The 144,179-nt window shown below is 42.6% G+C and overlaps 1 protein-coding gene across 2 annotated transcripts; it reads left to right on the top strand.

Annotated features, from left to right (window-relative positions):
* The first annotated feature begins 55,202 nt into the window (after window positions 1-55,202).
* sema3b (sema domain, immunoglobulin domain (Ig), short basic domain, secreted, (semaphorin) 3B) lies at window positions 55,203-128,119 on the top strand. Of its 2 annotated transcripts, XM_041945325.1 has the most exons (19): window positions 55,203-55,258; window positions 66,221-66,291; window positions 104,297-104,879; window positions 106,896-107,053; window positions 108,440-108,502; window positions 117,133-117,252; window positions 117,772-117,865; window positions 117,994-118,113; window positions 118,229-118,371; window positions 118,592-118,706; window positions 120,525-120,594; window positions 120,743-120,887; window positions 121,969-122,188; window positions 122,293-122,384; window positions 122,522-122,563; window positions 123,053-123,210; window positions 123,365-123,420; window positions 124,284-124,423; window positions 124,809-128,119. In XM_041945325.1, exons 3-19 carry the CDS (start codon window positions 104,690-104,692, stop codon window positions 125,319-125,321), a joined length of 2,439 nt encoding a protein of 812 aa, XP_041801259.1. In that variant the 5' UTR covers window positions 55,203-55,258; window positions 66,221-66,291; window positions 104,297-104,689; the 3' UTR covers window positions 125,322-128,119. The 2 variants fall into 2 exon arrangements, with proteins under 2 accessions (XP_041801259.1, XP_041801260.1); XM_041945326.1 differs by lacking the exon at window positions 66,221-66,291 and having other exon boundaries at window positions 55,211-55,258.
* Window positions 128,120-144,179: the final 16,060 nt, after the last annotated feature.

Genomic DNA, 144,179 nt, shown 5'->3' with positions numbered 1-144,179 from the left:
TGTTGACAGATGCACTAGGCTTGATTACAGACATGGTCCTCTTTCTGCTGTGTGTGTGTGTGTGTGTGTGTGTGTGTGTGTGATTGTCCATTTTTGTTTACGACCATGTGAAAGCTGTATCTTGATACGCGTATGTGTGTGAATATGCATCCACCTACTGACCTCAGATGTCACTGTTTTCCAGGTTCCTGGGTGTCTGCCTGTTTGTGTGTCAGCTCTGCAGCCAGACTGTATATAATAATTTTCTATAGAGTTTCTTCAGTCATTTTGTGTGTAAGTGACAGATGCTCTTTGTACTGAGTTGGAGCACCTGCCAAGTCAGGAAAAGAGATTTTCCGGCATCACTCAGCTCCACTTTATCTTCTCCATTTGTAGTGTATCGCACACCTTGTTTGTGTTGCGGTTGGCTTCATGTGTGGGCACTTAGATTTTACATGTGTGTATTTGGCGGGTGGGAGGTATATAGCATATCTGGCTGCATTTCCTTCATAAAACTTGCAGTATAATTAATGATATTAATCTTAAACAAACAAACAAGCAAACAAACAAGATTCAGAAACATGTTTTGCATCTTACAAATGAAACAGTTTAACAAATTAAGAAGGTTTCCCACACATCTTAACCTGTTTTTTTCACAAACACATGAAATCTTCTGTTTGTATTTTTATAATGTAGTTTAATGGAGAAGACTGGTGGCAATCTGCTTCCATTCATTCTGTTATTTGTACAATAGGTTGCAATGGTGAAGTAAAAAAGTGCACTACTAATATTGCTTTGCAGGCTAGATATCTAAATAGCCAGTCCAATTAAAAAACATTTAAAGGTACCTGCAAACCTCCCATTTAAATGCAGGTTTGGTCGTTACACTTCAATACCACAGCCCATACAAACAAACTGCCCAAGACATTTAGGCCACACTGCAAGTTTTGCTTCACTTGCTGGAGCTCAGCCTGCCAGCTGCTGTCAATCAAACACAGAAACACTCCTCCAGAGTGCAAAAGCATTATGTCCATAAACACCATGTTTTCTTCCTTTTAGTTTAAAAAATTACTAACAAAATGGGATGAACTGAAATGAAATGAACTCTGACTGGAAAATCAGGGCAGTGTGCGGCGCCGCGTTCACATGCCCCACCCTTGAGAATAAAGCTGCTTTCTCCAGTGACCCTGCTCTGCACAGTGTTGCACTGGCACATTGGGTGTGAAAGCCGGCATTGTCAGTGTCTCAAGAAGGGTGATATAACATTCTTAAAAATTCACCATTGTGCGAACGGTGTTGAAAGTCAGGTGATCACAGTATTACAAATGGCAGACCATATATAATACCAAAATACTGAACCAAGCGACCGGCATCCATCTAGCAGAGCTGTTGCTGTGGCTAAAAATGGTAAGGAGTCGCTGGTGCAGCAGACATTGTGTGCGATGGTATTTGGCTGTAGCTGCCTGTGTGTGCGTCAGCTGAGGACAGGTATTTCCGATAGCAGTGAGCCAAGAGGGTGAAACCACAGGAAGGATGTAAAAATGTTGGCTGAAAAGAGACAGAGAGGGATTTAGAAAAAGGATAAATGTGGGTTTTTAAGTTCATATCCAAAGCAACTTGCAGTCAGTGGCTAGATCAAGGTTTAAAATCTGCACAAATACGCTTTCAGGCTGCAGCTGTAGAAATCAAACATATCACCTGTCTGTTATACAACACGCTCGCCAGGTATATATGAAGCAGCAGTGCATCCTCGTGAGACCGTTGGATAATGAAAGCGGGAGAGACGTGAGGTGAAGAAAGAAAAAGTGGTGGAGAGAAGAGGAATGTGATGGGAAGACAAAACAGCTGTTGCAGTGTGCGTTTATCCGTCCTTGTTGAGCTCTACCAGCCCCAACACATTTAGATTGAAAACCACCTGGAGACTGATGGCCACATTTAGGCAGTTATGTGCATGTTGTTACAGATGGAGGGACATTTAGGCTGTTAAAGGTGTTTGTGTGTGTGTTCCTCTTGGTGCGGCCAGAGATGGATGTTGAATCTGCAGTCATTAGAGGATGAACAAGGCTTTAGCTGACAGACTGTGACCAGCCGGGTTTGCCCGCCACAGTTTGTCCTTGGGATTCAGTGACAATGAGACAAGAGATAAAGCACTTAGGGAGGGAGGGGGGGAAAGAGAGAAATGGGTTTTCTTGGGCTAATAAAGCCTTCTCTATTTCTTGCAACATTCACACTGTGGTTTGAAAAACATCTGAAAGCCTGTTTAAAACGTACAGTATACACACGCCATGCCTGCCAAATACAAGGCATCAACACATAATCAGGCTGCAGGGAAGCAAGAGATGCACGCACATGGAAATATTACTGAAAACAAAGACTCACATAGTGTTTTCTGTCAGGTGGAAGCCCCTCCAGTTACTCAGATCCTCATGATCAACAGAAGTCCAGTCAGAGCTGTGCGGAAATCCCAGGTGCTAAACAAACGCTCCAAAAGTGGCCAAAAATTATATATACTGTATGAATGTTTATTCCTCTAGCCTTAATTATGTTAGTGCAATTGACTCACTCTTGAAACTGAGGTTGTTTTGAACCATTTTGGATGTGTTTTTCTGAAGCAGTTTGTAGAAATGAAACAAAAAAGATATGTTACTGGCATAAAGAGAAGAAACATTTCAACAAACAGGTTACAGTGTTCTTGGTCTGCTGTGAACGTGTGGAGATTGTTCTGGACTGTTATTCCAGCCCGGCTAAACCTTCGAGTCCATATCATAAAATGTTATAATACATTCGTTACTTTATTAAATACTGTTTTGCGGTGTACAGACCAATAGAGTGACAATTTCTACTATAATAAATCAACATGATCTTGAGTTGGTTACTTTAAGAAGCAGAAATGATCTATATTGTAATACTAGATGATTGAGATGAACCTTTATAGACTTATTTTACCGCTATTTAGGCCCTTTATTCACAAAAACTACCAATAATTGAAGTGCAACTGCATATGAAACAACTGTTTTCATAACAAAGTAAGGCAAGTGTTATTGCTACTGAACCAAATAAAAAAGTAGTGCAAACGTCTGGAGGAATATCTGTGTTTCTGATGAAATAAAACATATTTTCAGATTAAGGTATTAGTGCAAGTCCTCATCCCACAGCAACCCGTCCCGTCCCTTCTGTCCTCGTCACATTTCATTTTGATATCACAGACGACAGAGGCGACAATTAGAAGACAGTGTTTTCTTAAAGCTCAAATTTAACTGTGAGAGAGGAAGATGTGCACTGAATGCATCCTTTTTTTTAATCCTTCTTGACAACAAATTTTACTCACTTTATTTCCACCCAAGTTCAGTGTGCAGGCATGATAATCAGATTTCACACTTTCAGCTAACATTTTACTCTTAATATTTGTTTCTCTTCTCTTTGTTTCCCCATCTCTCTGGGACTGATCAATGACCTCCTGTAGCTATTTTAACTACTTCCAATGAGGTGTAACATTGCGTACTATTGAAGCTCCTGGCAAATTAGTTCACATAAGAACAAAATAGTTGTAATTGTAATATAATGGTCCTAAATGGAGCCATGTACTATCAGTGCTGCATCCACATGACTTGCATAAGTTTTTGACTTAGTATCATAAAGCAGGTGTAACGCCTTTATTCACAGTAATGCAGGAATTTATCAGACTATACCTTTACTGGATTTATGCAAATCCTTTGACAGGAGACACGTTGACTGAAATCCCACCTACACCGTCATCATCATCACTGCTGCATGTCAGAGTTTCCCTCAGTCCTCCACGCCTGTCAGTCTGCCCCTAATGCATCTTTAAGCTGAAAAGCAGGATTTAAGGATCCATTTACTCAGACTGATTTAATAGTATTCTGGTTGGGAATGAAAGCTACAGGACCTTCCTGGTGTTAAAGCTACAATGTCGAGCTAATAATAATACACTGAAAAGAAAGTATAAAACAATGCTCTGTTCACTGCAGTTATTACATGTCATGTCATGTGTTGAGCGTCAAGCCTCTTGTACCTTTTACCTTTCGTCAAGGCAGAGCAACAAAATGAACAGCTGCCAGAACAGAAATTCTCCCCTGCACAACGTCAAGTAATCTGCCAGCATGTTACTTATATGCTTCTTGGGGAAGCAGACCCTATCATACAGGGGGGGTGGTGATGAGTGTGATGCATCTCTGTTCAGACATGTTTTCAAAGCCTCCGACACCATTACTGAGAAATCATTTGACACAGGCAAACAAACAAAGCGAGCTTTGGCGTCCAGCATTCGATACATGCGAATTATATAAACAAGCATGCTGCTTGAAGTGAAAAGAAACTCACAAGGCTGTCATTGCAAGGCTGCATTCAAGTACAGAGCCACAGGCAAGACTTCAGCGCTCACCCGCCACGTTCTTTACTGTTACTTACCAACACTGTCTGCCTCCCTGTTGCAAATTTTACACACTGGGTCTGGCAGTTTCATTATGTAGGAAAATGCAGAAACTTTTCCCACAGAGTGAGACGTTCCTGCTGAAAAACAATTAGAATTCAAAACGCTGAGGTATTTCTCTCATTTATCCTCTGGACTGTGAACTAGTGTGCGGTACCGATTCATAAGAATGCTACATGCTGTGTCTGCTAACAGCACTGTGGCACACTAAACAAGGGCACTCAGACCTAATTACCGAGGAAACATTTTCCCAGTATTATGGGTCGGAGTGTGGAATAAAGGAATAATCCGCCTAATTCAGCCCAGCGATAAGAGCATCCGCTAAACAAAGAAGCCATAATAATAAGACAATTTCTCTGGGCAAATTCCCACTAAGCTACTCAGAATCCGATTAAGCTCCATCATAAGAGTTTTGTGAAGGCTTTTTTTTGGGAGCAAATTCACCTCCTCCTCTTCCTCCTCATGCCCTCTGGCCACCTCACTGCCCCCCTGGCTGTACTTTCCTCTGATTGGATCAGCCCACACTCTGGCTGGACGGTGACCTTGTGTGCCATTGGTCAGTTTTGGGACGCAAGGTATGAAACCACCGGCAGAGCTTCATTATGGGTTGGATAGAAGTGGCAAGTATTTCACACACGCACACACACACACACACACACACACACACACACACACACACACACACAGCCATTCCTGTCATTCCCCGGTCTTTAGAAGAGCTTAGTAGAACTTAAACACTTGGGATTAGTTGAGACGTGAAGGATTTTTCACCAACAAATAAGCCTTTTATTTTCTGTGTGGCATGATCTCTCTCTCTCCTTTCCCTTTTGACAGGAGGGCAAGGAGAAGGAGCCTGCAGAGGGAAGGGAGTGCAGAAAGGATAGAGCGGGGAAGAAGGGAGGAAAGAGATAAGTCAGACAGATGCATTAAATTTAAATTTTAAACCTCTTTAAACCCCTTTAAACTGTAGCACTGATAAAAAAAACAGATGCAGGAATATTCACAGTGTATTCACCTGATCAGTAACAACCACAACACTGTGTTTGTATCATTATTGTGCTGTTGTTTAAGAGGGAAGTCTTATTATCTTACAAGTATATCTTAAAGTGACTCATATAATAATACTGACAATAAGTCCAGATATTAATAATATATATATAAAATAATACTTCCCCTAAAAACAACATTTTCTTAGACTTTTCCCATTTGCTTGTACTCTGTTATTGCATTGTGTGTTATGCTTTATTGTTGATGATTTCCCATTTGATTTGTGAGCTAATATGTGTTTCAGGCAGACTGGACGGGCTGTGTCCGCCTGTCAGATTTTCAGTTTGGTTTGTGTCATCACTGTCAGGTGTTTTTGTTCTGCCAGGTGACTGTGTATGTGTGTGTTTGTGTATTCGCAGCTGTGTTTTCAGTACCAGGGAAGTGTTGGCAGTGATTTCTACTGCGTGGAGGTGAGCCAGCTGGTGGTTTGTGTGCTCTGAGGGCGAAGTAGCATCATGCAGTTTGCCGCACCTTATTGAATATACACACACTCTGTCGCTAACACTCAATGAGTCATGCTCATTTACTAACCCGACCATTATTCCTTACCAGCACATGCCTAAACCTATCATTTACCTCAATGTTAACCTTAATCGTATTTTGCTTGGCTCACAGAATCTGGTTAATGCATTTCTCCAATTGAATGCAAAGCAGTTTCCAATTCATGAAGTGTTAAACACATGTCTTTGCAGGTTAGGTATGGCCCCTAATTTATAGCATTACTATGTTTAGATGAGTGCAAGCAAACGGGTGCTAATTAGGTTTCCTAATCCAGTTTTATGAGAACCAAGCAACAAAAAATGAGTTAAAGTACCTACATCAAACATCATCATCTGCTTCTTCCTTTGCTCCAACCATGGCAAAATATGACGGGAGCAGGTGACTTTATTATCGAGCAGCAAAGTCCACATACGGAGAAGGTTGGGGTGGACGGATGGATCGACAACACATCAGACTTAAACATGGGAACAACCAATGTTTTTTTTTCAGCAAGATCATTCCTGAACATTAACATGAATTTGGATGTTTTCAGTGGTTATAATGAATTTTGTCTGTTTTAGAGGTACTGTTTAGGAAACAGAATCACGTTGATTACGTAGCAAGAAGAAAAGAACGATTCACAAGGTAACGAGGTGAAAAGCAGCTGTGTGCAGGCTGAGTCTGATTGTGATATTAGCAGTGACTGAATTGTTATTACAACCCACCACCCCAAACCCATTACAAGTCCCTCCTTCATGTTAGAGGTCAGATTCATCATCAAAGAGGGCATTTAAAAAATATACACAGACCGAACAACAGAGTCTCAAGGATGCCCTGAAGTGAAGCACTATGTTAACGCACATCAAGGCGGAGGGATATTGTGGTTAGATTACTAATCCCTGCCCCATTGTGCTCTTAATCTCTCCTCTCTGCATCTCAGCGGGAATCAACTCCCTCACACACATTTCCTAACAGCCTGTCTATCACCGCCTGTCAGTTACTGTGGCAACAATGTCAGCACCTGTCAGTCACCCTGGCGACCTGTCAGTCGCCTCGGTTAGGCTGCTGCTGCCCCGTCAGTCACTGCTGTTTGCTCAGTCATGGGGATCAGACTAAGTGTTTACAGGCCCCTCGGGGTCGCCAAGAGACCATGACCTTTGACCCTGTGCACCCTGGAAGTTTTAAGGATGTGGTTTTCTTTCTGTCTGCTCACCTGTTTGTCTCTGCCGTCATCTGTCTGCTGTGTTTCCGGAGTGGTCGGTGCATTTAAATGTTGACACAGGGGACTTTCCTCATAATTATACACTAACTCTGAGTCACTACAGCTGAACTTGGCCTTTACATTAAAAAGCATTGAAAAGTTCTTTGGAGGACACTGGCATGTATTCACACCTACTTTAAATGAAATGTGAGAAGGCTATGTACTTGGCAGCAGGCTTAAATCATTTTTTTCTTCTCAACATGCATTTGTCTCTACACGACCTGCTTGTGGTTAATGTTACATGTGTCAGCTTGTCAGTTTTATGAATGGCATTGGTAATATTGTGTATATCTTACAATGTAGAGGGGGATGCGTGTACAGTAAGTCTGTGTGTGAGTGGGCATATGAGTGTATGTGTTTTCCAGGGCATAGTTGGTCCATGATGACTGTTGGCTTACAGACAGGCCCTGACAACAGCAGCCTGCAAGTACTCTGTGGACAGTTCTCCCCGTCTCTCTCAGGCCTGTGGTTTAAAGTAACAGTTCAGTAAATGAACTGCTGCAATACTTTTGGATGAATGCAATGGTTATCAAGTAACTGGTAGTTACTTGCCATAGTACAGTTACACAGCCATAAGCTGTATGTGAACTGTACACCAGTATATCGGATCTGTTAGCATTTTCATTTAGTTTCTGACAAATAAAAGTATAAAATGAATACATTATTCAAATAAAAGTCTATATAGCCAAGTTTGCCACCACAATAGCGGCTCTGTGAAGCTAAATGTCATCATGCTAACATGCTTCTATTGCCAGTGCTAATATGCTCATGCTCAGCAGATATGTTCACCGTTATCTGAGGGTGTTAGCATGCTAGCATTTGCCAATTAGCACTTTTTAACACAAAGTACAACTGAAGCTAATAGAAAAGTAATTGGTTTATGACGAAAATACTGGCAAAATGAAAGCACTGGCCAAAGTAAACTTATGTTCTGATGATGGTGCTGCATGAAAAGTTGAGTAGTCATCGAAGTTATTACAATTCATCTCGAGGGGGATGTGATTTTCTCAACCAAATTTCATGGCAATCCATCTAATAGTTGCAGGGCTGTACAGTGTCACTTAAAACGAAACCAGTGGCGAACTGATTCACTGACAGCCTGTTTCTGCCATCAGGTAATCAAAGCAGAGGCTGTCAGGAGCAGGAAAAGGCAAAGGTAATTTCTGTCATATATTGTATATTGATGTTCTCTCATTTGTTTCAGTTTGCTTCTGTTTCTGTCCTATTTCTTTGTCACTGTATCTTACAGTGCATCCATTTTGTCCTCCTTCTCTAACTCTGTGACTCAGATAGTTAAGCTACAGCATAAGCAGTAAGGAAAAACAAACCGTCATCTTCAATCACCCTTTGCTTCACCTCGTGATCCGATATGAGGGAAGAATAAACCACAAAACCCCACGTTAAGAGCGAGAGGGACGTAAGAGAGAGAAGAGCGAAGTGTTGCAAAGGAACTAAAAAAAAATCCCTCACACTGCATGTGAGTGTGATGTAGATTATACAGTTGCATTAGAGGTCATGTGAGTATCTGAATGCAAGGCTAATGTTTGGGCTTCCTTTTTGTTGTTCATGTTCGGACCTGTTTGTATAGTGTGTGTGTCTGGGCATTGGCTTATACATTCGTATATGATGTGTGTGCTGTGTTTGTGTTTGCAGAATAAACATGATATCAGGCCCTGAGGGTGTAGAGGCAGGCTTGTACAGATCTCTTTCTTTACTGCCCTGCTCATCTCTCTATGGCCCCTAACCCTTTACCTTTGACCTTTACCCCCTCACCATATGTACTGACAGCCAAACAACAGGCTATCCTCAAAGACTACAGGTTAGTTTACAGCATGGCGGATTATTTTCAGCATTGTGGGATTTTCTACAATATGTAATCATGTTTTATGACCTTACAGCAAAACATATACTGACATAATCCTGATACATTTACAAATAATCTTGCATTTCTAAAATGTGTCAGTTCATAAAGTCTTGAAGCTGTTTCGGACACATTTTAAAAGCATCTAACATAATGTTGAATCTGCATTAGGGTTTTATGTCAATGATGTCCTAAAACTGTTTTTCTGCTCTTTTGCACCCTTCATCACTTCTCCTTCCTCTTTACTGTGACATCTTTTCCCACCCCCACCCCCACGCTTTAGGGTCCGTGTGAGGTGAGTTTCGACCGCGCTGCCTGGGGCAAGATGAGCTCACAGGTAACTTCACCCCCGTCCTTCCTCCTGCTTCTCCCCTTCCTGTCGGACAAACAGGTCTCTACTTGTCCAGGTGAGCCAATAACCCCTGTGACTCCTACACCCAACACTGTTTTTTTTTTTTAATTTTACTTCTTCTTCTGTGCACAGTTAAATTGAGAAACAGTGACATTGAAATCTCAGCCTTAATTCACTATTCTGTTCTAAAAGCACATGATGTAAAAACCGTGGCTATGTGAAATAGTGTATCAACTGAGAGCAATATACAGTATTCAAATAACGTCAATAATCTGTGCAACCTGTAAAATAAACCTTCATTATGCTGTACAAATGCCACTAATATTAGAAAATATATAGTATATATGTAATTAGTAGTTTAATACATAAATTCACGATATACAATTACCACCTAAAAGGCATGTTGTATGTTGTTTTTAACACCCAAACAGAACATAAATAAAAAAGTATTAAGATCAAATAATCATATATAGCTTAACACTGAGGCAGTTTAGCCTAACAACTAATTTTTAACTCAAAGTTAATATTTCATCTATATAATCTATATAACAATGTAGTATGTACACTGTAAATTTGCCTCTGTGTGAGATGATTGTCATGAAGTTGCTCTCTTCTGCCGCCACTCCGTCCTTTCTTGCTGCTTTGTAGGGTTTTTAAGGGTGCATCACTGCTCACCAGCTCACCAGCATCCAGGACTCACCCCCTCAGTCCCTCAGCTCTGCTCACCATGAAGCCCTGCCCTTCCTCTCCTCTGCCAGCCTGGTTGTGCCACTGCTCTGGATGCTGGATGTCTTCACCTGCCTGCTGATGTCTGTGACAAATTTCTTGCAGGCTGGACCGCTGACCCTGAGGACTCCCAATATACTGAACTACTCTCCAGAGTGACTGCCCTGGGAAGCCCCTGCACACAAATTTTCCAGGCTCTCCTTCCCCTTTGCTGGCTTTCAAGAGTTAAGGACTGATATTTTCCAAGCATGTGTTCATGTGCTTCTTTAATCTTTTCCTCCCAGGGTACCATTCGTTCCAGGAGGGCCACCTGTTTTGTTGTTCTTTACTATAGTACGAGGTCAGGTCAGAGGTTTGTGTAGGCAATTTCTTCTGTAACTTGGCCTACTGAGGTCCACTCTCATTTCCCAGCATGTTGACAGGATGTGTTCCAGGTTGGCTGGTCTCCCATGAAGCGAATAGCAGGGATTCTCAGTTAGTCTTGAAGGTTTGTTGGTGTTGGTAGGACATCAGAGAAAGAACAAAGCACAAACTTGATCCAATGCCCCTTGTAGTTCCAGGTGTCCCTCAGTCGCAGAGATCTTCTCGCATACTGTCCCAGTGGGTTCAGCTGCCCTGCTGTCTCATGGCCACCATCCTGGCTTGCCTTTTCTCTTCCTCTGTCACCTGGACCTCTCTTTTGGCTTTGCATCCTTCCAGCTTGATCTGATGATACAGCCCAGGCCCAGCCTACTCTGGTTCATTGTCCCCACAGCCTCAACACACTAAAGCTGCTCTTCTGCCTCTCTCAGTGCAGTGCACTTGCATCCTGTCCTGATGCTGATATCTCATCCTCATTGTCCTGCAGCATCATGACTAACCAGCAGCTTACTCAATGAACTGTACAAGCCCATAGAGCAGAAGCTGCTGGGTACATACAACAACTTCCTCAGCAAGTTGTTGATTTTCCCTTCTAAACCATTTACTGATGGAGGAACCTCTGGCCACGGGAGTCTGGGAAGGACTCATGCTGGTAGCCCCAGTTCTTATGCCTCCCTGGCGGGCCACTCTTCTCCAGGGCTCTTAGCCACAGCTCTGCTTGGTTGAGGTTAAAATACACTGATTGCAAATCCAGAGCTGCTTGTGCCACCTTAGGCCCTAAAAGAGGAGTGAAGATGTCAAAATCCCATAGTAAAGGCACTTCGGCAAAGACCAGCATTATCGAAGCAGAGCAAGCTAACTCCGGCTATACAGATACAGCCACCGACAGAATACACAGCCCCGGAGCGAGCACTGACCCCAGGGTCATTATAGCAGCGATAAAAGAGCTAAAAGAGGGCTTGAAGGGGGATAACGATAATCTACGACAGGAAATCAATCGACTGGGTCAAGAAATCAACGGTAAACTCAACAAACTAACTACCGGTGTGCAGGGTTTGGCTTGTCTGAACGAGTCAGTGAAGCGGAGTCACCGGTGGAACAGGTGGAGGTGTAATGGTCAAGTAGACCCAACAATACTATGGGACACTATCAAAGCAATAATGAGAGGTAAACTTCTATCCAGAACAGCCTATTTAAATCACGATAAGAGGGCAAAATATGAGAAACTGCAAGAAAAAATAAGAAATCTGGAGAAACAACTCCAAAAACACAAGGATGAAGGACTGCTTGGACAGTTAAGGGAGCTGAGAGAGCAAATGAATAACAACTTAAAAGAGGAATTAGAAAAGAAACTGAGATTTGCTAAACAGACATTCTCTGAGTCAGGACTGAAGAAAAGATTTTAGCAAAATGTTTAAGGTCTCAAAACAAGCATGCAATATCTAGCATTAAAAACCCTCTAACAGATTAACGCAAGAGCCGGGTGAAATTCTTGAAACATTTACAAAGTACTATAAATCATTATAATCACAACCTGAAATGGCTAAGGATGAAAGAATTAAACAGTACTTATTAACACTAGATCTCCCAGCTATAGGATCAACACAAAACAGTCTCTTAACAGCACCTATAACAAAAAAAAAAAGAACTGGACTTGGCAATAGGAAAATTGAAATCGAATAAATGCCCTGTAAGTGATGGTTTCCCTAATGAATGGTATAGAATCTTTAGAGAGGACATCTAAACATTTAACTGGTCGCTCAACAAAGCAGTAACACCACCAAAATAAAGCAAAAATAAAGAATGCTGTGGATCCTATCGTCCTATTTCTATACTAAATGTAGACTATGAATTATTCACAGCTAGAATCCATATTATTAGACTTAATAAATGAAGATCAGACTGGATTTTTAAAAGGGCAACAAACACAGGATAATATCAGACGGACCCTTCATATTATTGACCAAACAAATAGACAACACCTTTCAGCAGAGAAGGCCTTTGATAGGGTCATTTGGCCCTTTCTATATAGAGTATTGGAGAGGTTTGGCTTCAACAATAAATTCATCAAGTGTATTCAGATATTATACAAAGACCCCATAGCTCAGATAAAAATTAATGGCTGTCTGTCTAGAACGTTCAAACTTTCCAGAGGCACACGTCAGGGATGCTGCCTCAGCCCTTCCCTGTTTGTTTTATTTATTGAGCCACTAGCTCAAGCTATCAGACAAAATGAAGATCTGAGAGGAATTGTCATAGCTAATGAGGAACATGTCATAGGGCTCTTTGCAGATGATATTATTAGCTACCTCCATGAAGTGAATTATAATATTAATAATAATGTACAGAAGGACATTGCAAAATGGTCAGTATTAGGATTAGACTTTAGTTCAAGAATGGAGGTTGTGAAAATGAATGTACTACCTAGATACTTATACCTCTTCTCATCATTACCAATCAGAATCCCAGAATCTCAATTTTCAGCATGGGACAAACGGATATCTCGGTTCATATTGGCCGGTGCAAGACCAAGAATACAATTTAAGACCCTCCAAATTGACAAGGAGTGGGGCGGTTTAGCACTCCCAAATCTTCGAGAATATTATTTTGTGGCCCAATTGAGATATATTGTCTATTGGTGCTCCCCGGAGTACCGAGCAAAATGGAAACAGATTGAGTTGAAACTTGCACCATCTCAACCCCTGACAAAATTAGGAGAAAAAGAAACTAAAGAGAGTAGCATTCTGGAAGACTCATTTAAAACTTGGTATGACATTGTTAAAAAGTATAATCTGGAAGGAGATAGCAAACTTTTAAATGGCCCTCACAGACTCCAAGATTCAAACCTGGACTAATGGACAATACATCTGGCAGGTGGAATGAAAAGGGAATAACAGCTGTTTGTACACTTTTAGAGAGTGACAAGTTTAAAACCCTTGAAAAACTTAAAGAATTTCAGCTGGCCAGTGGAGATCTACTCAGATATCTACAACTCAGGCATTTTTATAACACAGAAATTAAACCGGGGAATCTCAGCAGAGGGCAATGAAGTGATCAGGATTCTGACTGGTGCGTACAAGAATACCCCCTCAAGGGTTGTATCCAAATTGTACAACAGTCTACAGAAACAGAATGGCTCCAACTCATTCTATGTCAAAGCCAAATGGGAATTTGAACTTGGTATAACTATATCAGAGAGTGATTGGTATTCTATGTGTAAAACACAACAAACATCTACATGCTCCAGAAGGTGGAGAGAATTTGGGTGGAAAAACTTGATGAGTTTTTTCGTTACACCCCAGATTAAAAACAAACTATTAAATTCACAGCAGACCTGTTGGAGGCAATGTGGTACGCTGAACGCCAACCATTCACATATCTTTTGTCTCTGTACAAAGATACAACCTTTTTGGGACATAGTTATGCAGACTCCTAATGAGATTTTTGGTTGTAAGATTTGCTAAAGACCCACGGACAATGTATTTAGGCTTGATCCCGGAAGGTATTATTCACACGAAGGACGTCTACATGTTTAAAATCCTGATATTGGCGAGCAAGAAGACCATCACCAAGAACTGGCTGAAAAGTGACCCCCCCACACTAACAAACTGGTTGGAATTAGTAGTGGAGATTCTTTCTATGGAATAACTGACTCACTACTTAAGAAACAAAGCAAAGTCATTAACACTGGGAAAAATGGACTGTCTTCCAAAAAATTGGATTATACACAATATGACATGTAATAATTTGGATTTTTATAAAAATTAGAGTGCCCCATTGTGTTTGTCGTTTGACCATGTTTTGTTGTGTTTGTGTTCTGAAAGTACAAATAAAAAGTAGAAAAAAAAATCTTACATGGGCAGTCATTGCAGGTCACTGAAGTTTGCTAGCCTGTTTTGTTGCTGCTTCCTGTGTGTAATTCTCAGTGAACTTGCAGTCGGCTATCTTTTGCGTTGAGGGAATGAGTAAGTCATTTTCCAGTGAATCCAGGTGCTGAATGAAGACACAACACGTGTTTTGTGCATATTGACACAACCATAAACCTGCTAGCATTTCCTCAAAAGTGGCTGACTACTTTGCCCTGATGCGATGGGCAAAAAGAGAACAGTGACAATCTCACAAACTCTAAATCTTCATCCACAGCATCATATGTTCAGCTCTGGTCTACTTATAGATTTTTACCTCAGCTTTGACCTCTACAACCACGCAACGCTGTAGTGACAGCCCGCTAAATGTTCTTGGCAGATAACTTGGAGACACAAATTTTAAAGTGGATGTACCCGCCCCACCCCTGTTATCAATCATGTTCACCCTTCTCCATCACAGGGAGATTTATAGTTCTGTCAGTGGTAAAAGGTTTATGGAGCCTTGTGGCTCAGCCCAGATCATTCCATGATGAAATAAGCTGGATGAGTAAGAGGATGTATCTGAATAGGTTCACAGGGACAGTTACACAAGTAGAAGCCTGCAGTCTTTTCCAGTTTCTCCCTCAAACTTTGCTTCTTGACCTACTGTCTTCGTCTGTCCTTCTCTGCCTCCAGAGAAGTTTTTTCCTTATTTCGTTTCCTTGTCTGTCTTTTCATTATAATCTATATGAAGTACTATAGACAGTATGTACACACAGAATGTGTGCCACGAGGCTGTGCAGTGTTGTGCTGAATGGCCTCGAGGTACAACCTCTTACGACTATGTGTTTAGTGTTAAGTGATCCGCCCTTCTATTGACACAACTGCTGTGTTTAAGTTTCTAGTTGTGCCATACATCATTGGACAGCTAACATTCTTGTGATTCGACTGATGTGAACCATTTTAAGATACAGTCTCAACAGCACAATCAACGCCAACAACAAACACACTATTAAAAAATGAAGATGAAGTCTCATTGGGATCCTCTGATCAATAACACTTCGACAAAAACTGTTGTTTTACATTAGCAAACCACTAGAAAATCCAATCCAGTAAAATATTTAGTCTAGAACACATTATTACATCAACAAATACCCATGAACTGCAGTTGCATCATTCGAAATCATTAGGCAGATGTGTGAAATCTTACAAATTTTCTCTGTAATAACTGACACCGGACTGATGAATCTGGGGTTCAAATATCTGAAGATGTCAGCAAAATGTTGTCTGCTGACTCAGAGGCCGAAACATTATGCTCAACAAGTAGGTATTTTATAATATTATGTAACAATGTCACACATAATGCGATACTTCCTCAGTCTGCAAGTGGCTGGAGCAGCAGGACAGTGCCTCATCAGGAGAGTAACCCCATCCCCAAAGTCGTCAGAGAGGTTCTGCCAAGCAGAAGAAGACCAAGAAGCAGAAGACAGTGGAGACGGAGAGGGGAGGCTGGCCGGAGGAATGGAATAATTTTGATGGTCCAGACATCACACCACCACAACCCACCTTCAGATCCACCCATTCACCAGGACCAGCTTGTATACAGCCCTTGAGCTTCTCCAACTTTGCAAGAGGTTTTCAACCATGGCCTTGGTTGTCTACATGTGTAACGGGGTATAAATGGTAAATAATTCAACTTGCTGTAATTTGGTTTTTATTTATTTTATTGTTATTGATTCAATAGCGCCCCCTTGGGAGCTATGGTGTGCCACCGGGATCGGTGTGGCACTGTCAGTTCCTGCGAGGCGTGTATGAGGTAGGTTGTGGAGCACAGCACGGGCAGATAAATGTTTATTTGTATGATGAACCTTTGTCTATTCTATAAATCTATATGCAGTATGAACGACTTGGATGTAGAGTGTGTGAGGGATATTTCATATTACTCGCTTAAGGATGTTACCAAGGAGTTTGAGATACTCTGTAAGATAGCTATCTAGCGACCATTAGTATAAATGAATGTGCTGCTCCTTTTACAGTGTGCTGTGCACAAGACGCCAGAGCCCACTGACCAGAGTGTTCTCCTGTTTACCAGGTTGTCTAATAAACGGCATGAATAAGACACTTCATCTTCCTGACTTCTTTATAAAATTATACACAACGCAGAGTCGAGGCAGCCAGTGACAGAGTGTGACTGAGCATGGTTACACATGGTTGTAGTAAAATGCTTTGCCTTTATTGATTAATGGTGAGTACAGCTCACTGTTCCCGAAACAGGTAATGATTAGTAAGAAGTTCCTCATTATCTGCCATTCCCTTCACCTCAGCAGCTTGATGGTGGATGCTGCCAATGAGCAAAATAAAGCCATTCTATGAGGAGATGAGGGAAGTCGCCCTCGACAGGGAATTCCCATTGATGAATGAATGGTTGGAGAAGAAAAATGAGCCTGCTCCCTGGGGATATAAACTCTCCATTCTAGTGGAGTCCAGGAAAGGTTATACATGGGACTTTCTTGTCTATGAGGCAAAGCAGGGAATCAGCGGGAAAGTCCCGCCCTTTTCGGCGACCTCCTTCAGAAGATGATCTGAGCATCTGGGACCAACCACATGAACAGAACTGGATTCCCAAAAACAAAAGTCTCAAAATCTCCACACAGAAGCATACTCAGGGTCAGGAAGGAGTCCTACTAGAAGTAGCCTGAGCAAGACATGGTTAAAATATTTTAACTGGGACTAGGTAAGACATAAATAAAAGCTTTCAACTTCAGTGTTTTCTAACTTTTATTACTCAATGTCAGTAGCACCTATAGTGATTCTCACAGTTAGAGATAAAAGTTGCTGTGTGTTATATTTCAAAAGAGACCAAAACTATGCATGCGCTCCACATAGTTGATGAGCAGCTTTCAATCTAATTTGGGTACACCTTGGATTTGCGTTTCAGAGAATTTTTCTGGAATATTGTAATTTGTTTGAGGACATTCCTTGACTTTCCTCATCTGTAAGGTTTTCAGAGAAGTCAGGGAATATCAGGCAGTTTTAGAGCACTACTGAAACACACCCGATACTCACAGCATTTCCATTTTTCAAGCCGTGGTCGATTTGAACTCAGGCCGTTCGGTTTATCCCTGTCTCTCGTCTGTGGCAAATTCAGCTGCCTTTTGTTTGATTTAAAAAGTGTTTACCAACCAGTCACTCACACTCTTTATCTGGAGATACTGTACTGCAGTTATAATTAGGTTAAATCAAATCCCTCTGTGCTGCAGCTCGCCAGGCCAGCAGGCTGATGCGTGCAGTAAGTTGTCAGGAGGAAAAATATAGGAGGAAAAACAACTTGACATGAATCTTGATGTAAAGTGCTTCCTGACACTGGTTTACACTGGAGGGCCTGTCCACGCCATCCCCATTAAGGACTGTAGTGTGTGTGTGTGTGTGTGTGTGAGAGAGAGAGAGAGAGAGAGAGAAAGAGAAAGAGCGCTGACTCTGCTGGAAGAGCCGACCTATATTTAAACTCATGAGGAGTGGTGCATTTTTACCAACTCAACTTGCCACAGTGTGTGTGTGTGTGTAGTGTGGTTTTTGCTTGGGATATCAGGAAATCGTTCAAAATGATGACATTTAAATTGCCAGACTCTTCCCAGCTCTTCCAGATTTTTTCCTTTTTGTTTCTCTCTCTAACATACTGTACATGAAAAAGCTGCTAGCTGGGATCCCTGCTATGCTTCTGATGCAGTGCTAATGTTGGTCTGAGCATGGATACCTCATTCTCGTTTTTGGCCTGACTTATAAGACCATGTGGAAGAGACTTTTCTTGACTTTCTTAACTGTGGGAATCAAGTGCAGAGGTGCTTTAATCTGTTAGTCGTTAAGGCATTCATTCACACAGAGAAAAAAAAAACAATAAAACAAGAACACTTTTAAAGCACTGTAGTTTTTCAATGTATCTAGTTGACAGTGTTGCAGAGATGAACTGGCAACTCTACAGAGTCTTTACAGAGTCTCAGATTTTATATGGAGGATGGATGACAGGACCTCACATAAACTGCACTGAGAGATCATAACACACTGCACAGGATGGAAGTGGTTTTACTTTCACACCCTACGGTTCAGTGGCTTTCAGAGAGCTCTCTCTTACTCGGCTAATAATTGTGCTTGACAGACATTTTTTTTTTCCTGGTCATGAAGTGAGCATCGGCGTGTCAGTGTGTCGCTACACCCTGCTGTTAAACCTCCACTGCCACACAGCAGCCCTGCAGTGCTGAGGGACTGCTGACGGGGTTTGAGGCCGGTGTGTGTGCTCTCTATGTGTTCACCACATTATGGGGACAAAAACCTGTTTATCTGTCTCAGGGTGACACTGATAGAACTCGCCTCCCATCTGGGGGCACAATTCAGCCCCTGCCAGGAAAAATATGTATTTAATGGTTGGTTGGGGGGCCTTTTGTGACCCCAACAGCCATTTCACTGAGCCGCTGGGAGGGCATGTTAGGGAAGGTGCTTCGAGGAGGCACTCAGAAGCCCTGCAGGACTCCAGGAACTACATCCAGCATCACGTCTTGTGGGCTGAGCAATTTGGAGCTGGGGGTTGCCTTCAGATGCTCTGTTAGGCTCCTGCCGAACCTGAGTTTAATCTTGAGATGAACAATCTTTGGGTGTTGAAAACAAGGAGGCATGTGCTTTGGGGAGCCTTCTGGCTTCAAACACAGTCTCTCTCATTTTCATACTGTTGATGTCCTCCCACACCTGCGTGAGAAGAGGACTTTGTCATCATTGTCAAAGTCCTCCAATTCAAGCTCCCAGAGCTGCACTATCATTGTGCCCTTGCTTTGCTCCAGCGGCAGGACTGTCATGTCTTTAGGTCTTTTCCTGCTGAAGCCTCCCCAAAAAGCTCAGTCACCGGTGCAGTCTCGGACTGGTAGGATTTGATGTGCAGAGTTACAGAGTCTTGAGCAGTTGATCCTACAGGCACAACTGAACAGTGTGCTCAGGTTGGAGGGAGTGTGATCACTGTAGAGTGATTCTGATTGTTCAGGGGAATTGGACAGTGAACGAGAAGATGGCACAGTACAGAGAGGATTTTGCAACATGTGGCTCTGCAATATGTGCAAGACGCAGCACTATTATAGGAATTGCAAAACAATGTGGTTGAATGGGGCTGATTTGACGCTGCTGAGTCAAATGATCAATTATTTTAATTGACTTGATGAGGCATTTTTTTGAAGCCGGATGAGTGACTTGTTTTTGGACTAGTGCAAATTACATATTTGAGAGTATCATCGTACTATTAATTTTGGCATCATGGCAGGTTATTTACCTGTGCATTAAAAACAAGTATACTTAATAAAGCAGTGCTATTTTCTGCACAAATTTTACCACTGCAACTGTAAACTGTTAAACAGCAAGTGCAGGAAGCTTCATAAATTAGTCTCAAGGTCTCCTCTGAGGGTGGAGTGGATAAATAGGGGCAGTGGATCCCACCTCTCTTCCTGACTCCCCCCCATTTTGTCTACCACCCAGAGCTGAACTTGTGAGGAGGTTATTATCTTTTAAACTTCTATTGAGGTGTAGTCATTTTAGCTCATTGATGGACTCAGAATATTGTTTTTGCTTTGAATATCTTCATAAAAAACTATAATGAAGCAGTTACTAAAAAAACACTATAATAAAGCAAGTTTGTTATCTGGTTATCTTTTTATTTTTGACTAACATGCTTGGATGCCAGCAGGTGCAGCTTTAACTAATTTGACGTATTGTGAGTCATTTGTGGTTCGCTGCTCTCTCTCAAGCTCACACACACACACACACACACACACACAGCCAGACGATGCGTGCACAACCACCAGGAAAAGTTTCTTTTCAAAAATGACAAAAAGAGAAAGAAACGCTGTTTGTTTGGAAAGGAAATGAAGTGGAGCAGAACGGCGGGCTGAATAGCGAACCAGGAGAGAAAGTGGAGAGGTGAAAGCAGCCACAGGAGAGGAAAACAGTGGGAGAGGCAGAAGGTGTGTGTTTTAGGGGGAGAGAGCAGGAACTCGAGGTCAGGGCCCCCAAGTAGCTCCACAACAGGAGCAGGAGAATGGCAGAGGGGTTACGGACCACACAGACTACAATACATCCTAACACATCACGCATATTTGAAATACCTTGCAATTGAAAAATGGAGGATTTGGTTGGCTTTTTGGCTGCTTTCGCTTCTGAAGCCATCTGAGTGGGAATATGATTCAAAGGCTCCTCAAGAACCAATGAGCCTACAGTAGACAGGACATGAGGTCATAACGTCCGTCATCTAAATATCAACCCCCAAACTAAACCAGTTGGTCTCTCAGGGAGAGTAATTCATCATTTGGTTTTAATACGGTCATACAGCAGAATTCAACCCAAAATGTCACACTGACTACAAGACAAAGTGAACAAATAACAGACGTGTCAAAACCTTGACTGGACTGATGGATGGAGAAAGACAAAACGACTTGAGGAGAGAGCAACATCAATCACTTCCTCATTGGCGTTAACTGTGCATTAGTAGATTCTTGCCTTTCTGCTCAAAGACAACACACCATTTAGTAGTTTCTCTGCTTCAGACGCAACAATGTGTATGTGTTCAGGGGTCCTGAACTTCTACAGCTGCACAGGTCATTTCTTTCACGCTGCGATGGGCAGTAAACATTGAATAACATGTGCGTGTGTGTTGTACATTCCCGATCATGCATGTATCTCTGTATTAGAGCAGCAATTATGTGGAGGCCTAAACGTTCAAGGTGAATAGTGTAGGTGAGAGCAGGATGTAGGGATACAGGGAGCTTGTCCGTGCCCATTATAACTAATGTGATGCTGTGATGAGCATCAAACGGGAACCAGGGGAAAAAGAAAAAACAAGTTTAATATAATATTCTAATTTTGTTTCATTTCCTCTCCAGTTCATGTGGTTGCACAGTGAGTGATACATAGTTCAGTTTTCAAGCCACAGTGAAAACAGCCTTAAAAAGATGAATTTATTAAAAGCATGGGTAGTCAAACATGTATTAGTCTCTCCTGTGTATTAATGTAATGCAATCATTAATTTATGTCTGCTCTACATGCAGCACAAATATAGCAGTGGCCTTGGATTTGGAGACGGTAGAGAGGTAGAAAAATGCACATCATTGAAAGTTCAGCAGGTTACCGTCTGAATGATAGATAGAATTGACCGTAGAAATGAAATGAAAATGAGTTTTTCAAGGACGCTAATCTGTGCAGCTGGAGGAGAGAGTGATGTGCGGGCTGCAGGAGTGAAAGTGAGGTTAGAGGTGTGATGAACAAGTGATCGAGGAGAAGAGAGGAAACCAGAAGTAAGTAAATTGTGAAATGGGCCGAAGGCGATACAATGAGGAAGTCACGCTCATGGCAGGAAAGAAAGGCAAAGGGATCCAAGGGTGAAAAGCAGATACAAAAAGAAACACACACACACACCAACTGAAGTCTAGACGGGCTGATTTGTTTGTGAGATGGCTTTGTCTGAATATCGGCTTTCCTGAGGGTCCTTGCTCAGTTGTCTGAATTCATGGTGTATGCATGAATGAATTTGCCTGACATAAAATATGCACTCATCATATACATGAGTCTGCCTGCATGCATGTGTGCACTCACACAGAAAACACAGCATGCAGTTATGTGTTTCAAAGATTTTCTAATATCAAGGCCTTTTTTTGACCAGCCTTGCAAGAATCATGTTTGTTTTCAGTCAGATTTCAACAGCTGGGGATTAATGAAGCTGATCTTATCTTAAATAAAGCTCAATGTTGGGTAGAAACACACTTAGGTATCATTGTTATCATATTTAGTAATTTGTTTGGAAGTAAAGTTTTAGCACCTGCAATTCCTAATTAATCCCTCTGCACAATCACCTGCCGCTGCCACAGCCTGCAGGCCTTGTTGTCATCCTGCTCGACTGCAGAAGGGAGCTGGAGTGGCAGTCAGCATACTCTGGCTTCAGGTGGTGCTTGTGGTGTCACATCATATGAAACCTGTTAAAGTCTGTGTGCAACAGCACAATGTTAAATATCGTAACAATGGTTCTATGAAGCGCAGCGCTGCAACCTTGTCAACCTGCCACACCTTAATTTACTGACTCTGTAGATGTTGGTTTATATGCAGCCACTACCACGACATATTTTGATGGGCCTGTTATGATTGGCCACAACAGTTGCTGTACAGGTGAGGCCATCTGTGCTCATAGAACTAGAGTCACATGCATAACCTTTATCACCTTTGCTCACTATGTGAAATACAATATTCATGTTTAACGTCTATGGATTTAAAAATAAACATTAAAATAAATTGAATTACATATAGATGAAAATAAACTTTTATAAACTGCTGAAATCATTTTAATGAAAATGAAATTTGGTGATTCATTTATTTCATTTGGTGCTTTAAATAAAAAAAGTACACTTAATCAACTGTCAAACAAATGTGGACCCAAATGTGGACCTGAAGAGCACGTTTGTGGATTGAGGAAAAATCTTTACAGACAGCTCAGATAGTTCAGCAGCACTGCCAGATTTGTTTTTCCAGGGTCCACATAGTGAAGGGTTGCCCAAACTGTCATGGTCCCTTTGGATTGTTTCAATTTGCTGGTGATTTGATTTCATTCTTCACAACTCACGCCATCAAAATCTGCTTCTTAAGTATGTTATTGTGTATTTTTCCAAAACTCTGATGTGATGAGGTACATTACCTACAGCTGGACTCTGCCTCTTCCTTTTCTCAGACTTAGGACCTAATTTAGCAATAAGACGAAATGTGAATTACTTTTAGACCAGAAACTTAGGAATCCTGTAGTTCGGACTGACATGCCCCTTATTTTTTAGGAGTTTCTCCGAACTCACCCGGTTAGGAGTCACTTTTAGCCCCATGATGTTTAATGAATATGACCGCAGATACAGATGACTCAGTGCTCTTAATGGTGACATGGTCACTGGTAAACACAAAAAGAGGAGTTTGGTGAGACAGAAGGAAAGTGTGAGAGGGAAACGGAACAAGGAAAAATTGGGGAATTTCACAGAAAGACGGAGAGAGAGAGAGGGCTGATGAATTTTTGCCGTTATTTTTAATGTGTGGAACAGGCAGACATCTGCTTTAGCCATGGGGGGGTGGGGGGGTCACGGGGCAGGTTAACTGTTAAAACACAGAGATGCCGCCATATGGAGAGGACTGGAGAGGGAGTGTGAAAACTGAGCAACACACTGACTGTTAAAAACACATCAGTGCTGCCATATGGAAAGGGGAGGCTAATGATTAAAAAGTAATGACAAGGAACTGCTGAACAGTTTAACCTTCTGAAGCCTATCAGCATGTAACCATGTAAAATCTGCCAAACAGATTCAAATCTTTTAATGCATAGGAGACTGAATTCTGGAGATGTTTGTGTGACACCTAGCAATATATGTGGAATCAAACCTGACACCTTACTCCACAGTAAGTGACAGCTTGGCCCCCTTCCCCTGTAACAAACAAGAGGTAGGAAAAACAAATGGAGAGGAGAGAAAAGGAGAGTGAGGTCATGTCTGTATTTTTCTTCTCACTGTTTTAACAGGTTAACTATGAAAACAATGTGATGCAGAAACACAAACGAGGGGCATGATGGACACATGGAAAGTTGACTAAGAGGAACAGAACAGAGTAAAGGGAAGCAGGAGGAGAGAGGACAGTGAAGACAAAAAAACAAATGCGTTAGGGAAGACTATTCCAGTATTCCAACAGACTCCTCGAAGCACCTTCCTAACTTCTGTGAAGGTCGCTCTGGCTTTAGAGCCATTGGCTGTATAGTCCAGGAAGATGCTGATTGGATTGCTGGTGTAGTTGAGTTGACCGCCATTTCCTCAGGATGTCCATGGCATCTCCCTCTTTGCATGGTTTAACAATGATTACATACAGCTTGTTGTATTTTATTTGTCCATCTGGAATACTTCCTGAAGAAGTTTGGAAACTGCTGTGGGAGATTTCGATCCTAGTTGCTCAGCAACCCCCGTTATCCAATGCTGTGGAGAAGCTGAAGCAAATCCCCATTCCAAGGACCCATCATTCCAGTATGAGAGACCCTTAAAGGAGGAAGTGATTGACTTGAGCAGTCACAGTAGTAGGTTGTTGCTTTGCAGCTCAGTGACTTCATGTTGCGGGCTGTCAGGCACATCAGCTGGTTCTACAATAAACTCCGAAGCAAATACATTCAGTGAAGGATTTTTACACACTCACCAGCATATTCAGACATCATGCCAACAGAGCGTCTCAGACAGAAAGTAAGTAGAGGTGCTGCAGCAATGTTATTAAAGGCTGTAAACTTATTTTAGTAGACACCCAAAGTAAAAAGCATAAACCTGAAAATGATCATAATATCGCCACTATTCAACAAAGTGAAAAATGTAAAAAATATAATCACAAAACTAGAACATAATAAGCTTTAGAAAATGGTATAAAAAATATAATAACAATCTAGACATAATGTCCAAATATTCAAAATAAATGTGGATAGTCTAGGCCAGAGTGAAGAGGAGAAACAATTGGAAAGAGTGACGTGAACAGAACAAAACAAAAGACAAAAACAAGGAAAAGTAAAGATTCAATAAAAGAATAAAGCTGGAATATGCCACTATGTCCAAAACATGATGTGCAGATATGACATTTTAACAGCTTGGTCTCATGAGACAATATATATAGAAATACTGTATATGTCTTTATAAAAAACAGACTCCTAAATAATGACATTTTACTGGCCCTCACTTCTGAAAAGACTAGTTTCATGTTCAAGTTATGTTTTATGGTTCAGATCAGGATTAGTTAAGTGTGTGTCTCTGCTTTTACTAGTGGATTTTCTGGACTGAAGTGACATCTGAATCATGGTAAGAAGAATTAAGATAAGATGCAGGTGTAAGTAGTCACCTACACCTGTATCTGTATCAGTGGAGTGACACAGTAAAAGTGGATGTTACATGTTAATGGTCATTTTGATTGATGACATCTTGTGGCACTAAAACTGGTACATTTACGACCCTAATTTTCTAAACTACTACTCCACTTTAAAAGCAGTTCAAGATGAAAAGTACAAAGAATTGTCATGTCTCGTCAGATTTGTTAAGTGTTTTTGTTCACGAGCGTCATGTCTTGTCTTGAACTTCCTGTTTTATTGTGAAACCTAACTCTCCTCTCGTTTCAGGTCCCTTGACTTCCCAGTGTGTTTTCTGTCTGATCGTCTTCCCCGCCCTAATTGTATCCACCTGTTCATTGTTACCTTGTGTATATATAGTCCGCGTCTCCCTTTGTTCTGTGCCAGATTGCCTCGTGCCATGTCTTTGTACCCAGCCGTGATTTATCCAGCATTCCTTGATCCTTGTCCTCCTGTTTTTGCCTTGTGCCTTTAGTAAGTAATCTTGTTGAACAGTTTTTCTAGTCTAGATTTTGATTCATTTGTTACTTTGAATTATTGCCATTTGAGCCCTTTTTGAGTTTTGAAATTTCCTTCTAAATTATCCTTAGCATCTTTTGTTCATACTTTGTTGCCATACGTTGTATGTGCTGTGTTATTTATCCTGAGCGTCTTTTGTTAATAAATCAATCCTTTATTTTGTAACTTCGCTGATTGTGTCTGAGTCTTGCATTTGAGTCCTGAACCCACGTGCCTCCGGGCCCTGTCAGTACAATCTGGCCAAACATGGACTCAGCAGACTCTAGTCACTTCAGGACAGCCTTAACTGCTCAGGGCAGCCTCCTCCACCAACATGAGGATCAGCTGCGTAGCATACAACAGGGGGTTAAGGATCTCTCAGATAAACAAGGCGAGTTGCAGAGAACCGCCATGGCACAGATAAATTTACTCACCGAGCAATTCCACCGTATGAACATTCATCTCGCCAACTCCGCATCGCCCACCGGCGAGCCCTCCGTCGAACCAGTCGCCATTTCCTCAGTCAGAGACCCTGCCGCAGGAGCTCCACGCCTCGCCGCACCGGAAAAATTCTCTGGAGACTCTGGTGGCTGCAGATCGTTCCTGGTACAATGCGATCTGCACTTCAAGCATTATCCCGGTGCGTATTCCAATGAACAATCTAAAGTGGCGTTCATGATATCGCATCTGACGGGAAGGGCGTCGGCATGGGCCATGGCCGAATGGTCAAGAGATTCCCTGGTGTGTCAAGATGCCAAGACCTTTTCCAAAATGTTATCCAATATCTTTGACCATGAATCTCCAGCTCACGAAGCCTCTCGAGCGCTGCTGCGTCTGAGGCAGAGCGGACGGAGGGTTATTGACTATGCCATAGACTTCCGCAGGCTAGCAGTCGATAGCGGGTGGAACGGTCCCGCATTGAACGACGCTTTCATCAACGGGCTGTCAGAGCCGCTGACGGACCAGCTGGCGCCTTTGGACCTGCCCCAGGACCTGGAAACCATCATCGCGACGGCCATCCGGATCGACTCCCGGCTATGCGAGCGAGAAAGGGACCGACGGACGGAGAGCGCGCGCCGAGGGGACAGCTGGAGACAGCCTCCGAGGAGCAGGAATCTGCAGCCAGCTCTCCTGCCACCCGTGCCCACAGCTCCACCTCCTGGAACGGAGGAGCCCATGCAACTTGGGCGCACCCGGCTGACGGCGGAGGAGAGGAGCTGGCGCCGCAGAGAGAACGCCTGCTTCTACTGTGGCGAGCAGGGGCACCTGCTAGCGAGCTGCCAGGTAAAAGAGCAGGCTCACCAGCTGAAAGGAGGGCGTTGGTGAGCTGAACAACTGAACAGAATCCTCCTCGAATTCTGACCAAGGTAACATTAAGACTCAATAAGAGACTATGTGAATTAGAGGCTTTGATTGACTCTGGGGCTGACGAGAACTTTTTGGACTGGCAATTAGCCAGGGACTTTCAGGTTGCAGTAAAGAAACTGTCACAACCTATAAATGCCAGCGCCTTAAACGGCACCTTCTTATTTCAGGTGTCACACTGTACCGAACCATGTGAACTGACCATTGACAATGTCCATCGGGAAACTATCAGTTTCCACCTGTTCGAGTCGGCACAACATTCACTCATATTGGGCTTTCCATGGCTGCGCAAGCATAACCCCCACCTAGACTGGGAAACTGGGAAAATCCTGGGGTGAAGAAGGGGTTGTATGACGAACTATCCGTGTTTATCTGTTCACAGTGTCAACACCCAGAGAGCAGCTGCAGACTCGCTACCTAGTGAGGAGAGAGAGCGATATCCTGACCTGGCCCGGGTCCCGCGGTGCTATTGGGATTTGAAAGAGGTGTTTAATAAAGACAAAGCTACATCTCTACCTCCCCACAGACCCTCCGACTGCGCCATCGAGCTGCTCGCGGGTGCACCTATTCCCAAGGGGCGACTCTACTCTCTCTCTCTTCCGGAGCGTAAAGCTATGGATGAGTATATCCAAGCCTCACTCAAATCTGGCATCATCCGACCCTCATCCTCTCCTGCGGGAGCGGGTTTCTTTTTTGTGGGCAAAAAAGACGGGTCTCTCAGGCCATGCATTGACTATAGCTCCTTGAATGAAATTACCATCAAGAACCGTTATCCTCTGCCTCTAATGTCATCTGCTTTCGAACTCTTGCAACAGGCCCAGTGGTTCACTAAACTGGACCTCCGCAACGCTTATCACCTGATCCGCATCAGAGAAGGAGACGAGTGGAAAACGGGGTTTAACACCCCCAGTGGACACTACGAATATCTGGTGATGCCCTTCGGACTTACTAACGCCCCGGCTGTCTTCCAAGGGTATGTAAATGACGTATTGAGAGAATACCTTAATGACTTTGTATTTGTATATCTGGATGACATCTTGATATTCTCCCCTGACCTGGATTCCCACCAGCGTCACGTACGCCTAATACTCACCCGATTGCTTGAACATCACCTATACGTCAAAGCAGAAAAATGTGAATTCCACTCCAAGCAAGTGTCATTTTTGGGCTACGTCATTAACAAAAACCAGATCCAGATGGACCCAGAGAAAGTAAGCGCTGTGGCAAACTGGCCGCGCCCTGCCAATAAGAAAAAGCTACAGCAATTTTTGGGGTTCGCGAACTTTTACAGAAAGTTTATTAGAAACTTTAGTTCGGTTGCTGCTCCACTCCATGCTCTCACTTCTGCTAAAACAGCCTTTCAGTGGTCTCCAGGTGCAGATACTGCCTTCCAGCGCCTGAAGACAGCCTTCACGTCCGCTCCAGTTCTCACTGTGCCCGACCCACAACGTCAATTTGTGGTGGAAGTAGATGCTTCCAATGAGGGGGTGGGGGCCATATTGTCCCAAAGATCCGCCAAGGACAATAAGATCCACCCATGCGCCTACTTATCACGTAAGTTGAACCCTGCAGAAAAAAATTATGATGTGGGCAATAGAGAGCTATTAGCAGTTAAAACCGCCCTGGAAGAATGGCGGCACTGGCTGGAAGGAGCAGAACAGCCATTCTTAGTATGGACAGATCATAAAAATCTGGAATACTTAAAGACTGCTAAAAAGCTCAACGCCAGACAGGCCCGATGGGCACTGTTTTTTAGTCTGTTTCGGTTCACTCTGTCGTACAGACCCGGCACTCACAACACCAAACCTGACGCTCTGTCATGGCTGTATGAACCGGAACCGGCCGCCAAGGAACCTGAAACCATCCTACCACTGAACTGTGTGGTAGGAGGAGTTTCTTGGCAAATAGAAAAGGATGTGCAACAAGCTAACAAGGGTGAGGAAATCCCTGCAGGCTGTCCCAGCGACCGGTTGTTCGTACCGGCTCGGCTGAAGTCGCAGGTTATTCATTGGGCACATACATCCTTGCTTACATGCCATCCGGGGGTTAAGAGAACCGAATTCGTCATCAGACAAAGATTCTGGTGGCCATCTCTCAAACATGATGTATTGGAATATGTCCAAGCTTGTCAGATTTGTTCTAGAAACAAGACCCCTCGTCAGAGCCCGACCGGATTGCTCCAACCTCTCGCCATTCCGCAGAGACCATGGACCCATGTCTCACTGGATTTCGTCACAGGACTCCCTACCTCCAAAGGTAACACCACCGTACTCACGGTGGTGGACAGATTTTCCAAAATGGCACATTTCATTGCATTGCCTAAGTTGCCATCAGCTAAAGACACTGCCATAGTCATGATAAAAGAAATTTTCCGTATTCACGGCTTGCCCAAAGACATTGTCTCCGACCGGGGACCCCAATTCATTTCCAATTTTTGGAAGGAATTCTGTCAAATGCTTGGTGCTACTGTGAGTCTGACGTCCGGTTATCACCCTCAGTCTAATGGCCAGAGTGAGAGACTAAATCAGGAACGTTCACTCCCGGAAATTGGCACCCAGGTTTGTGGGACCATTCCCCATTACCAAAGTTATTAATCCAGTGTGTGTTCGTCTAAAACTCCCCAGGTCCATGAGAGTTCACCCCACCTTTCATGTATCCAAACTCAAACCTGTCCAAGAAAGCACCCTGGTACCTCCCACCGAGCCACCCCCACCTCCGCGCCTGGTAGACGGCGGCCCCGTCTACACGGTGAAGAAGCTCCTCGCCATGCGCCGCCGAGGACGGGGATTTCAATATCTGGTAGATTGGGAGGGTTATGGCCCAGAGGAGAGATCCTGGGTCCCTACAAGTTTTATCATGGACAAGACTCTGATCACTGATTTCAAGCGGCAACATCCTGATGTTTCTGGGCCGTCAGGTGCCGGCCCTAGAGGGGGGGGTACTGTCATGTCTCGTCAGATTTGTTAAGTGTTTTTGTTCACGAGCGTCATGTCTTGTCTTGAACTTCCTGTTTTATTGTGAAACCTAACTCTCCTCTCGTTTCAGGTCCCTTGACTTCCCAGTGTGTTTTCCGCCTGTCTGATCGTCTTCCCCGCCCTAATTGTATCCACCTGTTCATTGTTACCTCGTGTATATATAGTCCGCGTCTCCCTTTGTTCTGTGCCAGATTGCCTCGTGCCATGTCTTTGTACCCAGCCGTGATTTATCCAGCATTCCTTGATCCTTGTCCTCCTGTTTTTGCCTTGTGCCTTTAGTAAGTAATCTTGTTGAACAGTTTTTCTAGTCTAGATTTTGATTCATTTGTTACTTTGAATTATTGCCATTTGAGCCCTTTTTGAGTTTTGAAATTTCCTTCTAAATTATCCTTAGCGTCTTTTGTTCATACTTTGTTGCCATACGTTGTATGTGCTGTGTTATTTATCCTGAGCGTCTTTTGTTAATAAATCAATCCTTTATTTTGTAACTTCGCTGATTGTGTCTGAGTCTTGCATTTGAGTCCTGAACCCACGTGCCTCCGGGCCCTGTCAAGAATAATGTGTCGATTTGGGAATAAGGAAGTAAAACAAGTAAAATTAACAAACAAAACATGCTGCTACACTGTACATTTGTATCTGTATCTTAATCATACATATTCATTACCTTAAATGTCAAAATCATGTCATTCTGATCAAATAAAAAGTAATGGTTGGCAGTGAGAAAGAAAATGATATGTTAAAATTAGATGTGCTGTTTTCTTGGAAAGCTCAGTGAAAAGCACATTTTGAATGAAAAATAGGAGGTTTGGTTGAAGCTGCTGACTGCGAACAAATTCTAGATCTCAACATAAAACTACCAGAGCGTGTAACAGCACCATACTGCAACAGATTAGGGTGAGAGTTACGGTCGTCTCAGTGTCAGGTATTCCACAAGGTCATCCGAACAGATCAACTCGTATTGGCCGTGCATTTGTCAGTGTCAGTGGGAGACAGGTAGCCACAGCAGGATGGTTTTTTGTAAGTGCAGAGTTATAGCACATGTTACACTTCACTGGGTATATTTTATTCTGCTTGTATATTTTATTCTGTTTGCACATTTCACTTCCATATTTTATTGTTTAGTATATTTTATTGCCTTAGTATATTTTCATTCTGTTATATTTTTAATTGCTTTACGAATATTTTTATTGCATGTTGGTTTATTTTATTGTAGTTATCTTTTATTCTTTCTAGTCTTCTTATCTTTCTTACCATCTGTTCCTAACATGGGGGTTGCAATGAAAATTTCATTGACATGCGCAATGACAATAAAGACTCTTGAACTTGAACTTGAAAAAGATGCACAACTACAGCTGCTGTAATCAGTTTCATTCCACTACTGGGTGAGATGGGGTGAAATAAGGGTGAGGCAGAGGCTGCTGAGTGAGTAGTTTCCAGAGAAGAGCAGCAAAGCTCACATCACGGAAAATATTGGAAAAGACAAAGAGGCTGAGCTGATGGGAAGAGACCAGGAAAAGATCCAGTCGGGTGAAACTGGGAAGAGAAAGGTCAGCTAAAGGTTGCTGACTCTGACAGTAATCCAGAACAGGACCGGCTACGCAGCAGCAATGCTCACAACATGGAACGAGGTAGCCAAGAATCCAGGGATGACTACCTGGAGCTCATTAAGATTTGGTACGGCTGAGACAAAAACATTTAGTGAACAAGGCGGGTGGCTGCTCTGAAGGGCATCGGCTGCACAACAAGCAGGCTTCTTTGATGGCTCACAGGTTCACACAGCAGGGATCAGTTGCACAAACAATTCATTAAAGACATCTAAAAGAAATAAAGATATTCCACATGGTGTGCAATCAACATCTGTAAGTGTTCACTCTTAGTGGTGTTAAAAAATGCACAAACAAGGAGATTATAAACACAACTAAATGAAACCGAACAGAACAAAAAGAGCCCCAAAGACGAACAAGACTTCTGTGAGAGTGTGGAAGCTGCTTCCTGACACTCCCTCACAGGTGAGCTAAATCCCCAGGTAACGAGGGCGGAACCAAGCAATCATCAAGTGCTGAATGTCGAACACCTGAGACACCGTCGCCAGCAGCAGGGATATCATCGCTGGTGGGTTAATTTCTGCAGTGCTTTTGATTGGAGGTTAAGTTATCCCCATTATTCTCATGTAAATGACCCAATATATTTGCATTTGAGTTAAACGCTCAAACAAGCATGCTGGGCGAGTCAGTGGCGATGAACTCCAGAGAAGAACATTCTGATCACCTGTGGCGAGCTTAATATCTTTTGGCATTAGTAACCCAAAAACAAAAAGCAATTTATTTATTGTCGTCATTTAAAATATTTGTGGCACACGGCCTAGCAGTGTTAACCAAACATAAACTAACCAGTGATCCGCCATTGCTGTTGCTTCAGACGCACAAAGCAACAATGGGCACATGAGTATTGTGGTGGTGACATTTTCTGTCCCTTGACTACACCCGGTCGGGGCCTCAGGGTAAAAGGTCAGGTAAAGGTGTCGTCTTCAGCCCAGCTCACGATCCAGGTGAAGGGAGAGGTCTGTTTTGCTCTGCTAGAGTACAATGCAGCTGTTGGGTTGTTTGGGGAGACTGGCGCCCTTCGGACAGGGAGAGAAGCTCCGTTGCTGAGGCAACCAAGGGCATAGGTGATAAGCTGTGCTGTCCTCCAGAAATGGCAGGGGAGACTATCTCCTGTTGGAGAAATGTGTTCTGCTGTCTTTTTAAATATGATTCTCTCTCTGCCTTAGTTCTCTCTGCGTGCATTGATGCTGCACTGATTTCATCATCACCATTGGCCATCAATGCCAAGTGTTCATATTACCTTTACGTTTGGTTCTTGTCAGTCACGAGAGTTGTCCGACTCCTCAGCCTGAGAGGAAAAAAGTTTATTCACCCCTCGTTCTCCTGCTCCCTCACAGTTTGTGTGCCACTCTGGGGCAGTCTGCTGCAGTCAACACATCCAGTCTCTGGCTAATTACATCCAAGCTATCCATGCATGCCTTCAGTCCCGGGAAAACTCTTGAGCTCCTGCCGCGCCATCATCATGCCACGTGGCAGCCTGCCTCATTTTACATCCAAGCCACTCATCACTCTCCGACCACCAGGCCTCAGCCTCTCACAGGTATCCACTCTTCATGTTAAAGAATATTCCATGGCGGGATTAAAAAAAAAAGCGTCATCATTGCCCTGAGTGTGGTGAAAAGATCACCACAGCGGAAATGCTGATGTGATCAGATCACTGGGTAGTTTTCTGCATCCACCGCGCCATGATTCGCTCCATCCATCCAGAGAGATGGCAAAGAACTGTTTCCTATTTCAATATTAACTGGCAAGCAGATTCAAATGTTGTTTCATTCCTGCTTGGTAAGTAAGCACTCTGTGAGAGAAATATTAGGCTGTGGTTTTGAGGGACTTACGCCCCTTATTTTTGAAACTTGTCCTTGAGAATTGAATTCAGTGTTACTGAATATTTTACCATTTCTAAATTTAATAAATTCAGTGTTTTTGAACCATGCTGAAATAGGGATGAAAACGGGTAAGTCAGAGTGAGGTGCAGGGCTTTGGATGTCATTTCCAGAACTCCAGCAGTGTAAATCAGCCAACAGATCCCCTCTGGAAGAGATTAGGAAGTGCAGATCAAAGAAAAAGAAAGAAAAAGAAAATAAAATGCCAAGCTGGGTAATCGAAGGAAAGAATGAAAGAGAAAAGCAAGTGGTAAAAATAAAGGATGCAGTAAGTGAGAAACAAGGAGGAGGTGAGGATGGAGAGGCTACTTGTTGGGATAGACGATAGGAGGGAGAAGACTGTGCCGTGAGGAATTATCTGAAGCTCACTGTGAGGCTTTTTTATGATTATGGGGTCGCAGACCTTTCCTCCTGCTAAAAGAGGTGAAGTGGAACGGATGGCGGGATTGAAGGGAAACTGTAGGAGCAGATGAAAGGAGCAGGAGGGAGGCAGGAATGAATTTAGAAGGGGAGTTGAAGGGAGTCGATGGGTGGAGGAGAGGCATACAGTAAGCAGATACAGTATAGTGGATTTGGGAAAGGAGGGAGTTAAAAGGATGTCGGAGGGTGAAACATGCCAGTCCACGTGTTGGGTTCGCTTCTCACCACGAAAAAGATCAGTTATTGGAGCCATGAAATCTAAATCTGAACACCAATCTGAGCCTAAGTGGAGGTGAAGTGTGCCAATGTACTGGCAGCCACTGCAGCTGAGGGTAATAGCCTCTTATGCCTTAATATGAAACCCAGACACACATCGCAAGCTGTAGAATTATTCATTTTGCATTGAGTTCAATGAAGTCTACCAGCATGAGAAAACCTTTTTTTTAGCCATACTTTTGAGATTGAGATTGTCCTCCCGAGAAGAATGAACGCCATAGTTTCAGCAAACACCCCAAAATGACATCTGTTTATGCACAAGCTACAGACCCCTCTTGTGTCTGTAGTGTCAGGTGACGTTGTTATAGAGCAACAAAGTCTGTGGATGGACAGGTGAGTCATCAAAACATGGGACTTAAACACAGGAGAGTGTTTTTTGTTTCCCATTTCCAGCCATCGGTTTAGTGAGAGGGTGTCGAACAATTAAACATGGTGGAAAAGGCTCCATGCTATGTTGAACATTGTTTCTGTAAAGCTTGATCACGATCGTTAACCAGATATTTATTATTGTAGCCATGGTACTGAAGGTCGACCAGCCTTTATTAAAAACCATTTTCTTTCCCTACACCTAGCCATGTTGTATTTGTGCAGTTCTGGAGGGCACAAATGATGTCATCCTGGCCGTCTAACCAGAAAATCTCTCATTCTAGATGGAATAGGCAAACTTTGTATTTTGTGATTTAATTTCTATTATTGCTTATCAATTATCAGCATCAAGGAATTGGCCTTTTACTCATCTACTTCAATATGAGGCACGTGCAAGCAGTGTGAACAGCCAGACAATCACATAGGCTGTGAACAAAACCTACCAAACATATGGAGGAGAAAATAAAACTAAATGTCCAAAAGCATTAATCTATCTGAACAATGTAAACAGATTTTACAGACGGACAATCTTGGCCTCACCTCCACTTAACTTTTTTTGTGCTTTACTCACAGTTTTGTCACCAAAGAAATCCCCTTCATTGTGACGTTACAGTCATTACTTCTGAACCCAATATTTAACTAAATGACATGTCAGGTGGGTGGATACTCTAAAAGGTTAGAACCCGGAACTTCCTGCGGCTGTCCAATCGACACTGCAGGTGGGCTATCACGCCAACTTGATGAACATACCATGCTGAGTGTCAAAATTAATGGGACGTTATCCGGAAATCGGGGATTTGGTCAGGGCTCGTTAAAAGCAGTAGGCGGCCTGACAGGCCCGTACATGAGGTGTTGGTGTCCTGGTTGGGCCTGGATCAAATGTGCAGGCCTGTCAAACTCCAAAAGGAAATGATTGTTACGGGCTCTTGTTAAACAGTTACAAATCTGCCATCTGGAATTGCATTTTAGAATTAAAAGCTGCTTTTGCCTTTATGTGGTGAACGTAATATGACACACGTGCATGAGGACACACACACACACACACACACACACACACACACACACACACATACATACACAGATCTCTCCCTGCAGGCTGCAGGCAGAGAAAGAGCGACCTTGAGTTAATTATTGAGATGAAGGGATGTAAATTGGAATAGGAAAGACGCGTGAAATGAGTTGCAGCGAGAGCAAAAACAGAACGACACTTGGTTTCTTTCAATGAATCATTGTTCCCTCCACTTGCTGAGAACACCCGATAGATATGGCGAGTCTCATGGGTCAAGAATGAAGTGGGTGGCTCTGACTAATTACTGGTTCAGACCCCTGTGACACATGCTGTCTGTGCTGTTTTTTGAGATATTTATGGGATTTTGTCATAAGAGATCGACACCGTTATTAAAGTGAGAAGATGCCAATTCCAAGGTGTGTCTCTTCACAACACTGATGACAGTCTTGGTTTTGTAGCGTCGGGAAGCATTCTCCATGTTCGTAAATACAGGCTGTGCTGTCCAAAATTACAGGTTTAAAAAGCCTTCGTCCTTCACCCGTTTAAATGGTCTTGAGTGTTACTTTGTCATCTGTTACTGGGCCAGCGGTGTTAGTTTGTCATTATGAGCCCCGTTGTGTATCGGCAGATGACATCAGTGCCGGTGGCGCATGTGTAGTTTAACAAAAGGATGAGCTCACTGCCGCACATGACATGACAACACAAGTTCTGTCTGTTCTCGTGCAGCTTCATGTACAGTGTTCGTCTCGCGGCTTTGTCTTCTCGAGCTATCCGTCAGTCTTTTTTTATCTGCACATCTACTGAGATGGTGTATGCAGGGTTTGTGTTTGTGTGTGCGCGAGAGAGAAGAGGTGAGACGAATGAGCCATTGCTGATACTGATCTAACCGCCTTTGCTTTTCATGTAATCCACCTGAAGAAGTGGCTCTGTTGTAAATTACATCACTTGCTCATGTTCTGGATGGTTTTTTTTTTGGACTTCGGGAGCTCTGATATTAATGTAGCACTGTGTGTATGTGTGTGTGTGTGTGTGCGAGTGTGTGTGTTTGAAAAAGAGCTTTTAATGTGGAAAAGAATTTGGTCTTGTCTCTGTGATGGAAACTTTCCTTTGGCATTCGGTTTACATATTTTGTTGTACATCTGCCACTTAACTAAATAAACAGTTTTCAGTCAAGTCATATTGAATCATCTTTGTTTCCTTTCAGCTGTCAACAGCAACAATACATGTGTGCGTGTGTGTATATATTTCCGTATGTATGTATGTATGAGCGTATGTACATACAGCTTTGCTGTTGATTTTTTCTACCACTAGTGGCCTCATTCATGTCTTATGAAAAGTTATGGGTTATTGGGGATCGTGGTTGGACTGTTTTCTCTTCTTGTCTGTGTTTTTATTATGTAAATCACTTTGTGTTACATTGCTATGTTTGAAAAGTGCAAATAAAGTCTGATCGATTGATTAACAATGAGGTTGCCAAGATCCATCGTTAAAACCTGCTCTGACTGGCTGCACCTGCGCCTCTGTCTCCTTTGCTTTTTTCTCCGTTGTCTCCCTTAAATTTCTGCAGGTGTGTCAGTTTATGACAGGATTACCCATTTAACGGTAGCCCTGTCTGACCTCTCACCCCCCGCATAGGAAATTAGGTAGCATTGTCAGTAAAGGATCTCTTTAAAACATACGACAGAAGAGAGAATGGTATCTTAGTATTATGGACATTGAACTTTTATCTTTGTGACTGTCATCTTTTTTAGCAAACTTTTAGAAAACATAATGCAAACACAAATAAATAAACAGCAAGTTACCTCATTCCGTATTGTTTACTCTGGCTTTTGGCTGCCAGTTTGGTTCATAACCTTTGTTGCATGACATCAGCTGCATGTGTTGCATTCTTAGAAGTAATAAGTTCAAAAGACTTCATAAACAAAATCTGTCACACGCCCAACCCGGATACCCATTGCACTCAGAAAGCGTTTCCTAAAGTGAGTTGTTAGCCTTCCAAAAGCTGAGTCAATCTTCTGTTACATGTAAATTAGTTTAAGAGAGCTTTTGTTTGTTGTGGTTTTCTTTGACTCCTCTCTGACATTTCAATATGTATTTTTGTAGCCAGATTTCCCCCACGGCAGATTATTCCTTGTCCAAACTAAAACATAATTTAATGTAAATCTCGAGGTTTGGGGTTAATCCATGCATGGGAACCTCGTCCAGTTTATCTGCTTGTTATGCCGCTATGATACCACTGAATTATATTCTGTTTCTCCGCTGTCTCCCTGCATCAGCATTTCTGTTTGTGTTTACAGAAAGTGTGTCTGCAGATCCAGGCCTTTGTCTGAGTGTGCCAGTGTGTACATATACTCAGGGGAGACGTCTGGGACACTGGCCAGCACATCACCGCTTCTGTGTGTGTGTGTGTGTGCATTTAAACAGAAGTAAACGGCCACGACTCTCATCTGTCTCTGCAGGGCCCTTACATAAGCCTATTTAGACTCCTAAGGGGATCCTCACCTTCCTCCTCATCTTCCTCCCCCCTCCCTCCCCCTCTTCCTCTCTCCCTCCCTCCTCTTCACCCTTTTCTCTCTCTCTTCTCGCCTGATCCTACTAACCCGCCCACTCATCCCTTTAGCGCAGAGACTTCAGCATCGGGTTTTACCCATGCTTAAGGGTTTTTTGGCCAAGTCTTTAATCATGTCTGGCACAAGTTCACAGTCTTGAACAATGGTGATATCTATCCCCAAAACCTCTATCTGTCTCTCTGCACTTCATCTCTTCCTCCGTCTCAATCTCTCATCCGATCCGTCTGGCACCCATTCTCTCCCCTTTAGGTCACTTTCTTATCCCCTGCGCACACATTCAAGTTCTCCCATCTTCCATAAAACCCCATTCATCCTACCTTTGCCTCCATCCCCTCACCCTCCCACCCAGCATTTACCTTCCTCCTCTCCCTCCAGCACTTGAGACTCAATCCCCACATCCTCTCCTCTCCTCTCCCTGCAGCGCTCCCATTCAGTCCCTCCATCCAGCTGCTCCCTCATTTCCACCCTTTGTTTTTTTTTTAGGATCATTTGCATCCCTACTCATGTCTATTCATCATTTACTTATAGACCGGGATGTATGTTTTCCATTTAGGGATTCGACACATAATGCACATCATTGCTTTCAGTCTCTTTTAACTGTACATATACTGTTCCCTATCCTTCCATGTGTCCTCAATCTTTGGTTTAAACCCTCCTGCATTTTCCAGTGAAACAACATTTTCTCATCAGCACCTTTTTTTTAATGCAATCCCTTATTCCGTCCACTTCATCTTTTCTGTTACTAGTCTCTCTCTCTCTTTCTGTCTTTATTTCTCTCTCTCTCTCTCTCTCTCTCTATATATATATATATATATATATACAGTGTATATATGGTCTGAAGAGGCAATTTAGGAAAAAAGTTCTTTACTAAAAGTGAAGTATAGCAGTTGTAGACATGCGTTCAGCTCTTTGCAGCTGCATCCAGAGTTTATGATGGTTAAACTTTATGAACCTGCCCTCGCGGCTGTGACCATGGCAACCACGGAAACCATAGCGAGGGAAATGATACAGGGGAAGACTTTAGAGTTTCCTGAATTATATACCTCTTCACCAGCAGAGAACAGACAGGTCAATGAAGAGAAACTGTGATCATATAACTAACAGCCATATGTTCAGAGGATCAGATACAAGTGTTCAACTTTTGTCTTTGTCTCATCTGTAAAGGAAATTTTTTAAATTTTGTCCAGGATATGTCATTCTGATTTTAGTAAAAATCTCCAGCAGCAATTACAAAACATTCAACGACCTTCAGTTAACAATGAGCACAGAAGAAATTACAGGAAACTGGACAAAACCAATCTGAGGCAGGGAGGTGACACTGCTGCTGTACATCAAAGAAAACATACATTAAGAGGAATTTATTTCCTTTTTTCAACAAATGCTGTAACATCCTAACAAAAGCATGTTTGGAGACAAGAGTTAAAAAGAAAGCATCAGCTGCAGTTGGTAGCATAAAAACTACCCAAGTCTGAGTGATACTTAATGGCTTCATGTCCTGATCAGAGGGTACGCACTTGCCTTATCTCGTACTGCAGACAACTACATTTGAAAATATTTTCAAGCCCAAAGCCCAAATTCGTTCTCTCTTCTCACACTCATTCTTGCTTTTTCCTCTCTCTCTGTTTTTTTGAAATGATATGGACCTCCACATGTGCACAAACACAGTTGAATACACACCCTTTGTACCTGTAATAAATCAGCTCACAGTGCACTCTCAGAGTGCACACCGGTTGTATATGGAGATAAACTGGGGAAGGCAGACAGATATAAAAAGCCATGGATGATAATAGGAACAGACAGAACAGAGAGCGAGGGAAAAGAGCCAAGGACAGGACAGAGAGAGAGACACAGAGGGAGAGAGGGAGAGGGAGAGAGACAGACAGAGAGAGACAGAGAGACAGTTATTGTGTGTTAAGTCACTTTTATCCATTTTCCTATTTATAAACTGCTGTCACATTTTCTGGGTTTCCAATTTTGTTAATTCGCCTACCATGTCTACCTTGTGTTTGTGTGTGTGTGTGTGTGTGTGTGTGTGTGCTTTCACGTGTGAGCCACTTCGCCTGACTGCTCCCAAGGTTTCTAGGTGTGGGACTGTTGTGTTGAGCCACTTATCAGCATTTAAGAGTCCTTGAGTAAAACGGAAAAACACACTCACTCACTCAGACACAAACACACACACACTCACACACAAACATACACACATTAATATGCATGGTTGTGTCCACATATTGAAAGGAAGTGACACATATTTAAGTTGTAAAAAGGTGAAGCATGAAGCCTGTGGACAGAGGAAAACTACGAAGCATAGACTTGGATTTTCACGCACACACACGCACACACACACACACTTTCCCACGGTGCAGTGTGAGTGTATTTGGTCGCAAGAGCCGGGCTTATCTGTCCGCCATGTCATAACAGCTCTCTGTATGCAGTGTGTATGCATACACACATACAATGACATGCTGGGGCACTTGGCCCCAGAAAAGGTCAACATGACAGGAAGTAATATTACAGCAACAGATAGCTGCTCTTCCTGACAAGATCTAAAGATGTGCACACACAAACAAATGGGCACACACACATGCAGATGCACCCTGTATATGTTTCTGTCTAAATTTAATTTCTAGTCATTTAGTTTACCCATAACGACTTAACGCTACAGTGAAGACCAGCCAATCAGAGTGCAATGCAAACTGAAGTTTCACCTTGTTCATTTTCTCCAGTTACACCAGTGAATCATCTCTCAAAGCATTGTGGGATAGCAGGTGATACGGGACAGACCGGCAACAGGAACGACAATGAAAATGAGTCTGAAATTGATTTGAAGTTTATTTATTTATTTGTTTTGCAAAAGGGGCAATGAATAATATTAAACCTATATGTTACCAAGTGATGTACCAGAACTAGCCTGAAGCTGATTTTATACACAAGAAGCTGATTTTAATAATGTTTAAACTTAGAGGGGGCATCCTGAGCTCGTGATGAAACCCAATCCAATCTCCACTACACTGAGAGAACAAGGTCACTTCCCACGTGAACAAGTGACAGTGTTGGTAGTCGTGCTATCTAGAAGGTCAATATGGTGGACTTCATGCCTCTGGGCAGCTCTGTGTGTAACAGAATACTTGTAACTTTTAATCATTATATTACACATTACATTATATTAATGTGTCCTTTGCATAAAAAACCCTGAAGATCAAAACAAACCTCCAGCACATTTCTTTGTACTTTGAATGTGGCACAGTAATCCCAAAGTATCAAAGTAAAATGTGGACGTTCCCTTGCATTGTATGGTTACAACACTGAGTATTGATTGGCTGTTGCAGAACACATTCTTTGTTTCTAGTTCAAGGTGATTGCAGTTGCTCCCTGATGAGAGAACTGGGAGCAGTCAGGCTAAATAGACACTTTCTTTCTCTTTTACCCCACTCTACCTTTCACTTTTATTTTCCATCAGGCTGAGTGTCTAAGAAATGGGGGAAGATGAGAAAAGAAAAGTAACTCTAGACTAAAGGAGGAGAGGGACGGAGTGATACCTGACACTGCTGTGGAGCTGTGAGGAACTGCCATGGACGGAAAATAAAGATCCCAGGAAAGAGCAGTGGCAGTGAGAGTCCTCGGGATCATGTTGCGCCATCAGGTCAGTGTCCTACTTGGCACTGATGCCCTGTCAGCATTCCTGCAACGGAAAGCAGGAAGTTAAATGGCAGACAGGAGGGAGGATGGGATGAAATGAAGGAGTGAACGAGACAGAAAGGAGGGCAGAGGTTTTGCGACAAACGTGAATCCAAATTCAAGGCCTTGAAACGGTTTTATGCTATTCTTTACATTTGTTAAGACCATGGGGGGAAGTTGTACACTGGAAAAATGAAATAAGGAACATAGTAGGATTCTTTTTTTTTTTAAATGATGATACAATTTCTTTTGGTCCACTTTTACTTCAATACAGTGTCAAAATAAGACAATACCAAGCCATATTTTGTCTTCATCCCATCTGCCCTGACAAACCGTCATCATGTGCCTAAACTGCTCATTTCCTACATCTTTTGTTCATTTCTAGTTTCAAAGCAGACGCGCGGTTCAAATGGAAACACTCAGTTTTGGAAGAATTTACCATCTAATCAAATCAAATGTCTAATTTAAAAAAGCTTTCAAAGGACAGGATGGGAAGGAAGGAGGATTTGAAGAGGAATGTGGAAGAAAGAACAGACACCAGCGTTTCCACCCACCTGTTTTGAAGCACATTTCCAATTTGTGAACGAAAATAAAACAGAAAGAAGAAGAAAGGAGAAAAGCTGGTTTATCGCTAAAAACTTGAGGGAGCTGACGGACAGAAACATCAGATCTGTGGACCGACAAGACAAAAATTCCTCAAAGAAAACATGTTTTCCTTTGTTCCTTTCTTTTAATCATGGCCTCTGGTTGCGCCCTCTTCTTCTACACTGGTTGTATGGCACCCAACTGGAAAAATTGCTCCATGAGCTCCTCATGAGCTGCTCAGAGACAGTAGCAGTTGTGGATGGACAAGGACTTAATTAATTAGTATTTTCTTAAGTTGCTGTTCTGGAAATTTGGTTGAAATTTGCACTGTATTTGGATGGAAACCTGGCTTCTGACTTAAAGGATAACTTTCGTTTTTTACAACCTGGACCTTATTTGTAGCATTAAATACGCCCGTTTACTCACCCAGACAACTTTGGTGGCATTTGGAGTTGTTTTGAAGAAATTAGCCCCAGTGGAGCAGCGCATATATCCGTGTAATGCGAGTACTCGGGGCATCCATGCGCAGCCTCTATATAACGCATAATCTGTGGCGAAACTCATTCATATTCCAATATTTTGTTATGATATGCTGTTGCTATTCCCATCTGAGCCGGCGGTCGGCTAGTTTAGCTGTAGTTTGGCACAGCTATGGTTCGTTATTGCGTATTCGTAGCCGACCGCCACAGAGTCAGCCGTGTTGTGGCTGGCTGCTCGCAGCGCCCGGCGCTCAGTAATGACATCATCCACGTCAGAGGTAGTTGCCTAGAGACGCCGGATGTTGATAACATGCCACCACGGGCTCAGAGGAGAATAGCACCAGCATATCATAGCAAAATATTGGAATATGAACGAGTTTTGCCGCAGATCATGCGTTTATAGAGGCTACGCACGGATGCCCCGAGTACTCGGATTATACGGATATACGCGCCGCTCCTCTGGGGCTAATTTCTTCAAAACTACTCCAAATGCCACCAAAGTTGTCTGGGTGAATAAATGGTCGTATTTAATGCTAGAAATAAGGTCCTGGTTGTAAAACGTTATTCTTTAAGAAAGATTGAAACAGTGTTGTAACTGCTTGAATGGAGAGCATAAAGTATATTTGAATTTACTTGTCAGAAATACAGCCTCATGAGTTACATTTGAAGGCAGCATAAACCAGGAAGACAGGAGAGAGAGACAAATGCAGAGAGACGTGGCAGAAGAAAGCTAAGAGTCAGTAGAAGAAGACATACAATAGCGATGGATGAACGAGGAAGGGAGGAAGGGAGGGAGTGGGGGAGATGAAGAGGAGGAGAGCGACGGGCAGAGCTGATGCTGTCCAGTCAACCAGATCTGGAAGAACAGCAGATAAGCAACACCGTGGAAATCATTAAGGAAGGGGAGCAACATGCAGGACTTCTTCACATCACAATCACAAACTAAACAATCACTTATTATTGTCGTTCAGTGTGATTATGAAAAGGTTTGGAGTTGAATTGTGTATATCACTCTTGTTGTGATTTTTGGCTTTCAGCTCATGTACACGTACCAGTAATCTGAACTATGTCACTTTGGTACCTGTTGTAGAAGTGGTGATATTATACATATGAAATGCACAAATATAATGTATCAATGTCTTGCAAAAATGTCCACTGGCAGCATTTTGTTATGAAAACTGGGCTGATTTTGTCTTTTTTGTGAGTGTCTTTGAATGACGTACAGTGTGATGAGGAGGAAAAGTCTTCCACATTAAGCACCACAATACATTTTTTGTCCTTCCATCCAGAATGTCACATTGCTCAGAAATTTTTTCTGATCTGACGCCCCTGTTGGCCCCAACAAACCACTGTTCAGACATAAATGTGTTTTATGATGTGACAACATTATGACTAACGTTTGGTTGGTTTAAGGCTCAAAAACAAGCTGGTTTGGTTTGGAAAACACATCATAGTTTGAATTAAAATGATTACTGATTTAAAGTTAGGGAAACGTTGTTGGAAATACCACGATTGTGGTTAAAAAACAAACAATGCTGCTTTGTTGACCCATGCAGCCACCAGGACCTCCTCCCTGTGTGGACTTTGTCACTCTATAATAACGTCACCTTACTTCCTTTTATTCTGGTGTCACTACGGCCGCTACAGGACTTTGTAACTTGAACCTGAACATATATTGTTTTGGGGCACTTGCCATTTTTCTTGGACAGACAGTGTTGATGAGAGGGCTAGTTCAGGGAAGTAGGAGGTTAGAAGAAGAGGAGAAGAAAGTACAAATGAAGATAGACGAGGAGAGCAGAGGGGAGGGCTGACGGTTAGATACAGTGGCTACTGATTTCACTGTTTGGACAGGCAGTTTATCCAATTAGAGAGGCCCTGTGCAGTGAGCGATGGAGGGAGTGAAGGATGATCGGCCGGGTGTGTTTACCTTCGGACGCGCCTGGATTCCTGTCCTCCCTTAAATGGGAGGTTTGGACGCAGAGGTAGTGAGAAATGAGAGATAAGCTGCTGCTGGCAGGCGTGATGTACACGTCAGAGATTATGCTTGTTTGTGCAAACATGTTTTTACTGCACGTTTCCTACTGCAGTGTGTCTGCAGTGAAATGATTTCCAATACCTGCATTTCATTTCTTTAGGTTTGCCTCTGTTACCTGTCTGCAGTTCTGGGGGCTCCTCAGTTCCTGGGACTGTCGGTCAAAAGACACGTCTCTCAGCCTTGGCTCTTTGAACCCTAATGTGCTCTGGCAGCTTCGCTCAAGTTTCATCATCGTTCAGTCCTGTGCTGTCGATCACTGGCTCTTGGTTCTGGTACTTGGTTGACCCCCAATCCTGGGAGAATCGCCCAGAACTTTGGGATTCATAACACAGCACAGGGAACACTTTGTCCTTCCGTCTCTCTCTCGCTCTCCCTGTCATCCTTTCATTTTCATTTTTTCCCGTCTCTCTCTCACTCACTTTCTTTGTTTTCATGGATCACTGTTTCCCATCACAAAGACAGAGAGAGAGAGAGAGAGAGAGACAGAGACAGAGAGAGAGAGAGAGATTGCATTGGGCTCAGATGTCAGGAAGTCAAGGGTTTCCCAGCCAGGCAATTACACAGACTGCAGGACAACAGTGACACACACATGCACACACACATAACAAACAACATCACACACACAAGCACATAGTTGGACCATAAAAAATCACACTTTCAGAAAATTTCCAAGTCTACGCATACTTTCCGGTTGCCACCTGTCACTCACACTGAGGGCTGTGTGTACACACAGACACACAGACACACACACACTTGGGGAGGTCAGGTGGTTTTTCAATCAAATTCAGCTGTGCGCTCTCCAGAGCAATAAAATGGTTTTAGGTCCAGTGTTGGCAGGCTTTGATGAGTCTAACACACCACTGAGTTCTGGTTCATTCTATCTGCCTACAAAGGCTCTGACAGACGGCTGCTCGACTGTTATTAGACACTGCAACTGCACCTGCTGGATGTGTGTGAACACACACACACACACACACACACACATACACACAAGCAATTTTTCACCATACATTTGAAGTCCATGGGAGTAAAGACTACAAAGAAAAATGGATTGGGTTTCCACTGGCCTTGAAAATGTCCTTTCCTGGCCATAGAAAAAATTAAATAAGGCCTTGAAAGTTTTTGAAAATTATTAGATAGCTTTAAAAGTAGCAATAAGAGGAACTGCAGGGCTATTTTTACTTCTATGAGACACCTCTCAAGTATGTTAGTAGCTCTTTCAGGTAATATGTGACACAGCAAGTCAACATTTTGCTTGTAAGACTGTTCGTAGCTTTGGGAACGGCAATGCTGGTCTGTGCTTGGCAGGTCGTCCGGCTGTCCACCGCTTCTCTGGAACAGACTGAAATATCTCAATAGCTATAGGATGGATTGCCACAAAATAGTGTCGAGACGTTTATGGTCCCCGGAGGATGTATCCATACTGACTTTGGTGTTTCCCTGACTTTACCTCTTGCACCACCAGCTGGTCAAACCTCTCAATCCCGTGAAATATCTTAAAATGTACTATTTGACACAGATAAACGCGCCCCCTCAGGAAGGAATGTAACAACATTGGTGATACTTTTCATCTGGTGCCAACATCAAGCCAAAATTTTCTTAAGCCCATGCCTCTTAAATTTTATCGATAGTACGTATCTCTCAGTCTGTCCTGCAGTATTTCACATGTGAGGAAATCACAATTTTCACCAATATGTCTTAACCCAAAATTAACTAGTTTTGACTGTGAGACCCTTAAAGTTTCTGAAATAGTATTTCATGATCGGTCAGAGAGTTTTTCTCGTCCAGTGTCTGCAGTGTTGATGAGTGTTCTTTCAGTGTTGAATCATAGTGTGTAATTATAGGAGAGGCACACAGGAAAATGAATTTGTTCCAAACTGTTTTGGCCTCCTGTGCAACATGACACTCTTTTCCCAGAAACCTAAATATAATGTGTTCACAGGGTTTTCTTACTAATCTAAATTGTTACGGCAAATCAACCTGCTCATTTTAGACACTCAAACAGCTTCCCCAAATCTCTTTTATGCTTTCATTTGCTGGAAACATCTAGAAATGCAGTTCAGCTGAAGGATACTTGATGTATCCTAATTTCTAGGTGATACACTGGCCTCTTTATATTTACATTAATATACATGAGAACCTCTGCAGTATCTGTGTTTTGTTCAAGCAGGAAGCTATAGGAGTGTTTTGGAGAGCAGAATCTATCAGCTCTTCTCATCCTCATGACATAAATCATTAATGAGGTGTGTGTATCTGCCTGCACCTCTCCCTGGTCAGTCCCGGGCCTGCAGTGCACAGCAGTGTGTGTATGCGTGGGTGTGCTTATCCACACGTTGTTTGTGAAAATGTGCTATATTTCTTAGGCTTTATTTATCTGTAAGCGTGTGTTTGTGTGTGAGCACGATTTTGCCGTGCTACTGTAAATGTACTGTGCGCGTGAGCATTATTGTGTGTATGTGTGTTTGTGTCTGGTGTTTGTGCATGCGTGTGTGAATGAGGGAGTGATGCATACACTGGGGTCTTTGAAGTGTAAAGTAACAGGGCTTTTTAAGTTTTGGATGTGAAATATTTATATGAGCAGGAGTGCTGCTTTGGGAGGTTGAGCTGCGAGAAAGATAGAGGAGGACGGAGGGATGAACTTGTGTTGAAACAACAAATAAGCAAAGATCCACCGTGCCTTTTTGGAGCCTGTCTATTACTCAATCGCCCTGAAAAATGTGTCCTGTCACATGCTTTTGCTATGTGTAGATGAATGAAAAAGAGTTTTCTTCTGATTTAATCAAACAGTACATTCTGGTTTATAGTTTTATTTCTTGCCAATGTGAATATTTTGGTTTCCTGGTTGTGAAAAATATTTTTAGCCAGTGTTTATCCTCCTCCACCAATCTTTTTGGGAACTTTTTATTATAAGGTCAACCATTCCCTCTAGTACAAAGGCATTTATGCATTACATTTAGGCTAGTAGAAAGTAAGTCAGTGATAAAAGGTCATGATTAGGTTTTTTAACAATAATAAAACCATTAATTGCAATTTACAAACTACTTCTGCTAGTATTTCAAGCAGGCATAGTAGTCACTTTATGATCACATGTCCCCTGTAGCATCCAATCGAATATGACCACAACGCATCTCAAACCCAAGTTCATACATAACTACACAATACACAATACAACTGTGTGTATGAACAGAACTGCTCACCCAAGAAACACAACAGCATCAGACCTGGAGCACCCACAGGGATTATGACTCTCCATTAGACCCAAAGATGGAAGCAGTGTGACGCCGTTATAGAGATGGGAATAGGTTTGGGTGGTTGAATGGGTCGACAAAGCATTCGACTTTAACGCAGGAGATCACAGTTGGTTTCCTGTTTCCAACCAGCAGTCAAGTCTAAGCTGATTCTAACCTGGTTGTAAGAATGACAGCAAAGGTCTCCAATGTTAATGAAGTAGTAATTTTGACCCAAAAGTGCCAAAACCAAACCAAGTCAGTCCTGCTGATTATAGCAGAGAGAGCAGAAAATGCATTTACACATGATGCATTTTGTGATTGTTGTGTTTAATGGACCAGTGTGGAGGATTTGGTGCCATCCAGCAGTGAGGTTGCAGATTGTAATGTGAACACCCCTCACCTCACCCCTTACTTTCCAAGCACACAGGAGACCTGACGGTGGCCACGAAACTTGCAGAAAGCGCAAAAGGCGGTCTCTAGAGCCAGTGTTTGGTGTGTTCGTTCTGGGCTACCATAGAAACATGGTGGTGAAACATGGCAGACTGCATGGGTGAGGACCTGCTCTCTGTAGATATAAAAAGCTCATTCTAAGCTAACGAAAAACACAGGAATTATTATTTTCCAACAGATCTCCCCTAAATCCTACAAACTGGAACTTTAAGTTTGACAACAGCTTGGCCTCATTTGACAAGGCGCTCAGGCACACTGAGGCTGGACCCAAATGCAAGACTCAGACACACTTGGAAATCAAAAAGGCTCGAAGCCGGTTTAATAACAAAAAAGGCTCAATGACAAAAATACAACAAATGGTGTAAGGTGAAAACGGTAACTAAAGGGGCTAAGGTTTCTGAATGCAAACAAAGAACAAAAGACTCTTGGAAAACTAGGCAAGGTATTGATTTTAGGTAGCAAAGACAGGACTGACATGGACCAAGGACCATACAAGACAATCTGGCACAGGACAGGGAAAACCGCAGACAATATATACACGAGGTAACAAGCAACAGGTGGAGACAATCAGGGCGGGGCAGACAATCAGACAGTTGGGAAACACACCAGGAAGTCAAGGGCCTGAAACGAGAGGAAAGTTAGGTTTCACAATAAAACAGGAAGTGCAAGACACAACATGACGCCAGTGAACAAAACCTCAAACACGATGAGACATGACATCATTTGAGTTGCATGTACCAACACTGAGCGCTGCATCCACCAAATTGAATTCCCTCCATCTCCACAGCTGCCTCGCGTATTTGCCTTTAGACTTGGATGAACTTTGAATGTTTCTTTCAATATGTTGTGTACATGTGTTCATGTTCATCAGGTGTTGTGTTTCTCAGGCTCTGCCAGGAGCTGTGAGTTCAGACACAGTCTGTGTCAGGCTGTGTCAGATTTATTCCAGAGCATCACATAAACAGACCCACACTGCCAAACTCAAATGTGCATTTCTGTTGCAATAAGTGAGTGATTTGAGGATGTTTTTAAATGAATGATGAAATTCTACTTTATATTTTGTTTTTTAAGGACAAAGTTTCCATTTGTGTCCATCACTCCAAAGTGCAAACCACACATTTTTTTTCTTTGCATTACAATGTCCTGTCAATCTAAATCAGTGAATACAGGCCTGAGAAGTGGAGGAGAGCTGGTGAACTTGGCACTCCTTCTCTGTGTGTGTGTGTGTGTGTGTGTGTTGAGGGAGTGTTAAAGGCTAAACTGAGCGATTAGAGGACAGGACAAAGGACAGAAGAGGCTGAGACCTTTATAGAGAGCAATGTGTACTTTCGGGTGCATGTTTATGAGTCTGTGGGTTTGTGTGTTGGCGTCTCAGTGTGTGTGTATGTGTGTGTGTGTGTGTGTGTGTGTGTGTGTGTGTGTGTGTGAGGCCAGACGTCAGTATTGACAATAGCCTGTTGAGACCTGGGAGGAGACTAGCTTCGTTAAAAGAGGCCTTGAACAAACAGAGAATAGAGACGGAAGGATGGAGGAAGGGAGGGAGGGAGGGATGCATGCAGGGGCAACGTTTGGAGGGGAGAAGGAGAAAGAGAGGGAGAACAAATGGAGGGAAAGTGAGGGAGAAGGTACAAATGACGGGAATGTGGATGTGTGGCGTTAAGGGGAGTTAGGGAGAAAAAACAAGACTGGCATGGAGGGGTGTGTGAGGGTAAAAATGGAGGGAAATAAGACAGAAGAGAGGATAAATTAAACATAGACTAACTGGAGGCAAGGAGGGAGAGAAAGAGGGATTAGGGAGGTAGTGACGCTACAGGGAGGAGACGCAGAAAATGGGCAAATGAAGTCAGAATATGAAACAAAATGATTAGAGATGGAGGAATCGAAAGAGACGAGAGGGAGGGGACAAAAGACGCATTGGGTGAAGAAGAAGAGGAGTTGGGTGAGAGGAGATTGGAATCAGAATTGGAGAGATGGAGGGATTTAAAGGGGAGGAGGCAATTTTAGATAAAGGTAGAGGGAATTGAAAGCAAAACCACAGGCTTCTCTGAGTAAAGGTTAGCTGTGATGGAGGAAAGAGGCAAAGGGGTCAAGTGTGTGTGTGTATATGTGTGTGAGTAAATGCGTGTGTGTGCGTGCATGCATGTGTGTGTGTGTCATTGTGTGTGACCCAGAGAAATATGAGGAGACAAGAAAATTTGCTTTGCCTTCCACATGCCTCCCTGTTTCTATGTGAATAAAAAATTGAGGGAAAGGGGTTGTAGTGTGTGTGTGTGTGTGTGTGTGCTGGTGTAGCAGGAGTAGCAAATCAATAACTGATAAATAAATTATAAGCCACAAAATTTCAAAAGGCACCAGCAAAAACAAACGATTCGAGAGCTCACAAGCAACAAGAGGGAAAAGATGGGCGGGCGGGCACTGCAGTGTGTGTGCGTGTGTGTGTGCGCATGTGTGTTTCTGTTGTTGCAATGGAAAACATGTGCCGGATCAGTTGTGGAGGTGTTGATGTTGTCAGCACGGCATGGCATTTTGACACGCTTGCGTCCGGTTTGTGACATCAGAGAGCGTCTCACAGGCCTCTCAGCCTTTGTGTCTGCCCTCACAGATCAGATTATGTGAAAAGCCTCATTCACACACATGCACAAGTGCTTGGAAGCGCACATGTGCTAAAGGAGGAATTAAACAAACAACAAACCCGTCAACGTGACAGAAGAAATGGTGGTGGAGAGCTGAGCTTCTGCTGTTTTACTTTCAGAGTGTTTTCTGGGCGGCTGTTACTGTTCACGTCAGCGCAATGAGAGACTCACCTCACCTCCATCAAAGTAGGCATCATGTGAGCATACATGTTTACCTGCTGTGTGTTGTAGTTGCATATGCTGCACATGTAAGTTGCATTTATTTCAAGGGGCTGCAACAATAACAAAACAGGAAGTTTCAGCAAGTTGTGTTCAAATGAGAGGAAGCTTACTGTTCCCATGAAAGTAGGAAAAACATTCAAACACCAAAATAGTAAATGGCCAGCAGAAATTATGCATGGTTTTATGTCAGGTTCATCAATGCAAATGGTGTTTTTAAAATACAATTTCAGTGGGATCTTTTTATCATCCATTTTTTAGGTCAAATTTTCAAAACCTAAAAAATAAAAATACCACTACGAATAAAATATACATAAGAATGGTGTGGTCTCCTAAAGGATGTGGTGAGATATACAGCATGGGGTAGATGGGGAGGGCTGATGAAGCAGAAAAATGAAATCGTGAGTGCCAGTGAAATGAACTTGACTCCAGATACCTGTTGGGTGTGAGTGTACACATACCTATAAAAACATAATATTTAATAAATGATAATATTAATGCTATAATCTCCAGTCCAGTAAATAGACAGGCGGGTTACTGCTAGCTGTCAACACAGCTGAATGAAAACCGATTACAGCAGAAAGGGACGATCATCATCATCATCAGCTCTCAGAGGGCACATCTGTAACACCACTGCATCATAGCAGTGTTTAATATTTGTTTTCTGTGAGTTTTTTCGTTCTTTTCATGTCATCTTATTCAGCTCTACTTCACAGCTTTATTCTGCTCACTGGTAACAAGGGAGACACAAGCAGCAGGAGATCTCCAGCTGTCTACACACACACATGCACACACTTCTTTTGCCAGTCTTCAGTCTCCAAGGATCTACTGAGAGTGTGTGTATGTCTGTGTGTGTGTTTGTGTGTGTGTGTGTGTGTGATAATGAAAGCTGCTGACTGGCAGTTATGATTGGCCACCTCTGTGGCCTCTAGAGATGGCCGTCTGAATGGTGCCAGCTAGACGCCAGACAGACAGCATACACTGTGTCAGTGTGTGTGTGTGTGTGTGTGTGTGTGTGATGTGTGTGAGTGAGTGAGTTTGTTTCCACGAAGAACATAAGAACATACCTTCAGCAGGTGTTTGTGTGTATGCGATTGGCTGCATGAGTGGAGATTTCCATGTTTGAGTGTGATGTCCCCATAGGCACTGACCTGTGTGTGTGTGCGTGTGTGTGTGTGTGTGTGTGCGTGTGTCACTGATACTGACGCTGTCTGGTGCCTGATTATAAATACAATAAATTAGTCCACGTTTTGTGTGAGTGTGTCCATCAGGTGTTGGTTTTCGCCCTGGTTGTTGTGTCTCTTTTGGTTTCAGGCTGTCTGTCTCTCTCATGGATTTACCTTCATGTCATTATTATTACACTGCTCTGCAGTGTGGATGCTGTATAAGTAAATCATTAACAGGTGTGCAAATGATGTACTGTAGACTCAGACACCCTGAATGACAACACTAGAAAGTAAGCTTACTGAAAAGCCTTTTAGCTTTTTATTTTTCCTTTTCTCCATCATTAGCATCAGTCAAACCTCAAGTGGTGACAAAAATGTGGAAAACATGATGCAAATATGACATTTCTATTTGTTTCATGTATTAATAAGAGGAGAGTTACATCAGAGCAGTGTGGAGTAATGAGGAGACGTTTTAATCTGTACAAACAGGTTCTTCTTCTTCTTCTCCTCCTTCTTTTGTTTTTTGTCTTCTTCTCTCGGAGCAGAAACAGCTGATAAGTCATGTGAGTGTTTCCAGACAGGCCAAAACCACCCCAAGCGAGCGTTAAAAACTAAAAAATTAGAAAAAATAATGTTGATGGAAACGCGATCTTTGTGGGGCCGGAGAGCAACGGCCATTCACCAACTAGCCACGGCATCACCAAACTTACCTACTTCCTATTTCGCATTTTGTCATTTCATCAGGGTGTAACTAGGAATAATGTCGGTGTTGTACGATTCCACACGTCATGATTTACGTCCAGTGCCACCGTAGAAAAAGCTCTGAGACCTCCAAGCATGCAGCCAGCACTTGGTACAAAACCCACAGTTCAGCTAACAATGAATGAGCTTCAGGATCCCAGGAGGCAAACAAAAATACTCAGTTTAGGACTCAATAAAACAGTGAGCCAGCAAAAATAAACCCCCAAGTGATGCTTCTTGCTTCCAATAGACAAACTTAGTGATTGTCCTACAACTGCGGAGAAACCTCCCGTCTTCAGCCAGCGTGCCGCTGTCGGCTCCAGGATGGAGTTGGAGAATAATCCGATGCTGTACAACGGTGAGGTCTGGACCGCTTCCACTGATGAGTAACGTTAGAAGCTTCATTAATATTCTGCGGGCCAGATGGGAGGCTTTGGTGGGCTGGCTGTGGCCCGCAGGCCGCCAGTTGACGATCACTTTTGAATTTCTGAGACATTTATGGCTGAAGGGAAGGAATGGGCTGAACCGCCAAACTCACCCAAGTTTTCCCAGAAGGTGCAGGATTGAGAGAAGCAACATATCACGCTTAAAGCTATTTTATTTCCTCCTCATTTAGACGAGCAAAAGGCTTCAACCAAAACTCTAATCATGCATCTGTTCTGCATCAGCTCTGCATGAAACCACTGGAGCTCTTTTTTCTTCTTCATCAAGCTGCAAAGCAGAAGTATAAAGATCAAGGCTATCAGGGTTCAGGGCTTGATTATTACGGTCTGAACCTTGAACTCAGCCACTTGAATCAGCTCCAAAATGTCTTCAAGGGAAATAGGATAAGAGGACAAACAGCACCTTATGTGTTGAACAATGAGCTCGTGGATGTGATGACATTTTAAAGAATGTGTGAACTTTGTGAAGGAGCTGAAATGAAATCCAAGTGTTAGGTGCACCCTTATCCCAGTCGCACCCTGATCCTAATCACCACTAGATCAGCCAAAAAAAAAAAAAAAAATCAGCTGGATCACAAAGAAACACAGAGACACATGGACACACACGGTGGACTAAACCTCTGAGGATAAAGTATATTGAATCATAACAGGAGAAAGACACTGCGGCTGGGTGACACAGCGAGGGAGTGACTTTACCTCTGGACTGTGGCGGAGGGAGTGGCGATGAAAGAAAGAGGAGGGTGTGTGTGTGTGTGTGTGTGTGTGTGTGTGACAGAGAGAGCTTTGCTTTCACGCCTTGCTGAGCAGTGAAAGAGTATATGTCACAGAGAGCAAGCCAAAAGACAGAGCGTTAAAGTTAGGCAAAAAGAAGGAGACACAGGGAAAAGGACAAAGGAGGAGACAGAGGGGGAGAAAGAAGAGATAGAGAGTTGGCTGAAAGCAGCTTCTGTCTTCCGTCCCACCCCCTGACTGTCTTCCCCTCCTCTCTGCCCGGCCGGGAGCGAGAGGAAAGAGGAAAGGAGTGCAGAGAGAGAGAGGGAGACAGAGAGGGAGCTCAACCACGCTTGCTCTTTAGCGCAGGACTCAGGAATTCCAGGACCTTTGGAGTTGTGCTCGCACACACACACACACACACACACACATACACACACACACACATACACACACATTGACACACACACATGCTACTTTTCTTGTGGTGACACAGGACTCAGAGAGGGAGTATAAGAAAGAGAGAGAGAGAGAGAATTAGAGAATAGCCTTTTCCTGTGGACTATTTGACCATGATGGCACCTGCCAAGGGGAAAGTGACTAGGAGGGGCTGAGGACGGGACGCAGGCGGAAGAAGCTGCTGAAGAAGGTGAGATTTTGATTTTCTCCCAGGCTCCAGTGTCTGCCTTTGTCTTATCCACCGGGATCAATGTCCATATTAGTAAAGACATTTAGCAGAGATTAGAATTGAATGAGGAACTGATGTGGGAAGTAGTTTGCGTGTGGGGGAAAAGTGTGAGTGCATTCATTTATTCAATTATTCTAAATAACTGAGCCAAAAAAAAAAAAAAAGAAAAGTGGAATGATTTCAGTTTGTTGGGACAGAAGCTGGGGAAAACCCTGTGTAGGTGTTTATGTAGCTCTGAATGTGTGTCAGCTCTGCTGTATTTGTGGTTTGATATCTGTGTTGATCATTAGGGTGATTTCCTTGAGTAACATAATAGCCCGACTGGACAGAATGAGTGTGGACTTTTTTTGTGCATGTGAGAGCATTTTGTGGGTTTGTTAACTGGATTTGATCAGTGGGCGCTTCATCTGGGCAGAAGTCAGGGACGGAGGAAGAGTTTGCGTGCATGTGGGTGAGCGTCTGTCTTGGATGTTTAATTTCCTGATGGTCCACCAGTGGAAGTGGGGGATTTGAAGGGAATTATTGTTGCTTTTGCAGGGAATCTGTCTTTTTCAGTTGCCATTGATAAGTAAAACAGAAGTTCTGTTTTCGGCTGGAGAACACAATGAGGTCTACATGAATGTTATAGCTTTTAAATGTGACCAGTTTTTGCTTTCGACTGGTTTTGTGCAAGGCTCTGAACCTTTCGCCTGAACAGCAAAGCATTATATGAGTTTTAAATCAGCGGCGGATACAGAAACCAGTGGACACATAGAAGATTAGAAGTCTTTGGTCCTCTTACACCTGCGCTTATTGTGTGCCTAATGCCTCCTCCCTCCACCCTCCATCCTGCCACACTCTGCCACTTTTGTTCTCTAATCTCATTTACTTCTGCCTTTTCTGCTGGTTTTTGCTTAAATCCCACAACTAATGACGGAGGCTTATCCCATGCCACTCCGTCTTGCTCTCATCCTTTCTCCCCCCGTCTCTTCCCTCTTGCTCATCCTCTTCATGACAATTCATCTGCCTTTAAATATCTCTTCTGTTTTGTAGCATCAGCACCTTTTTTTTTGTTGTTTTTGAAACCAGCTATCAGCAGAATGTTTTGTGTGTGAGCAGGTGTTTACGTGTTCTCAAGCTCACAGGTGTGCCTCTCACCTATTCAGGCTTGTAATCCCGGGGCTCACTGATCTTTAAACCCCTCCAACCCAACCCAAACCCACCTTAACGTGCACAGCAACCCTTCCATTACCATACCACCGAACCACAAATTGACCCTTCATTTGCCTTTGCTTTGAGGTGAGTGCTGGATGCAGCGGAAGGTGTTACATGATCGTTAACTTGTGTTAATTATAATGTGGTCATACACAAAAGTCTTTATCTTTACGTGTTGATATCCAGTGTGACCAGCAGGAGCATGGAGTTTATTTACAGCTTACTTACATGTCTTGATGATTTTAATGGAAACCTTCACCTGTTAGTGATTGTGAGCATAAGTGAGGGCATTTACTGGAACAGGTTTTTACATTTTATGGCCCTTCCTTAAAGGGGGGGAAAGTTGTGTAAAGCCTCCAGAGGGAGCTTTGTAAAGTCTGAAACTAAAAACTGCAAGAGTTAGAAAGAAGCAAGCTTACCAAACCACTGTAGCCCGCTCCTCGTTTTGAGGCTAGCGCTCCAGGCTAGATTATCCACTACGAGCACAACCCACCCCAATCTGTGACCAAACTGCTCAGCATTCAGGTGGCATTGTGGGTAACGTAGGAATGGGTGGAATAAAAAAAAAGGCGGCATCTCTGGTTCTGCTTTGTCAGCGTTGACACTTTTGTCCGTTGTGAGTCCAACAATGTTATCGGAGGGCAATGCTTAGTCAGTGGAGTACTCTTTTAAGACTGTGTGATATTATTTTGGCTACTTTTGGTGCGAAATGCTGGACATACAGGAAACCATGAAACTGAGATCTTCACTCTGTCAGGCCTGATTAAGATCCATGACTGGATTGTACATTGCAGTTAAGAATAATTGTTTTTTTTTTTTGAAAGTGCAAATTAGTGAAGAAGTAAGCTTGAATGACAACAGATTACAAATTTCATCAAAAAATGTGGCAGTGGTGTCATGAGGTCAGCAGGGTAATTATGTTACAAAAGCTAACTAGCTTTGGATTGACAGTTGCCACATTGGATGTTAAAAGTTTGCTAATTTTTATGGTTTGAGTAACTTTTATTAGCAGGGAGGTTCATAATGTTATCATCCGTGCTGCTTACCTCAATGAGCTCTAGTCTAACATTTGCTTACTTAGCAAGAAAACGAGCTCTTCATCACGAGCAGTGACATTATTTCTCCTATCAGAGTAGTTCTGCCTCAGAGAAATGTTTTGAAAATTTAATATGTGTCTCTGTTTGCATGACACTACAAACAGTTATTCTGATCTATCTAAGCCCTTTCTTTACAGTGCTGCACTATGCGGAGAGTCTGGTGTGGTGACTGGAGGTGGAACTCCAGGTCACGTCCAATATATGCATTTAAAAATCACCAGGAGATGATTCAAGGTGCTCCGTCTTCTTGGATGTTCTTGAGCTTCTGTAGGTGCCACTCTTTGCATTGTCTGTACAGCTATGGTGGTTATTGCTGCTCATGCTAATTACCCAGCTCTTCTTCTATATATTCCAAACACACGGCCTCTGATGCATATTTAAAACACATCACTTACTGCGTGTCGGAGGATTTTTCAGACACAGTGTGTAGAACAGCACACCTATAATAGCTTCCACTACATGGTCACATTTGCTCTTGTGTTCAATCATTTTACATCAGAGAGCAGCAGAGTGGACATTTATTTAACCTAACAGCTCCTGTGGGTTCAAGGTGGGTCCGCTGATTGCCTGGTGATGAATCGACCACCAAGGTACCTCCATGGCTAAGATGCCTATACACTGATCCACTGCCACACCTTAAAACCCATTAACCCCCATCTCAACCCTTCCTCTGCGGAAAAACCCATTAACCTTCCTATTAACCCTTTCCCCTCACCTGAAATATCTACCAGGTCAGCAGAAAGTAGGTGAAAAATGTGTAAAGATGAACATAAGCATGGTGCAATAACTCCTGTGTCTGCAGACCACAGGGTAAATCTTTGCCTTCCTTTCTCTTTGTGTGTGTGAAACATGGAGTGAAGGAAGTAAAAAGATAACCGAGAACTGATGAGGCTAGGTAAAGAGAGCGAGCAAGAGAGAGAGACTGGGCAGCATGTCAGTTTTCCTTTGTTTGAAATATTTAATGAGTGCCTCTGCTCTCTTGAAATATTGACTTTTTCCCATATAGCCAGAGGGGACAGACGAGAGCAGAGGTTGTTCTCTCATTCAAATAAAAAGCAAAAGGCTGTTAGCATCAAACTTTCATCAGTTTCTTTTATTTATTTATTTTTTGTTTTCTTTTTCAATCCTTCTGATTAAAAAAAAGAACATGATACTTGCCCTTGATTTGGAAGCAGCTGCCAATTAAGGTTAAAGTGTTTGTTGTTTGTGTGTGTGTGAGTTCGAGGGAGTTTATGCAACTGCAGCTTTGGTGGAGCCCTGTCGCTCCATAATTGTGTATGTACAGTTTGTGTGCATGCAGCTTTGGGTTTATGTATTATATTATTTCTACAAAATGTGAGGTTTTCACACTCAAATCATGAGTGCTGAAGGTAAAGGTACCTGCAGGCTGATGTTTACAGGTGGATAAAAAAATTAGATTTTTTGCTTCTGAATTATAGATGAATACATGAATAGATACAGAACATAATTTTACATAATGGAATTTAAACTGATTAGCAGCTTTTACTGTTTAATGTACTATAAGTTACATCAGGTGTCATTAAACGTGCAAGGTAGTGTATCTAATGTTTTAAAGGTGTCATCTGATATGTGTACATAACCTGAACGGGGATGGATAACAAAAGAGTTGAACCTCAGGTCAGTGAAGTTTCCCTAATTCATCACTGTGTTAAAAAGGCAGATAGAGGATGTTAGATACTCTAGCGCAGATAAAAGGAGAGATAACACCGTAATTGATGTTCAGGCTCAACCTCTGAAGGTGAAGAGGTCTTTCAAAATAATGGAGAAACTGAGGAGGCTGCACAGAAGTTATATCAGGATGGCAGATTTCTGTGAATGGGGGCGAGTAGTGAATCCAAAATCTGACATGTTTAAGGACACGTGAAAAAGGTGGAACTTTGACTTCCGATCCAGGAAGGCTTTGATAGGTGTTGACTTTAAGTAACTCAGACAAATGAATCATTTTAACAGAATGAGCCAAGAAAAGGTAAGAAAAGACAACAGAAATAGAGAAGAATACGTCTTCCTCCCTCCTAGTTCATTCTGGTGGAGAGTAGAAGCCATGTATAATATTTTAGAACCCAGATCAAATGTTAAGGAGCAGGAGGCTTCATCAGTACAAATTAAACGAACATGACTGCATGCAACACGTGTTCATTCAGTCACACACGCAACCTCAGGAAAACGTGACATCCACGGGGTGTTCAAAAATGGTGTGTATGTGTCTTTCTACAAAGTTTGGTCATATCATGTTAATCCATGTAGAAGCTATGCACCTTTTTGTTATGGGCCGCTCCCACTGCCACACCCCCTTTTGCCCAAATGTCTTGAACACACACCTTCACACACACACACACACACACACACGACGATACCTAGTCAGCACGATGTGAATCTAACAAAATTCTGATTTAAATGAGAAGTATCTAATCAAAGAATAGATCAACAAGATGAAATACCTGACCAAATGAAGTAAAACAATAAAATCCTCTGAGCATAAGAAGACCTAAAAAGTGATAAGATGAGTGCTGATGTCTGACTGGCTGTGTAGACAGAATGAATTTAGCATAATTGGTTTAATCTGATGACATCTGGCTGCTGATCCACCAGAGACCCAAAACATGGCAATGAGGTTAATTAGGATTACGTATCTGCACAGATGTCGTGGATGCAGGCTGGTAAATGGTAACATGTCATCAGATAAAAGGCGATCACTTCGACTGATGATGGCCTGAAATCAAGCAAAGGTCAGACTGAGGAGAGGAAGGACAGTCTCAGTTCACCATCAGTGGACAGTTCACAGTGAGTGGAGGGGTGTGCAAACTGGTCTGTGATCCGGTTGTGATTCCCCTGGCCGGTTTGAAGGCTGGTCAAGGGGAGGACATATGCAAGTGATGCCATTTCTTTTTAGGTTTGTCTGTGTACCCTTGTTCAAAAACTCCAGTTGAACCCAAACGAAAAATAGAATGGTGAATAAATTAGAAAGAAATCAGAAAGTCGTGATCAATGTAAAGCGACTTTCTTTGCTGTACACAATTAACTGCTGTTTAAGACATTATTAACCTCCAGGGGCCAGTTTCACGAAAGCAATTAGTTTTAGTTGGTGAAACGTGACAAAATGAGAAAATGATGAATCGTGCATATACTCTTGTTCTGTCAAAACATTTCTCACCTAAATCAAAATTTTCAGAGGCATCGGAGCTTCTCGCAATAGCTGCTAAAGTTCAGCGAAAGAAGAAAAATATTTTATGACATTCCTTCGTTTTGTAGCACAAAACAGGAAAAGTCGTGCAGAGAGCAAACTGAGCTCAGTGGACGGGGTTCGTGCAGATTTCTTTTGGCGTGCGATAAGACCACACTCCCTGCTTGACTTGGCCAAGATTTACGCTCCTCTTGACTGCCATCACTGCACACATCCCTGGCAGAGATATACAAATGTGCTAACACAGTTGATATAGTTGAGGTTTAGCAGCGTATTATATAATATGAGTCCTTTCACAGGCTTGACAGAATCAATTTTGGTTTACTTTGTCAATTTTGAGGTCACAAAAGTTAGAAACAATTACATTTTTAAGCACTTTAAGTTTCCATCATAGAGTTGCTCGTTGTGTCCTTCAGTGTCCGATTACTATTGTCCTGGAGAGACGGGAGGCTGTGTCTCTTCATGCTAATTTTTATCCCAACTCAGACTAAAGACATCAGTCAGTGGCACTTCTAGCCCATAAAATGAATAATATGTAGTCTAGTGCAGACAGCACAATAGATATACCACAAGGTAAATATTCATTATTTTATGGGATATTTTTTCACACAAAGTGGCTAAAAGCTGCTTTGCTCCTGTTTTAAGATTTCTCCAACACTGTCTTTGTTCTCTGCTTCTTAAATTCACTCACACACATACACACACACACGCACACACACACCATTCCTGTCCTTCCTAATTTCTTCTTTCTTCCTCGATTGCTCAGGTCTGTACAGCGCTGTTGCAGAACAGCCTCTCCTTTGCCAGGCTGACCTGCAATTGCACTCTCAATTTGTGTAGATGTGTGCATGCCTGTGTGTGTGTGTGTGTGTGTGTGTGTGTGTGTGTGTGTGTGTGTGTATGTGCATGAGTGTGTAAGTTTGGACTCCGAGCCTGTCCTGTCCTATCACCTTGAGCGGTCATGCAGTGTTGAAGGTGAGGTGGAATTAGGAGGCTTTACACAGGAAGATAGGAAAATAACGAGATTCTCACCATCCCTGTCACACACACACACACACAAACACACATTATCACACACATACAAGCCTTATAGTTTCAGAAACTGTCTCTGTTTCGACACATACACACACACACACACACACACACACACACACACATTCCCAGAGGAGTGCTCGAGGGGCTTATGCAGGGGATTTTGCTGTTCTGCAGTGTGCCTGTCAGATAAGGAAGGAGACGCAGGCCTGCCTGGTGACATGCTACTGAGTGCATGCAGCGCAGCCTCCTCTCCTTCCCCACCCCTCTTTTAACTGTCACTCAAGTCACCTGCCACCCTCTGCTGCCACCAGTGGTGATAGCACATGCACTGGGACTGGCTGGTATCTCATTTGGCGAACCCATAAACTAACACACACTCTGGCAGGCACTGTTCTGCTCTGTCAGGCTGGTTTTGCTGGGACCAGCACGCTCGAAACAAGGAGACCACTGAAGAGGCCGCAACCCCATCAGAAAGCTGTTTTTCTGTCCACTAGACGTATGTTTCAAAATTATAAGAAGTCCGGGGTTATTGTTCCTCTTCTTCTCTTTATCCTTTTTATTTCCTTTACCTCTTGCCTCCACCTTCCCTAACAACCGCCAGCTCCTCTGTATGCGCCTTCATATACGCCCCTTCCTTGCTTCCCCCTCCTTTGCCCCCCTCCTCTCTTCTCGCCACCTGTAATCCTGCTTACCGCTGTTCTGCAGCTGCTCAGGATCACAGTTGGAAAAAGAAAGAGAGTTATAGAAATCGGAGAGCGAGAGAGAGAGAGATTTTTTTGGACTGCACATTTATTGCAAGGGTCTGTTTTTCCGGACTGCTGCTGTTTCTTCAAAATTATTTTCATTATTAATAGTCTTAGTTTCATGCCAATTCATGACTGATGCTAGTCTAGCCAGTGCTGATTTGGTGTAGTAATGATTAATCTGGGCTATAGGCTAGCTGCTAAGAGAACACTTTGCCAGCCTCCCTCCATCCACTCCTGTTAAATTCTGCAGTATGGCTGCTGTCAGGCACACCTTCGCCATCGACATCCTGTCTTTCTTGTGTCCCAAACTCCACTTTTCGCGTCCAGGCCCAGCAATCAAAGCAACTGTAGAAAGTTTCAAAAAGTGAATGTTTTTTTAAATTATTATTTGTGTGTTGCTGGACAATTTGCAGTGAGGAGGGATAGAAATGATTGAGGATGAGTTGTGAAAAATCAATCGCAGTTTCAAAGAGCTGAAGGTGACGTCTTCGACCTGCTTGTTTTGTCCCATTAGAGCTCAGTTTACAGTGACATCAAACTTGCAGCAAATGCTAAGTGGACTGCATTTGTACAGCAATTTTATGCAAAATGCTTTACAATTTGGGTCCATTCACCCGTTCACACACCAGCGGCAGTGAGCTTTCACTGCGGTGCTTCTCAAGTTGACATGTGGACAGAAGGGGATCGAACCTTTTCTACTATTACGTTATATCTGCTGTAATGTGCAGCACAGCGCCCAGCAGGCCTTCATGCTGCAGAGTGTTCAATTTTGTCTATATTAGCCAGTTCCCCTACACATCCACCCACTCTACCATGAAAACCCTCTTGCCTACGCCCTTGGCCTCTCCTGTCTCAACCAGTCACCCTCCACCAACACCGCCAGCAGCCTCTTTACTGACACCATCCCCCCAGCCCCAGCCTCTTGGCAGCTCCTCCAGGCAGGCTAATTGACTCAGTCCCAGGAGGGGGGGATCATGCCACATTTCTAATTTGGCTTCCCCTCCTCCAGATAAAAGCTACATCCCTCCATCCTTCAACTCCCCCCCCCCAAGCCCTCAGTCTCTATCAATTTATCCCCCTTTCCGCTTGTTTTTTAGTTTTATATTTTTACATTTTTTTACTGTCCAGGCTTAGCAACTTTCACTTGTGGATAAAAACAAGTGGATAAAAAACATGTTTTTGAATTTGTCAGTTTCTACGTTTCTTTCCTACATCTTTCTTTCTTTCTGTCTTTTTTCTTTCCTTTAGCTGGCTGTCGACATGACTGCCAGCCCCAACTACAGACATAATAGACAACTGAATACATGAAAGGACAGATAGACACACGCTCACAGAGCACAGCACCTCGCCTTTGCTCACCATGGGGTTCACCTTCAGAGAGCCTCCATCTCCATAAACCGCACCTGGGGACTACGCTGGGCGTGTCTCTCTCTCTCTCTCTATGTATGTGTGTGTGTGTGTGTGTGTGTGTGAACGTGCATGTGAGCCTCCCATCCCACTAACAAGCAGGCAGATGGAGAACAAAGACATTTTGTTATTGATTGTATCACACTTCAGAATCAAAAGAAATAATCAAAAAAGTCTCCAACCTACCCAGATTGGGAATTGGAGATTTTGCACTTGTGTACACCAAACAACAGAAAAAAAAAAAAAAATTTGAACCTATAAAGGTGTGTATTGTTTATACTGCACTGCTATTTATGCTATCCTGTTTAGTCTGATTGCATACATTGATGGCATCTGCACAGGTTGTGTGTGTGTCTGTGCACACATCACAAATCCAGAACATATGATTTAAATGGTGTGTGTGAGAGTGTGTGCGTTTTCGGACTGCAGTAATACTTTAAAAAAAAGCATCTAAGGTGCTGTGTGTTAATACCTCTACAAAAGAGAGGTGGAGTAAACCTCAAGAGCATTCCCACGAGAGATCCCACGATACAGTGGCTGAAATTCAACAAATATGTACACACACACAAACACACACGCCAAGAATACACATAATAACACAGCAGCACAGCACGAATCCGGCATCCTGACAGGTTCTGTGCAAAAAGCATGTTTGGTATGTAGCAGTAGCTGTGGCCATTAGTAAAATAGTTTTTCAGATGGACAGATAAGGTATTTTCGCTGGAGGCTCGGGGTCGGCTGGTCTTGTGGAAAAGACATTTGACACGTAGAGAGTTGTTACCTACAGTACGGCGTGTGGAAAGATTTCACGTCTGGTTTTCGTATTTGAAGAAGAGTGGAAAAGGCATCCCTATTTTTAAATAACAAGTGAGAGCTGGTTTGAATTCAGATTTCCTTTTGTTTAGGACACAGACAGATTTGTTCTGGACTCAGACAGGAGAGGTGCAGTTTTGCATGATCCGGGTTCTGGATGTTTGAAGAGCAGAAATTCTTACCAGTTCAGCTTGAGCTGAAAAGTACAGTTTCTAAATTCAGCATCAGGTGGTGAAGGGAAATTTACACTCGACCCAACTGCTGCTGCAGAGACCCAGGTCAGTCCCAGAAGTGGTAGTTTTAACAGAACTAACTGGTACTAAATGGTACACGGGTGGGAAGCCAGTGAGGGATCATGTCCTGTTCAAATACTACCGCTTTTACCGGTTAGTCTGTCCACACAGTGTCTTTCTGTCCACATGGTCCTCAGGCCAAGAGAGGCATCCAGCAGCAGCATAGACTGTGTTTAAGTGGCCACACCAACTCGTGACACAAAAGCAAAATAAATAAAAAAAACGACTGCTTTTCTTTCAGTACAGCCTAATAATAAATGGTGATGAAGGCGTCATTGTGTCTGGGCTCAGCCTTCTCATTGAAAGGAGACCATTGAGGTGGTTCAGCATCTGATTAGGACACCACGCCTCTCTGCAGATCTACTGTAGGTACATTCAAATAAACAGAAGGAGATCCTGGGGCAGAAAAAGTTTTATGTCCCATCTCCCATTTGAACACCTTGTGATTCCCCAGGAGGACCTGGAGGTGAGACTAGGGGGCGTAGGCTAAGCACAGTAATTTATACAACATGTCCTTGTACCTAAATGAGTGAATAGGCTGATCGTCAACGATTCCCAAAACAACATATACCAGAGCCAGAGGTGCTGGATCTTCATAGTACCAGACCTTCCTCCTCCCGTGGTTAACGTTGTGAAACGGTCGCAGTTGGTTTTGGCACCAACACTCCTTGGTTAGATTTAGCCACTTGGTTGGGTTTAGCAAAAGATTATGAGTTAAAATAATACCTTTCCGTCACATCTGAAGCAACATAAGTATGTTATGTAAGTTAAAATAGGTCAACAGGTTGACCTATAGGTTGATTTAGGGTTTCACATGGGACACAAACAGCAGCCTCCTGGGTGAAAAGTCCTGTGTTTTTTTGACCCCTCCATCCACCCCACCTTCCTCCAAATGCAGACTCTCTTGTTGTTTTACTACCTCACTCGTTTCCGCAGCCCAACAATAAATGTAAATATGGTTGGTATTAACCTACTTGCACAGACGACCTATGCAGCTGTTTTTCTGCTGAGGACGGGCTGGGTTTATAATTGACTGAGGTTTCACAGATGAAAGATACAAATGGATTTGCTCCAATGCTGTGTTCAGAAAGGATTAAGGAACCCTTTTACTGACCACATCCTCCTTTTTTTTTCAGCTTAACTGAGTTGAAGTCACACCAGCATGATGAGCTGACATACTGTTGGACCACAACAAAAGCATATTCAGGTATATTAAGGATGCGACTGGTTACTGTCCCACCTGAGACATGTGTCACAGAGATTTTCTCTCTCTCTCATACCTGCTGTTGCTGGCGGCAATGAACGACACACACACTGAGGTTAGATAGAAATTCAAACCTGTTTTTATTGGCAGGAATGAAAAGTTATCATCCTCGAATATAGAGCTGACAGTCTTTAATGTGACCACTGATTATGAACTGGAACCATAAAGAGAATTGGCTGGTGTCTTATGTGTGGGTGAGGGGGATCCAAACACTTTCATGCTTCAGACCCCATATGCTTATATACTGCTCACAGCATTCCTCATTAGCTGTGGTTTTGTCTGTGTGTGTGTGTGTGTGTGTCTTTTAATGACCACCTAGAATGTGAAATCTCATGTTGATTAAAGGAGGAAGGTCTGTTCCTGCATACTGCATATATACATTTGATTGTGCACATATATCCACTGCGTGCATTTTAACGCATGTGCTTGTGATAGGGGGACGATACATTTGATTTATTACTTTCATGTCAAATGTGACTGCTGGCAGTAGCAGGGAAGGAGGGAGATCGAAAAGGAGAATCGGAGGGAGGTGGTGGGAAGTTTCTGCGGACATCGGCAGATAAATGTGTTGCAGCAGGTTGAACCATGTTATACATTTCTAGCTGTTTCTATGATAAATGAAATTGGAGAGGGAAGCAATAATTAGAGCTACTAATAAATGGAAAAAAGGACGGAACAGTTCATTTTATTTTCTGTTTAGAACTTTCTTTGCTGTGTCTCTTTTCTATCACATCCTTTCCTCTAAACCTCTTCCCTCCTCACCTCCCATCCTCTGCTTCTTCTCTTTACTTCTTGTTGCCCCCTTTCACTCCTTTTTATCATAATTAAAGTCGGCTGGAAAGATTTACAGGAATGTTTAGGGGAACTGAGTGAAGGTAATGACGGGGGTTACAACGGGCTCAGATTAAATCTGCATTTGTACCTTTTTGCTGATAAGGTCAGAGTCAGAGGTCAGTGACTGATGAGTGTCTGCCCGAGGGCAACATAAACACGCCCATGTCCCTCATGTATACCTCCTCTCCTTCAATTGTCTCCTCACCTACCTTTTTCTGTTTACTTTTTGCACATACCTGTAGTTTATTGCATCTGCTTTGTGGTTGTGGATCTGTCCTTCGTACAAGCACTGTGCATTTGACATCGAGATGCAGTTCAAGATGTGTCAATGAAACCGTCATTATTTAACTGGTGGAAATCCTTAAGTTGAAACTTACAAAATGCATAAATGTCTGCAGAGGAAAAAATATTTTCTCAATTCCAGAGTGGCATCTGTATTTGGTTTTCTGAGGTACTCAGTGTGTGTTTGACTCTGTATTTCTTTTTGTGCATGCATGGCTCCGTCTGTCTTTTGACAGTAATGGTGACAGATGAAAGCCAGAGACGTTATTAATGACCAGCATTCTGCGGGGAGTTTAGTCTCTGTGTTGGAAATATGAGTGGATGAAAGGAAAGGGCAGGCTGTGACATGCTGAACAACAGTTTGTCTCACCTACATACCTGGACACACCTTCACTCCACACACAAAATGATGTATACTCATACATTAAGCTGCCAGTGCTTACACTTCGAGTAAACTCCTTTGAATCCACATGTGTGGTAGCATAGAAAAAAATGAATTTCAGAATGCTTTGCTGCAGTTTGCTTTTCATCAATGCTTTTTATTTTTTAGCCGGAGTCTTCACCAGCCCATTGAAAAAGCAAATATTTCAAACTTCTCTGTTCTCTGTTCTCTCTGTCCACTTCTTGTTTATTTCATTGTATAGATTACTGATTTTTGTTCAAATGTTCTTTTGAAACATTTTATCATATCTAAAAGTTTCAAATTGGAAGCAAACAACAGCTAAAACTGCTCAGTCTCCCTGTACAGTCAAATGTCAGTGGGTGTTTAGGTCACAATCCTTCACCAGTCCATTAGTAGAAAAAGAGATTTTAAGACTTTATTTTCACGCCCCACTATAGAAGTGTATGAGAATAAATGCATTTGCCTAATTACTAAAGTACCCTTTAATTAATCCAATTAGATGTGCAAATTTGTATAAAAACTGCTGTTAAAACTTCAATCAGTAGACTATAAGAAAGAGGTGACAGGATAATGACTAATATCTTGCATGAGCAGCAGGTATCCAGGTGGGACAGGATGTGAAAACATCTGTTAACCTGTTAGAATGACTTTAAGGTGAAGGAGTTGATCTTATTTTGTTAAATGTGGGTGCACCAAGTGTGTCTCTCATGTTTCTGTTGATGCTCTCACTTCATGTCAAGGTTATAGGGATTAATCCTTAGTTAGTGATCAGATTTAATCCAAACACAAGGTTAAATCAGAAGGTTTGATGTAATCCACTTCAAAAGTTTGATGTGCTTGAAATCGTGAACCTTGATTTAAGACTTAATCCTTGATAGTTTGAATCTCATTTGGTAAAATCCATGAGCTGTGACACCATCAAGCCTGTCAAAAAAAAAAAAAAGACATAAGGCTCCATCCATAGACTGTGAGGTCCAGTTAAAATTAGAAGCAACAGAGAAAGTCGATGAAACGGAAAGCAAGCAGGCAGAGTCAGAACCCTGTATTCAGTTTCTGGCCTCTCATCCTCCTCCCTGCTCTTCCTCTCATCCTGACATGAAATAGTCATTATGTGTAGTGGTAATTCAGTCCAGCCGTCTTTCCACATTAGCTAATGTGCATCAGAAACGTCAGGAGTGTGTGTGTGTGTGTGGTGCGTTTGAGTATACAGTATCTGGAACCCTGTGTATGCGGGTCTGCGTGCGTCAGCATTCAGAAGTGTGCGGTTCTGTCAGGACTACTGCTATTGTCTGTGTGTGTGTGTGTGTGTGTGTGTGTGTGTGTGTGTGTGAGTGTTTCTATGTCAGACGGTTCGCATGACAAGGTTTTCTACGGTCGACAGGTGCTAAATAATAAAAGCACAGAGAACAAGTAAGAGTGGAGGGGAAGACAAGACAGAAGTACATGAAGAAGAGACGAGGAGAGGCAAGAATAGAAGAAAGAGATGTTACGTGGAGAAGAAGAAAGTGGGAGAAGGAAAGACAGGAAAGAAGAGGAGAACTGACGAAGAGAAAAGTACAGTTTGTCCAACTCTGAAACTCTAAACACCGCTTTCTCCTCTGAATGTCCTTCCTTTGTTTAGATTATTTCTCCTACCTTCATTCCTCCTCTCGGCTGTTGTCGCTGCCGAGCAGCACAGCCCTCCTCGAGGTTTGGAGCCGGGGAGGGAGACGCAGAGCCGCGGGGCATTGCTGATGGTGTATTGGTGCTGTGTGTCTTTGTGTGTGAATAAGGTAATTTCTCCCTTTGAAACATAAACTCCTGCGACAAAGCAAGAGAGATAGTGGAGGGGGAAATGGAAAAGAGACACAAAGCAGAGAGACATCACAAGGTGACATCGAATGTCAGGTTTCTGTGACTGTCGCCTCTGTGTCTATGTGTGTGTGTGTGTGTGTGTGTCTGTGTCTCTGTGTGTGTGTGTCTATTTGTATAACACACCTACATCCTTTAATGCATGACGTCCAGGTGCACAAATCTATATATGCTTTCACTAGATTTCTAGTTACTTTTTGTTGGACGTGTATTTTAAAAACAGTAAATGTTATTATTAAATGGATGCTCTCTCAGTGTATAATGACAGTGTGTCAACAGAAATTGTCAGCTATCTGCCAGGGTTGTGTTTCATTGATTCACCCAGATCTGAGACAGCTGTAATCAGGGGCCCCTTGGTAACTCTATATACATAGCGCACGCACGCATGCGCGCGCACACACTCACGCACACACACACACACACGCACACACACACACACACACACACTCAGACGCACACCTGGGCACAGTGAATCCTACCCCAAGGGCAGCTCTGAGGAGGACAGCTGTGAACGGAGAGGGAGGCCAAGAAAAACTACAGGAAGAGCTAAATGTCATAGAGAAACAGGCTGCGGCCACACCGCAGCGCTACTGTGTGACGGCTGATCAGAGCCAGCTGCTTGTCGCATGAATGCCGTTGATTTAATTTGATTAAAGACGCTGACTTTTATTTATTTATTTATTTTATCAATGAATCCCCATGGCTCTACTGACAGCCGCTTAACATTTTGTACTTCTGCTGCTGTGTCAGATTTTGGAAGAAATCTTCTGCACTGATTTATGGTACGAGAATACTTCACACGGAGTGAAAGCTAGCATTCGCCAGCAGAAGCTGGGAAAGAAGGAGAAGACTGCTCGCCAATGTAAAAATCGGTTTTGCAAATGTTTTACTAAGACGGAAACACATTCAACACTTTGGTTGAGCGTCAGTGCACACACAATGGGCTTTGTGAGCATAGTTGCGCGAAATAAATGCACATAAACGATTAACTATGAAAATTTACTGATACAGGATCTAAACAGTTAAAGAGTGCTAAAACATTACCACGAAATAAAAAGGAAAAGCAAAAACTGGACTATGGGATAAAGGTTTAAAACATCCAGGATTTTTAACAAAGACACATTTCTGTCCTCTTTCGTCATGTTGATAGAGTTACATGAATCAGTTTATCAGTTTGACTGAACTTGGACATCATGTTTCATGAAGCCATTTTTGGTTTTAGTGTCCAGAGCTGAGAGTGCAGGTCGGCCAGGAGACGCAGTGAGAGATGGACTCTTACAGAGGTTGGCAATGGAGCATTGTACAGACAGAATGACTGGTATGTGTATGTATACACTACAGTGTGTGTGTACAGTGTGTGTCTGTCCTTGGACGGGTGAGTAGGCTGAGCATCGAGGCGGAGTTTGGACAATTAAAAGAATTCCTGACTGCATTCTTTCTCCCATGAAAAACTTCCAAAACACTACTGATCTCTCTCTCTCTCTCTCTCTCACTATCTCTCTCTCTCACTCTCTCTCCGCTCTTATTCACACTTTCACACTCTTCTCTTCCGTCGGCCAATTAAACTGTCAGTCTGTCTCATGATCTGGCTCTCTGTCTCACACTCTCTCTATTTAGCTTGTTTTACTGTAGAGTAAGCATTTGTGCTACCTCTACTCTCTGACAGAGAGAGAGAGAGAGAGAGAGAGAGAGAGAGAGAGAGGGGGTAGATGTGACACCCAATATCTTCTAAAACTTTCGTCTCTGTGTGTGCATGTGTGTGTGAATCCTCTCACTATGACAGCGCCACACACAGTGAAGCTTATTACCTTCTTGCTGCTTACCTCTCTTAATGCGTTTCTTGCATTCCTCTGTGACTGTTATATGCATCTTTCTTTAGGGTGTCTGTGTGTGTGAGTGTTTGCGTCCATGTATGCAAGAACTAGCAGGGGATTACAGATCCCTTCACAGTAAATGTCTGAGGTGACTTTATCTTTAAGCACATGCTCATCTCCACCCTTCATGCTCCCAAAATGCTGACAGCAAACAGCCTGTATTGTTGCTGAGTTTCAGTTATTGCATTGCAGTATTAATATTCCAATGCATGATGCTGTCTCTCATCATCATCTTTGCGGCATGGAGGGTCCCACATGGTGTCTAATTCACAAGAACCCTGCGTCAAATCTCTCTTTGCTTCAACTTCTTGTCTCAGTACAAGACTTCAGTCATGTTGACACTTATGGAAATGAACTGAGCTGAGGATAAGGGGATTTGTTACCAATCCCATCTGTCATCTTCCTAAGTGGTCTCAAATCCCGGATTATGTGATAGTTCTTCTGAGAGGCTGACAAGCTACAGTCGGGCTGAAGCCTTTTACAGGTGCAGGTTTCGCTTGTGGCTGCTAATGCTCACAACCACTGGAATTCATTGCCCAGAGAGGAATAGTTTGGAGAAAGCTGAACAGCAACATTTTAGAGTTCTCTTGCAATCTATTAGTGTAGATTAGTTTTAAAAATATAACAGCTGCTCATGAAGAAAATGTGCAGAATAAATGCATGTGGACATGTCTAGCGTTGTTAGCTGCACCATCTAGTGAAAGTACACAGCGTTCGCAAATTTAATTAGATAAATACTAGAAACATGTGATTTGCCAAAAGCTGAATGTTGCACATTAGCCAAACAGTCACAGCGTTCCCTTCCTCCTTGGAAAATTAATTCAGTGTCAGCACAGACAGTTGTGCATTTGCTCCTAATTCATCAGCCTCCTGGATCAGATCTGGTATGGTGTCACTTCTCAGAAGAGGACAATACCTAAGATATGTTGACACTTTAGGAAATGAAGTGAGCCAAAGCTGCCTTGGATTTGTAACCAATCCCCATCTGTCATCTTCCTCAGTATGTTCAAATCCAAATCTGTTGATCCTTGGTAAAGCAATTACATTATTACGCTGCAGTGAATGTAGGAATATGATTTTGTTGTTGATGTTTTTACAGCTGTAGATTTAATGCCACTCCAGCCACTTTTAATGCATGCTTGCTGTTTGGCTTCATTCCCAAAAGGAATCTTTGGAAATATATACGGTCATTACTTTTCTTAAAAGGTGTACAGACGCTGAAATATTGACCCAGTGCTTAGAATGCAAACAGTGCAGAGACTACCTTACTCTGTGCTGACATGGTTATGATAAAGATTATGGTAAAGCGGACGCACCATTTCCACATGCTCATTTTGTGAGTTTCATTACAGTTATAGAGATGAAAATGCATTAAATGTCGATTTGGGTGTTTTATTATTTCTAATCTTGAAAATCTTGCTCACATTCACTTCCTCACATCAGCTGACAAGTTCAATGGAATTTGAGGCATTGCACCCAAAACTACCAACCTGTGTTTGCTGTTTCATTGTTACATGTTCTTCGTATAATCATTTTGTCACTGTTCATGCACAGATTTGACTTTTTAATTCACTTAAAAAAAAAACAACACAGAAATTCTTAACAGGGGTGTGTTCAGCGGGAAAAGGATCACACACATTTCACAATGTCTTCCTACATTGTGGCACTTGTGGTCACAAGTATCAACAGTTGACCTTCAGTCAGCCTCCAAAGGCTTGCTCTCATTGTTAGCATTCCTCATGGGGACCAAAGGGACAGTTGGGCTACATTAGCCTCGAGCTGCCCCATTTGGTTTCAATAAGGAATCTTGATCGTGTTCACTAGAAACGTGAGAACAAATGGAAACATTTTTATGTTTCCCTCTCAGAAGTCTGTTGCTGGTGTGAAGATTCAAACTGATGACCTAAAACTACAAGGACTGCTTGTCTAACCTTTTGACCGAATCCTTTCCCTTCCCATTACTCTTGCTCTCTGTCTTTCCTACACATTATTAAGACAGCTCTCTCTTTTACCACACCATGCAGAATTCACTGAATGTGAATGAAAATTTAGCTGTTCAACGTCTAATCCAGCAACAGGGTGGCAACGCATCCTTAGTTTTTGTTTTGTCGTATCTTCTCATGATAGCTTTACTTTGGCAGACAGTGGTATATTTTTTAATCTTTCTCCGCCAGTGTCTGATCCATCCAGAATCAGGGACATAAGCCACAGTGAAACCTAACTGGCAGACTGAAGTGGTTAATTGGCTAATTAACTCTGTGAAGGCCAATCAAAGAGGCAAATCGCATGGGACACATGCAGTTTGACATGGCCAATTAGTGTCAGTGTTCAGGCTGAACTTGTTAACTATGAACTCGTTAAGTGTGTTAATTAATTAGACAGAGCGAATGTGGGGGGCAGTGTGCAAGGAGGCTTTCCTTTCAAGAGGTAGTGATACTGATGCAGTATGTGAGCCAACACTGTATTAGATGACATTAGATTACAAGTATTTACTTCATATTAATTCAATTTTATAACTCTCATGTAACTATTATTATATTTCCATGAAATTACATAGTCAACTTGACATAAGTTATGCCATATTTGTATATATTTTGCTCAACTTTTGACTTGACATATCATGATGAAGGCCATGGGCAGGTGTTTGGACATATAGTGTAGGACCCCAAGTATGTGTGAATATGGACTTTTTAATTGCACTACCACAGAGGCCAAATGATCTATTAATGTTTTCATAAAGTTACAATGTTCGGAATTATCTGCCACCTGAGGGCACAAAGGTGGTCCCCACAAGACTATCATTTGTTTGAGACTTGGTTTAGGTTAATATTGAAACACTTTTCTATATGTTGGCAAAAAGAAAGAAATGATAAAATTTCAAATGAGACAAAAAAACATAATCAGAGCACTGTAAGTGTATCTGGATATACATTTAATAGCCCTTAGACAGACAGACAGGCAGACAGATGCTCGACCCAATCAGCCACCCCAACATCCACAATAGGCTGTCTATAGAAGAATACCTGGTGCAGACGTGTATGATTCTGCTCTGCGCTGATGTGTGTGTGTGTGTGTGTGTGTGTGTGTGTGTGTGTTGTTTTTAGTTCATTAGTTTAAAGATAAGGTGGTCACTGGAACAATTCAGCCATACAAGGTCATGTTGTGGTCTCTCCTTTCTGTGCTTGGCACTGTGTGTTTGGGATAAACACTCCCCTGGTGTTACTGTCATCCAGGGTCAAAAAAGAAACCGCTACATAAAACTGGTCAGATTAAAGGCACACATACACAAGAGATATTTGTGTGTGTGAATTTATGTGCATGTTTAAGAAATGAGTAAACTCTGGTATGTTGGCAGTGCCTTTGATAAGCGCTCAGTGTTGTAGTGTTTTAACACTTTCCAGGAATCATTTGACAGTCACCTGTGTAGATAATACTGTCACACCTTGTTCTTCCAACAAAGATAGCACTGCATGAGTGGCAGCTTGTTACAGCAGCTTTTTCTTACCATTGAATTTTCTCCTTTAGTTTCCCTAATTTGCATGATTTACAATCACATGCAGTGACTCTGAGCACAGCCTTGGCACCATTTGCTCCAGGGATCAGTACATGGAGAAATGTTGCCTGCTAGCTGAGGAGGAAGAGATTGGGAAGCCTTGCAGGTGCTGAGCATCCCACTAGGAGGAGACGCTACAAACTAATCTTCCTTATGGGGAGTGTGAGATCTCTTTCCGATAGGTGGGCTGAGTTAGCAGCAACTTATGACATTCGCGGTATATATCACGACATATACTCCCACCTCTGCAAATGCTGACATGCTCTGTGATGTGATTTACTCTGCCCACATTCACTCAATATATTACATGCCATATCAATTTACTGGATTTCTTTTATACTCATACTAAAGAGGCTTATAACTCATCACCTCTCCCTCCCCCAGGAAGATCTGATCACAACCTGGTGCACCTCCTGCCTGGTACAAATCTCCCATACAAGGGCAGTTAGCTTTCACTGTCACAAGGCAGGACACTGACAGTCTCTGGAGAGTCCTATCTCTTGCTACAGGGAACCCAACTCCCAACCTATGTTGAACTGAAAGTGGGTGAATGATCTGAACTTTTTCCTCAATAGACTTGATCAGTCATCCCAGCTGCAACCCCAGCTGGGGAGAGGGCCTAACACGGCACTAGTGCCAAACACTCTAAACCCCAAGGACCTCAACAGCTACAGGCACTGACATCACACCTAATAAAGACCCTGGAGTGGCTGGTCCTTGCTCATCTGACCCCATCAATGGATCAGTTCACCTATCAACCTGGTGTTAGGGTGGATGATATTGGCATCTGCCTGCTACATAGATCCCTCTGTCACCTGAAAAAGGCTGAGGGCACTGTGAGAATCATGTTCAGTACCTTCAATACCATACAGCCCACACTTCTGATGGACAAGTTGAAGAGCCCAGGGGTGGACAACCACCTAACAGCATGGATCTTGGACTACATCCACAGAATACAGGACTGTGAGTTCCATGTGTTTGTCTACCACAAAGGGACCTCACAGGGAACAGTTCTTGCTCCCTTCCTCTTTACCCTCTACACTGCAGACTTCAGGCAGAAATCAGATAACTGCCACCTGCAACTGTTCTCTGACAGCTGCAATCATTGGCCTCATCAAAGATGGGGATGATTTTGGTGGGTGCAAACACTCTTCTCCTACACTAGTGAACAGCAAGGAAATAGACAGTGAGATGGTATGCCTTAACCTTTGTTGTATGGTGCAATTGTCTTGTCAGTCCAGTCCAGTATATTATTACCCAGATACTTGTAGGATTCCACTGTATCTGCCTAGGAGACTCAGGTCCTTCATTGTGCAGGGGGTACTCCTCATTACCTTTTTTGACTCTGTGGTGGCACCAGCTTCTACGGTGTGGTCAGCTGGGGCAGCGGCATCTCAACTAATGACAGGAAGAGACTTAACAAAAGTATTATTTTATCTTATCTCATCTTAGCTTAATGCTTTCCCTTGATCAAACTTGTGTTTTTGTAGTCAGTGCTTTCCTTGTGTTTGTTCTAGCATGGTGTTGATCTCATTTTCTTCTTTCTATACCAAACAAAGTGCATTGCTTCTTTTGAGGATAGACCTAGTTAAGTAAACCACTAAATGTATTGCTTATCATGGTATTACAATTACAATTTTTGTTTTCTTTGATAGTGTGACTGTGTGAGAGATTTCACTTGCCAGCAAAGACCAGAAAGCTCAATTCCCACGGGTGCAGCATGAGACGGGTAAAAGCTGTCATGGAAAGCTATAGATTCAATCACTGTTATACCATTTACACCAACTGGTAAAAGAAAGTAGGAAACCAGACATTTACAATATACAGTAAAATGTCACAGATCGTTACTGTAACTGATGTAATTATGTGACGTTCCAAGTGGGACTCTGGTATTTGGCAAGCCAAGAGCAGAAGGATGGCAGAGGAGTGAGAAGTGTCATCAGGAGGGTAGAAAAAGGAGAAATGAAATGATTTATGAGCAAGCTGTATTTTCCTTTCCTCTGGCATTCCTCTGGGTCTTGCCTCTCTCTTCGCTTTCTCTACTTCTTTCTCTCCTGATTTTATTATCCATCTCTCTTCTCTCTGTCTCTTCTTCCAGCTCCACAACTCGTTTCCCCTCTCTGGCTATAGTGCACATGTTGTTTGACTAACCTAATTAGCTGTGTCTGGCCTACAGCTCAGATTCTTGTTGAAACACACTATCCAGGAAGTATTCATAGTAGTTCCATTATATCACCCCTCAGCCACCACAAAACAGGCATAAGTAATGAAATCACAGAAAAAAGCAATCATCAGTATTTATGACCACAGAGAGGATATAAGTGAATTATCCTGATCCAAGGCTGCTTGGCCTTAAACCAAAAGAACATTGGTTATATACTGTAACTCCAGTTTCTAAAGAATAGGTTATGAGTATGAGTATAGGCGTAGCACTGAGTGTGTATGTACAGTGGCCTCTCTCAGGTTGTCATGTACAATACTTGAGCTCTCATCCAAAAAGCCAGTATTTGCTAATGCTGGTGGAGCAGGAGTCATAAGTCTTAGATGCCTATGGCTGTACTCATAGAACCAGTAGTTACAGTATGTAACTAAAGTTCTATTTTGCATGTGCTTCACCCTCTTGCAAGCGGTGCTACTGGGTTAAGGCTGAAGCTGATGTAGTCAATGACCACTGTGACACTGAGGACCAGAAGCAGATAACATACACAAGTTCACAACCCTGTAAATGCAAAGTGGAGAAGGACAGGAAGGCACTGGCTGTGCCATAGATAACACATGTCAGCCATGGGTGGAAAAAACAGGGCGGAGTGACATTACACTCACTGCACACAGTACTACCACTGCAGAGGGGTGGGGCATTGATTATGTATGTAATGGTCCAGATCTGACAATGCATCGTCAACTGTCTAGCTGATGTATAACTGAGTGAGTCAGGGAGGAATAAGATACATCGCACAGATTGAAGTGGATGAAAGGGCATGAAGAAGCCCAAGATACTGCAGCGCAGATGTCTGCCACTGTCATCCCTCTAAGGAGGACCGTGGATAAGGACAAGGCTCCCAGGAGTGCGATTTGTGTGATAGTATCACACAGCCACTGAAACAGATGCTGTTTTAAACGCACAGCTGCTGTGTCTGCCTGATGATTGCCTTGTGCAAAACATACAGAGACAAAGCACACACTCGGCAGAGTTGGTGAGAAGCTTCTTCCACCTTGTTTCCGTGAGGCAGGACCAAAAGGATTTCATTAGACTGCAAAGTTGCTGTGCTCCTGTCCTCTCGAATAGAGAGGCAGGATGCTGAGACTGACAGCACACTGACAGCACCCATACGTCACTTACTTTCTTCGCTGACGTCAAAGCTAAGATGAGTGTTGCTGTAATTGACAACATCTTGAGAGAGATTTGGGCTATTGGCTCAAATGGGGGACCCCCACTGCCACCAGTACCAATCTCACTGTGGTGGTAAAGAGCACACAACAGATCCTGTTGTCTGATTCCCTTTAGAAAATTGCTTCACCAGAGGGTTCACAAAAAATGATTGAGTCCAAACCTTTTTAGGTGCTTCCAATCAGTGGCCAGGCCTGCAGCCGTTGGTCTATCTCTGGGAGGTGAAGGATCATATGGTGAAAGCTGTATCAGTGCCTCTCTGCACCAGTGGAGCTGCCACACTTCCCCCAGAAGCAGCTGCACCATGGTCAAGAACCAAGATCCGCTTGTGCATTCTGGTGCCATCAGAATGACCAATTCTCCTGACCTGGATTCTCACTAAAAGGCAAGGAACCATGGGATCTGGAGGAGACACATAAAGGAGTGCTCTGAGCCATGGGTGTTTAGAGAAGGCATCCTTCTTAATGGAGGGCATTCATGGAGAACCACAGTGTGCATTCTGTCATGACCACTACAACACATCAAGACAACACCTCTGGTTTTTCTTCATGTGTCAGAACCCTAAGGGGATACAGGGTTGCAGACTTCATACCCAGCTGACAGTGGTGTTACACACTTCAAAATGTATCTGTTGAACAGAGACAATTCCAAACTCAACCTCATCATTTCTACTGATTCCGGCATTGCTGCTGACTCGGAGGTTGTTTGACTGGCAGGTTGGACCAGGAACAGGCAGGCCTCCAGTTCTTGTCGGGGAAGTACAGAGCCTGCTGACATGATGCTACAGCAGGGGCATGTGGAAGCATTGATGTAGCAGTGGCTGCCAATAATCCTGGATGCACCCAAAGTTGTTGCTGTCAGCTATAGCTGCTATAACTGCTATAGCCTCTTGATGTCAGTCACTAGTTCCAGGGAAAGAGCCCTGTAAAAAACACATGGTTAATGTTTTGAAATGCACTTCGGTTAGGTTTAGGCACCACAACTATATGGTTATATTTAGGCAACAATTATACTTGGTTAGGTTTAGGAAAAGATGGGGATTTGTCTGAATGAACCCCAGGCTCCTTGATGAAAGGCCTGTGCTTTACCCATCCAACCACCCCAACGTCCTCAATAGGATGTCTATAGTGCACAAAAAACTGTCACACTTTGGTTAGTTTTAGACAACAAACATACTTGGTTAGTTTACAAAAAGATCATGGTTTGGCTTAAAATAATTACGTTAGTTATGTACGTTATTTCTGTACATTATGTTACGTACAGTTGCTGCACGTACCCCCCCCCCCCCCCCCAGCCTTCACTTCTGGTTTCACATAACATAGGACATAAAACCTGGTATTCTGGGTGAAAGGCTTGTGTCTGACCCATCCAAGCACCCCAGACTCCTTCAAAGGTGAACTTTTTTCACTCGTTATAGAACGTTATTTGATGTGTTGGAAGTGAGAACAAGCTGTCTATAGAAGTCTATTGGACTCCCCTTCCCGTTGCCTTGAAAAGTGACACCAAGGGGTTCTGACTAAGTGTCCATATGCGATTTCAGTGTATGATGTCAAATAATGCCTTGTCATGTGTTTTTGGGTAAAGTGTAAACTACTAAAAAGTGGCTACATTGGCAGGACAATTCATGGCAAAATGGCAAAACATATGTAACCTTTACATTACTGCACCATTTTTGGGGTCTATAAGCTCTTTCTTGCTCTCCCCCCTGAATATTCAAACATCTGGATTCAATGTAGCCCTCTCATTATAACACAAACAGCTCAGCATGTGCTCCATATAACTTATTGTCTTAATATTATCTGATTTACTTACTGCCTTTAAAATACATTGCAAGTAAAACCAGTGTGGAAGTCACAAAATCAGAGACTTACTTTGGTATTTGAGCTGAATTACTGTGAGCTCTTTCCATCTCGTGTTGATTTCCCACACAGATCTCTGTTGCAGGTGCAGTGTGTTTATCCAGCTTTAGACTGAGTGCAGATACAACCGGTTGCCAGTGTGAAGAGATCTTATGGTGTCTGATGTGTTTCCCATCTGAGGGATCAACTGGATGTGCTGGCAGGAGGCTGCAGTAGGGGAAATCCGTGGCAATGAGAAAGACAAAAATAATTAACCGCAATGGGCATGGGCTGCCTTCACAGTTAGTTTAATTTAAGCTTGTTTTATTTCATTTTATTTTATTATCTTTTTTTAATGGAAAAGAAATGAGAAGGAGGAGATAAAGGTCATGGAGAATGGAAAGTTGATTAGTCAGTGTAGAGGAGAAACATGGAGGGAGGAAGATGAAGAGGACGGTGTGAGGAAGGAAAAATGAGAGAGACGTGAAGAAAAGGAAAACGGTAATTCATGAAGAAGAGGTGGTAAAGGAAGATGAAATTAATGAGAAGGTGTAGGAGGAAAACAAGAAAGCAAAAAGAGCAGGAAGAAGAAGAGGAGAAAGGAGGCTATCCCTTTCAGAGCTCCTCCAAATGGCATCATGCTCTTGCGGTTGTGGACAGCTGCCAAACTCTGCACGTGCGTGTGGGTACGTGTGTGTGTGTGTGTGTGTGTGTGTGTGTGTGTGTGTGTGTGTGTGTGTATGGCTTTCCGTGACCAGAGCAAAACTTATTCACAACTTCGCTCCCTCATTTTTTCCTCTAACCAGCACTCGGCGAAACGCTGACCACATATTTACAATGTTGAAAGGCACCACCTATTTTACAATTCTTCCTCAAACACATGGCAAGAAAAGAAGTTTTCTGCTGTGAAGCTCCGCTGACCGATGTGCTGTAGGGTTCACTGTGGTAGCCTCGACGAATGTCTCCCATCGCGCATTTGTCTTGCATTACGAATCAATTCATTAATTGGTGTTTTTGCTACAGAAGCACGTATCAGATGCAAGAAAGAATAGGAAAAAAAATAACATTCTTTTCCACTGTTTATTGGGTGCTCTACCAGCCAAACCACTTGTTTCTGCTGGCACACCAAATGTAAACCTTATGCATCTAAAAATGGAAATAAAGATTCAAATCACTGAACAACTTGATGACAAAAAAGACCTGAGGAAGCAAAATAAGCACATGCCACAACTTTGCATGACATGAAAAGCTTGCAGTCAAAGGAAGAACATCTACAGCATGTTGGCTCCTTTCTTCCGTATTCAAAATTAACAATTTGTCTTTCGAGTGCGATGGCCAAGTCTTGGTGAACCACAGGCAATGTTCTTTCACTGTCCTAATACATTCTTAGTCCAGCCCGTTGCTAGGGTTATGTGAGGTTGCATGTAACACACACATGCTGACAAGTACACACATTCAGTACGCACACACACCACTGGTCACTGGAAACTCTGTGTGATAATAAGAGCTGCTGACACACACATGCATGCTCTCATTTTATGGTAGAATATGATTTGTGAGAGCAGAGCTGCACTACTTGTATGCCATAATATCCTCAGAAAGCCTGAGTGGAAAATTTTAAATTACCACCTCCAGGGGCTTCTGCCAATTATGTATCAAGTAAAAAAAGCCTGAAAAGGGAAATTAAAATATCATCTCTTGCATCACATTTCATTTTCTGTGTGGTTACCTACATCAGACGGCTTTGAGATGGTATTCTGCCAAAAACTCTTAGAAACCTGCATTAAATATTATCTTTGGTGCAGTTTATCCTAATTGCTTTACTTCAGATCCTTCCTGAAATTCATCAAATCAGATTGAGGTTTTAGACAGAGAAGGAAATAGGAAAAATTAAGAAGTAGGCACAAATAGAATTCAAGAGAAAAGAAAATATTTAAATATGACATCACCTATTAAAATGATTTGAATATGACAAATGGTAATACAGATGCCAAAGGGGAAAGCGAGGAGGAAGAGCGCAGAGGCGAACAGAGGAACAAGCAGTGAGACTGAAAGTAGGACTGAGACGGACAGTATCAGAGGGAGAATCCCACTAATGATCAACAGATGCAAGAGAGGAGTCAAACAGACCTCGTTCTCAGTTTTATACTGAGAACAGTCAGCTGCACACACGCACAAACACATGCACGTGCACACACACACATCGGGGAAACTTTGAATTTGACAAGTATTCCCTTTGCTACTGAGTTGCTGCTCTCAGCACTGATATGGATTAATAACACCCACACGCACGACACAAGACACTATGTAGTCTCTTAATTTAAGTTGTTTTTTTCAACTTTTTCATTAACATGCTCTAGAAGAATTTGTGTTGTCATAACTGCTTTGAAGTGCTGTGCAAGATTTGTTTTTCTTCAGTTGCTGCCAAATCTGTAGAAAGTAACCATTATGAGAAAAAAACATAATTGCCAGATCAGATTTTGAAATGTAGCTAAGAACACTTTACAGCATATCTCAAAGCTGAGCTTAGCAGCTGGATATTTACCCCAGGAGCAAAACTTATGACCAGAAACATGACTTCAAATGAATGCTAATTCTGCTGTATATCTCCTGGATGTATAAATAGGCAACTGTTTGCTAACAAGTCCAGCACATGAACTTGAAAGTTGACAATATGTCAGTGTGATTCTGCAGCCCCCAAGTGGACATAAAAATCAGTTAATGGCCGGTTTAATAACTCTAGAGAGGTGACCTCAGTCCCCTGCTGGGTTTCAGTAGCAGTGCATGTTTCCCTTCATTACTCTTTATACAGTCATTAATATCCCAAAAGCAAACATAAAAAATCCTCTTTGCACAAACATGGTATCTTCAAGCAAAAGGTCTTGACCTGAAATAATGGTTAAACTTGTGGAGACCATCTTTGTGTCCCCACAGTGTGCAGGATTTCTCTTTGAAAAGAAAAATGGTGCATTACCTTAATGTTAATTTAAATTTACTTTAACATGAATCCTATAAACAATGTTCAACAGTGTCCTCAAAAGTCTGAGACTGTTTCTCGCCAAGATAGAAGTCCAAGTGTCCACACACACAACTCTGTCTTCCTTTCCACGTCATCGTCTCTATCTGTCATGTTATTTCAGTCAGATTGTTTGCCTCTTTTTTGGAGGACATATTTAATGGGATTCAGCCAACATGGCAAATCATATTTAAGTACAAACACATGTGGAGAAGAACTATACTGTTGTCTTTCTTTTTCTTCTATTTTAATGGCGCAGGAGTGCTGCAGTTGCAGGAGGGAGGCTGCAGGCTGTTTAATGTGCTCGGGAGTAGTCACATTAGCCAAGCTTGCTACAGAGCCTTGGCGTAAATGGCCTTGTGGTTTCATGTGCCTCTTTATCTGCCGTATGAGGCATATCAGCACGGCTGGAAGGCATCTTGATTGATCACGGTCTGTGGCTGAAACCAGGTGTCCATATGAGGGAGCCATGGCTGATGCAGCTGTGTGCTACTTCAGAAATTAGGCTGATATTTGGAGTAAAGAGAATTAGATTTAAAGGGGAACAACCATTTAAAAGGTCAACGTTTTCACTGGAACTTCTTTCTATGGAAGAAATAGTTCCTTTAAAAAAACTGTTGGCGAGAGAGAGAGAGAGAGAGATGCAGGATTTTGATGTCATTTTTCAATCCTTGAGGACCACAAACAAAACTGACATCTATTAAGATGTAGAATTTCACTCATGTTTGGTAAGTGACACATCCTTAATTGACCCAAGGATGGGAGGAAGATCAGAGACAGAGATCTGACACTTTCTGGAACAGTTTTGCTGCAGCTGCTGGTTGAATAAAAACCTCTGTACAAGTTCTGAGAGACGGTACAAACAATACAGAACAGTGACCTGCAAGTTCCACATGTTTACACTGCAGAGAGCAAAGCAACTCACAAGCTTAGACTCATAAAGACTGAGTAATTAATCTTTTTTAAGAGCTAAAAGCAAAGAGAGAACAGCACATGCTTGTGTGTGTGACTTGGCTGATGTTTATAGAGCATGACAGCCAGTGTGTGTGTGTGTCTGTGCTGTGTTCCAGGTTCATTGTGTCTAGTCCCAGTACTGATCCATACTGGCTTCTGATCAGCGTCTAAATGACTTGTCCATTTATATTTGTCTTTTCCCTTTTGGACTGCAGCATTTTTCAGTCCTGTTTCTTTTTGCTTTGTCTTATACATTCATGTTCATGTCCAAGATGCTGCTCTGTGATTTGGATTTCTGCTCATACGTAAGATTCGTAAGATGCAATAGGAGATGCTTTCATGTGGCGTACATCTTGTAATAATGACCTAACTCACTTGCTGAGAGACTCAAAAAGGAAGTGGAAATATTCAAAAGATCATTCATTAGATTTGGCAGGATTTGTTTTTGCTTTGTGGAAAGTAATGAAGTTATTTTAAATCGTATGCTTCGGCAATTTTTCTTTATGTAACCGCCTGACAGAATAGATAATAATGCTAAAAGCGTCTATTGCTGTGTACTTTGCTCTTCTTTCCTGCTCAGGCTGACTTCAACACACCACCTAAACAAAATGACGATCGGCCACAGTTTAAACAGCATCTGAGTGTTTCTCATTTGTCCTCTTCGCGTTTCATCTGAGCCTCTCCCTCATCCTTCCCTCTTTACCTTTGTCCCTCCCTCCAGCTTTTCATGCTGCTCGCCGTTTAAACAGCTTTGTTTTTTCCCCTTGACACGTTGGCTCCAAGAAGAGGGGAGGAGTGGAGGGAGGGAAGGAAAGTAGGGGTGGAAGGAGAAGAAGAGTTGAGCCAACACAGAGGGAAATGACAGTTTGTTTGGTCAGGACAGCCTATTACTTAGAACACTCTAATCTTCCTCCACTTGGCCGACTACCTGTAACCTCAAACAAAATGGATGGAGGGAGCCTGGAGGCTGCGGTGTGTAAATATAACGGTTTCATTATATTTGTGGACTAACTTGTATATTTGATCCAGTTTAGCACCATAAATAGAATAAACTACCAGGTTCTGCTTGAAATAGGCACAGCACATATTTCCATAAATTTCAGTCTTAAAATAGGTGACACACAGAGACCATTGGGGCAGCGTTTACAAATTAAAACACAGCAAATGTTTGACGCTTTAACAATCGCAGGAAGGCAAAGGTGACAGACTAATGCAGAGTACATATCTAAATATTTTTAGAGAAGCTCCATACTGGTGTGTGGTGCTTTTTTAAAGGCCTCCTGTCAGCCAGCTGTGACTGGACATCTTGAGTTGATGTGCTTGTTCTGTCTAAAGCAGACCAGGTTTTTCTATCTTTAGATCAAATTGGCATCAGATGAAAAAGTTGCATATTTGTTCAAGAATATATCGATTCCAGATTTTAATTTAGTGAGACATTTAGACCTTAGTTTTATTTTTTTTGTCTGTGTTTCTCTGTGATTTCGGGGCCATGTTAATAACAGCTGTTGCCTCTGTGATAACGAGGTGATTTCCCATGTTTCCCTGGCAACCCAAAATCACACCCTGTGTCATCTACTGGTGGTGTGTGTGTGAGACTGGCAGACAGGGTCCTTTTTGCCCTGCTTTGTGTCTGGAATGAATGTGGGCTCGATTGTTCTTCAAGAGCTTTGCCATTCAGCTGAGTGCTGTTGTCAAAAAGCCTTTGTTCCCCAATCAGGATTTGAATAAGGTCTTTAAATGTTAGTGCCATTAAACTCCTAAACATGTTAAACTTTCCTGCTCGGGGGCCAAATTCCCATTATGACTTGCAGTAAATTTTCCATTGTTTCTGTGAGAAGTAGGTCTTTGTCCTGCAGGTCAACAGAAAATTAGTCCTGGGTACAGACAATAAAACAAACAATTAAAAACATAGAAAACAGTGCAGAGTGAATGTTCTGGTGTCCAGCTTTCAGTTTAGTTCAGCTCTTGAAGGCAGCATTTTGGCTTTTTAGAGCACCGTGGTTTAATTCACGGTAGCATAATCCCCGGCCTTGTTGTGTGTTTAAACAAGCTGGTGAGGGATCATGTTCTTGTCTCTGCATTGGTGACTCCTTCAGGTTGGCTGGAACACCCGCACAGTCCTCATCATCTAATCATTTTAGGTTTTCATGTTTATGAGATTTCCTGTTCCACCCCTTTCTCATCCTCCTGTTCTTGCCTCCACTCTTGGCTGTAAGAACTCATCAGGTGTCTGGGTGGCCTCAGTGGGAACACTTTCACCCTGGCAGTGTCTGCAACTTGTTCTAGCCAGTGATGAACCAACACCTTAATATTATTCCAACTGCTATATACCCCTTGAAGCATCCCACCTACTCATCCATCCCTGCTCCTCTCCTCTCATGGGTGTTTATTCATTCATTCACTCATCCCACCTTTTTATTTCCCCCTCTAACAGTCTTCAATTACTGGTTGATGGTGGGGATTTCTCGCCCGCCAGACACAGAAATATCTGTGTGTGCTTGAGTTGAGTGTTTGTGTGTGAGCAGCTGTTTCGACGGCCTAAATTTAAAAGTAAAATCGCAATTACGGCAAAGCTGAAAGTGCTTCAACCACTTGTGTAATCTGCTGCAGCAGTTATGATCACAGGCTGTGTGTTGGATGCAGGAGTGTGTGTGTGTGTGTGTGCATTGTTGCTCCGCATGTCTGGCAGGGAGAAGTGAGCAGCTGCATATTTTGCATGCCTCACTTTGGGAAAGTGATTGTAAGTGAGGGTTGACATGGTCTGTACTTACAGGCTTTGCTGATAGCGTGTTGTGTACAAGGGGTTCAAAATAGTCATTTCTTCTCACCAGTGTGATAAATCTCTGATGCTTTGTTTTGACACATCTTGAAACTGGAAGGACTTAAAATTGCAAAACGCAATTAAAGTCTATACTTAAAGCAGCTTTTCAAGGCTGTTCCCGTTTGTTAATGTCTAAGTGAGACACTGAGGGGGAATGTAAAATATTCCAGCTAGACACTCTGATTAGAGATAGAGAGATTTAACAAATGCAGACCTGTTTGAAAAAAACATTCATGGAAATTCAGAGTTTGACAGGCAGAGAAAGACTGGTCTCGGCTCCCAACTTGGTTTTAAGGTCCAACATTCGCTGGCTATAATGTGAAAGGCTTCACAAAACATGCAGACTAATGAACATGTGTTCACAGTATGGTTACATATACTGTATAAATGCTTTTGTTCAGGTGGTTGCAAGAGCTCAGAGCTTCATTAAATTACCTCCTGTACGTCCACTGTCCTTTTCTTTTTCATTGAGCTTAACTCGACAGCTCTTTCTGTGAGATTTACCTCACCAGGAGGATTATTTCTGCCTCCAGAGCAGCTTAGCCTCTGAGAAATGTGATATACTATACTCCACACATTTCTGCGATGGTTAGACTGTGCAAGACAGCTTTTACTTTGTAAGTTTTAGTTAAAATGCTAAAAAAGAGAATTGTAGGACATTTAATTTAGTCAAAACTGGGTTATAATGTGCTTTATAACTCTACCCACTGTGCTGACACTGCAGCAGGTAGTGTCAGACAGTATACGTGTGTGTGCGTGTGTGTGTGTGTGTGTGTGTGTGTGTGTGTGCGTGCGCATGTTACATATTGTGACAAGTAGATTCACCTGTGTGTCAGACCCTCTAATGTTCTCCTGAAATCTGCTCATTGCTGAGCTCGTCTCAGATTTCCCTCGGGGGTGTCTATGCGCACACACACTAATAACTGCACAATCTAGTGCCTCAACAAACCCATGGGTAGTGTGTCCTTCTGCGCGCATGTGTGCGGCTGTTATTAATCCGCGATGGTGCTGAGAGCCGCCTGTCTGGTTGGATCAGTGCCCATCAGGATCAGGAATCATTTGGTTGGGTCTGTTCACTGCTATCACGTCTCAAGGCCTTAATGAGGCTGCAAAACAGCACTGCAGTGTGTGTGAGTGTGTGTGTATGTGTGTGTGTGTGCGTTTGTGTGTGCGTGAGTGTGCTCACATACATACATGTACCTTATCTGCCTGCTTTTCAGCAAAAGAAAGTGCCTTCAAATCCAAACGCTTTAGCAACAATTTGGATTTTAAGATTTTGTCTTAAAAATTGTTAGAATAAGAAAAGTCTGTCAGTTAATATTACTCATTTCAGATCTTTTAATCCACTCACCCACTCTTTATGTTGTATCCAGCACAGCATTCTCATTTGAGAAAAGGTGGAGTCAGAACATGGACATTATGGCAGGTATAAACCTCACAAATTTCCACATCTTTACAGCTTACAATGTTCCTCGTTGTTTATTTTTCTTCCCGTCTATTGACACAAACGCTACATTCACATTTATACTCATATTACACAATGTTAGAAAGCTTAGATTCTAGTAAATCAATTGATGCAAACCATTTCAGGATACAATCACAACAGGCGACACAAAAAATGCCAACAGCAGACAAACAAAGATCTCTCTCAAAGATCCACAGATCGATATGCTCATCCTCCACTTGTCTTCTGTGTTTTTTCCATTACAACCTGCAGAATCGTATGCAGAAGGGCGCAATTTTGCCTCCAGTTACTCTTTAGAGTCTCTTTAGAGTCCGATTTTGAAGATGACTGACACTTGAAAGAGCCACTTCAGTGGGTTATTTATAGCTCTGGACACCTCAAATCAAGCATTTCGGTGCTAATAGCAATATTTGGCACAGTTTTAATTGATAAGTATAGTAAATGGCCTCAATATAGAAGATATATAGCCAAAATATGGGTATAATATATTAAATATGAATACAGAGGGCCAAAATTTAGATTTAATGAATATAAATACAGATGTTCACACAGATAAGTACATAATAAAATGCCTTTTTTGGAGAATGCATGTATATAAGATTAAAGAAAACATGAAAATATTCAGTTTCTGTGGTATTGTTATCAGTTTTTACTGAACTTGGACTCGGACAAGGCTTCATGCTGTGGTCCCATTGTTTTTTTAACAGCTAGTAAGTCCCAGATATAGTCTATTTACTACAAAATATTCAGGTGGAAAAAAAAACCTTCTACGTCAGTGTGTCCACACTTCATATTACTCAACACCAGTAGTATTTACACTGATTCTGACAGCTGGGGATAGAAGTTCATAGTGTGACCTTTCAAAAGAGACCAAAACCATGCTTGTACTCCAAATGGTTCAAAAACAGCTGTGTTTTTACTTTGGGTATGCCTTGGACAGGTGTTTTTCCTGGAATGGAAAATGTGTGCTGAAATGAGTATTTACTGGCTTTATACGGTGTAGTTGCCCATCAGAATGTGTCCTTACTTTACCAGAAAATTCTGGTAAAGTAAGGACACATTCTGATTTAGCCAGAAAGCCACTAGCCAATAGTTACCCCAGAGATGCTTGTTTTGCTCAATAATTTGATATGTTTCTTAGTTGCGTTGTATTACATGTGCAAAATAAGTTTAAAATATTAAGGGAATAAGTTAAAACCTTCTGGATGAATAAAAACAAGAACTTGGTTGATTTAGGGGACTGCAGGAACTGATGCATGTGTGGGCCTTTTAAAAACTGTACACTTGAGTGTGCTGTCTATGTGCAGCCTGAAGTTTAAAGCTTCTGCCTTTTAGTAGGTGATTTCCCAGTTTTTTGTCTTTCATCCATCCCCACTGTGATCTGCGCTGAACTCTCTCAGAAATAGCAGCAGTGAACCAACGGCCAACTTTTGATTAAAGTGAAGCTCAGAATTACAGGGCCCACTGCAGTACTTCTGTCTTGAAACCAGCCTCTGTCTGCCTGCTCTGACTCGTGTCCATATTTGATACAAATGATAATGAAAAACATTGAATTTCTTTAAAAATATGTGATGGGAGATTTAGGTTTCTTTAGTTGACACAGTCCCTGGTGATTTATAGAAAAACCTTTTTTTTTCTTTTTGTCCACATCTAATAGAAACATGCCTTCATTATCTAGTGATCAGCCAGCTAGACATAATAGTGGTGGGAACTAGTGCAGCAGTGTGCATTCCACCGAAAAATACTGCTTAATGCAAGTGTGTGTGTGTTTATATGTATGTGTGTGAAAGACACAAAGCCGCTGGTCATGCAAGGTGCAGTAATCCACTCAGTGACCTTCAGTACCTGCTCTGAGGTGTGTGCATGTGTGTGTGAAAATGTGTCACTGAAGCCATGCTTATGCTTGAAGGTGGTCTTATCCACCCGGTGACCCTCAGAGCCAGATGGTGTGTGACTGCGTGCCTGTGAGAGTGTGTTCCCCACCTCTGAGCCCCCTGGCACCGCAGTTAGTCCCCTCGACACACACACACACACACACACACACACACACACACACACACACACAGACGCACGCAATGCCCTCCTGACACTCAAAACCACCACCCCCTCTTCATCCTCCATCCTTTGAGTTGGGTGTGAGCACATCAAAGTGAAGCAGGAAGGATTACAGGTTCCTGTGCCTCTAGGGTTCCCATGCAAGATCTCTCCCTCTCTCTCACTGTAACACTCCCTCTCTCTCTCTCTTTCGGTCCTGCCACTCTTCACTGGGGCCCCTATAATCCTGTGGTGTCAGGAGGTCAGGGGACCATGTCATGGACAACCCGTCAGGACACATATCGTACAAGCGGCAACCTCTGGGGCTAAAAATTAAGCCATGCGTTGTGTACCAAAGTGCCAAACAAGAATATGGTGGTGACTTTATATATATAACTCACTCATTTAAATCATATTAAGCCTTGAAGTTATGCAGAATTATGGGCATGGCCGCATTGAGTGACAGCAGCCAGGCTTCATTCGGCCGGCTTCAGCTCCACCCATGCTCTACCTCTGCTTATTTTTGGATTAGCTGGGAGTTTGGCGAAGTCAGGCACTGCCAGGGTGGCGACAGTCAGAGCCACTGTCACTGAGCTTCACAATGGCTCTTCAGACACCTGGGGGTGACATCACGGAAACTACGTCCGCATTTTACTCAGTCTATGATGTACAGCTGGATATGGATAGCTAGCTGGCTGAGCCTGAATACAGACACTAGACACAGCTAGAAGACTAGTTATTGTTGTATTTCTTTCCCACTTCTTTCTCTCTTTTTCACTTCTGTATTCCTTCCTACTTCTTTGCTTCATTTGGCCATTTTTCGTTCTTTTCCCAGCCTTTCTGAATTATTTTTTGCTGTGCAGACACAGCATCACTTTCAGTAATTGTTTACACCCTTGCAGTTTCTCACCATAATGACCCCCAAAACGCCGAAATGCCTTTTTTTCCAGCCCATCTGAACTTCCTTCATGTGCGTACCAGGATGCTATTAATAGACAAATTCACTTCACACATGCACAAACCCACATGTACACACACATAGATGAGATTAGCATGTGGTTACAGCTGTTAGAACGGGCTCCATAGTTACAATGATGCTAATGATGCACTTAGTACTGGTATTTGTTTTATGTTGAGTCAGTGTATGGTACCCGCAGAGCGCTCAAAACACACAAAAGCTCTTGCTTGTCTCATTGGTATTTCATGCTGCTAATTTTACATGCATAGCATCTAAGCCTGGATATTCCTGCATCTGTTGAGCAAATGTTTATAATGCAACACATGTAATGTTGGCAGTTGTCGCACTGCCTCAGCGTCACTCTAATTTTACTGCTATGGTTGGCGTGCTGTAAATACATGCCGTTTGAATCCACTGTTCCTCCCTGGCTTTTGAAAAAGTCTTTCTGACTCTGCATCTGTCCTGAAGGATTTCAAAACCATTCCTCATCGAGGTGCAGCGGCGTGCCTGTAAATATTTTTGAACGCACAGTATAGATCCAACATATACAGTAGATCAAACCGAAGAAAGCCTGACTGAATAGGATGGAAGCATGTCTCTAACAAAGCCAGCTTGGCCCAGAAAGAGGGGCATCGCCAGAAGGGAGCAATTGGTGCCAAAAAGTGCTGTGCGTTGCCTCTTCAATGGGTCCCTCACCAGCATCCTCATGCACGAGGAGCATCTCCACAGAATTTAATGTCCAGTTTTTCCAGTCTGACATCAGCACTTCAGATGAATTCAGATGAACACTCTCAACCATCTGTTAGCCTGTCCTGTGGATTGATTTCTACTTTACTTGAATCTGCTTGGTATACTAGATGGTTGAAGTCTTCACAAGCCATATTCAATTGCCCATCCCAAAATTCATTGCACCCTGACTACTGAATTCCCGGTATCTTCTTTAGTAAGGAGATGTACATTCAATGACAGCCACACACTAACTGGCCACGTCCTTAGAAGGAGGCAGGTACAATGTGCACTCCTACGCAACACAGAAGAGGATCAAGTTGGAGGCTTTGCAGCCACATACCAGAACACATCTTGAAATGTTGAAATGACTTTTTGGGTCCAATATTTTGCTCAGAGATTCTCTTCCAACAATAACACTCGACTCCCACGGCACTCGTGTTAAAGGTGCAGTTTTTAAACTCAATATGGTAACATTAACGTCAATGAAGCATGACCTCCTAACACTGAAGCACTTGTATTTTCCTTTTTATTCGGGGTGTTTTGTTGGAGGTTGCCTTCAAAATGATTCATTGCTACATTAATATTAATGTAATATGCCCTCATAGTTGGAATACCTAATGCTAAATACCCCATCGACCTATTCTGAGGTCTGGCCTTTCCAATCTGGGTGTATATTTGGTACCAGAAGTCGAAGGTGGCTGAGCTACTTGGCACCTGCCATTGTGCAGCCACACTCAGGTTAGTGTTAATGTTTCTGCTCAGGAGATTATGGCAGTCTCCCTGGAAAAAAAATGTTTGTAAATCCTCTGGAATATGTAAGTACCATAGAAGCATGTTTATGTAATGAAAGAAACAGTGGTGTTTTTGCAGGACTGACGTAATCCAGCGGGAGAATGTGTATTTGCTGTTGCTGGTGTATAATGTAGTGCATTATGCAAACTGAGCATTATATAACACACAGGTTTAAGTTAATCATCTTAAGAGAACAACAGTTGTTGGGTCTATGTCTGTCATATGCTAAAAAAAGTATAATAAATATGCACTGAGCTTGGCTGATGTCTAGAATGGGCAACGAATGTGAAAAAAGCCTTATAGTGTCAAACTCTGCACATCCATCATTCTACACAGTGAAGCTCAAACATCCAACTGTAGGAACGAGAAGAAGAACACATTTCTGACTGAAGGGGGACTTTTAGGGTTAGGCATTCTGTGTAGGTTCTTCGTGTCTCTACATGTATTTCACAATGTGAGGTAAACACAAAACTGTATGTCTCAAGCTGCTATAGCCCAAACCTTCCTGCCACAGGAAATGCAGACTGACACGCCCCTCCATTGATGTTACACAAAACACTGCAGAACACTGCACAAAAAATAATGAACCATTATTAAAAAGAAAGGTGATTCAGGCTGCGTTCAGGAGTCAACAGCTTTAAGTTTTCTGACAACAACATATTATTGTTGTAGCTGTTCATCAAAATAAAATTACTAAGTTTATTGTTGGTTTTCCATTTTCTACAACGTGAAGATGACATATATTGGAAAATATAACATAAATATCAGACTGCCACGTTTATCTTAGCTTTCTCTTCTAAATCTATTTTTGAAAACCTGAACTGAACAATAAATAAATAAAAGACCACAGGGGGAGACTCCAACGTGGGAGACGCCAACCAGCCTGATTTCGGTCCCACCGCAATCTACAGATCATTTCGCTTCATTGACTTGCAATAAAACAAAGATCCACTAAGACACTATTAGGAAACTGAGCCCTCATCTGTTTCAAAAGCACAGAGGCTCTAGCTGAGACAAAAGCCTTTGTCAGGATCACAGTGCTCACTCTGCAGCCTGTAGAGACATCAGACTGGTGTATGACAGACGGGTCAGCAGGGGGCGGGCAGTGGGCTGAAAACACACTGCACAAGCACACACACACATGCTCATTCACTTACATAGTTTTAACGTACACATGCCCATCTGCATCAAAGTGTTTAAAGCAATGACAGCAAGTGTGCATTGTGTGTCAAATGCAGGCAAAACTGGAGACAACAAACACACATACTGCACTGAACCCCCTAATGTGAGACCCGTGACCTTTCTGTATGGGGACCCTACCCCAAGCTGGTTTGTAGGTGTGTCTGTGTGTGTGTGTGTGTGTGTGTGTGTGTGTGTGTGTGTGTGTGTCAGGGTTGCCAAGCACAGCACCACACCTGCCACTGGAATGAAGACTGAATGAGTGGGGCAAAACGTGGGGGCGCCTGCGCGCACACACACACACACACACACATACACACACACACAGTTGTGCTTCCATCACTTCATAGGACATTACATTGACTTACATTCATTTCCTGGAGACTTAACCTAACTTTAACCCGAGGCTTCACCCTAAAATATGATTTACATCATGGGGGCTTGCGTTTTGTCCCCGAATGGAAGGCGAGTCCTCACAATGCGACCATGTAAACAGATTTATATCCCCACAACATGAGCGAAAAACAGCCACACCCTCCCACACACACACACACAACAGTGTAATAGTGAGTGTAACGCTGTCACTAAGATTTTGGCAGCACTACAGAATTGACTGTGATGTGGTGAAAAACCTCATATTTTGGAGTTTGGTCCATTAAAAGCCCACTGTGTGACTGCTGCAGCGCTGGTGTCACAGCCCGCAGGGTCCGCAAAGCAATGTGCACTCTCATGGTTGGGCAGAAACAGCACTGAACACCAACTGAGGATTTCTGCATAAGATTTAAACTTTATTGATGATCATTGGGATGCAAAGTTGGGCTGCAGTGGTAATTCATCTATGCACTCATATATTTTAATGTTAAACTCCACAGAGTCCTAGTTTTAAGAACACACTGAGCATATCAATGCACAGTAGAGGAGGAGATCATGCTGCAGGAGTTATTTGACAAATTGAATGGAAGCTTTGATGCTTTTTTTTTTTTCCTCGTGAAAACTCGTCATCAAAGGAAAACACTGGGGCCAACTGTGCTGGACCTAACCTCAGCAAATGTTTTCTGTAAAAGAAAGAAAGAGGCGAGGCAAGAAAAGAAAACAGTTTTACATCTACCTATCAAGTCTTCAAGTCGAGTGCTCGACCACGTGTGAATTCTTAGAGATAAAACGCTGCTAAACTTTAAGATCATCATCCTGGCAATTATATGGCTTTTCAAAATCTGGTATTACATAAGGGAAGAGTCACCTCTGATGTTTTCATATCACTTTTAAACTTTTTAAACTTCATATTTTTTCCCCTCCTTTCTGCGCTTTTAATGCACTCATGCTGTCAGGGGCTGGCTCTCATGAATAGCCGACCCATGCTTCAACTCGGATTTGTGCAGAGGATGATGTAAACCCTCATATGATATAAATGTATGCCAATTACTGTATTTACACTATCTTATCAACCTACATGCTGTCCACACCAGCATACAGTCATAATCAGGAAATCTCTCCCTCTGTTTGTGTTTTTCTCTCTCTGTTTGTAGTGATTTTTATCCAAACTGCTCTCTGATCAAACTACTGTGTGTCAGAGCTGGTTTTAAGTCTTTTGAGGCAAGTCATGAGTCTGTCAGCGCAAGTGTCAAGTCTCGCCTCAAGTCAAATCCCGTCTCACAGCAGCTACGCCCAAGTCTGGGCGCTGCGCAGCAGCATCGATCTGGGCTCATACTGTGTCACACTGTGCAAGATGGGACCAATAAGGTCTTGGTTGCAGCTCACGCCACAGCACGCAGTACCAGTTTTTGGGGCACGCCTGGTGAATCCATGCAAGCAGAGCCGAAGCTTCAGTGGACATTTCGGTCGCGTGCTCCATGTGTGCCGTGAGTCATTCACTAAGCCTGTTTCCATTGAATTTGATCACATGTTGGTTTTAGTGACACACCAACTTTTCCACCTCAGCCAAGTTTAAAAACTTTTTGAAACTTGTAACACAGAGGTTTGAATCAGTGTGTCTGTAGTCGATGAAGCTCTAAATCAGCCTACAGTATCTGTCAGTGTGATATAGATTTCAACCAGGACAGTGCAAAATCACACAGAGGCCTTTTGAGACTGTCCCCAGTCCAGGTCACAAGTCTGTATTGTGGGGGGAGTCTCTGCTGCTGTATTTAGTCTCAGGAGTAGTTAATTAAAGTCACTGATCACAGTGATGGACGGTAAATATACAGTAGCACAGACACATGCACACACACACATTGAGAACAACACAGTGCATGTCCCTGCCCCCTTCCCCTCCCCTCCTCTCACCTCCCACCTTTCCCTCCTCTCTTCAACCCCTCCCTCTCTCTCTTTCTCTCTTCCCTCTTGAATTAAGTCCATTATTCCTGCCTGCTCTCCCTCTGAGCACTTCTACTCCGCTCAGCTCCTGTGAAAACTCTTTCTGTGTGTGTGTGTGTGTTTGAACTCCTCGCGTGTGTGTGTTAAGAGTTTTATGAGTGTGCATAGGGTTGTGTGTTTTTCTAAGTGGAGCTGGAGTGCAGCCGTTCATCAGTGGAGCTGACTGCAGTCAGGGGAATACTCAGATCTCAGTGCGCCGCTTTTAACTCACACACCGGCTGCTTTTTGGACTTTTTAAAGACCCACTGGACTTTTTCGCACCATAGTTGGACTGTCACTGCTCTATTTCTGCCATCCAGTTACCTTTCACATCACTGGAATTACTCGATTTTTTTTTTTTTTACAGCTTTCTGAATATAATTTGTACAGGACTTTCTACCTGCCTCATTTTATTTGTCCTCATTTATCCTATGGACCTTTAGGATTCGGCATCAGCTGTTTCCACCTGCTTCCAGAAGAACTTTTCTGTACATTCTCATTGAATTTAGACATGCACCAGCCTGAGAATGAGTGTTTTACAAGTACATGACAAGAGCTCAGTGAGTGTGTGTAGGTGTGTATACAGCACCCTCTCTCCTGTGAGTGTATAATCAACAGGGTTCGTCTCATATGGACATTTGTTTTCTTTTTTACTGCGATGGAAAGACTATGAGATTTTAAACAGAAGACGAGTACAGCAGCTATGGAAAGCGTCAGTGCTGTCAGAGGCGCGTTGGGCTCAGGTGGACGCTGATCTGAGTGTTCTGAACTCTTGTGGAATTTGGTTCCCCTGGAAACGGATGGACAGGTGAGTTCATTCGGACTGCGGTCCAGTCAGGAGCATTTAGGGTCACTGCCTGCATCCCCGAAAGGTTTTCATTTCAAGTTGCAATCAAGATAATGATGTGGCTCCCAAATGTTTCAGGGTTTTCTGTCAGCCCTATACTATAATCAGTTCTGTGGTACACACTTGAATAACATACTCATGTCACTGTGTGTTAAAAAAATGATTGTGATCTGGCTGAAAAACAATCTGACAGAGTCGATGACAAACTAAGGTCAGAGAGGAGGTGATGATGAGCCGATAACTGCCATTCAGCTGTAAAGTTCATGTTTTCTCGGCTTCTGTGTTTGTGACCCGATCCCGTACAGTGGTGCTACTTTAGCCATTACAAATCCAAATATCTTTTTTTTTTTTTTTTTTTTTTTTTACAAGTCATGCTGATGACATGTGGGCTTCCTCCTCAGTGAACTGGGTTGAAATCCGCTCTGCTGTTTCATTCAGAGTAAAGTGAGTTATCTTCCCACAGAAAGCTGTTTGGAGCAGCTCCAGTCAGGAGACCAGAGGAAGCTCTGTAAGGTCCTGACTTACTGCTGCTCCTGGGTTTAACACAGCCAAATGGCCGGCTACCAGCTACCAGCAGGCTGCCCTCGCCTTAGTGGCTCCTTCTTTGTCTCTTCTTTCAGAGCTTATTATACCAGACAAGAGGTTTAAGCCTTCTTAAGACCACAGCAAGGCACTTCTCCAGTTTTTATATATTTCTTTTTTTTCATGTATCAGGTTATCCACATAATATTAGTCCAGTCACCACTCCCCAAAAGATTGAGAAGGCATCCATAATGATGAGTAACAGCTCAGAGTTGGCAGCGTGCACAACTTTTGCATTTTGGACACCGGCCAAGCAGGACTGTTCAACACAATTTCTGTTACTTCTTCCATTTTTCCCATTCAAACTTTGACTAGTGAGAATAATTTAGCCGAGCTGAACAAATGCTAGCCACGGGTTCGCAGTCTGGGAAACCATTCATGATGCTGGGCCAGATGGCTCGGTCCCAGCGACCAGCAGAGCGCTGTAGCCTCCCCGGCTCCTTCATTCACTCCGTGTCTTTCAGAACAAGCTTTTCCAGCCACGGACCGTCTCGCTTTCTCTCTTTCTCGCTTTGTTTTTTCAGCTCAAATCCCGTAAAGACTGGTAGTCACTTTTGGCTTGCAGCTGCTTTACTTTGCTGGTTGAGTGTGTGTGAAACGTCCATTTACTCCTGTTACGAGCTTTGTCCCGAGACCTTCCACTGAAAACAAGACTGTACTTCTAAGCCACATTGCACAGAGGATAGAGGTCCTGCCTTTGAATTCCTTTCTGATCCTTCATATGACTGAGCTTTTTGGGTTTTGTGTGCTGTAAATCACAGTGGCTTTGTTTTGTTTTTTCTAAATGAAAAACATTTATGGGTCGATTATATCACAACTATAACACACAGCAGTATCATCCTGTACTGAATTCCTTCTCTCCATTGGTGGTCTGTCTTTATCAGTGTCGGTTTCTTTTCCTAGTTTTCAAGGGAAATGAGGCACTGCTCGGCTCTCTGTTCTGCAAAAGCACCTCATGCTTCAAGCCAATAATCAATCACAGTCATTGCAAAAGAATACTTATTACATGCTCGGTGCAGCCTGCAGCGTGTTGACATGCGGCCACGCTGCCCTGCATCACCTGCTCTTCCTCTCATGTTTATCACCGCGCATTTAAAGCTTTCTGATTCCATGTGGGTTATTTTTTTTTCTGGAAATGAAGCAATCAACCCGCAAGCCAAGCATATTTTTATATGAGCTGAATCAAAACACCAACTCCTCCAACTTTCTGCACGCTCACTGCACCACGCGATACAGCGCTTGTGAAGGCGCTGACTCACATTCAGTCCCTGGATGCTTTTCCGTAACCTTGACCATCACAGTGCACATTCAACACCAACCCTTTCTCTAACAGCAAACTAGTTGTTATTTCCAACCTCAGCCCTAAAACCATGTCGTAACATTAGCATAAATGGTAAACCTTGTGGGGTTCAAACCAAAAATTGTCCCCAGATGGGAGGTTAGCCTTGACAATGTGATGAATACCCAGCATGCACGCACACACCACTGCATATTAAGAGCATATTATGACTTTTTACAATACACATATCAGACTTATGGCAAAGCACTTTATGAACCTGACTCAAACAGCAGTAAACTGCCAGAATAAAACAGTTAGTGGCATGAAAATTGTGCTTGCAATTCAAATGCATTTCAGATGTGTTTTATGAGCACCGAAATGACACAGTGCAATAAGAATGCAACAATTTAACTCCTTGTTATGTGGTTATCACAAACGACACTTTACATTATTTACACTAAATGTTGTCGCTTTGTGTGTAGCAGCTGATTAAACCCGACTCGACCGGCTCCCCTCTCCTCTCTGCTTGGTCCAAACTGACTCACCCTTTGCATCCATCCTGTTTCTCCTCTCCTCCCTCCCTTCCTATGCTCTCTTTTTCAATTCACCTCTGTTTCTAAAGCTACATGCGACGATAACTGACCTATAGAGATGGACGTGATCTGTTATTTCAGTGATCCACAGCTCATAATCAGTGAGAATAAACAGCTGACTGACATGTGCACGTCTGAGTTTGCTTTTGTTGAATCGCTTTTTCCTGCTTTTACATTCTGACTTCTCCATAATTTGCTTAATCTTCCACCTCCCCTTGCCCCCTCTCTCTCCTCCTTATCAGACAAACTGGTGCTAAAGCCACCACCACCCTGCTGCTTCAGTCATTTCGCTCTGTAAAGCTGAGAGCCCACCCTCCTCCTCATTCTTCCTCTTCTTCTCTCCATCCATCCCTCTATCCTTTTATTTCTCCGTCGCAGGGAGGCTTAGACTTGTTGGTCAGGGGCCAGGGGAACTCTTTTCTCCCTACAAGAGAAACAATTGGCTCCTTTCTCTCCACCACCTCTCGCCTCCCTCATTTTCTTCTCCATCCGTCCCTCTCCATTGCATTCTCTTTTTCCGTGGGACAGGACTGAAGGGGTGCAACGTCAGTGACCCTCCATTCTTTCTCTATTCTCCTCTTCTACATCTGTGCCCTCCATTTCTCCTTTCCTTTCTGTCTCAACCTCTTCCTCTCCCTCTCTCTTACTTCCCCTCTGTCCTCTTCTGTTCCCCTCCCTTCCCTTACAGTATTTCCTTTTTCAGATTTCTAATCTTCCTTTCCACTCTCCTTCATTCACCTTTTCTTCCTGCTCCAGCTCCAGTTCCTTTTCCAGCTTTGTCTCCATCTCACTTTTCTTTCTCCATCTCTGTCTCTTCCTTCCCAACTTTTCCTCTCAATGCCTTGTTATCTCTTTGTCTTCCCCTCTTCTCCTTCTTTTGTGTTACCTTTCTTACTTCCTCCTTTTACTCCCAAGTTCCCTTCTTTTTCCCTCTTGCCCTCCAATCATGTCTACCTTTCTCTGTTCCTTTTTTTTTCTCACCCCCTTCCCTTCTCTCCTTGCTACCTGTCCCTCTATCACTTCCTCTCTACGAGACCCTCAGTGTCTCTCACTCTCTCTCCTCCTTCTCTTCTCTAACCTGCTGTAGTGGAGGGCTACAGGTTAAACTGCTGATATCCATTCATTCATTATTGTGTGCTGTACTGTAGGGTTGCACTCTAGCCTCGCTCTGAAAAGCCCGTCTCACCCTGGAGGCGGGCCGCTTTGTCTGCCCATGCCTATTTAGGCTGGTTTTTGACAGGAAGGCTTGCCCCCCCCCCACCCCTAAGAATCTCTCTCTCTCTGTCTTTATTTTTAATCCACTCCCTCTTGGCATGCCGCTGCTCCGTGTCTATTGAAGCTGAACTGAATGCAAGTGTCAGCGGGCCCAATGGCTTTTTATTAAGATGCATTATGGAGCATGCGAGGAGTTTGTGTATTTGTGAGTGTGTGTTAGTGGGTTGGCAGAGTTTGTGCGTGCACGCTTGTGTGTTAGCAGAGCTAAGTGCTGAGAAGCTGGAATTTATCAGTATATGTACATGCTCCTGCTCCTATAACTATGCAAGTGTGTGTGTGTGTGTGTGTGTGTAACCGCTCAGAGCTCTGGGATGAGACAAGGATGTGCGAGGAACAATGATGCTCTCTTCAACTGATGATGGCAGATTTGGAAGATACACACACAGCTCGGGGAGGCTCAGAGGAACAATGGCACCGGCCGTTCCTTTTATAGCAGCCGACAGGACTGTGAGGGTTTCAGTGCTGCCCCTGTCACTCCTCGGGACTGTGACGTGAATTGTGTGTGTGTGTGTGTGTGCGTGTTTCTGTTTGTGTGTCACGGGGCTGCAGCTGATGAGAGCCCAGACTTACTTCCACTTGAAATACTGCAGCGTCTTTGCAGCTCAGCACAGAACCTTGAGCACACACACACACACACACGCACACACACACACAGAGTCTCACCCTCACCCCTTTCACTCTGCCTCACACACACAAACGTACAATTTATTAATGAAGTTTACACACAGAATCACTTCAATGACACTGGCTGGGAGAAATTTGATCTTTTCTGCTTCACACGTGAACTTAGCAGACCAAAACTGTAAAAACATCCTGGACAACTCACACCTCACAACACCTCTCTGTGCACTTCCCATTAAGGCTCGCATGTGCGCTTTTGTCCATTCATGAGTGTGTGCATCTGTGTATGTGTGTGTGTGTGTGTTTACATACTGCAGGGTATGTGGGAGTTTATGTTCCTGTTCAGCTCTGTCCTGTTGTGTTGTGGCCTTGGAGCTGTGAGCTTATGAGTGCTCTCCTGTCTCCACGCCTCAATAGCTCCATTATTCATAAAACTCTGTGCCAACAGCCTGGACGGGTGTGTGTATGCATTGGAGCTTGTGTGTGTGTATTCTCATCTTTGTGTGTTTCGGTTTGGTTGTGTGCGCTCAAAAGTGACCACTGCAGCTTTCAGCTTTTCATATGAGGAACAACTTATTTTAAATTTAAAATGATGAATTATTTGAACATTCAGCATGCTTAAAGATGGCTGAGATGAAGATAATGAGCGAGTGCCCAAACCACACTTCACCCAGTCGTCCTCACTGACCACAGACAGCAGAACCGTCCGTCAATCTTGAACTCTGGCCACCGATCACTGGTTTAGGTCAAGAAATCCACTTCCTCCATTACCACATATTTACCACTGCTGCACATGCACACCTATAAACCTATTTGATTATGACAAACAAAGCCACCTGTGGTGTCTCCAGGGACCACCTTCTCTGTTGGGAGACCCATTTTGTACTTATTCTCATAAGTGAGGGGCTACCTGAAATTAAAGTATCCTTGAAGCCCACCACATTGCAAATTGGGAGAACAGCAGCAGTAGCAGTGTTGGCGCATTTGGATGTGTTCTATCACCAGAAGCCGAAATGCAAATTAGGTTTAGCCCATATTTATGGCTGATTTGGATAAATTCAATGGGTGCATATTTGGGCCAATCTGGGCTGAGAATCAGCTCCAGTAGCACTGCTTTGGCTAACTGTGGGCAAGTGTACCAAATCTAGTCTGCTATTGTGCTAATTTTGTCCACATGGACGTTTTTGAGGCTTCTTTTGAGTTTTTTTCTTCTTACAAGATCCATATAAAGAAAGATGATAACTGTTATTTTACGTCTGATATTGCCTTGGCGTTTGACAGTTGAGCCTTGTATTGGCCAAGAAGCTGATTTTACTCTAGAGGCGTTTTTACAGAGCGGAGCAGATGAAGACCAGTGACAGAGGTTGTTGTCAGGAAACGGAGAGTGAAAGTGAAAAGGGAGCAAAGCCTGTCGATTACTGACTAAGCGCCAACAGTGAAGTGTAATATAATAAAGGAGACTGTTTCTACTGAAAGGCTTTATTGTTACATCTGACCAGAGTCCAAAGTACTGAAAGAGGTGTGTGTGTGTGTGTGTGAGTGTGCGTGTGTGTGTGTGTGTGTGCCATACACATGTAGACTCACAAAGCAGTGACTTCATTCCTGCTGTGGTGGACTTGTGGTTTACAACAACACGCTTAGAATCGAGGGACCAATTTATTGGGGATTTTTCTGAAACAGTAACAATTCCGTCACTTTCAGTTCAACTCCAGTTCTCAAATTTACTGAGATCCTCTGTCTATACTCCCAGACCATGCTCAATTGACAACAAGTCCCCTTACAGATCATAGAAGCAAGATTATAAAAAGCAGCACTGTAAACTTGGAATAACTTATGTCATTCATCTGCTGCTGTGTGACTCAATACTCACACCAAATCTCATTACAAAAACAAACGTTTTTCAGCTGAGCACCAATGCACTCATCCATTCACACATCCATGCACCTCACTGTCGGCACATTAGTCTGCAGCAATGAAAAGATCTCATCTGGTGCCACTGTCTGTCAGTGTGGAGAGAGAGAGAGAGAGAGAGAGGGAGAGAGAGAGAGAGTTTCTTGGCAGTGCCACAGACATGGAGAGATTGTGCTTGGCTTGGCAGTGCGCATGCCATATCTCTATCACACACACACACACACACACACATACGCAGCCTTCATCACCATGGTCAGTGTGTGTGTGTGTGTATGTGTTTTGGATACTGTTCCTGAGTCTTGCTGTAATGTGAAGAGATTATAGTGTTGTTGCCATAATGTAGGCTGGCATTAACACAGCCTGGCAGAGCATCAATCTGACTCTCACTAAATATACCTCAGACGCCAGTATGTGTGTGTGTGTGTGTGTGCGCACAGGGGCATCCCTGGCACGAGCACACATATGCTAGTAGTGTCCATTTCTAAATCCACTCCCTTTCTGTGTCTATTTTTTTTAGGTCTCTATGCCCATGTGTGACGTTTTTGTCCCGTTTTGGATGTGAGAGGTGAACTTGGTCGTCCTTCACAGGAGGAGCAGTGGATCCACCAAGAGACGAACCAAGGAGGACAAGATAACGATTTAACTGAATCTTAAGAGCTTGAAAAGAAAACTGGAAGAGACTGAAGCTCATCTTAAACACACAACGAGAAGGAGAATCTGTTTAGGGTTTGCAAAGCTGAGCTGAGTCCAAACCAATCCAAAGGCTTGGACTTGTTGGGAAAAAATATCAGGCATTACTGCTAAGTGGAGTCTAACAGTAGGCCACAATCCACCTGAAAACCACAAGAAATTCTCTTCTGACTCACATTTTGGCTTTTGAAAGGAAAGAGTTTGTTCCAAGCGTGCCAAGATGATGACCATGATGATGATGATGGCCGCCATGATGGTCACCTGCAGCTCTCTGTTCCTGCTGGGCCTGGCCGCCGCCCATGCCTCCTCTGGCACCATGACCCGTTCTTCCTCTTCCTCTTCATCCTCTTCCACTTCTTCCTCCTCCTCGTCTTCGTCCTCCTCACCTCGCATGAAGCTCTCATACAAAGGTAAGCAGCAAAGCTTTGAACGGGACAGCTCAAGCGTTTCTGTCTTAAGAACAATTTGGCTTGTGTGTTGTGGATTGGTCATATGGGTGTCCATGTGTGAGTCTTTGCCTCTTCTACGGCACATAATATACTTTGTTCTGTGCACAGTGCATGTACACACACACACTCACACAGACACACGCTTTCTCTGGTTCATGTGAGATTCCACCACATCCTTTTCAAAGTAAACAGCCCTGAACAGCAGCCAGCCGCAATTTGTGGTTGCTGTGATTCACAGCCACACTCGTACACAAACAGATGCACATGCACGCGCACACACAAGGCTTAAACATACAGGCAGGGTTGCATCTCGAGCATTGTAAGTCAGAAGAAGGCAGCTCAATGCCCAACGCAGCCACATAAACCAGGGATGTGTTCCATCATTGAAAGCTGGCAATTATAGCCTGAAGCAACTCACAAGGATGTGAGGCTCGCTGAAGGCCGTCTGCCCGGCTGAGGTATGTGCTCCCTTTAATTTAGGCTGAAGGTAACATGTAGCATACAGTACAGGAGGGGGAGATAGCAGAATAATTTAGGTTTAGTTGACACATGAAGGACTAAAAGAGATCTTGATGACGTCATGCATCCCTGAAATGACCTTCTCCTTTTTTTAGTCTGCAGATTTCGCAAAAACAGCAGCCTGTGTGGCAGATAACGGGTTTGCAGCAGGCTAATTTATCATTCCCTATCAAACAATGTCTTTGTAGTAAACTAAGCAATAAGAAGGCTATAGTGCAAGTTGGTGGTCAACATTGACCAACATTATCATGCTAATATATTACATCCTAAACATCGGCTATATTGCCATATCACAGGGCAGCTAGAGTGGTTGTAGTATCGATTACTTAAGTCAAGGGCTACCTGAGAAATATGCTCTCTGTTTTGACGAATAACGTGACCCACAATACTGAGACAGAGAGACATAAAAGCAGACTTAGCTTAAGCAAAGACATTTGATCTATTTAAAAGCTGTCAACTACGTAATTCTTTCAACATATTAGTGAATCTGTGCCTTAAACAAGTCTCATTTTCAGTACAATAAGTGTCCTCTTTGGGCCCAAGGTTATTGTTACCACAGCATGTTGGGACTGAATAATAACACATTCACTGAAAGTGGCACATAATATAAAACTAGGGAAGTAGATCTAAAGTCCTGATGTCATGCAGGCAGCTGTCGGGTGGCGTCACGGTCTTAAATAAAGTTATAAATTGCCATTAGAACAATGGCAGACTAATAAAGCCATTTTAATATCTAAGCGAAGAGGGCCTTGGTCTTGTTTTCTTAAGCTCCTGGTTTAAAGAAGGCCAGCAAGGGAGGATGCAGTCCCTTTATTTCTTCATCATCTCGAGCCAAGAACACAGTTTGTTTTTTTTTTTTTTTTCCACTGGCTTGGGGTAACTATTATAGCTTAAGTTTACAAATACAAGCTGAATTTTCCTAGGCACTGTTTCCCCAGAATTTGTTCTTGCCAGTTTGGAAACAGCAAAGACACTCAATTTTTCCATCGAAACCAATATAGTGTCATTACTGTCAGAGGATTTGGTCCTCCCTGTTTACAAGTCGCTGGCCTTATGACTCAAAAATGTTATTTAAATATGAAAATGAAGTGGTAGTCTTCTTTATCAACCACATGACTTGTTGCAGTTCTGTGGCCAACCAACTGATGTGGCTCTGAGGACTCTGATGACTTATGCTTTTAGCCTTGAAACTTTGATCACAAAGTCTTTCTTAGGTCATTGTTTACTGTTGCTTGTTTCATCCAAGACTAGCTCACAACAGAATAAACATACAGATAATGGCCATAACGAGAGTATTGTTTTCCTCTCCGCCTCACTGTTGACAGTGCAGCATGAGTTAAAATAGCTCGTGGGAGCTTGCATGTGGTGTGCAACAGGAGGATGCAAGATGTCACATGTAATAAAAGACACATTGAGGGGTGCCACCCTCAATAATCCCTCATATCTGTGCAATTTCAGAGTTGCAGCAGTTCCATGGAGTGCGACGGTTCGAGCTGGAGCGTTCCTGCTGCTTCAGCGCTCTGCTGCTGGATGAGGAGAGAGGCCGACTCTTCGTCGGGGCCAAGAACTTCCTGCTGTCGCTATCATTAGACAACATTGCCAAGCAGGAGCACAAGGTTGGTCAGGACCAAAATCAGTAAAAACCACAATAAGTCAGGAGCTGTTTTTGTTGGGCAGACAACATATAAAATCGGAGTATATAAATGTTTTACTGCCCCACAGCAGAAAAAAAACAGCTTGGTGATTAATACTAATGACTCAGCTGTTACTGTGCTGAGGTTTTCTCCACTTTGTTTTAGAGGAAAACACCCCTGAGCTCATGACAATTTCAAACACACAGCAGCCCCTTAAACGAATAAAACAAAGCAGGATTATACTGTAATGACTGTATTTTTCACAACAGCACACTTATTTACCTAATCAAGACATGTATTTTATCTGAACTGTGCTCTAATTAGTCACCTTATGTGTCATAAAATGACCTTATTGCTTGTGTTAATTGCAAACTAAATTAGGGGGATTCTAATGAGATGGGAATGAGGAAATGGTTTCTATTTACAGCCAGTGCCATAGTCCTAAGGATCATTTATTACTGTTGTTATCAAAGTCAGGCCACACAGGCTTTGCGAGTTTGTTTTCATGTGGGCCGAGGCATGGTAGACAGAAAACTTTCAAAAGTGTGGACACATTTGACCAACATGTCCCTTTGAAAATGACTGGATCATATTCTGGCACATATGAGACCACTCAAGTGAGTAGCTTCACATGTACGAAGAGAGGGAAGAGAAATGTGGGATTAATGGACAAAGGTAGAAAATCAAAGACGTGGACAGAGATCAAAAGAGAGCATTCAGCCAAAAAACATTGTGATTGATACCTGAATGACATGCTTTGATTGAAACCTTTGCTGCTGGAGTTCATAATGGTCATAGTCTGCGTTTGAAGTTGCAGAAGCACAAATGCACTTACCTGAATCACTGGAGAACAGAATACGTTTAGATGCAAATGTACGCACTGACATAAAAAAAGACAGAGATAAAAAAAAGCAAAATACAGCCCGCTACAAACATCTGTTCACAGCTGTTTGGAGTGAATTACGTGCTTAGTGCCTGAGATGTGAAGCCTCTGTTGGCCGGTTTTGATTTATGACCTGATTGTGTAGTGTTGCTCAATACGGTGGGGGTCATCCTCATTTACAATGAGAAGGGAGGATGAGAAGGAGGCAAGGAAAGGGGAGAAAGAAGCAGAATGGGGAAAAAGAGAGAGAAAAAGAGAAAGACTGGACAGAAGCACTGAGAGGCTGAGATTCATCCAAACCTCTAGGTGTCTCATTTAAGGTGCGCCTTACTCAAAGGGCATATTGTTACAGTAGAGGGAACAAACACTTGTTGTTTTTAGTGATTAAAAGTTAAATAATCACACAGGCTTTAAATTAGCAAATGAATCCAGATAATAAAGGTAGATTTCAGCCGCAGGATCATCTGACCTTTGCTGTGTTTCAGATCTACTGGCCCGCTCCCGTCGACTGGAGGGAGGAGTGTAACTGGGCCGGCAAGGACATCACGGTAAGTCCCCTCACACCTCATCCCATTTTTTACTCTATTTTTAACTTTATTTTACAAAAATGCACAGTTCTGTGGAACCTGAGAAGGCTCATCTTCATCCTTTCTCTGAGAAGTGATGTTGGATACTGTTCTGTGCATTTAAATATTCTGTAATAGAAAGACCACATTTTATATGAAGAGAAAAGAGCTCTCTGAGTGAAACAGAGTGACTGTATATGAACCATAATGCAATAGATATAATGCAATAGATAACATTCCTTTTTTTCCACCTCACATCAGCCCCTCAGACATGATCCGCTGTACACAGAGTTAAATAAGAGGGCTGAGGAGCTCCTCGTGGAGGAGGTAGCTGTCCACTCCTATCCAGCGCAACACAATGCTACCTTTTAATCCACTGGAGTCATGGGAGTCATCACAAGGCAGAAACACCACGTTTCAAAAGATGACATGCAATAATCGGTGTAACACTCCTTCTTTTGGACCCTTCCTTTAGTGAGATCACTTCCTCAAAACCTGTCTGTTTCAAACCCTGAGATCTGCTCATTTTGAGCTTAAGCCAAAGACGTTTGTGCTTTTCCGTAGCGGTTAACAATCAGTGTGCGTTCTGTGGCTTTGTGGTGTAAAATGGGAAACTTTAATTTGGTTAAGGAATTAGATAAACCCAGTTAGGACAACAAGATTTCTGAAGTGGACATAACACAGCTTCCTGTGTGCTTGTAAATGTGGGGAGTGTGCGGGCAGGGACCTGAGTGACAGTCTATATTTGTCTGCATCATGTTGCAATGATTGAACTCATGACCCTCTCTCTCTCTGTCTTTTTATTGGCAGCCAAAAAAAAAAAACCCAAAACATTAAAAAAATCAAGATTTTCTGTCTTGATCTATGGAAGAGAAACATTTCGGTTCCAGGAATAGGTTGAATAAATATTGTATGTGATGATTATGTGTCTAAATGTGAAGTTCTGTATGTGGATGGAGGCTTGGCTTTGCTGACCGACATGTAAGGGCCACCAAGAGCATATAGACCACCCAGGATTACATCACACACAATTAGCTTACTCTACATATGTGTGTGTGTGTGTGTGTTCGTGTGTGTGACAGTTCAGTGCATGATCACATGCCACAAATCTGTCTATACTGTATTTATGCTCCTGTGTTTGACAGTGTGTATGAACATTTGTTCATGTATGTTTAAGCATCCAATATGTATGTGTGCATGTGTGTGTGTGTGTGTGTGTCTTTGTAAAACAAACCCTTCATCAGTGTGATTACACAGCTGTAGCAGACAGACAACGAGCTCCATTCATACAAAACTCCAGGCTCCAGTTTCACCTGACCAGGAGTCTGTCTGAGTGTGTGTCTGCTCAGGTTTCTGTGTGTGTGTGTGTGTGTGTGTGTGTGTGTGTGTGTGTGTGTGTGTGTGCGGCATGTATTACTCGCATTGTGGGGACCTAAATCTGTGTGTACAGTCACATTATGGCGACTCATCTTCCTTATGGAGACAAAATGCAAGACCCTGTAACATAAGTTATTGCACTTTAGGGAGAAGACTTGGGTTAAGGCCAGGATAAGGCGAGGGTTAGGCAAGGAGTGGTTATGGTTCGTAAGTCTATGCAATGTTCCCAAAAGGGAGCGGTGAAGAGAATCAGTAAAACTGCTCCAGGGGAAGAGGGGAAGGAGAAATGGAGGGAGAAAAGATAAAAAAAACAGAAAAAAAGTGGGGATTTTGAAGACAAACGCTCCATGGAAAGGAGTCCCCCCTCTGGTCAGCTGTTAGTCCCGCCTTTCTGACCTTTGCAGTGTTATTTTTATCCTTTGTTAAACACTCACTCCCCTCTTATTCCTTTTGACTTTCAGTGTCTTTGTGAACACTCACCCACACACTGAGAACTGAGCTGACCTCACACCGTTGACCCTAATTACAGAGAAGTGTGTTTCTCTGTTGGAAGAGGCCAACATCTCTCTCCCCCTCTGAATCGCTTCTCTCCGTCTTCCTCACTCTCTCTCTCAGGCCTCCTCTCCGTCTATCTCCTATTATTTGTGGTCAGGGAATAGGAAACTTTGAAGGTTCGTTCCTCTCCATCAAAAAACTTTTTTTTTTACCTAAATACAAAGTAGATATCTTGTCCTTTTCACAGTTGGATCTGTCTTACACTTTAATGTATGCTGTTCATTTGTAAAGAGTCACATGTGCTGCACAAGTACACTCATTATAACATACTGAACACACACACACAAACACACACACACGTACACACAGACACAGACACACACAACTATTAACTGTTTACTAGCTCAGATTTAATATGAAGACACTGCAATGGCTTTATGTTACATTATTGCTCTTTATTAGAAGTGTCCTCTCACCAAAGGGATGGTGTCATGGAAAACACCGCAGGGATTCAATGTCTGGCAGAGTTTCTTGGCAAGGCGCTCCACCAAACACAGTCTTCAGTGTCCTCGGATGGGAAGCCAGTGAGGGATCAGATCCTTATCGCTGCAGCAGTGATGCTTACTCAGCCCGGCGTTCAGAGCGAAGCGCCATTCTGTGTCGCAAAATACATTCATCTGAACTGCTGCGTTTCAGGAGCGACCCAGAGGCGGCTCGCTGCTCTGTGGAGAATATGTGGAGAGTCTGTTTTTGACGGACAACGCGTCAATCTGTACAGAGCAGGTTGAGCCAGGCAGGAAGTGAGATACGGGAACAGTGTAGAGAATCTGCTAAATTTTCAGGCTCCCGATTGTAGGTCAACAATAAACAGAATCAAACAAAATCAGGCAGGCAAAACACTCTGCTTCGGAAACACGCCCAGTGGGGTTCGCAGCCATATGTAGGACGCAACAACGCGAGGGAACGCCACGTCACGGGAACGTGACCGGTGGGATCTTGGGGTTACTCGCTATATTCACTGGTTTGAAAACAGAAAACCCATGTGACACAGACAAGCATAGGAGACCAAAGCTTTTGCTCGGCAACCTCACAATAACAACAAGTAGTCACTGCCCCGACCAAGAAATAATCCAGCCCCTTATCCTCCATAAAACCACAGCTCGTCATTTGTACTCTTTAGTTTTTCCATGGATTAAACAAGCAATATATAACATGTAGATTATTTAATCATATGGACAGAGCCAGGCTGTATGTTTTACCCTCATGCTAAGAAATGCTAAGTGTCTGTAGTTGTAATGGATGGACATGAGAGTGGCAAGAGTTGACTGTTTTGCATTTTTACCCATCAATGTCTCTTTTGTATTACATAATTTCAAACATATGAAGTGAAATGCTACCTGAAAATGGACTTCTCCAGCGCTGGTGCACACTATCACAGTAGCTCAGCAAATACAGTCAAGACATGTGATGGGCTCAACAAGTTGCCCACATAAAGACAAGTAATAAACACTTCATCACTCACACACACACACACACACACACACACACACACACCCACTGACCACAGGAAATCCACCTAACATGCACACAGACACACTAGCACAAACACAGACACATGCACATAAACACAGTCAGACAGTGGCAGTAAACAGTTGACAGTTCACCCAGACACTCAGTCTGAGTCAGCAGTTTGACTGAGGCGTCGCAGTGGGGCTGGAGCCATGTTTAAACCTACAGTGGTGATGGACTGTGTGTTTACGCTGTTGCTCCAGTTAAGAGAAGAGCATCAGTTAAAATCCACTGGAATTGAAAATGGGAAATTGTGACTGGGGAAAGAGGTTAACGTTGAGGAACGAGGTTAATGTTGAGGAAAGAGGTTAACGCTGTGGTTGAGCGACTGTGAATGTTTAAAGCATGAAACTGTCCTCACCACAAAAACACCAGCATTGGTCATTTCCTTAAATGGCTTAATTGACCGGCACTTATGTTTTCTTGACAGACAAATAGTCTTTTCTTGACAATAGAAGGTCCTGCATATAATGGCCATGGCAGCAATGTCCCTTTGTTCAAGCAAATGAAAAGACCTCTACGTTTACATTCAGTTACAAAGCAGGAATGGCTTGTACCTCCTCAAGAAGGCTGAGGTGGATGAAGGGATGGACAGGCATACAAAGCATCTGACACTGGAGTTCAGGATTTGTTTCTTGTCTTCTACCAACAGTCAGTGTTGGATTCATTTACTGTAATTATGCAGATTGTGCACTCAATAATTTTTGTTGTCTATCTTGGAAACAAGACAATTTTCATGGCTCTGTGAAGCTGTACTGAATGCTAAATAACATCAGCATGCTAACATGCTCGCAATGACAATGCTATGTTAAGCAGGCATGATGTTTATCGGTGGTGGTGCAGAAAAGTGAGGGGATCACAAAGTCAGACCTTTATGATGTCATTCAGGTATTAAGACTCAAGCAAAGGACCAGTCCTTCATTACTGAGCAACAGCTTAGTGGCCACCAAATGTGTGAATCTGAAGATCATCTGTGTTGGGATTCATTTTACAAGCACAAACAACAGTTACTGAAACAATTGTGATTTTCCATCCGAATAATTGAAAAAAGTGAAAATCGTGCTCTGCCTCGATGGGTTCCTCTGACCCTCTGCACTGTACAGCTGCAATAATATCACCGAATCCAGAAATCAGTCTGTTGCAGGAGAAACACGTCAGGCAAATGTCAACGCTGCTACATTGCCCTGTTCGGCAGAAGCGATCAAAGGCATTCCTGGGATATTACACTGTGCTGCATTGTGTGCTGCATCTAATGGTCGTCCGCTGCGTGCCATCGTTTAGTGTGTTCAGTCAAAGGCTCTCAGCTGTTAACTTTATTCAGCTTTGCTGGATCACTGGGACTCTTCGCTCTCAGACACAATCCGAAAAAGAAAAATGGACAGTAGCTCTGTTTCAATCTAAGCTTCTAGAATGATGCAATGAAATAGGTGAAAATTTGTGTTTAGATTGGTTGGAAAATGTCAGTCAGATAAATCGGGGAAATGAAGAAGGTAAAGAATCAGCAGATTTTGGCCAACTAAGCCATCCAGTAATCTAATCTAGTACATCTAATGTACTAGCTGATGGTCATTTAATGACCGGATGCTAATTTATTAAAGAAATCGTGTTTATGACATAAGTGTGGTGGAAAACACAGCTGGAACATCCAATGTTTTTTGCTCTACGGGATCAGGAAAATCACATTGAGTAAATTGCACTTTTACAACTCAGCACATGCCTGAATGAAAACCCAGCTCGTGTGAGACGGACAGACATGGAGAGAAGTAGCAGAGGGACAGATAATGGGTTAATCGGGTTAATCATTTCTAGAATGGAGAGGAGAAAAGGGAGGAATGGGAAAAAAGATATCCACGGGGGAACAATACAGCTTTATAAGACATGAAGGCCTAAAGCTCAGGCCACGGCGAGGGCGCAGCCTGCGCTTTGCTCACTGTTTCAGCTAATGAGTCAGAGGTGGGTCAAAGGTTGGCCAGTGAACCCTTTTACACCCAGCAACACACACACACACACACACACAGAGCAAATGTGATTGCAGGCATAATTCACCTACACGTTCTCCTCCTTCCTTTCTGATCTTTTCATAGTCTCTCAAGCGTCCTTTCTTACCTTTTCTTTTCCTCCTGCTCTCTCTCTTTTGTCACATCAAAGAATTGCCCCTGTCAGTCCCCTGCTCCGCTGACTCCCTCACCTTCCTCTGCCCTCTGACACACACAGACCAAGGGCTTAAAATACAATGGGGGTTAGATAGAGTAGGAGGGGGTCTTGCTTCAGATGCACACACTGGGAATCATGAGAAAAATGTTGATTGAGACTTTGCACAAGTGTGTTTTATCGTAGGAACATGATAAGCCGGCGAGGTGCGGGTTTGAGAGTGTGTATCTTCGTTCATTGTGTGAGTGCGTGTGTCAGCCTGAGGGTGGAGGTAAAAGTGGAGTGAGTTTCTTTCATGGGAAACAGAGGTCTCCTGTGTTTGTCAACAGCTTAATCGGCCTGTCGATTGGTTGAACACCTTCATGTGTGCACACGGGCGTGCGCGCACACACGCACGCACGCACTCTCATAGGCATGTATGCATTCACACACCAACAACTCCAACTTTAACCCTGATGGTTTTCAAAGGCTGAAAGGCAGCTCTTTGTTCTAAAGCACCGAGGGCTGTAAGTGCGTGTGTGTGTGTGTGTGTGTGTGTGTGTGTGTGTGTGTGTGTGTGTGTGTGTGTGTGTGTGTGTTAGGCCTAATGAGCCACCATTCCGCTTCTGCCACTGCTTTCACAGCCCGGCCTGTCTGTCTGTCACCCTCTTGTGAAGACTGAACGGACAGATGAAGAAACAGAGACATGGAGAAAGAGATCAATCTTCATCCTGAGGGAAATAATCCGTAACATGAAAGCAATATAAAATATAAGAATGCAAATATTAAGAAAGTGAAATGGGAACATGCCATGTTCCTCCACTGAAGGCAAAAAGGTTCCACCTTTTTGGACAAATAAAATAACCAGAATAAAATAACTGCTGTACAATGACATTTAGGCACAAATGTAGCTGCAATGAATAAAGATAACGAAACAAATAATGAATTTGACTTTGTGCACATGATGATTGTTCATTATCTCAGCCTGTGCCTGATGGTCAGATCTACGTCTTTTATGAACCTCTTCTCCAGTGGCCCCCAGGGGTCCAACAGTGTATGTAACTCGATCTACAGACAGATGTTCCAGTGGCCTGTGTGGGGAAATGTAGACAGGAGAAAAACAAATCTTTATATTAATTAGATGTGAGAGCCAGTGCATGGTTAATTATAGTAGTGCATGAAGACAGCAAATTCTTATTGCACAGACTAAGTTTTTGGGAAGTTGACGAGTTTCATGGTGATATCGCTCATAGCTTAGCTCGTCACATGTAACAAAGCCCCGGGGCCTGTAAAGATTACTGATAAGATGAGATAATCACGGCATCCATGTTGTCCTCACAGGGCTAGCTGTAAAACAGGCCAATCTCCTCAAAGCCTGGTGTTAATATCGAGACTCCGGCTAGAAAAACAGTGCGTATCATCCAATCTGTTGGCGTACAGTAAATCTTTTCTCCAGCGGCCTCCTGAGATCCGTCTGGCTGTAACCTGACTCCGAATGGACAGATGTGACTGCGGGTCAATAACATGCTGTCTAGATAAGAAGAGGAGGGAACAGACGGAAAGAGATGAGGATACTAAAAGCTGTTAATGTGAAGGAGGATAAAGGAGGAAGAGGAGCAGAAAATGGTATGGGAGGCGGTCTGTTATAAAAACTGACATAATTAAGCACCAGTTTGCTTTTGGTAAATTCCTCTACTCTTGGTTGACTGCTCTCTAAATGCAACAGCCACCAGCTGGATAGCTTAGCTTAGCTTAAAAACTGGGAGCACTGGGAAACAGTTAGCCTGGTTCTGTCTGCCCACCAGACCTTATAAAGGTTGTAACTAACAGATTATCTATTTTTTTCTTTAATTCTTACAAAAAATCATGGGTTTAGCTGGAGGTTATGTACCGGACCATATCTAAGCCGAGCCAACAGCCTGCTGGCTGAAGCTTACGAACAGACAAATACAAGAGCGGCATCAGTCTTCTTGTCTCACTCCCTGCAAGTCAAATTATTCCTTTAAAGGAAGTTAAATGAAGAAATTCACTCTGTGTGTGTGTGCTTCTTCCTAGGTATTTTTCTCTTTTGCTCTGTATGGTTCAGTTGTTGATTCACCCAACTGAGATTTACCGATGGAATTTTTTTTTAACTAAGCTGGTATAAAACGTGTCCACAAATGTTAAGCAGAATTCTTTGGTAAATTAACTTTATCCTCAAAACTGAACTGGAAAACTTAACTTCCACAGTGGCAAGATTATATATTTGATTATTCTTTGGATATGTCCTATATTGATTATTTGCATTTTTATCGTGTCATAGAGTATCCAGTTCAACAAGTCCATGTGTCATATGAAATCCATTAACAACATATGCAGGCTTCTCATACTTTTGACTGTTATGTACCCCTGCAGGGAGGTTTGTGTGACCATTTTACCCTTATTGGACATACACACACACTGTAGGCATGTGTGTGTGTGTGTGCATGTGTGTGTGTGTGTGCAGCCAGGACACAAAGGCTGCCACAACAGTGTGTTGGAGGTGGAGCTGAGGACTCAGCAGTGTTGTCACAAGCAAGACGGGGAGAGAGGAGCTATGTGAGGAATGTACATCACTAAACCAAATAAGAGAGAGTCCAAGTTCTGCTCGATTGGATTAACTGTGTGTGTGTGTGTGTGTTTGTGTGTGTGTGTGTGTGTGTGTGTGTGCTTTATTGCGTTGTCACTTTGTTTTTACACTTTTAAGTGGGCTGCAGCTGATGGAGGTGAAATTCACAGTATTTTTGCTGGGAATTCAGGACATTTAGTGACCTGACATGTAGCTGATATTGTACAAGTAAATGCTACACATGCTGGGTTGATTTAAAGGAGAATCCCTCTAATATCTTTTAGATGTGAGTATATTTGAATCTGACTATCCTGACTCGTATTTTGCTCTGAAGCAGTGTTTACGTCATGTCTGCAGGGAAAAGATCAAAATCAATGATTTATTTTTCGACGACCACCCTTCAAACTGCTTTTCAAAGGTAAACTGAAACTGTGTACCTGTGTGTGTCTTTCAGTCCGACTGTGTAAACTACGTGAAGATCGTGCACCACTATAACCGCACCCACCTGTATGCCTGTGGAACCGGGGCCTTCCACCCTACCTGCGCCTTCGTGGAGGTGGGACACCGGATGGAGGTGAGGAGTACAGATAAACAACACCAACACGCACACACTGCTGAACCGCATCAGATCTTGTCCCTGCTCGTTTTGTGTGTTCTCACCGGCTCAAACGAAAAGTTATTAAAAATCAACCTTGTTCAGGTGCCTGAAAATGCGAGCCTCCGTCCTCTGCCAACTAAATAACTGCCTGTTCATTAAAAGTGAGAACATAATCCGAGCAAACCGCAGGCAAGAACCTCAAAACAAGGTTTATGTGTAGAGAGAGATGAATGTTGACATTTGATATCCAGCAGTTACTCACACTTGGAAACCTTAGCATAACAAAACGTCACTGAAGGCAAACTGGAGTCTAGATTGATGCTGCAGAGAAGCTGAATTATGGCAAAGGGTGCAGACAAGCACATCGCGGTTAGCTCAATTTGCTGGTTTCAAATCTCACACCTGAAATCTCAGCCCAAAAATTAGTGTATTATTCCAACACGTATGCGGGATCACACTTTAAATGCAGCTCTGCCTGTCCTCTCTCTCCATCAGGACCATGTGTTCAGGATTGACCCCGCTAAGGTGGAGGACGGCAAAGGGAAGAGTCCATACGACCCGCGCCACAACGCTGCATCTGTACTCGTCGGTGAGCTGACCGACTCATCCCAGACTTAGATTTTAATGTTTTCTAACATTGTCATGCCATGATTTCGGCTGCTTTTGGTGCACAGTAGATGACTAACCAATGAGTTATTGATTCCTTTTGTCTCCTAGGTGATGAGTTATATGCGGGCGTGGCCACAGACTTAATGGGACGAGACTTCACCATCTTTAGGAGCCTGGGGAAGCGCCCGTCCATCCGCACCGAACAGCATGACTCACGCTGGCTCAACGGTCTGTGTGTGTTCATGTGTCACCTTCGGCCTCGGTTCTTCTACAACTAACTGCAATGTGGTTGTGCTTGGAACAAAGCAACTTGTTTGACATTGTTCCTCTTTATGCCTACCAGAGCCGAAGTTTGTTGGTTCCTTCTGGGTCCCAGAAAGTGAAAACCCTGATGACGACAAGGTGTTTTTCTTCTTCCGTGAGACGGCGGTTGAGGCCCAGGGGCTGGGGAAGTCCACCTACTCCCGCATCGGACAGCTCTGCAGGGTGAGGGATCGTTTCAGTCCAGTATTTCGAATAAACTGGGTGTGAAAATAACACCAGTCTGCCCACTCAGTCTGGCCTTTTGACAGATTCTGTAACAAAATGAGGTCATTCCACTGAAAAATGTTTTATTTGGTTGAGTGCTGAAAGTGGCAGGTTCCCAGTTTATAACACTGCTCTGACTGTCTTCTTTTGCGTTCCTGGCTGTTTTTTCATGATTCAGAACGACATGGGCGGTCAGCGAAGCCTCGTGAACAAGTGGACGACATTCCTGAAGACCCGTCTGATCTGCTCGGTACCAGGGGCCGACGGCAGCGACACGTACTTTGACGAGCTGCGTAAGTTCAGATTCTGCACTGTGTCGACTTATTTATGACTAAGATTAAGGATGAAAGCATGATGTAACATAACTGATGCTTCAAGTGAAGGCCCTGAGTGATGCTCATCATATTCATGCCATTTAGAGCTTGAAGAAAGCACACTTTCGACCTCATTCACCTCACAACAGATGTCCTCAGGTCTAGGTTTCTGTTTCTGTCTCCATGTCTGACATCATACTGCATTGATAAAGTCATCTGATTTTTCAGTAAGTAAGAAAAAGCAAAACAAATACTTGAAATTTGGGCTGATGTTCCGAACCTTTCTTTGTCCATTGGATTTTTACCCAGAAGCACATTCTGTGGGTCCAAAGGGAGAGAAAGTCAAGGAAAGCATAATAAATTAACCAGGATGTCTGACCTCAATTGTAGATTATCATTCAGCCCCACATTCCTGCAGACTTGGAGAAAGCATGAGTGAGAGATTAATTGGTAATAGATTCTGGCTTGATCCCAAGCCAGTGTTTTTGCTGTGGGTTCAGACTAAGTTGCAGTCTTGTCTCTGGTGAGTCTTCATATGACAAAAGGCAATAATGTGTTTTCATTAGCTTTGATCCAGAAGCGAGGCTACATTTCTACGAATGGATTGTGGGCAGAGGAAATATTTTATGATAAAGAAGACATAATTTCACTTAATCTCACTCAGATAGTTCCATAAACGTCTTGTGCCAGTTCATAAATATTCCCAACTTACAGATAAAACTGCTCCAACCTTTACGTATGACTAAAAACATGTGGGTAAATCTAGGAGGAATCCCTGGACTTGAAGAAAAAAAAAAACAGTAAATCATGTTTGTTCCTCTGCAACAATTGGCCTCTTGTTAAAGCCCTCCTCCAAGCAATTGTCCAATCATAACTGTGGAGAAATCCACAGATTGACAGGCTTGCTGTACCTATTATGGTTGAATACTCCAAAGAGAAAAGTCTTTTGTTAAGCCTTTCACTCCCTGCCCCTACAAAAAATAAAAGCAAGAAATTTGTTACGGTATCTAAATGATAAAGCTGACTACACCTGATGAAATCTGAGACAACTGCCATTACAGCTGGCAAAAATTCATGATCACCTCTAACCAAGAGAAGCTGTTTTTGTCTGAAATCAACAAGCCATTGTTTTAACAATTACAGAGAATTCAAATCTGCCACAGCTCTGACCGTAAACTGCACATGTGCCACGCGAGGACAGAATGATGAAAACATGCACTTTATTTTAAGAAGTAAGACCGAGAGAAGAGTCAACACATGACATGACATCTCACAAACAGAAACACCAAACCTCATCTCAAGCGGTTTGCACAGCAGCCTCAACGTGTTTCTGACTGAGCTCTTTGACCATGTCTGTGGGCCATAATATCAACTGTCTTATCTCAGGATGCAGTGAAAGGTAAACTAAGTGGAAATATTAATCCACATCCTAACCCCACTTTAGGCTAAATCTGCCCATCACATTCCTTCATATGAACAATGAGACCTTTATCTCACAGATATTCTGACCATACCTGACCTCCCTGTAAAAATATGTGTATTGATCTGAACCTGTTGTGGCAGACCTCAACCTGACAAGAGGAAAGAAGAGACTTAACGGGACTACAATTGTTTAAACTTTACAAACCGTTGCTCGAAGCTGCTGTTGGTTTCATTCCAGGTCATGACCCTCAGTTTGAAGTGAAATATCTTTTTAAGGTAGTTAGACGTGGCTGTAGGGCTTTGCTTATCTTTCTCTGAACCTCTGACCTCTGGACTACCACCACCTGACCTGAGTGTGTGTGTGTCCGCCCTCAGGTGATGTGTTCCTGCTGCAGACGAGGGACAGAAAGAACCCTCTGGTCTACACTGTCTTCTCTACTTCCAGGTCAGAGTGCATTTATACTGCGTGTGTGTGTGTGTGTGTGTGTGTGTGTGTGTGTGTGTGTGGGCAAAAGAGAAAGGAGAGAGAAAGACAAGGGTGGTGTGTGTGTGGGTTTTGATATTTCTAACCCAGCTCCCCTGTCCCCCAGCAGCAGTGTATTTAAAGGCTCAGCTGTGTGTCTCTACTCCATGAATGACATCCGGAGGGCCTTCCTGGGGCCCTTCGCACACAAAGAGGGGCCCAACTACCAGTGGGTCCCCTTCCAGGGAAAAGTCCCCTATCCCCGCCCAGGAATGGTATGTCAGTGGCATTAAGACTCATCCACAGAGTGGTTGTGGCATGTCAGTTTATGGTTTTTCATAACAAAAAAATGCTGCATACATATCACAACAACAACAATAATACTGATAAGAATAATAATAACAATAATGGTAACAGTCAAATTGTTATTTCTGATCCTTCAGAACATTTTCTTTTTCTGTACTTTTACTGCATGCTGCAAACTGTAACTTTACTTAAATCAAACTATTAATGTAATACTTGTAATGAAGTTCTGCGGCAATATCACAATATTAGTGTTAGAACAGTTTTGAATACTTTTGCTCTCCGGTTTCTAATATTTCCATCTGAGGCACTGGATTGTAAAAATATAAAGCCAGATCAATATGAATACATTGATCTCATATAATATTCTTGTGATATAAAGTCTTACAGGCACTTCATAAACTGGTAGTACTCGATATTAGACCTCATTTCATCCTAAAGCTCTCCCAATCAATATGTGCTTATCAGGGCTCTTACTTTCAGCTAAGCACACAAGCGTAGCGTCAGCAGGATTTGTTATGCAGAGCTTCAGCTGTTACTGCCACAGCAGAACAATCTCCTTTGTATTACTGCAGAATAGTAATTGTATTTGGCCTACAGTAAACCCTCTCTCACGCCATCATCAACTCGCTGGGTTGTAAAATCAGCGGAACGAATCAAATTAAAAGAAAACGATCATGCTTACAAGTGAATTATGCAAAACTGCATGGAAAGCAGATTCAGAGTTTGAAGTGCATAAACCAGATCAAAAGTTTTTCACTTCATGAGCAAACTGTATGTGCACTCTGCAGAGCTATAACAAATCCCTTACAGTGGAGGTGGACTGACTGGAATGTTGACATACTTTGAATAAAACTACATACAAATACATAAAAAAAAAAAACTACAAATCAGAGTTACCCTCTAAATGTGAACACCTGCCATCTGCAGAGCTTTGTGCTGTATCTCTTCATTTGTATGTACTGTATTGCATTTGTTTTGTCCTCAAGTTCATTTAAACAAGGACCTTGTGCTGCAATATGAACTAAACTTTTCTTTTTTTCCATCCATCAGTGTCCCAGCAAGACATTCGGCAGTTTTGAGTCCACGAAGGGTTTCCCAGACGATGTGATCCAGTTTGCACGTCACCACCCTCTGATGTATAACCCGGTCTACCCAATGAGCCGACGGCCCGTTTTCGTCAGGACTAACGTGGACTACAGCTTCACGCAGATCGCTGTGGACAGAGTCGGCGCTGCCGATGGGCAGTATGATGTCATGTTTATTGGCACAGGTGAATGACTTGTTTCAGTTCTAACTCTTAATTTCAGATTTAAACATGTAAATAATGAAATAATGTATTAAAAGTGACTTGATGGACTGTATCTCTTATTTCAGACAAAGGGACGGTACTAAAGGTGATTAATGTCCCCAAAGAGAGCTGGAACAACATGGAGGAACTTCTACTGGAAGAGCTGGAAGTCTTCAAAGTAAGAAAAATATGATAAAGCAGATTTCTTGTAGATAGAAGCACTTATCTTCTTACGTATTAAATTTACTTTAATGATGCACATTGAATTGATATGTGACAAAGTCATCCATTCGCTGTACCTTCTCTGCTTCTCAGGATGCCTCATCCATCATCAACATGCAGATCTCCTCAAAACGGGTACGTTTGTTTTATACCATTCATCAACATTGTGGCTCTTTTTTAAAGAATATTGATCTTTAATTTTAGAAAGGCAATAACTGTCTAGTAATCCCAGCTGAGGATCTCCACTGAAAGGGATCTGCATGCTCATCTGCACAGAAATGATATATTATGTATGTGTATAATTGTATAATACATAATTAACTAATATTATATTAAGATGCAGAAAACAGAAAGCATGATCTTGTCGGAGGTTGGACCAAAAAACAGAACCTCAGCAGGAAGGAGGTGGAGCCTCCTTTTGCTTCACCCAATTCTTTGCACATCTTACTTTGTATTAATAACTATTAATGATACGATATCACAAGGACGCATCATAAATTGCAAAAAATGTCACGGACACAGAAAGCTGGATGGTCAGTTTTAAGACACATCGAAGCACAAACTGATTTTAACTCTGACAGAATCTCACTCCTGAAAGCCCTTTTTTAAAACTTGTCCTCACAGCAACAGCTGTATCTGGGCTCAGACACAGGCATTGCCCAGGTTCCTCTCCACCGCTGCAGTGTGTATGGGAAGGCCTGTGCTGAGTGCTGCCTGGCCAGAGACCCATACTGCGCCTGGGATGGAACGTCCTGTACTCGCTACCTGCCAAACACCAAGAGGTCTGTGACACTAATGACACACACCAGATGACAATTCGTTCGACTGAGCAAAAAAAAAAACACAATGAAACTATTGTATCTGCGAGTATATTCAAATACTTTTAATGTTCCTTGTGGTGAATTGTAGTAAAGTCTTATTATCAACATTTTGCAGACGTTTCCGTCGCCAGGATGTAAGGAACGGTGACCCCAACACCCTGTGCTCTGGAGGTATTGTTCAAATTCTATTGTTTTGTCTTAACTGTTGTTTGGTAGCTGTGGCTGGTGTTGCAGGCTCACTGCTGCAGAGGTATATTTACAAAATGAGAACTCACTCTGACCCTGCTCTGACTCACTGAGACTGTGACCGAGCATCTGACATCTAACTGTCCCCGTGCCAAAAACATCCTAAATCCATCCAACCTTCACCCCAAGTGACCTCAGTCTCCCCCCCAGACCACAATGCCAGCATTCTGTCGATATCTGTCTTTCTGCCACACAGCTGAATCGGGCTAATCGTTCTAACTGAAGGAGCTCCTTGGTAATACGATTGCATCATGTAGCATGTGAGCCGGGTCGTGTAAAACTAATGAAGGTCAGAGTAATTGTCTCTAATGAGAGTGACGATGCACGTTCAAAACTTATTCGCCAGTGTTCGACAGGATGCTGCCATTATGTGCGACTGTCGTGAACTCTCATACAGCCACACAGAGGCTCATTAATCAGTGTTCACTAAGACTCCATTGTGCTATTGCAATTATAACTAATGTGGGTTACATATTTTTCTTATGAACAAGTATATTCATATACTGGCACCACAAGACCCAAAAAGACTCAGTAACTATTAATAATTTAGTTTTTTTAGATGAGGGGAACTGTTCTCAGTCAAGTTAGTCAGTTAGTTAGTTTCTGTCCCATGTTGTTCTGTCTTTTCTTGCTCTGTCCTGTATGTTCTTGTTTCGTCCAGGTCGTTCCTTTCCTGTCTTACTTTGTTCATCTTATGTATATTTTTTGTTGCCTTTTCCATTTTTTGCCTGGCATTGTCCTGAGTTACAATATATCTGTAATGTCCTTTTCTCTGCTGCCACCTGCAGACCACCATAAGTACCGCGTTGCAGAGAGGAAGCTGTATGGAGTTGAAGGAAGCAGCACTTTCTTAGAGTGCATCCCCAAATCCCTTCAGGCCAGAGTCACCTGGACCTTCCAGAAACATCCGCAGAACCCACGGGAAGAGGTGAGAGGGAGGGTAGAGAGTGGAGAGAGGTACAAGGACACCGTCAAAAGTCCCAACAACATATGACCCTCAGTCATGTGTTAGTCATGATAATGTACATACATGACGTTCAAAGTCATTCAAGCATCTTCTGAAAAAGCACTGTAAAGACATCATCAAGAATCAGGAAAAAGTGATCTTCAGCACAATTTTCAGTCTCAAAAATAAAGATTAATCCACTTACAGCACACTCAGTGCAAACCTGCAAACCTCGATGGATCAGGTTTTGAATGGAAGCACTTGCAGTTGATAAAATGTGGACTTTACACAATGCTTGTGCACTCAGTGTAAAATGTGTAGTGCTGTTTAGACTGCTGTTTCAATTAAACTAATTTTTGTTTTCCAGGTGCGTCTGGATGACCGCGTCCTCCAGACAGACAGAGGCCTTCTGATTCGCCGTGTCCTGAAGAGAGATATCGGCATCTACCAGTGCCACGCCATGGAACACGGCTTTACCCAAACCCTTCTCGGCATCACCCTGGAAGTTGTACCTTCAACATCCTCCTCAGTCTCCAACCTACCCTCTGATGCCCCTGTCCGATTAGACCCCCGTAGCGGAGGTGGGCCTCCAATGACCAATCAAAAGCTTTGGTACCGGGACTTCATGCAGCTGGTGGACCACCCTAACCTGAGTACCGTCGACCAGATTTGTGAGCAAGTTTGGGCGCGGAAGAATGCCGGCAGTGACCAAGTGGATAAGAGCTTTCCTGCTCAGGGGAAAGATGTCCCGCCTCTGAGCCCCGCTACCCTCCCAGCCAACAAGAAGTGGAAGCACCTTCAGGAGATAAGAAAGGGGAGAAACCGTCGGACCCACGATGGGAAACCGAACCCTCGGGCACCTCGCAGCGCAGGGGAGTAAACAGCACAGAGAAAGAGATGGAGGGAGAAAAGAATGACTGATACTGGAGAAAGGAGGAGAATGATAGAAACTGAGATGAACCATGAACTCCTGGAGGTGCTCACACATACAGATACACCCGCGCACATAAAAACACACGCAGACACACACGCAGCACCTCCTTTATTGTGTATATTTATCTATGGATGCCCCCACTATATGGTACCCCAATCCCTGAGTCCTGTCCCACTGGCCAGCCCCTGCATGTGCCGCCTTACTGCCCAAATTGATTCTGCACGATCCCTTTACACTGTTCCACAAGCGTAGTCGAGTGTAAGCAGGTACGCGGGAGGGAATCCACCTTCATCTGTGCGCAATAAACTTATACTCACCTGTCATCCCCTTTGCCACTGACTGTATATGGAAGCTGGGTTCACAGCGCAGGATTACCGCATACTTTGTTTGCCTACTGCACGCCAGCTACAGATGTTATGTAGCTGGATAGTACGAACACCCACTCTCTGGACTACACCACTCAAAAAGAAAAAAAAAAAAGTTTTGGATGAACACTCCTCACGGCTTTTCTTACCTGAAAATTTCCTACCAATGTAGAAAAATGGTGCACTTGAGTGCCGCACATAATGGGAAGGAATGGAGAAACATGACAACTGGAATAAACTGAAGAGTTATGGTCTCTAACTGGAAACACGTTTAACTATTGACGTGCACGAGCATGTAAACAAACAGTTTTTTAAGCATTATTTCTACACAAACAGATGAATTTCACTTCCTGTGGCGCTCTTGCTGCACATATTTCCAGTAACCTAATTTTTCTCGTGGTTTTTGTGTGCATATCACATAATGCAGTCACGGAGTAGTTAGAGATGCCAGCAGCGTGGGGCAGCCTGTGGAACAGACCAGCATGTTGCAGAGCTGGTTATATTATAAAGTAGGTTTTTTTCTTCCTTCCGTGGCGCATTGAGGCATGTTGCAGCAAAATAGATCAAACAACACGATGCAGCGATGGTTGGAGAGCTGTCGTATCTGTCCAGTTATGATTACATTGCGTTTCTGGTCCAAACCACTAGCGATTGAGGGGTGGAAAACTACTGGCATTCCGTGATGTGAGAGAAAGATGAGATGTTTACAGTATTCAGACAAAGCTGGAACACAAAGAAGTCAATCTCTAAAGGCAAATAAGACCTGGATTACATCTGCACAAGTTTTAGTTTTATGTGGCATCTCTATGACACACAAGCGTTATAATAAGAGTTGGAATTTGGTGTAGAAGAAGAGATTTGACATGATCCAAAACCTCACTCTGAAGTTTGCTATTTATTGGTTAGATTTTTGGCTGTGTTCAATGTTTGGTGCGTTAACACTGAGGAGAAGTCATGAACATGGTGGTTTGGGTGGGAAGCATTAATACGTTGAGGAGGAAGAGGAAAGATCTTAGCGGACTCTAGTATGACAACCCATGTTTCTGGGCTACAGTACAGTATATATAAATATATATTAGCATGATATTTATGAGTTCTATGATTTTTTTGTATTCTAAGCGGTACTTCAACTCCTATCTCTTTGACACTGTTCTTGCATATGTTGTTTGCGATAGATATATGCAAATTATCTGAGACGAGTGAGTCGCGACCCCTCGTTCAGCATATTCAAACACACAGAAAGCTGTTTTTCTGCGCCTCCCACAACTTTACTGTCCGCAAAAAAACAAACACAAAAACTTCCATCTGGCTTCATACACTGTTGGAATCACTTCTCAACGTAGTGTGACAGTCATTAATGTCATTGACTTCTGCTGCTTAACGATGTCATCTCTTCCTAATGAACAATTAGTACGATAAGGTCTTTCTTCTCTCTGTGTTTAGTCTGATCTCTCTCTGTGAATTATCTGTAAAGAAACCTTGTTCTTTGTCTGTGCTAACATTGTGTGTGTAGCCTGCCCCCTAGTGTCTATTGTGTGTACAGGCTCAGATGAAGAGCTTACCTGTCGTATGATAACTTCATTATATCATAGTCTATCCACATGAAAGGAAAGGCCTTGTAAGATAAAACATGCATTCATGTTTTGAATTCATGAAATCTCGATTTTTATGAATATAAGGTCTAATTTGTGTTGCTGCCGAACATTTCTAAGAGGTATGATGCTTTGGAAAGATTTTCAACATGCTGAAATTGGCTAAATTTGGCTTGGCGTGCTCATTAATTCACACAGGCCCTGATAACAGGAGGCAGCACAAACTAGGCCTGCGAGTGGATTTTAGATGTATGGAATCATTGTCGTTGTTATTTATATACCTTCTTTCTAGAGATGTAATTAACTCTTTAAACTGAACTGAACTGATCTGACTGACTCCAATAAAAGGGACACTCATTTTGACACCACGTCCAGGATTTACAGCAAAAGGTTTAAATGCAGGAAGATGCTGCCTGTCTGCACATGCACGCATCTGCATTTAAACCACAGAACTAATTGAGTTAACCCACTAAATGGAGATTAAAGGGTGTTGGCCCTGTACTTCTTTCATTTACATTGGTAGTGGTGTCAGATTTGCCTGAGTCTCCCTTTCGAGCCAGCAGTTGTTTTGTGCTCTTTTGAAATTGCATGACCAATGTTAGTGGCTAACGCGTTTGACAATGGTGAAGTGGCGAGGAAGAGCGAGAGAAAGAAAGCACAATGTTGAATATTATTATTATTCCTATGTATTTATGTGCAAAGATAAGCTGATATGTTGTGGTGGATTTTTATTTTTCTTATAAATGTAGATTTACATCTGTATTGTTCATGTTCTGCTGAAAAGGACTCATCCTCAGCTTTTTCTTTCTTTTTTTTTTTTTTTTTTTGGACATTACAGCCAATGGGAAAGCTCCTTCTGAACACAGTGTCCAATTAGAGTCTTTGTTGTTCACACAGCCCTCCAATCAACACCCCTGTTGCATCCCATGCCATGTGACGCACCCCTGTATGATAGCTCACAAGGAGAGGCTTGTGTAAGTGTGTGCGTGTGTGTGCGAGAGAGAAATGCGTGCTTGTGGTTTATGTGTGTGTGTGAGTTTTGGGGGAAAGCTGAACTCTGTATATAATGGCAAAGGAACAGAGGTGTATGTGTGTGTGTGTGCGTGAAGAGCGGCCTGCAGGTGAAAGTTCAAAGGTCGAAGGCCAAAGTTAACGTGGTGCACTGTAATACTCCCAGAGGTCTTTGTGAAATGTCATGTCAGATTGTTTTTGATTAACACAATAAAAATATGCAGTTACATAAACATGACATCCCTGATCAGTTCTGTGACATAAGGGGGGATGAGAGGGGGAAAACAGCAGGTCCTTACTTCAAGTTAAAAAAAAAAATTCTGGGTCATGAAAGTCCAACATTTTTCAAGATGGTCATGACGATGTGAGGATGTTTCTGTTTTTGATTCCTGCCACTGTGAGATTTCATGAATTAACGAATTACGTTAAAGCAAAAGAGATCGAATCATTCAGATCTTAGTTTAATTAAATTTAGCTGAATTAAAGTTTCAATCCACTTTAACCCACATCTGGATTCTCAGTACCACTTAGATGTCGTCTTTGACCACAAGGTGGCAGTCACGCTATGACATTAAGTCTAAAATCTCAATGAACTCAATGAAGTGTTTTTTTAAATGAACTTTGTCCATTCTATGATGTTATTACTGCATTGCTGAAAATCCATAGAAAGGGCTGTAGATGTTGTTTTGAAGTGGAAAATTTTAAAGGAGATGCAGGTTGTTAATTAAAAAAAACAAAACAAACATATCCCAGGACATTCAGCTACTTAAAGCTGAAACAGGAAGCTCAATAAGAACACACTATAACAAACAAATCAAAGTAATACTTCTAGTTACTGCATCATTACATCAAAACTAATGGCACATTTTATTTCATTGTTATTTTATCTTTTAGCATTTTATCCTGTGTCGTGCTTCAGTTTAATGCATCCTGCTACGATGTTAGAATACAGCTAGTTTCATTATATATTTTTTTGCCTTTGCATGTTCAGGCCTCATTTTTGATTGAATATATGAACAAGTCTATTATGTATTGTTCAATCAGATCAGATCAGATCAATGATTTAATACAAAAACCTGCTCATGCTGGCAAATGAGGCCTAATGAAAAGCGAGGGAAGAGGCCTTTTCGGCATCACCTGCCTTGAAACAATACGACATATACAAATTTATTCATGGCGTCCTCTGTGTCTCTCCCACCCCACCCCCTTCCATGTGTTTATCAGTGTCTCCATCTTTGACATTAAGACCCACATTCTTCATACTCATATCATCATGACCTGCCTGTCAGCGCTGGGAACATGGATCCACACAGGAACATGCAATACAAAACACACACACACACACATATAAGTGAGGCCACTTACATTCCTTTGCACACAAGAAACATTCACATATGTTTCAGTATTCAGTGACGTACGCGCACGTGCGCACGTGCGCACGCACACACACACACACACACATGCATCAATGCAGTAAGTGGTCACCATATCAAAAACACAAAATAAAAAAACGTATTATTGAAAGTGGCAACTCATTAGTTCCCCAGTGTTTTCATTGGCCTACGGTGTGAGTGTGAGAGTGTGTAAAAGGGGTCCTCAATGGTCCGTGGGGTCCCAATTTAAGGGTCATTTCCGTATGCTGATTTTACTGGGCACCTCTTGCCATTCTCTGTGTGTGTGTGTGTGTGCTGGGGGTGGGTGTTTAAGTGTTCTTGTACTTCTACCTTTGTGAGGACTTTTTTTTTGAAAAGTGAGGACAAGGGTTAGCCCTAACCCAAAAACACATTCTACCTGATCCTGAGCTATTCAAGATACTACAATAGTTTTCAAATAGGCAGAATTTTATTATTATGGGATCAGAGCACCTTTGGGATGGGAGATGAGAGACAGAGTACCCACCAGGAGACCAGGGACAGGGAAGGACGGAGGTAGTGGACACAGATACATAAAGACATGTTTTCATTCGATCATTTTCAATCCAGTCCCATCAGCTGTGCAGTTTTTGTGCTGTACTGTATCTTCCTTCCTGCTTATCTCTCTTCTGTGAGTTCAAGCAAACATATTTCCATACATAGTTGAGTGTATCATCATAACTGAGTGAATGTAACTTTGGCACACAGTGGCGTCTATATGAAACATGATATCACTGAGGACCCCCCCCCCCCGACACACACACACCCTAATGCCATCTATATACACCAGTGTGTTTACATTCAATTTGTTGCACTAGAAACTGGGAATAGAGAAGGCTTTTCCAAGTCATTCCCATGCCATTCAATACAATGTTAAACATAGACATACACGGAGCCGATTGAAAGCTGTAGTTCTCAGTGAGCTCATAATACACTTTAGACGACAAAGATGTCATTTTGACCTAAAGGTATTAACAAAGTTATAAGGCACAGCTTTGCTTTCTGTTGGTCAAGCACTAAGAGGAATGTTTTGGAAGTTTTGTTAGGCACTATAGTCCAACCACACCCTGGATCGTTTTTCTCATATCAATTTATATGGCTTTATAACACTAAAGAGAATTTTGCTCCAGTATCAGCAAACCTTAAGTATATCAGCATTGCCTAAATATCAGGTATCCTCCACCCTGAAAGAATTAGGTTTGCCCTGGACCATAAAGAATATAGGAAACTTATGTTTCTCTTTATTGTTTTTTTGGAAGAAGTCCAAAACTAAAACCTAACCAACTTAAAGGAATAGTTGTGTTGCTATCAGGACAGCAGAAACTCACACATCTTCTGTCAAAGAGACTCAAAGCTCGTTGGTTCCGCTAAATAAATATAATGTAAAAAAACACAGTTTATGCAAGACCTGTGAAAACTTCAAGGTCAAGGTCAAGGTAACTTTACTGATACCCGATAGGTTTGTTTTGCAGTCTGGAGAGGGCATCTCAAACATTATACACAACATTTAAAAATACAGGACACATACAGAAGATTAACAGCAGACATTGACAGGTACTCCCAGCAGCTCACTGATCATGGGTAAAAGACTAAAATAAATAAATAAAATAAATAAAAGTCATTAAATATCACTAAAAATGCCAATATAAGACCTGTTAAGAGCATGCTAAGAAAACATAAGAGCAAGATCCAAGGGACAGTAAAACAATAATAAATAAGTAAATAAATAAGTAAGCAAGTTAAGACCACATTAAAATAGGACAGACCTCCTATTTAAAAGAGAACTTCAATATGGCTTTATCGTCATGTCAACTAACAAGGTACAATATGTTACATCTTCAAATGAGATTTTAAAAATGACCACAATTTCCCAAAACAGCCTAATCTACACATATGCGACATGTTAATTTCACACTACCAGCAGTCCATCAAGTGGCAGCATCCCACGAGCAGAAGAGTGGGCGAGTTCTGTTCCTCTCGTGTCAAAATAAAACCTCGCTGCAAAATAAGATTACTGTTATGTCATGACAGCACCAGTAGATGATGTGCAAAAAGACAAAAGGGACAGATCATATCCAGAGAAAATATGATTTCGTTTCCAGTCTGTCCAAACACGCTCTCATATTTTTGAATCAGTGTGTGATGTATGGTGGTCGAAGCAGCAAAGAGGCTTCAGCTGCATCTGCTGTGCAAATAAACATCGTTCTGTGACTAAATGCAGGATTGTTTATGTTGGGTTTTAAATGCGAAACAGGACAATGTGTGTTCCTGTAATTGCATCAGTGTCTTGTACAATAAAAGCACTGTGTGCTAAACGTAAAGCAGTTTCAATGAACCATTACAATACATAACTGCTACCATTCCACTGATGCTGTTTCTATGAATGTTATTTAACTCAGTGAGCTGTAGGCCATTTCTGAATAAACAGACGGATTACATTCCTCCAGCTGGCTTCATGTGTTGCATGTCGGGGAAATAAAGTCACATTAAAGCTGCCGTCATTCAAAGCAAACAAGCGATTTCACTGAAGCGTAAATGTTTAACTGAGTCTTTCTGTAACTTAATCAATTGATGTAAACATTAGAAGAGAAGAGTTTAAATAAATCACAATAAATACTAAATCATTTGACAATGTTGATGTCTTTTACTTAATTTGTTGTATTATGTCCTATAAGAAAGATGGCAAACTTTCTGTAATTCTCTTTGTGATTTAGTAACAGTGAGGTGGTGGAACATTACACAAAGCTCAGCTGTGGACAACTCCTCAGAGTCTTTCTTCATTATTCTGTTAAAACATAATTATAATTATGCATTTTAAACAAGATGAACTCCATCTTGAATTTCCTTTGACTACCTGTATGCACAGTAAACACACACACACACACACACACACACACACACACACACACACACGCCATCTACCAGGCAGTGAAACAGACTGACAGGTCTAATGATTAATGAGCCTAATTAACAGTAATTACCTCGGTGATTAGCCTCAGCAGGTTAGAGAGCCTGTTGACACAAAGGAGACAGAGCTCCCACTAACTAACCATAGTCATGCATTCACACACACACACACACACACACACACACACACACACACACAGTGTCTGATCACTCCTTAATTTGTGATGATGGAAGTCTACCGCCTTGACAACCCAAACACTCCCAGCATTTTGATTCTATAGAAAACAAATAGAGTAAGTACAAGTAAGAAAAAAAACACATAAAGCAATGAAAAAGATAAAAGACACACAAAAAAGACAAAGAAAGATAGAAAGACAGAAAAAAAAGCAACTTTGAAACCCTTTTCTAAAATACTTGTTTCATCTCAAATCTGCCAGAGGCTTGTTTGACCTGAGGTGCAGAGACAGTCAGCTGTCAGTATGGGATAGTTTCACTTACTCAGACATAAACATACCTCGATTCATCTCCAGTCACCACCTGCCACCAGCCAAGTCATTTCATTCAAGTTTTAACGGCATGAGACCACAAAGTCACAGCGAGCGTTATGAATCGGCTTGTCTGGTACGAGTGCCTCCTGTCTCTGTTATGTCAGGTGTCAGCACATACCCTGTGTGAGAAGAGAGCAGGCACTTTGAATATCAGGCTGTCACCGAGCTCCAGTTGAAGGTATTTGGACTAATAATGTCCATGTTCTGCCAAAGTGAAATGTCCCCCTGAGCAAAATCAGGTTATTCAATCATCTGTGTAAGTGAAGGCGCTGCTGTGTCCCTGAATCACACCTCATTTAATCACCTCTTCACACAGAAAAGCTGGAGTCGAGTGAGGAGGTCATACCTCACAGCTTAATGACAAAATACTGGAGGTCGTTCGTCAGTGCCTCTGAAATTGGCCCATCTGACTGTTCCAAAAATGAGTCCAAGTTTTCTGTCGCTTTTATGGTTTAAGGTAAGTTGGTAAGTAAAACTGCCTGGTTAAGGTTCGGAGTAAAGATCCATGTTTCTAGAGATCTCTGTTGATTGTTGGTAGGATGTGAACTGAGTGCTCCAGTCTTTCTAGGCATTTGCAACACATTTTCACTTCCAACTCATACATTCGGGTCCTTGGGCAGGACCCCTGTCCCTCTTTGTATCCATTTAGGATCATTTTTCACGATTTAAATCTCTGCAGCCAATTAAGCAATAACAAACATGCAACGTCATGTTAGCAACGTCCAGTTAAACTTTCAAACTAAAGCTTACTGGCAACAATTCTAAATTCCTGGTTAACATTGTAAATCGGGTACACATTGGTTAGGTTTTGAAAAAGATGGTGGTTTGGCTTAAAATAAGTACATTAGTTAGTATGTGACATTACTTTCCTGCTCTTTACACCACATCACTGATGTATTGGGTGTGATAGCGGGTTGTGTATACAAGGGTTGGCTTAACAATGTCTTAAAGATCAACAACAAAGTGTTTGGAAGTCATTTCTTTATTAGACTAATAAAGCAGATCCGATACTCATACTCACACCTTTCCAAACGGTTATTATATTCAGTTAAGTTCAACAATGTTAAAGTTTAAGAAACAATGAACAAATGCACATCAACAAATAACAGCATGTACTATCACACCTGCACACACATACAGTAGGAAGCTGTGCAGTTGACAATGCCTCGGTCAGGCCACATGTGTGCGCACAGGGAGCGCGACTTCCTACTGGTCAGAGTGTGACCACACCTTTAGGAAGGAAGTGGCTGAGCGACCGCAGCGTTTCACACAGGACACTTCCTGTAACACACGCACACACTTCTCTTACCTGGAGAGTCAAAAACACTGCTTACGCAAAGGAAGCAAAGGTTATTCTTTAATAAACACACCACATCACTGATTGTTCACTTCCCTGGAATATAAAGAGCCGTCTCCACATTGCAGCAGTGTGTTGTTTGTATGTGTGTGTGGACGTGTATTACTCACACAAATCTGTTTACATAGTCACATTGTGGGGACTCGTCTTCCTTATGGGGACAAAGAGCAGGTCTCCATAATGGGTTAAGGTTAGGGCAAGATGGGGTGTAGGTTAAGGTTAGTGTTAGGGAAGTAGTTGGTTCTTGTTATAGTCTCCAGAAAATGAATATAAGTCTATGTAACTCTGAAATGATGTGTGTATGTGTGTGTGTGATGGCTACAACAGCTGTACTGGGTAACAGAGCACCTCTGGAACTGCCCACCTGAGACCAAACCCTTTCGCATGCACTTGCCAACACAGCTAATGTTGTAAAAAGTCGATTTAACCCTCCCTCTCTGTCATTCAAGTCGGTGAAGCTTTATTGGCATGACGTTTTGATGAAAAACATGTTGCCAAAAATAAAAAAAAACTATGAGTACACAGAAAAAGACAAGAAAATCTCATATACATTTATTCATAAATAAATAAAAGCAAGTTCATAAGTTCATCTGGTATTTCTTTCAGACTGTTTATTTGCCAAACTTCTCCCTCTTTCCTCCCATTTTATCCCTTTGCCTCTGGAGTTTAGATCATACACATACTGATTCAATCAACCCCCCAACCCCCTATTGCTCTGCAGCCACACACACACACACACACACACACACACACACGGTCAGTCTTAGGCAGGTCATTACCTCTGACATAATCAAGGTGATCTGGCGAAGCACTGCTACTAAACAGGAAAAGAACAGGAAGTACGCCATAAGTGTGTGGCGGTAAACAACCAGTGGTATGCGAATTATGGACCGGACTTCCCGGCAACACTCATTGAACATTTTGTCATGTAACTGCATGTTAGTGTACGGTTTACTTCCACCTTTAAACAACCAGGTGTTCATCCTCTTCTCAGCTGTTTATTCCGCTCTGAGTAACACACACAAAAAAGCACCTCTTTGTCTCTCTCCCCATCAGCTTCTAATACCTAAAGGATGACTGTCAGCATCCCAACATGAAAACACATGTTCTCCTCTGTGCTGCAACAAACATCTGTTTAAGGCTAAGATAATGCTCTTGTATTTGTGGAAAAGGGATCTCCCTAATGCCAGGAAATTACCGGCCCAAACATCATTAGCCGCGGTTCCTGATGACAGGCTGCATCCTGAGCATAATGACGACGCAGCAACAGCGTTTGACACGAGCGCAAATAAACTGACGCCAGAGGTGAATCATCGGCGTATTAATGATGGTCAAGATCAGATATGAGTGTTGTTTTCATTAGCCTGTATCAGACTCCTAAAAAACATCCATAATGATAACTTGATGCTAGAAAATGCTCTCAGACAAGGAAGCAGTCAGCGCTCAACTGAAAACCCACAGTTCAACTATCAGGGAATGAGTCCACGGCCAGCGTCCTCATCCCGGCACAGCTCCTCGTCAGTTCTTGTGGTTGGCACGTCACCGGTTCAACATGCCTCGCCGGCAGCTGCTCAAACCTTCTGCTGTCCACCAGGATAATATCATCTGTTATCCTGTGCAGTGGATCAGATGACATCTCACAGCCCTGGTCTGGATCACACGTATTATTATTTCTGGCCCACTACCTGCTCCCTGTTACGGAGACATCAAGTTCAGCAGAATCTGCCAGTTTCACCTGTGGTTGAAACACCACTGCTATGCACTGCGGCTGCCTTTTGTGGATAATTTTGCGTTTTTTCTGGGCCGTGCAGATCTGTTCGACAGAGATGGACGTCACCCAAACCGGACCGGAGCCAGTTTACTCGCCTGACTGCCTCATGCTCTGAAACTATTTCCAGGTGACCACACTGCAATGACTGTTACCATAACTTTTCACGTCTTTTGCTGTTCCTACTATTCAAAGCACTGGACCACTTCCTTGGCAGCTTCCTGGAGGACAGTGAAGTCCCTGAGCCACAGGGCCAGGCTTCAGACCTGCTCCGAGTACAATGTGCTGTAGATCTGTCCAAGACTTAAAGATAGACAGGTTTTCCAAGGTTTCCCTCTGAGAGGTGCTAAACATCTTCATCCAAGGCATTTTAAAGCTGCATGGGTGCTGCGCTGCATTTACAAAAACCTGCAAACATGAACAACTCTCAAAGAAAAGAAAGTGCGGTTGCATCATCGAAGAATTATGTTATTTTGACTTTGAACCAGCACATAGTTAGGGATATAATGAAAGACCTTGACTACTTTTGCATGATTGTTTACAGTCAGGAGAGGTTTGTTGTGGGTTTGGCGTCACCAGATGAAATGAAAGAAACAAAACAACAAAAGGATTCATAAAAACAAATCAGACTAAGTTCATTTCTTTTCATAGTGACAGTCTCTTTTCATGGTTAGGATAGTAAACACATGTTAACACGGAAATGTTACTCTGCATTTGCTCTGTAACAAAAGTGCAACAAGTGATCTGTGCAACCTCGTATATAACATACAGCAACATTAGTATATAACACACAGAGAGTATTGTGTTAAAATATAGACACATACTGCATTATTATTACCATACCTGATAAATAATGCACACTCACTGTTAAAGATACTTGCTTTTTTCATACTAACACCTATAGGAAGGCTAACTTTTTACAGTGCACATGCAGGCATGGATAAATCTTATTGAACTGGCACGTTCAGAGATCTTTATATTTAATCAAGTGCTAGGAGAGTGGGTGCTATGTCTGATTACAAGAACATACTCTCTGTATCATGACAGTGATTTTTTTCTTGTGTGATTGTATATAATCCTCTAAAGGGCTCGACAATGCAAAACAGTTGAGCGCTTGGCTCTGCCGTTGGTGTTTATGCGTTTGTTGGAAGTTGCTGTTAAGGTGAATTTCGAGCCAGTAAATACTTGTCATTTCTAATTTCAAATGGACGTGGAAGGTTTGGGAACAGCTGTTGACAGAATAATCTTATTAGATGAGCTTTGGAGCCACAAGGAAATCTTTTTGTGGGACTCATTTGTAAACAAAACAGATTGTTTTTCTTCCCTCAGGGCCGTGAAGACACATTAACACATTTGGATGAATCCCTTTCAGATCGCCGTTCTTTTTCGAGGAAAAGTCAAGTCTTCATGGCGGATCTAGAGTGTCCACACCATTTTAATTAAGCCTCGATTCAAGCTGCAGCGGGGAATTCTTCTGGGGGTTTTGGGAAAGAAGCCCGGTACAACAAGCACATTCAGACCTTCGACATGAAGGAGTGCGAGGTCTGTGCGGTTGCGTGGAACATCCTGAGTTCAGCGAGAGATGAATGACGCTGGGCTGAATACTGACAAATAAATGATATACAGTCCCTCTCAAAGTGGGTCACATATTGAGCTTGTGCATGGACTGTGTGTCCTGGGAGAGCGTGGCGTAATGACACTATCTAGTGAGTAATGAGTTGTATTATTGGAGACTGGAATACATGCTGTCGCGGCCACAGTTCAGACTCCTAACAGTTTGTGGTACACCAAGAAATTGTTCATTTCTTCTGGGACTGAACATAAGAGGTGCCTTCTCCCCCCGTGAGGTTTCCCTGCATCCACAGTCAGTCCTTAATTTCCTGTTTCTCTCCCTTCATTATCACTTTCCCTCCACATCTCTGTTCAGTATGTTTTCTTTTCTCTTCTCCTCTTATTTTCGTCTCCCTCTCCTCTCCTGTGTCCTCAGGTCTCAGTACAGGATTAATCAATTGGTCATAATACCCTGGTTTGCTCACCTTAAACACAATGTAATCTCACAGTAGTGGTATTTTCAGTGAGAGCCTTTGAAAGATTTGGACCACATTTCCTACAACTCCTTGTCAAAACTGTGTTTGCTTTCCCTTTAACTGTACGCACAGGGACACAATTAGTTCCCCTCTACAAGTAACATCATCTGCAGCCCACATGTCATGCATACTGTGTCATCATGCTTTTAGACAGACAAACAAAAATCTGATTTGTGCCAAGGGGAAGTCTGTTTGCACAGCCTTTCAAAATGCTTGTACTGATAGCTCGACAAAGTAGCAACATGCAAGGAAGAAAAAAAGGGCGAAAGGACCAGTAGAATCATTTGCATCATCGTGGATGGCGAACTGATGGCTGCCATCACATGTGTGTGAGTTAGGATGGAGCCCAAGTGAAATAATTAAACACTTGTAGTGGAAATTCTAACACTAGCGGGCAGGTCAGGGTCTGCAGTCAGCCAGTTTGAGAGTGATTCTCTCCAGCACACAGACATCAGAGGAAAACCTCATGCCTCCAATCAGGATCAATGAGTTCAGCGAACTGCTCCAGTGGGTACGATCACAACCAGAACAAAAAAAAAAAAAAAACAGAACAAGAGGAAAGTTTGTAGTCGACCAGAAAGAAAGGAGACCAACAGAGGCCAACAGGCCGACTGGGAAAACCACCTCGGAGGCAATAACACAGCTGTGAGGCGCTGTAATGTACCTAAATCAGGGGTTATAAAGCTGCTTTGTCCCACCACTTTGAATGTAAAACGTATTTGATTGCATTTATACCGACGCTGGGACACAGGACTGTGGCCTCATGTGTCTTGGGAACGCACCAGAGACATGAAAACAACTTATTTTTGGTCTCAGCAAAGGAAACATGGAGTTAAAGAGGAGAGGAGTGAACCACTGCTCAGTTAAAACACACATGCAACACGCAATTGCAAGTTTTGTCACTTTTATGAGATGTTTATTATCCTGGGAACATCCAGCTTTCCGCAAATGTCTTTGCTGCGGATAATAAACATTATTATACAAGTTTAACCACTGTTGCTGTCAAGTATTATTCTATAAACAATTTGACTCTTCTCTTGTCAGACTTTTTGTTGGCAACAACATACTGGTAAACAATGAATATGCAGTCATTAAAGTCATTTAAGTCCATTCAGTTTGGGCCATTATGTCTATTATATGTATCCAAATAGACTAATTTGTATACCATTAAATGTAGAAATGAGAGTTTATCGTGAAAGATCTTTGGCTGTGTTTACATGCGACTGTTCTGTAAACGGTTCAAGTGTGTTTCCTGATGGCTTCTTACGGTTTTGACAGCCTCAAGAGGACTATGCATTAACACAGAAAGTTTCAAATAAGACGCCATATTACCAAACCTGAATGTATGGCCCCAGTAGTGTCTGATCAAACAAGTCTGTAATGTGTGTAATTACAAACAAGCTCGACCTGTCGCTAATAGAACCATAACTTGGCGTCCTTCCATACAAATAATAAATAATTAAACCTAAGCAGATGAGGTCATCAAAGTTTGTTAGTTTTCAGGATTCATTCTGTTGTCATTCTTAACATAAATTACAATAACTGTGCGCACATCCACAAAACTATGTGGGGGTGGGGCAGTGTAAATATTTGTTGATAGTATTTGCCTGAGGAAGACCTGCTTATGACATTGCTGATAAAAATCAAAGGGAGCTGTGATTCCAGTGTGCAGACACTCCTTGTATTTTAATATCCTGAACATCTAAACTCATGAATGCTAAATGCTCCCCACTCGATGGAATCCCAAAGAAAGTACTGCATCACAGTTCAGCAATAAGTCATCAGTTCCATCAAAATGTCATGATACATCATGTGGAAGAACACAATCTGACAGAAGCAGAGGATCTGATCTTTCCAGTCCCAAGCCAACGTCTCAAAACATGTTGAATATTTTCAGTGATAGCAAAGCTGTGGTTGTGGTGTCACATTCTTATATGTGGAAACTATGAGTTTGCTGTCCAGCCGCGATAAGTCAAGGGAGTGAAATATCTGATACCCACTGAATAATTCAACTGTGTTGAGTTGTTGTATTTTTAAGTATATTCAGATTTTTAAAATGGTGACCCGTTTGAATTTATTAAAGTTTATACAAAAATGGACCCATTCATCATCCATCATGAAAATCAAGCACAGCTGACAGAAAACAAAGACAGAAAAGAAAGGAAGAAAAGAAAAACCTCATAAACACAACTCATAGTGTGTGCGTGCGTGTATGCGTGTGTGCGTGCAAATATTTCAGGAATCAGCTGCTTTGTCCAAACACGACAGTCCAGCATTTGAAAAACAGACTGAAGTGGTGATGAACAGCAAAAAACAAAAAAAAAAAAAGGAAAATAAAAACATCCTTACAGGAACCTCAGGATTGTGGACAGGAAATCCCCCTCTTAACCCAGATTGGGCTCCAAACAGCCTCTGAAGCCTTCGATGGATTCGGACTGGCCTGTGGTCCTGGGTTTCATGAAAATGTGTTTTACCATCCACGTCCAGATTCTTACATTTACTAGATAAAAGTAACGTTTGGACTGAAAGTTTGCGCAAACCCAGCTTAACTGCAGGGTGTGTTTGTCTCGGTTAGAGTGAAACTCTGTTAGAAGTTATTATGGTCACATGGGTTTTCTTTAATGTGTCTGTGGTCGTACACATGCGTTTGCAAATGTATATAAAATGTTTTACAGAGCTGAGGATTGTGGGATAGCTCTGTATTCTGCGCCTGCCGGCCGGAGACTGTGTTAGCTGTGGCTGTTAAGGTGGATTTCATTCCTCGTAAACACTTAAGATTTGTGTCTATACAGTTTTAACACAGTTTGTTTTAATGCTCTGATGAGGTGCAGTGATATGATCACAAAATGAGGAGGCAGTATGAGTATAATAAAGTTCATAATGATATGTTAAAACAAAAAAAAAAACTGTCATTTTTCATTGTGTAGAGACCATAGATGTGTACAGAAAATATAATACTTTGAGATACTTTGTTATGTAATGGGGTACTACGCACACTAGACACACACACACACACACACACACACACACACACACATTACAATTAAAGCCACAGGCCGTTCTGCATTAGCACACTTGTCTGAGGTGGCTGAGATTAATGAACAGATGCAACTGTCTGAACCAGGAGACTACTTTGTTTAGTCCACTTCACTTTATTTTATAAGGCTTGGAAAGTCACATCCAGTCCAGGATTCCAGTCCACCAGCTGCTGTTTGTATGGAGAAAATTATGGGAAAGGGGGGTAAACACCCTCTCCAGGTTTAAGAGTAGGATTAAAACTTTTCTTTTGGGTAAATCTTATTGGTAGGACTGGCTCAGGCTTGCCTTGGATCAGGCTCTGGTTATGCTGCTGTAGGTTTCAGCTGTGGGGGGTCTTCCCATGATACTCAAAGCTCCTCTTTCTCTCCTTCTGTATTAATTGATGTTCCATTAACACATTACTGACTTGGCTTCCTTGCTTGCTCCCCACCCAAAGCTCCTGTTAATTCATTTCTATTATTATCAAATACATATTGTTATTCTTTACATTCACTATCATATACTAGCATATATCAATATATACATATAATATCATGCACATACCGTGTACATATACTATCATATAATGTCTTATTAGTCAGATTTCTATTACTAGTATTGCTATTATCTCTCTCGCCCCCTTCTATTAGCTTTCTGCCTGTTAAAACAGCTTTTCCTCACAGCTGTTGCCAAGTGCCTGATGGAGGAATTGTTGGGTCATGAGGTAACTTTTGTTGTGATTTGGCACAACATTAAATTGCACTGAAGTGAAAAGGTAATATAGCCTTAGACCTACCCTGCATGACATACCGCCCAGTCACACCAACACGGTGAAATTTATGTAACTGGTCATTCAGTGTTGGGCTGGTTGAGGATTAATGTTGGAATTTCTTTTATACAGGGCAGTGTGAGTAAATATGTGTGGGTCTTTGTGCATGCACATCCTCACATCTGTGTGTGCAAAGCGTGTGCACACATTCATCCTGCATTCGTGTGCGTTTATGTGTCTGCAGTAATTGTCAGGGTGCGAAGTCGTTTAGTGGGTTCAGGTGCAGGACTGGTTTTTATGAGATGGTCTGTTTGCTGAAGCTACAAGCAACCATTGTTACTGCACTTTTCCACAGATGTAACAGCCCAATTACCCTCCAATCACACGCATGGACAGACGCAGTAACCCAGGGTAACGTAATGGGCCGACACTGGGGCTGTAAATCTGCAATCACGCATGCACATGTCCTCCTGCTAATTTGAACACTTCAGTGCATGCACAGAAAGTTATTGTAGCTACAGTACACTGCAAATTATTACCGTAAAAATATGGCCAAATTCTAACAGTAATGTACCGTTATTTCTAAATATGGTAAAATACTGTAAATGTATATACTTTTGGAGCCACAACCAAGAACAGACATTAACAGTAGACTACTGTAAGATTTAACGGTAAAATACAGTACAATAGGAAATTATAACTGTAAAAATACAGGGTTTTTACGGCAATGTAACATTATTTTTAAATACAGTTTATTACTGTTTGAGGAACAAAAAATAACAGCAAGTGTAGAATTTTACGACATACTACAGTATTTTTCTATTTGTCAAGTCAAACTTGAGCAGTCTGGTCACAATCAAAATCGCGTTGCACCAGGTACCATCATCTGACATCCTGCTCCATGATCCTGCCGTGTGGCTCACTAGCAAGGTAAATGCAATCTTGCAAGATATTTTCCTGTTACTTTTTATTTTGTTAATTACTGCTTCATGTTATTTGTTGTGAACTAGGCTAGGCTACATGTTGCAAGCAATGAACTGATTTGAACTGATGAATGATTTGATTTAGCCTACCGTAATCACTGAAATCCCACTGCTGATGTTAGCTTGCTCAGTCAGTACATTTTGTATTTCTGTATTTGTTATCAAACCAGGGACTAGGCTATATTTTAACCTTTTTTTGTGTGTGACTAGTTCAGGTAAAAACGTTTACCTGAATACAGCAGGCAGATGTTCAAAATATTACAGTATCATACTGTAAAGTAAATATGTTCTCTACAGTACACTACTGTCATATCTTTTACGGTAATAAACTGTTTTGTAGACTACAGTAGGTACACTGTAGAATAACAGTACTGAATACAGAAACTGTAGCTGCCAGTATTTTACTGTAAATTAACGGGGAAAAATTTACAGTGTATGGGCACTTTCATTGCCGGCATTTGTTTTCTAACCCCAAGGTTATAGGTTACTCCAAACCTAACCTGTAACATAACCATATCTTAACCCTAAGGGGTATCCTAACGAAATCCTAACATTACATTAAAAAAAACAAAAACATTTCTTTTGCCCTCACAGGCACAGAAAGAAAGACTGGGGAGCCAGTTGATTCCACCATTAAATGTCGACCAGCCTTGCAGGTGTGCAGTCCGCATGTTGTTGATCGTGCCGTCTGCATGTTATTGATTCAGTGTTAAATTGAGCATGTCTTGGTTTCAGTGCAGTAAAAGCTATGGTTTACAAAAGTGGCTCATTTCAGGGCACTGCTGTTTGTCTCCATTCATGTCACTGGCGCCATGAGTTTTGTCCTGCCAGAACACTAAATAGAACCCCTCCCCCCCTCAGACTTGAAGCAAAATTCTTTCAAACAGCCAGCCAGGGGTCACCTCCTTTACGTTAGAGTATCAGCTTTTAATGCCATTAAACAGCATACAAGTGATCAATTTGTACATATAAAAATGAAGAAGAAGA

Source organism: Chelmon rostratus, chromosome 10 (genome assembly GCF_017976325.1).
Source record: "Chelmon rostratus isolate fCheRos1 chromosome 10, fCheRos1.pri, whole genome shotgun sequence".
NCBI classification, from domain to species: domain Eukaryota; kingdom Metazoa; phylum Chordata; class Actinopteri; order Chaetodontiformes; family Chaetodontidae; genus Chelmon; species Chelmon rostratus.
This window is presented reverse-complemented; position numbering and strand designations above follow the sequence as displayed.

What these genes read in the sequence shown, in the direction of transcription:
- sema3b (XM_041945325.1), top strand. Translation starts at nt 104,690, where the DNA reads ATGATGACCATGATGATGATGATGGCCGCCATGATGGTCACCTGCAGC. An exon ending in AGGTGGGACACCGGATGGAG is followed by an intron (nt 117,253 to 117,771) that starts GTGAGGAGTACA and finishes TCTCTCCATCAG; the next exon opens with GACCATGTGTTCAGGATTGA. An exon ending in GCATCGGACAGCTCTGCAGG is followed by an intron (nt 118,372 to 118,591) that starts GTGAGGGATCGT and finishes TTCATGATTCAG; the next exon opens with AACGACATGGGCGGTCAGCG.